A 136,201-nucleotide genomic window follows, 5' to 3' on the forward strand; every position below is an offset into this window, starting at 1 on the left:
TCGTAAGGCGTGAGTTGCCGAACTTCTCCTGAATAGACAAGCTCAGTTTCCTGCTAACAATGTTGTCACAAGCATTGATTTTCAAATGCATATGCTGTAGCGTTCCTTGAACGACACAATGTGCAACGCGATTTTCATCAAGGGCAACCTCCAGCTTTCCTAAGGTGTCTATGGCGGCCGAGAAAGCGCGGACGGCCAGTTTAGATGCCAGCTCACTCCAAACGTACTTGTAGAATGGAAGTATTCGAAGCAGCCAGAAGCTACAAGCAATACCAGAAACCAAAGCTCGTCATGGGTGAGGAATAGACGATATGCGAAATTACTTGGCGGTCTGGCAACACCGCGCCCACAACTTCCGGTTTCCATCTTCGCTCCGTCGAGCTCGTCGGGCTGGTGCATCGTTTGCTATGCGTACTTTCTTCTTGCGAGTGGCATTTTAACAAGCAAGCTTCAGCTGCTGCGCTGTTTTCACAGCTGATCTTTGACCAAATGTTGGTGCTTTCAATAAGCGCCAGCTTACTCCTACCGCGTCCTCAGCTTCACTTGAAGTCTGGCGCTGATGATCGCAATAATCGGCACTCGAAAGTGGCTTAGAAAGTCGAACCGTGACCGTGTGCTGTTGTCGTTTTAATGCTCGCATTAAAGCACCAGTTCAAGCATCACGCATTATCATGGCTATTTTATTGCCAGGTGGACGCGAATTCATCTGGTAGGGTAGCGAGCGGTTATTTTGCGGCGAGTGCGCACGTGTGTTGACAAACTTCTGTGACAGTGCGAACTTTCGTTCGCGCCGACGCCGGGAGCTTCGTGCATTGCAGTACAATCACACAAGACCCTCGACCAGCTGCGTAATTCGATTCCTTTACTGTAATGTGCAATGCGCATCCGTGGTTGTCAACGTCACCGTTTCAGAGCCCGGCGTCGGTTGATTTTCGCCCCAATTTGTTGAAACCGCGTCCTGCTTAAGACTTAGCCAGTCGACATTAAAAGAGAGGAAAGTAGGCATGCACATATAATTCGAAATATTGTAAGCAAAGGCGCAGCTTTTTTTTTTAGATAAGCACTGGGGCACCGCGGCGGCTTGATTAGAGAAAGATGCTACAGCTGTAGGTGCATGCACGGACTCGATACACTGGACATGCTGTGTGTGCAGGGGAGAAATTAGCATGTTCGGTTGCTTCCGAAACTTAATTAGCTTACTCCCAAACTTGGACAAATGGCTTTGTTGCGAAGCAAGCTGTTGGAGCTTGCCATAACGATAATAAAATCTGATGTCCTGAAGCGTTTTCAGAACACTGTTGCACGTACTTTCTAGCTTAGAAATGCGTCCCTCCTTCATAATAAAGTAGCTATATTATTCGCTTCTTTTTTTTTATTTTCGTCGTCGCAGATATCGAAGGTATAGGAATCCTCAAGAAATAAAGCATTCGCACCTCAGTCTTTATACGTAGGGTGTATTGCTTCACAAAGACTCCTTAACGCGCATAACATATGCGTATGGTCCAGAGAGTTTGCTCGCCCTTCTAAAACTAATTGAACACGGGAAAAACTTAACTGAACACGTAGCAAACTAAGCAGTAATCGGCATATGGTTGTTCGAGTGAACTTATTTCGCCACGGCACGAGCGATTGGCCCGCTCAAAAAAATTACCTTCTCTATTACGTTGTTCAAGTATGCGCCTATATATATTCACGCCCGACCGGACACTTGATAAATGCACGAAATCGGCTTCTAATTTTGATCAGAGACAACAAAGGCTGTGGTCCTTGTCTTAATTTAAACGCAAATCACCTCGAGAGATTTGTCAAAAATCAGCGCAGAAAGCGAAAGCAGCGCACTCATCCGCGTGCTGACACATGATACCTCGCATGGCGTTTTGTGTTACTAAAACGTTGGGACGGAGCAAAAAAATAGAAAAGCGAAAAGCTGGAACGCACCTAGTTCTGGCACGCATCGTAGTGTCTTTTCACAGCGGAGAGGGTAGCGCAACACTGCATCGGCATTTTACTTTTCAATCGAAGCGCAGCCGGTTCAACCCAACGCTGGGCAGCGGTTTGGTTTTCTGTACCGTACCAACATGAAGGGCTTAGTTCTCGGAGCGCCGAGAGATGGCGCTGCGCATTTCGCATATCGTCTATTGGCCATAATGAGGCAAAGAAAGAGGCTAGGAGAAACATGAATACATGAGAGGCAGTATCCGGTGACCTAGGTTTTCAGTTTTCATGCTCAGCGAGGACTAAAAAAACGTAGCAGAACGAGAGAGCAGCAGCAACCAGAAGGAATCCCGCCTTGGCTCTGTTCAGGACGTCCAACATAGACACTGGTACAGCGTGGCTGCTTTTGGAGTAGAAGGTTTCGTAATGATCGGCGATGAGACCGGTAATGGCGACATATTTTATTGAGTTTGCATTGGACACGCCATGGTTGCATTTGATATCAATCTGCCCATAAATAATTCCGAGAAGTATATCTTTTTTTTTCGCTGTAGAAAGTCTGAACTACTGTTCCGTTGTACACTGATATGGCGCTGCAAATAATGTCCATTTGCCAAGATTTGCAGCCAGGTTTCTCTCTTCAATTTCGTATTGTCAACGCACGCGCAGTGGACGATAGTGTTGCGCAGGGGGGGATGGGTCTGTTGCCCGGATGCCTTTTGCTGGTGTGTCGAACTTCATCCTCTGGAATACAAGAACGGAGAGCTCGGAGGAAAAGTTTTGTTTGTCGCGTCTTTATGGTTTTCGCTATTTCCCAAGTGAAATTCCTGACGGCGGAGTTCGACGCGTAGTAGCTCATTAAACTTCTTTCTTGTGCACTGTCCTCTAATAATATCCAATCTGTTAAATACTAAAAAAGCTGAGGGCGAAGGATTTTATAGAGGCAACGCGATGAGTTTCCTCCTAGGCTCGGTATCAGCATGTTTGTTTCAATTAAAGTTCAATTACTTTCTTGTTCCCGTGGTAGAATACAAGTTTTTTAACGCAGGACACAAAATCTTTTTGCATAATCTGGATGTGTTACACAATGTGCAGACCTACTGCAAGTAAGCAATTTGCTTATTTGCTGAAGATCTGTGCGTCGAAGTTAGCTGGGGGAAATACAATCTCAAGGAATGATAGAAAAAACTACTTGGCGGTAACTTAGCTGCGCTTAGTGGCCAACTATTCTAGAAAGGTCCCACCAGTCTCGTCTCTGCCCGGCCGCCGCGGTGGCTCAGTGGCTATGGTGCTCGGCTGCTGACCCGAAAGACGCGGGTTCGATCCCGGCCGCGGCGGTTGGAATTTCTTTGGAGGAGAAATTCTAGAGGCCCGTGTACTGTGCGATGTCAGCGCACGTTAAAGAACCCCAGGTGGTCGAAATTTCCGGAGCCCTTCACTACGGCGTCTCTCATAGCCTCAGTCGCTTTGGGACGTTAAACCCCATAAACCAAACCAAACCAAACCGTCTCTGCCCATCTGGGCCATGCAATCACTTACCACTAGCAACCTACGCGCAACAATAGGCGGAGTCACAATAATGCGAGATTTTTGTCTGAGACATGTGTGCTGCTGCAGATAACCTACGCGTGGATGGCGTGGAAGAGCACTGTTTTTGAACTGACACAGGCAGTTGAGCGTCAACACATATTTATTGCCACTTTGCTGAAAAAATACGATCTTTGAGGAGTGTGCTGTAAACACCGAACGATCAATTCCCATTTGAGGCAAATGAGATAGCGGGGTGACAAGGTCATAACCTGTGTTGACGGGCGTGCTGTACAGCCGGCTCCTCAACTGGTGTGAAAACGCACCTGTTTTCGTTCCTTCGGTTGCAAAAGTAGAAATAAAACTTTCGCTTCTTGCCACAAGGTTTCTTCCTAGCCGGCTATCTGCATTGTTTGAGGCTGGAAGCGAATGCTCGTTCCTTGCGTGCTATTGTCCAAGGGGTAAAAAAAAAGTTGTTTTCAGCCCAGTGCCGCCGTGCATATTGCCAGGAAGATTTCTTTTGCTTATTTTGTGTTTTCTCGAAACATCGTGACCCGGATATCGACTTTTGCTTCGTTCTAAATCGCTGCCTGAGTTTTAAAAGCCTTATCTCGAAAGCTCAAAGATTTTTCTTTTTAGAACACTCTCACTCCGTTCCGGGGATTTTAAAGGGTGGGAAAGAAAACAAGCGAAGAAGAAAGGTGCGGTGTCGGCTTGGGCGGCAGAAGGAAGTGGGCCGAGGCTGAATGGTGGCGTGAAAAAAGGTGCTGTTAATCTGTGCGCAGGGTACGAACGCACGGTTTGATTTATTGGTGTTTAACGTCGCAAAGCGCCATAGGTTTTGAGGGACGCCGTAGTGAAGGGCTCCGGAAATTTCGACCACCTGAGCTTCTTTAACGTGCAATGACATCGCACAGTAAAACGTGCCTCTAAAAATACGCCTGCATCGAAATTCGGCCAGCTACGGCCGGCATCGAACCCGCGTCTTTTGGATCAGCAGCCTACGCCGTAATCACTGAGACACCGCAGTGGGTCGTACATACGTGCGTACGTACAGTCTTTGTCAAAAGTAACCAGGCTGCATTGTTTCTTAATGTTCAGCTTCGAATGACGTAGCTAGAAGCAAAGCGAAGCTTGGAAAGAATTGCTTCTCAGAGAAGGAAAGGCGAAGGAAAATATTTAAAAATTCAGTGTACACTCAAGCTCCGCCTTATGCGTACGACGCGCTGGCGTAATATGGGTCCCTCCAGTGGCCTGGGTTCCTGTTTGCTGCACTTCGCAGACAGGGACACTATTGTTTATTTGTTATTTTATTTTGTTTTCATTAGTTAATTCTTTAACGACCTACAACGAACGTTCACAAGTGGTACATTGGAATGACATCCTCCTACATCCCTTTTTTTGTTCTTAACAAAAACTGTGCTGTGCATTTTATTACATTGTGTTGAATGGGCGACAGTCTCTGGAAGCCAAAAAACCGACTTTTGTGGCTAGTTGGGGCTGGGGCTTCTAGTCTCTTGAAGAGCTCTATAATGGACCGGCACTCAGAATCATAGCGGTGATCGAATTCTTTGTTCAGTGAGCAGTGCATGTTGGTGCAGGGAGTATAGGCTGCCCTAAAACAACCGCCTAACTGGCTCACCTATCTAGATGCATGCGTGTCGCTCATTTGGAAGTTGGGGACGTGCGAAGGTTTGACGAACTAGTATTATGCAGCCCGGTGTTTTGTGGCAGGAAGATATTGAGATTTTTCTTTCCGACAGTTCTGCATGCAATGAAGAAAAAAAAGTTGCTCAGTGGCCCAGGGGTAGAGCTCACGGAACTCGACCTAAGGGGCAGTGGTTCAATCTCTAACTTGTTTATTTTTTTTTTCAACGCAATTTCTTTTCTTTTTTTCAGAGACACTATGTAATAGGGATGGAATGACGTCACAATAATAAGGAGGTTAATTGGAAAACGTGCATTGACGTCACTACTGTTGTAGTGTGTGATCATTCTGGGGTGTTTGAACTACCCGCGCTAGTTCACGTGTGTATGGCATTACGACTCTGTGGACTGACCCGATTGTGCTTCGCACGCCAACCGCGCCAGGTTGTCCGCAGAAGGGACACTTGACGCTCTCGTGTTAGGACGGTTGCGCAGGAAGAGAGATGGAGACATCGACAACTGCAGTGCGAACCTATGGACTGCATCGCTTTGCGCTTGATTGTTTGGAATAGGCGGGTGTAGGGAAGGCTTCCTGAGGCTCAGATCCCGACGGTGGTTCCAGAAGTCTAGGCTTAGATGTGCCACTCGGTGCGAAAAAAACCAAGGTCGTCTCAGTCTGCTCAGCGAAAACCTGAGGTAACGCACAGGCCTGCAATGAGGGGCGCGAGCACACGAACTCTGATCAAATGAAGTGCTAAATGCATGTTTTCACGGGGGAGGGTTTCAGGTAACTTTACATGTGGCAGAATATTTGAGCCACTTGACGGCGCACCATACACCGGTGTCCGAGGTGAGAGAAATTTGCTACCGCCAAAGAAGGCGCCTGTAGATGATCATGCTGGTTGACATCCTCTTCGAGTATGTTACTTGCTATGGAAGCTAGCTTTATAGACTGTAACATCCGAACCATTCTATTTACAGAACTTCACTTTATCACACCACGGAAGCCGGTGGGCCGAGCTGCTTACGGCCGCTGGACCTGTGAGAGAACTGTAACGCGTTGCACTCTCTCCTGCTCCTGCTAGAGTGACCTCCTGCATGGACGTTTTTGGAATGGTGTCCTTAAGGACATTTGCTGCGTTAAGCATGCTTTGACTCGATGGTACTCATAATATAGACCATTATCCACTCTCTTATAATATAAATGAAGGCATCTGGAATTACAAGAAAAGGGTTCGGCATCGATAATCTTTTCTTGCTATTTGGTCATCAAACTCTGGTCGACTAATTTGGGTCGAAGGTACTGAAAACAATGCCCTCAGCAGCCTGTGCTCTTTTTTTTTGACCAAGTGCAAAGAACACTGTACTTTTCTTCGATTTCCTCGTGTATGGCATTTCTTTTGAGCTCACAAGACCGACAGCTGGCGTTTAAGACCTAAGAACTAAGCCTACTTGGAATACATCATTCGTTTTTAACAGCTCCTGTTTTTTACCGAAGGTATTTTGTCAAACCATGTAAACAGCAAGAACTTTGATAATTTTAGCGGGAAGCTTGAAGAATGGTTCTCCATGCGAAAATATTGTTGGCTGTGATGCAGGCCGTGCTGTGCAGTTCGACACAGTTTGCGCCACCCGTTAATGAAAAGGGAAGTTATGTGATTAGCACCCTGCTTTCTGACATAGCCCAGCGAGATGAAATGGCATTCATGACGTGCAAAGGACACTGGGATTTTTCGGACCATTTCTGGTTGAAGGAGGTTCCGTGGCCTGTTACTTGCTGGACTTTGCCACAGCCAGGCTTGCCCGGGCTCTACCAGCTGGTGAGGAAGAACACCGACATTAGCACGAAAACCAACGTGCTCATAACGAGCCTCGGAGAAAACCCGTCACGATGCGCTGAAGCAACATTTCGCTACTGGCTGTTTCGGTACTTAGTCGACTGGATATTGTTAGAAGACAGTGCAGAAGGAAGAAGTTTGATGAGCCGCTACGTGGCACGATCCGCCGTCAGGAATTTCACTTGTGAACTACCTAGAAGGGAAACACTGCTAAATGACGCTCGTAAAACGTTCGCTCCAAGCGTTCCGACACTGTATTCCAGAGGTTGCAGTCAGGCACACGGGAAAAGTGGGTCTGCCCTGAAAAGGCAGTCACCGCTACGAAACACAGTTGTCCACAACGCGTGCTCTGACATTGCGCACTTAAGGAAAAAGAAAGGAAAACCAAACTGCAATTCTTGGCAAATGGACATCATTTGGAGCGCCATATCACTGTACAACGTAACTGTAGTGCAGAACTTCTATTCTGATAGAAGAGCGTTAGCTACCGATATATTTGAGGGCCATGTTGACGTGCACGGGAATGTGGGTGCTGCCAGTGCGAACGCAGTAAAAGATGTAGCCATGCCCGGTTTTATCGCGTATTGGTACGATACCTTCTACTCGAACGGCAACCCTGCTATACCACTGCCAATGATTGGCATCTTGAACGAAGCCAAACTGGGTTTACTTCTTGTTGCCGGTGCGCTGATTTCCTGTTTTTTTTTTTCGTGCTGGCTGACTTCAAGCAGAGAAAACCAAAGTCAAGATCACCGGATTTGGCCTCTGATATGTTCATGTTCCTCTTAGCCTCCTTCTTAGCCTCATCATCGCCCACACCTCGCGTAAGAAGAGGGTTTGCGTCTGGCGTTGTTTGTGGTTTCTGGCTCCTGGGAATCCTTCCGTTTTCGAACTACTTCCGAAGCGAACTCACTTCAAGGTTGGCCCTCCGCGCTTTCCCGGAAGCCCTTGACAGTCTCGAAAAGTTGGAGCTTGCCCTTGACCAAAAGCGTGTGGCTCCGTGCGTAGTAAGAGGAACTTTTCAGCATAGTAACTTGAAAAGCAGTGTCCATGACAACGTCATTATCAGCAAGTTGAGCGTTTCATTTAAAGAGAACAGCGTCAAGGAAAACCTGACGACTGAAACGTATCCGGCGTGCCTCATCTGCGCTCAGCGAAACGACCGCATCTGTCATGTGTTCTCTCTGCCACCGCGGCTTCTTATTAAGGAGAAGAGAGGGCTCGTGGAATCTAGAGATGCGATAAGCAGCCTTTTGTTTAGCATAGCTGTGCGCAAGAATTATCCTCATTTGGAAGCTTTAACCGAGTTCATCAGCAGAGTTATAGAAGGCTCTCTTCTCCGTCCTTCTCGAGATTTCGAGGAATACGATATGTCACCAAAAAATCACATTCAAAAGATTATTGAATTGCAGCCGCTTCAAATAGCGGACCTAGCCTCTTTCTTTGGCATGTTCATGGCGTTTTTGGCAGTCGCCACTGCTGTTTTTGCTGTCGAGTTTTCAACTATAGCCTTCAAAGAACGAAGAAACTTAGTTCTTAGCAGTTCTCTCTAACGTAGGATGCTGGCACGGTGGAATACTGGCATCGTCCTACTATCGTGCAAAGCAGATGAGGTCGAGCGAGTGGCCTTTCTTAGCATTGCACTCTGCTTATCACAATAGCTATTTGGAGGCATTTTTTGAGAAAGATTTAATTTTACATTGTTTCAGCTACATGTTTAAAGACTTTGTTAGTTTTTCTTAATACCATTCGAACAAAACTGCTTCCAAAGAGAACACTCTAAGTGAACATACAGTCCAAGTGGCGGTAATGAAAAAGTTCCTTTCCTTCTCTTAAACAAGTATTAACGCGTTGGATACTGAGAATTTGGAACAAGTACAATATCGGAGGCTTCCTCCTAATCATAATAAAAATTATGTAAGATTCGGATCATGTTTTTCCTCACCTCTGGACCGGAACCTGGAGGCTAATGAAAGTTATTGACATTAAAAATTTCACAGCGTGTGTGTTATTCAAAGGAAAATTGGAAGGGTAGCTTTCACAGCCTAGGCGAGAGCAGCGTGTTTTAGGGAAGAAACTCCAGCTGTTATTGTTGCGGAAGTAAGAAAGATGGAACTCGCCGGACGTGTAAACTGAAGAACATTAAGTAGAGTGGGTTACGGTGTCGCTGTCTCCTCTATGGAAAAAAATTCTAACTATAATACCGGACAGGCAAGTAGAGAAACAACATTTAAAGACAGGTTTCCATTGAAGCTGCCATGGCCGACGCATTTTGGGCTGAACGGACGTCATTGGGAGAGGCATCGAACTTACTGCGAAGGCATCATCACTGATAATGATATTTTTTGTCGACAGGGAAACTCGTATTGTAAATATCGATAAGATATTTTCGTGTTTTAGAGTTTCCGCCTTTTCTAGAAAGCATGGTTGCGGGTTGTGAGCTTGAGGTGGTGGCGAGAAGAAATGAAAGACACGACTAGCGGCAGGCAGTACTGCAACAAGGTTATCTCTACGAGAGACACAGGCCGCTTCAAGCTAACAAGTTCACAAGAACGCAACCAAGTGTATTCCGTGCGACTTCATTAGAGTAAAAACCACGCCAGACGTGTCATCGGATAAATCGTATAACAATATGCGAAAAGCCCAACAAGCGTTTAAGTAAGCATCTTGCACCTGCATTCTCTGCTTAAAAATCGACTAAACCCTCAGGCATCAAAGACGCCGTGAAAGAGACCTAGTCGAAGCTATCCTAGGCTTACACCAGCCAGCCACCTTTTTCATTCGCAAGAAAACACTCGTTGATCATTCATTTATTTTTTTATTTTTCTTCTAATTTTTTATTTTTTTTGCAATCCCGGTTTTGTTACTGAATGTGCTAATGTTCGTTTCTGCACGTTTTGCAGGTCACGTAAGTGTCTAAACTCGAGTCTTAACTCAGCGCATCGTGCATCTCGCCGTTATCCTTTGTCCAGTTTTAAGCGTTGTATTTTGTGTCAAGAGAACAGCCTGACCCTGATCATGACTGCGGGTTTCGAGCATGTGAGGCTGGGCTGTCTTTCCGTCTTGTAGAGTGCTGTACAAGTCTATTGTTTCAAAAGCCTATAGTGCATTTATTCCTTACGCGATACAACGCCAGAAGTACTATCACGGTGGCCTTCACGTTTTTTGGTTATGAAAGGCTACAAATCCAATCCAGTGGATGGCTCGTTGCCTTGTTTTCGCGAAAGGCGACTGTCTCTGGAAGAAGCGACAGCGCAGTCGAGTCTTCGGAGGAACACAGTCGATTAAAAGCGGGCGTAGTTGAGAGAACTGACGAGAGGCTGCACCAAGCCCTGTTCTAAACAGATGTAAACAAAATATACAACTTCACTCAGTTAATATTAGCACAGTGCACCTGAATCAGGACGCGAGGAAAGAACGAAACAACCTGATCAGCCTTTCCTATATGTATCACGCTAACGTTTAAAATAAAAAAAACATGATGCGCTTAATCTCCTCAGTGTTGAGATCATGTCCACGGAAGAACATGTGATGAGATATCTAGCAGCGTCCTGCGAACGCTGGGTAATACACAGTGTGTTTCACCTTAAATTTAACGCATTTTTTCTTAAATAGGCGTTTTCAGTTAGAAGAGCGTCTTTTCTGCAGAGCATTGCTAACAGGGTAGTATACAAGAACACAGCTAAGATGTGATAACTGGCTGGCTGGTTAACTAATGTTGAGTAGTTAACTTTTTAGCTATTACAATTAGGATCCTTGATAACTGAGGGGCGTGTAGACCTCCGTAAGTAACATCCATTACAGTTTTTACGATTTCAAAACGTGGTTGCCCTCGGCGCTAGGGAAAACAAATTTTGGCTATCTCGACGAGTGACTGCATTGGAGAGGTTGCTTTGCCTGCAAGCTTCTCAAAAGCATGTAGTTTGGTGCAATGTAGGCAAAATTTGTCGCGCCACGGCGCCGAGGCTAACCACGTTTTGAAATCCTAAAAACTGTCATGGATGTTACTTACGGAGGACTACACGCCCCTCAGTTATCAAGGAGAATAATTGTAATAGTTAAAAGTTAGCTATTCAATATCAGTTAACCACCTTACTAGTTAGCACTTCTCCGCTGTATTCTGATGCATTATGTCGCTGACGATGATATGCAGAAAAGAGCGCTCTTCTAACTCAGAGAACGAATTTTCAAAAATTGTATGAAGTCTTAGGTGAAGCACCCTTTAAATCCTCACGACCGTCTTGAAACGTATCAGTCAGCACCGCATCACCTTGATTCCGCGCGGCAGTCGCGAACGTTTGTTCCTATTAGGCAGGTAACTGTATTGCTTCGCACTGGAATGTTAAAGGAAGACCAAAAGAATCCCGTCTCTGATAATATGGCGAAACTAACTTGCGGTCATACCTTATGTGATAAGTGTGGTACAGGAACTGAAGAGCCTGTCCACAAGCGAGGAACTGGGCTCTGTTTTTTTCACAGCAGCGCTGAAGCTCAGTCGATAATATGGGACGATCCAGAAGTGAATTATGAATGTATAGTGCTCCCATCCTGATCCTATGCTTTGTTTGCCACGGAAATCTGCTTTTGGGAATTGAATAATTCTGTGCTGTAGTAAACTGGCTACGTTTTCGTGCCGGAAAGTGTGTATTTGGTGCAAAGTTTGCTGTGTAAACACAGTCTTGCATGAACACAGAACCGGGCTGTCGAATTTAGGACATCATTACGTGTTGTTTCATTGCCGCGATCACAACGGTGGAGCTTGATGCAACATTATTTTCTTTTGCCGCTCTCTCCAATCTACTAGACAGTAATCCAGTCATATTTCATAATCTATAGAAGGTCCATGTGTTTATCCGACCCTCTATAGAATTGTTTGAAAAGAAAATCGCTTTCTTAAACCGCAAATGAAAGTTAAGAACTGGGCTTTTGTGTGACTGTGTTTCTCTTCTGTTGCCTCAAATGCCAATCTTTAATCCTTGCTTACCTACCGCTATATGCGCAGCATTTATTTTCTTTTTATTTTTGCTTGTATGCCACGTGGTTACTGTGTATGAAATGCGTTTCCTGCAATAAAGTTATCGTGAGTCAACGTTTGGTCGATTGGCTTTTCGTGGTTCGGAGCAATAGCGCAAACAGGACAAGGAACCAAGAACGAGTAGACACACAAAGCGCTAACGTCCAACAACTTTATTAGCGCATGCTTTCGGCTGATACGGCAAAAATGCAGGTATAAATTCTTGTGCTTTGGTTTCTAATAAAGTTGTTGGAAATTAGCGCTGTGTGTGTCTACTCGTTATTGGTCCCTTGTCCTGTTTACGCTATTGCTCCGAAGTATGAACCAACAAGCCCGAATTTCAGTGTTTTCAAAGCTTTTCGTGGTGTTTACTCAAATTCAGTTGTTACCGGCTTGCCCAACTCTCCTCTCTACTCCGCCATCTCTCCCGCTCTATCCTAGCGACACCATGGCAGGGATCTATTCTGTGTATAGAGTGATATAACTGGTTAGAATGATTACGCCGTGGAGTGCTTTTGGCACTTACCCTGAGGCCATTGTTAGCGCTCTGCCCAGAACGCCGGCGCGCGTCCCGCTCGGCTCGCCCAGAATGCCGGCACGCGTCCCACTCGACTAGCCCAGACCGCAACAGCACGAAGCGAAGAATGCTTCGAGCGAGGCCCAGAAAAGGACCGAGAGACGCCGACGAAACGAGACGCGTCGGCAAAGCCCTGCCAACTCTGCAGATCCGCCGAACCTCCTATGTATCAACGACCGTTATCTTACTGTAGTATCCGTAACTTCTTGCATTCTTGTTTCGTTAAATAAACCAGTTTGGTTTATTAGAGAAGAAACCCGGCCGCTTTTCGCTAACATGGCGCGGCCGAGTGGATCTGCAGAGGAACCTCCCGTGCAGGAAGAAGGAGTGGACATCGCGGAGCGCAGCAGAACGCAGTTGGTGAGCTCTGAGTCCACATTCATCGGGTCTCCTGCGAAATCGACTGACCGCCACGTTCTCAATGCCTTGAAGCAGCAGCGACTGGCGGACGAGTTGGGAACCCGCGGGCTTCCGTGCACCGGCCGAAAGGACGATCTCGTGACTCGTCTTCTGGACGACAACGCTCGCCTCCAGGCTCTGGCAACCACGTCCGACTCAGCGACCAGCCAGGGCGGAACAGATGGCGACGACCACGGAGAAGCGGACTCGAAAGCGCCGGCTGCGATCGATATGCTGCGGGCCGAGGTTGACAAATACGACGGCTTCTAGTCCAACAACGACACGAGCTACCGACACGAACTGGGCACGAAACAGCTTCCCAACGTCATGAGGGAGTCCGCGCCCCTACCGCGGCAGCAAACCAACGGCCGGCAGAGACCGATCGCGGCACACCTCCTCAGTCCTCACGGAAAACGATGCCGCTACAGCTCCAGAGGGTGCGCCAAGCCAGAACGAAGTTGTGGCTATGTTCGCTCGAGCGCAGCTACAGATGACTGAGGCATTGACGAGAACGTCAGCGCCAGCTTCGCCCGTGCTGATCCAGTCTACGAACGATACAGCGTCCTCCATCCCCGAGTACGACAGTAGTGCTCAACGAAACGCAGACTTAGATCTCGCAAGTGGAGCGCGTTGCTGCGTTGGCCCACTGGTCCCCATCACTGAAGATCGCGACGGCGGCAACTCGACTGCAAGGAGCTGCGAAAGACTGGCACAGCTCTTACGGTATGGCTTACGAAACGTGAGACTCCTGGAAGCATGCCTTCGCCACGCGTTTGGACCGGATGCTCACAATGCAAGAGTTTCTGGACCTGCAGGCTGCTCGAAGACTGCGCAGTTTGGAGACCCTCGTCTAGTATATTTACTCCAAAAATGCTCTTCTTGACAAGTCCCCCCACCCGCTTGCGAATGAAGAAAGAATTTCACTGATTCTCAGCGGAATCAACGAGGATACCTGGGCTAATACCCTCGCTGCACAGCCTTGCAGCAGCGTCATCGAAATGATCGATCGCGCAGCGCTGCTCGACACCAGGCGGCGTAAGAGAGTAACGGCGCAATTCCGACAAACTGCACTGGGGTAGCGGAACCAGGGGAGGAGCAGCGACGAGTCCAGAGCGGCGGCGGACGACGGACGAAGTGATCCAGGCGAGCAGTTAAGGCGGCGGGACCAACGAGAACCAGGTAGAGCCATGCGAGCACGAGCCTGCTTCAACTGCGGCAACATTGGGAACCTGTGAAGGGATTGCACAAGGCCGAAAACAGAAGCCACGATCCGTGCAGAACGACGCCGAGGATCCAGAAATAACGAAGCACTCAATATCGGGCCGACAAAAAGGCAAACAAACTGTTTCCTGCAATCGACGGGCGGCACCTTACCCATCGTGAAGGGCTTCATCAAAAACCGACCGGTGAGAGTCTGCATAGACAGCGGTTCGAACGTGTCCGTCCTCAACGAGAGCTCTGTTGGACCCGACGTTTAACCCCGAACCTGGACGTCTCCGATCCATCAGTCCAGCGCGCATGGACACCTTGGCAGTGACCGTCGGATCATCGACCGTGCGTCTCGAAGAGGTCGTGATCGCTCCCTTGCCAAGTGCCATGGACCTGATTCTGGTTTCGGATTGGCGCCGTGCAGCGAACGTCGACATTACGTTCCACCCCTCGAACGACGTCACCCTGGTCCCCGTACTGCCATCGGTGAGTGAATCACCATTTCATGCGCCAGGTCGCACGATGCAAAACGTGTTGGAGAGACGTTAAGAACAGCCTTCAGCAATCGCAAGATCCTAGACGGAGCTCCAGCAAACGACATCGGATTTGTAAGGATGAACTCGAAAGAACCCGGTCCTGACGAAGATATCGCTTATCTGGTTGAAGAGGATGTGTCCAAAATGACCCGCGACGCAGACGCTGACGAAAAGGATGAGCTCCGCACAATTTTGAAGCGCCACCATAAAGCATTCTCTACAAAGACAGATAGATGCTCTGGGGCTCTGTGAGCACGTTGAGCGCAGTATTGAACTCAGGGACGACATTCCCGTCGCGTCAAGACCTTACAGATCTTGCCCTGCGGACCGCCACTTTATGAACGAACAAGTCAACGACTACCTAGCCAAAGGGATCATCCGACCCAGCCACAGCCAGAACAGCACTCCTACCATTGCGGTGGATCAGCCTCACCATCAGACCATGCCTCGACGGATGGTTCACGACTACAGAAAACTGAACGAGAAGACCATCAGTCCGCCGTATCCGATGCCTGTTATGGGAGATGTCATCGATGAAATCAGGAGAGACGGCTCGAAGTACTTCACCGTTTTGGACGTGAAGTCGGCCTTTCTCACAGTGCGAGTAAAGCCTGACGACATCCACAAGACCGCCTTTGTCACGCCGGACGGAAAATATGAGTACCTACGAATGGCGTTTGGGTTTTGCAAGGCACCGCAGACGATGCAAAGAGTCATGCGCGACACATTTCATGGCCTAAGTGAACATCCACGTAGAGTGGTGAGCAGCCTTGTCTAGAGCGCTCGGGCGGTGCACTTCCTTGGAAACAAATCCAGATTTTGTGGCAGCCTCTAGGGTCCAGCTGCAACGCTTGCACGGAGGTAGCGCCAGATAGCCTCGTAAACAAAGCAGGCACGAAAACTTTGCCCTGTGATGAGGGGCTGCTCTCTAATTTCGGTTTTTGTTACCAAGTGCGCACTGCTAAAGCGCTCTAGACAAGGCTGCTCACCACTGTACATGGACGACGTCAGCCAGGGAGCAGCTGCGGTTCCGGAAGCATTGTCACTGCTCGACGAGGCACTGCGAAGAGTTGTCCTCAATGGCCTGGAGATGAACATCAAGAAATGCCAATTTGTGCGAGACAACATCTCATTCCATGGCTACGTCATCTCCGCTGAAGGGCGAACCCTGGATGAAGCGAGAGTCGCTGCCGCCGACAAGTTTGAGCCCGAGAATAGCGCGAAGAAGTTGTACTTGCTTCTGCTATTCGCAAACCACTACCGCAAGTTCATCCCCGAGTTTTCGAAACTCACGTACCCACTGCGTCAACTCGTCTCCAAGGAAGCGCCATTCGTCTGGACGAGCATGCACCAAGAAATCGCGGACAAAACCAAAAGCGCACTTAAGAATCCCCCGCTGCTGGCAAACTTCCGTTCGGACTGCCCAACGCAAGTGCACGTCGACGCATCTCAGACAGGGCTCGGAGGGATACTGAGCCAAACGCAAGACGGAAGAGGGATCGAATACGCAAGCCGATCACTAAATAAACATGACAGAGGTCTACACTCGAACATGCTGGAATGTATGGCGCTGCACTGGGCCATCACGGAGAAGGTTTCCATCTATCTGCGGGGAGGGCCGCAATTCACAGCGTAGACAGACAACTTCAGTCTATCCTACCTAGTGAAGAAGGGAGCGACGAACCGCCGGTTCGCACGTTGGACTCTAGATCTCGCGGAATACCGCTTCGACGTCAGGCACCGGCCTGGACGACAGAATGCTGCTACTGATGCCCTCTGGAGACAAACGCTGGAAGCTGAACCAATCGAAAACCAAGTGACCAGCGACGACCTCACCTGCCTCGCCGTAATCGTGAGCAAGCATAGCCGCATACGCGAACTTCAAGAGCGTGACCCCCAATGCCAAAAGTTCCGTGCCGAAGCTGGAAAGAACCGCTCCAGCTATGAAAACGAAGACGGCGTTGTGCTGAAAAGGTCTATCGAAAGAGGAAGCGTTTGCAGAAGAGTGGTGGTTCCCCCGCCGCTCCGACGCCGTATCATGGCGGTGTTTCATGACGACAACGGACACCTTTGAAGCGAGAAAACAAGGACATTGGTGCAAAGAAAGTATTGGTGGCCGTCTATAGCGAAGGACATCCGCCGTTACATCGAGTCATGCCACACCTTCCAAGTCGTAAACTCACGAACGACGCGAGCCGAAGGGTGCCTGAACCCCAGAGAAATTCTGAGCGAGCCCAATGTGGTCATTTTTCGCGATCATATGGGCCCCCTGGATGGAAACGAAGGATATGTACTTGTATGCATCGATCACGCAACAAGGTACATGGATGCGGTAGCAGTGCCAAGCACCTCCTCGAAGCACTATTTGGATTTTCTCACTAACCGCTCGATTCCCCGTTTCGGCGTGCCCAGAATCGTCATCACGGATCAAGCAAAAGGCTTCGCGAAGAAAAGAACAGCTCGAGGTCACCACAGACTTGGAAATCAGCACTTGAACTCTCCTCCGTACTGGCCGGAGTCAAACGGACTGATTAAAAGAATGGTGGGACCACTGACACAAGTATTAAGGAAGGTCATCAACAACTCCGAATCACGGAAAATGGAACTGCGTAAGGCGACGTTCGGTATCAATGTCACAAAGCACCGCCTCAGCGACGAAAGTTCATTTTATCTCATGCACGGTTAAGACCCGAAGGTGCCCGGAGAACTGAACATTGGAACTACCTTCGAAGAAATCGACGCCGCACAAAGACTCCACGAGATGGCCAAGGGGCGCCAGGACATGAAAAACTCTCTTGAGAGGAGCCAGGAGGAAACAACAAGACGCTACAAGGAAAGACGGCAGACGCCGCGTTTCCAGTGTGGAGATCTCGTTCTTCTCAAAACGGTACAAGATCTACATTAGATCCCAGATATGAAGGGCCGTTCGAAATAATAGCATTGACCGGACTCAACATGGCTGTCATAAGCAGGATCCCTCACATTCCTGGAAAGTTAAACGAGAAAACCGTGAACATCGAACAGGTGAGAAGGTACAAGGAACGCGCCTTGAACACCGAGGAATTAATATCCACAACGTGCGCCTGAGGAGAGGCGCAATTTTTGGAAGGGCCGTGTTAGCGCTCTGCCCAGAACACCGGCGCGCGTCCCGCTCGGCTCGCCCAGAACGCCGGCAGGCGTCCCACTCGGTTATCCCAGAACGCAACAGCACGAAGCGAAGAATGCTTCGAGCGAGGCCCAGCAGAGGACCGAGAGACGCCGACGAAACGAGACGCGTCGGCAAAGCCCTGCTAACTCTGCAGATCCGCCGAACCTCCTACGTATCAACGACCGTTATCTTACTGTAGTATCCGTAGCTTCTTGTATTCTTGCTTCCTTAAATAAACCAGTTTGCTTTATTCGAGAAGAATCCGGCCACTTCTCGCTAACACCATCAACAGCAGCTTACCAGTATCACTCAACCGGAAATTAATCAAGGGGGTCATTCCACGAGAGATGAAACCACCTAGATATTTTAGATTTTAATTTTCTCTATTATTTTTAGTATCATGCAAACATTACTCAGTAGGCCAGCAGGAAATATTGTTCTGGAGAAATATTTCAGGAGATAAAAATTATGAATGACGTCGTGGCAGAGGTAGCACTTTCACACACAGCTCAATTTTGCAAATTTGCAGTGACGTAAGATTCAAGATATGGTTTAGTTTGGTTTATGAGGTTTAACGTCCCAAAGCGACTCAGGCTATGAGAGACGCCGTAGTGAGGGTCTCCGGAAATGTCGACCACCTGGGGTTCTTTAAAGTGCACTGACATCCCACAGTACACCGGCCACTAGAATTTTGTCTCCATCGAAATTCGACTACCGCGGCGCATATGAAAGCCATGATAGATACGTTTTGCGTGCTAAAAGCGCAGTTGAGAAAGGATATGTAAGGCTTATTTCCGCCACAGCGGAGAAGTTGTTGCTTACTAGAAAGAATTTTGAAAATGGCGTTAGTCTTAAGTGAGGCTGTTTTAAAGAAATTTTTTCTCCGCAAATATGAAGCACATCTTCAAAATTTTACAGTAGATAAGTGCTGAGATGCTAAAAAGCGTACAAACATTTATTGTTGCGTATTATAGGAAAGTAGCAAAAGTATTGCCCTACATCGGGAATTTTTGTTTACTGTAGTTTTTCAAAAACCGAAGAAAAAAAACACCACCCCAATTTTTCTTAAAACTGATGAAACAAGTATCTAAAAGGAGGTTAAAAATAACACTAAAGTACATGTTTTCTTAATATTTTTTTTCCAACAATGTTATCCAAGCCCAAACTTGTGGCTTCTTTAGCATCTGCAGGAGCGGCTAAATTAAGGAGTTTAAGCACCAAATACGCCCTCCGCTGCTCGTAACTTTCCCCATTTCACAAGACAGACCTTTGAAATCTAGAGAGAACACAACCTAATTGCTTTTCATGGGCAAACACCGATCTGTGACATAAGCAGGATTCGGTGCCGCGCTATCCCCGAGTGCCGGTAACAACTGGGAGTGCGGCCCCACGAATGCATGTAAAAAAAAATACTCTCAATGTGTTTTTCTTACTGCGCATTGCTTCTGTGAGGTTCTCTTTCATTAAAAACAGCCGACTGCATCCTAGAAAGGAACGCAGAAGTGCACAACGTCATTCCAGAGGGAACTGTTTATTAAAACGTCGCAATATGTGCTTGACAGAGACGTTTTACTAATCCGTATTTTGTACAATAGGTCTTATCGTGTTTTAATAATGAAGGACGACCTCATTTACTCATTCAGGAGTCTCTGTAATAGGCAGAAGCTGAAAAAAATTCTACATAAGTTGAGGGAATGCCTACTTCAGCACAGGTGTAAACAATCCAGGATATATCTAGCATAAGCAATGAAAATAAATGAAATGAACAGAGATCGAATAAGAAACCAAAAGATATTTTGAAATCAAGTGCCGCTACCCGCTCTTGCTGATAGCGGCGCCACCGAATCCTGCTTACGTCAAAGATACGTGTTTGCCAAAAAAAAATTAGGTAGGCACCCCTTTTGACGTAGGAGGCCTCAGTCTTGGATCTGGGGAGAATTTAGAGGAGCGTAGGGCGCATTTGCGGCTTCCGCCCCTTCATTTAAACGCCTTTGCCGATACACAAGAAGTGGAAGTTTGATCTTTGATAACAATTTTTCGAAACGAAATAATGTAACACCTTCTTTTGTATTCTTTTTCGCCTCCTTGTACTGGCTCGTTTCCGGATTTTTAGAAAAATTGGAGTGGGGTTCATTTGCTTTTAAATACGACTATATTAAAAAATTACAGACTTAGGAGAGTACCTCTTGCTATTGATGTTATCTAGAAATGAAAGTCGAGGCACTCTTTTAGCAACTTGATGCTTATCAATTCGGCAAATTTCAAGGAAATGTGGTTTACACTTAGAGAGAAAAAATTCCGGAAAACAGCGTTCATCCAGACTTGTGGGGTTTGCGAAATTTTTTCCTCTAAGTGACAATCTCTTCACAATGGCGCAAAAAGCCTTACATATTCTTTCTACCCTGTACTTTTCGCAGGCAAAATATATCCATCGTGGCTTTAATATCTCGTTTCTTGCGTCATGAAAAAATAGCAAAATTGGGCTCTGCATGTAGGTGAAGCCTCCGCCACGACTTGGTTTAAAATTTCTTTTTCCTCAATTACTATCTTTTGCACAAAACAAAATTCATTGTTCTCCTTCTGGATAACTAGTGCACAATATATAAGTCAATAAAAAATATTAGAATTTTCAAATACTTGGCCAGTTTGATCCCTCGTGGAACCACCCAAAGGTAGCCAATACTAGTCTATGGGGAACAAATTAGAGGCTAACGAAAAAAGTTGGACATCAACGACAGTTCTACCAGCTATGGGACAGGAACTGACAGGTGCTATGGTAAGAAACACGAAGACAGTAGAGTGGGTCAGGAACAGAAGCGATCGAATGATAACATAATCCAGATCAAGAAGCAGAAATGGACATGGGCCGTGCATGTATTGCGAAGGGAACATAATCGATGACATCATAGTGCAACGTGCTGAATCCCAAATGTAGACAAATGCAAGGAGGGGGGGGGGGGGGTATGCGTATGGTTATTCAGCAAAGGAAGTTTGTGGGGGTAACGAGACAGCTTGTGGCGCTGGAGAGGGAACTAAAGGTCATTGGGCCATTTTACTATGTTGCACGTTGTTACGTTGGGGATTATGGCGCTGAAGATGATGACCACTTTGTATGCTCCGTGTTCAGTGATTAGGCTCCGCTAGACTTGCAGTTCTGTTGGTTTGCCAGCTTCTCAGTGTGAGAGCCCACTGATATATCTCCTGCGTTCACTCCCTTCGGCTGCCGCAGCTACAGCGTACTGTATCTGTGCTGAGCACTGATAGGATGATAGTGTTGTGTTTCTACCCCCCCCCCCCCACCCCCAACTCTCTTTGTGTGTTCCCGTCACGTCTGTATGCACTTCGGCAATGCCCAGAGGCAGTGCGTGGTTCTGCGAAAGTGGTCTTTCTTCATGCACGCGCTCCCATGCAACCTCCTGACAGGTGGAGCCGAACACGAGCGACGCATTCGACTCCTCGATTCCACGTACCACCACTTCTGCCTAACTGCCACGACGTGTTTTCCGGAGTTCCCCTTAAACGGCACTCAACGCAGCAGTATTGACCCTGCGACTTTGTGTGCGCATCTGTCAGGGTGATACGTCTCAACGCCTGCTGCCACCTGCGGAGACGAGCGTCTGCCAAGCGTCTGCCATTCAACCGCGCCTCGCTCTTTTGTCAACCGCGGGGTGACACCGCAGCAGGTGTTCGCCCTTGGCATTTCCTTGGCACAAGATATGGAATCCACCTGGCCGGAAACGACTAGCCCGGCAACACGCTCTTCTGGACACTTCCGAGGATCCAAGTGCATCAGCGGATGAAGCGAGGTGACGACGCTGCAGGTGTTCGCCGTGGGCGTTTCCTCGAAACAAGATATGGAATCCACCTGGCGTGACGGGCCACTTCCGGGTATCCAAGGGCCTCAGCCGAGGAAGACGACGAAGTGGTGAACGACCTTGGAGCACCCGGACGAAGTCCCTACGACTGGTCGGAAAAGGCGGGAAGATCTCTGGAGGGTCTATTTAAGGCGCTCGACACGTTCATCGAGGGCGAGTGCCAGAGCCATTCCCGGAGCGATTCCCTGAGAGATTCCTTCAGCGTTTCCCTGAGACTTCTCAGCTTTTACCTTGTTTGTCTCTTTTTGTAAATAATCATGTAAATATGTGAACACAGCTTTTCCTTCACTTCCCCTACTCCCTGTCTCCGGCCCACGTTTCTTCCTCCGTCGGCTCAGCGGCGGTGCTCCTGGACCCGATGTCTGGTGGAACACGCTACTAGCCCGGCAAAACATATCAACTGGTGGCAGCGGTGGGGTTCTGCTACCAGGAAATATAACAATAGGAACAAGGCTTTGCTTCGTAGCACTCGGTAACTCAGTGGATGGTACTGTTTAGTGTAGTGAAATGCGCAGCCGGAATTCATTGTCACAACGGCAGCTTTATGTTCCCCTTTCCTTCTTCCTACCGATTCAGCTAAGATCCAGCCACATGACCTGGTCATGTGGCTGGTCCCTTAAGCGCCCATTACTTAGACTAGCTTCTTAGGTGTTCTTGTGCCACGAAGTTTCGTCCAAAGCTAACGTGTTGTCGTGTCTGCCGCGTGCATTAACTATTCGCGTCCATCTATAGCACCGACGTCAGCTTCGCCCTCCGTGCGTGTGGAAGAACACAGCGAGAGGACGACACAATTCTTCATTGTTGTGTCGTACCCTTTCTGTTTTCTTCCTAATAGCGCTACATCCAATCTTGAAATAATACTGCTGAAACCATTTTTCGAAGACAATCACATGCGAAGTAGCATTGTGGCTCAAACTTACTTTCCTCCTTTCGCTAACGCTAGACTTCTAGCAGTGCAATTTCAGTGTTTAAAGCGAGATGAAGTTAAAATATAATGCCACCAGCGGAAAAGACGGCAGCGAACATTGCGGAGGAAGAAGAAATGTGCGGCACGGGCTCTCTACTCGGCTGTGCGCGTATGTATCGGCTTTGCAGCCTGGCCAATCCCCCGCCATGGGCATGTCCCATTAGGCCTGAGGACATCATCATCATCATTTTGCTGAGCGCTGCGGTGCTTGAGTCTCCGGGCTTCTCTCCTGATTCTTCCGCAAGGCTGCTTACTACGTGACATCTGTTGGAGGGCGCTGGGTACAGCTTACACGTACCGGGCGTCCCCTACAAGCCGTCAAAGGTCGTTATGTTGTTACTGAGGTCGGGCATTACCTGGAACGCAGCGATGCCACCCGGCGTCCCTGCTGACACGGGCTGCGATGTCGCTGTCCGAGTCAAGCGTTCCAATAGAGTCGTCACGATACGATTGTTTTCCAGGAAAACATTCAATAGTTCGCTCACAGAAATACCATCACCCTGGTCGACACTCATTGGCGAAAGAGGATCACGCACTTCAGCGCCAGTCGCACCACTCTCGCTGTCGCCATCAGCTGAGACTCCCCCGGTCGGAATTTCGACTTTATTCATGGCGTCGTTCGCGTCTCACAGCTGTCCCGCTCAGTTCGCTAGGGCTACAATACTGCGTTCGAGTATCCCACTTCTGATATGTTAAAACATTTGACACACACAGCTCCCACCACTTAGAAAATAACAAGGGTTTTACTGACTTTCGCAGATTTAACGTGGTACAGAGAAAACGCACGGTTGTCGCAGAAAACTCACAGGAACGTCCGTCAAGAACGTACGTTGACGAGCCGCCTTCCCCTGAAACACACACGCACACATCGTCCTCTCTCCTGCCAGCCGTGCCTTAGCAATCTCTTTCAGGCTCCCTAACGTAGGGGGCGCCACCAAGCGGCTGGTAAGGAAAAGTCTAAAGACATTAAGTTATGGCGCCGTTGCAAGCCGTTACGTACCACCGCCAACACCAAGCTACAAGCCACAACCACCAGGCGTTCGCGTTTCACCTTCCAGGCCGAACGTAGTGCAACCCACGGGTCTTCGACGGAATCACGTCTGGCGAACCGCATGCCGCTGGCCATTGTGCTACCATTGCGGCGAAGCTGGGCACATCTGTCGCCGCTGCCCGTTCAAGGAATTGGGTCTCCTAGGATACACTTTCGATGCACGCCGTCCGCTGCCTGGTCATAGGCCGCGGGAGTTAGTGGGTTACATTGCGCAGGCCGATCCCGGCCCAAACCGCTTTTCCCTATCCTCGTCGCTTCGCCGATACAGTTCTCCTGGGAAGCGGAATAAATCCCCAGGTCCGCATAGGTGAAACTAGACGACGCAGCCTCTGGAGGATCGGCTGCTCTACGACGCAGACTCAGATCCTCCAACGCCGCAAGACACTTCTCCGCACCTGCCGCGCCACACGGAGCTCCAGAGCCTCAGCAACCGGTCGACAAGTCACCACGACGACTCGACGATCCTCGCCGTCACCCCACGCCAATCGCCAACGCAGTGGCTCCCTTTCGACACACCAAAGCCGAGACTGAACACCTCGACATTGTCGAAGCACGACACCACCCACTGTGGACCTACAGATTTCAGTCGATGCAACCGACGTTAACGCCCTTGTAGATACTTGCGCCGACTATTCCATGCTTAGTGCCCAGTTTGCCGCGGCGCTCAAGGTGACCACCAGTTGGGACGGCCCGCAGATACGTACAGCCGCAGGGCATTCGAGCTCACGGGAATGTGCAGGTCGCGAGTAACAGTCCGAGGGGAAGCCTTCCTGGCAACGTTCGTCGCGCTACCCCAGTGCTCCTGTGATATCATCCTCGGTGCGGACATCTTAAGGGAACACGGCGCAGTCATTAACCTGCAGGCGAAGTCTGTCATGTTTTCGACTGAGAATGCCCTCCGAACCAACAGCACACCAGCTGCCCTACACATTCTCGACGAGCACGTGAGCGTGCCGCCACGTTCTAGTGTCATGGTGACCGTCGGTGCAGTGACACTCCAAGGAAGAAAAGGTGTCGTCGAGAGCAAGCAGGTCTTGCTTCTGGAAAGAGGCAATACTGTTACCCGGGTAGTTGTTCTCCTCACCGATGGGAAGTTGATATCTTGCTTACCAACTTCAGCAATGAACACCGGCACCTGAATAAGGGGACAACTGTAGCGTACCTTGAAGCCATCAACGAAACTAAGTGCGCATTCGCCGACCGTAACTACCTGAACTACGACGTGAATCCGGACCTGCCTCACCACCGTCAAGAACAACTCCGGACCCTGCTCAACAGCTACCGTACCTCCCTTGCGTCGTCAGCACGCGTCGGACAAACACATCTTGTAAAGCATCGCAATATTACAGATGACACTGTCCGTCCCCTTCCTCAGTCACCATTTAACTTTTCTCCTAAGGAACAGACCGCTATCAGGGCTCAAGTTCAAGAAACGCTGAATACCGACGTCGGCCGCCCATCTCGGAGCCCGTGGGCAGCCCCTGTGGTCCTTGTAAACTGAAAACGTGGCCATTGCGGTTTTGCGTCGACTACCGTCCCTGACCAACGTGATGAGAAAACATGTTTACCGTCTGCCAAAAATCGACGATGCATTGGATGACCTCTGCGATGCCAAATATTTCCCTTCTATAAAGATGAAGTCGGGGTACTGGCAAATCTAGGTGGACAAGAGGGACCGCGAGAAGACGGCTTTCATCAAACTAAACGGATTACACGAGTTCCAGGTCATGCTTTTAGGTTTTTGCTCCGCACCAGCCACTTTTCAAAGACTCATGGACACAGTTCTTGCCGATCTGAAGCGGCACACCTGTCGTGGGCACCTGGACGACGTGATTGTCTTCGCCCCAAATTTCATCAAGCACCTTCCTCGCCTCGACGCGGTACTGCAAGCTATGAAGTCCTGTGGCCTTGCACTTAAAGTCCAGAAATGTCGTTATGCTTACGAGTACCTGAAGTTCTTAGGCCACGTAGTCAACCGAGATGGTGTACTTCCGGATACAGAGAAAACCGTTGCCATTGCGAATTTTCTGGCGCCACGTGACCTGAAAGAAATTCACCGCTTCCTAGGCTTATGTGCATATACGGCCGGTTCGTCAAAGACTTATCGAAAATTGCCGCACCCCTTACTAGCTTGACCAACGATGATGTGCCGTTCACCTGGAGCACCCCGCAGGAGCAGGCTTTTAGGAACTCCAAAGACACCTTCAGACACTACCCGTACTGGCGCTTTTTGACGAAAATGCCGATACAGAGGTGCACACCGATGCGAGTAATGTTAGTTTGGGCGTTATTCTGGTGCAGGTGCAGCATGGCCGAGAACGTGCCTTAGCCTAAGCAAGTCGGACTTTGTCCAATACGGAGGCCAGCTACTCTGCCACTGAAAAAATTCAGGGGGCACTTTGACTGTCTAAAGTGCGTAGAGGCGAAAGCGTTTTCCGCACCACTTTCAGTGCTTCTGTGGCACTGGTGGCGTCACATGTAATTGAGTACTAATTACTAAGTGATGACAAATCACTAATTAATGGTTAATTACTGATTAATGCCTGAATACTAATTAACTGCTAATTAAGCTTAAGCTTAAGCTTCGCCTTTAGGAGTGGAACTCGACAGCGTGTTGTAGCGCTGCCAGGGAGTCCACGGAACGCCACCACCCGTTTGGCGCGATGCCTTGCCGTTTCAACGCAACGGTTTTTGAGGAAAGGAAATGGCGCAGTAAATCTGTCATCTCGGTGGACACCTGAACCGCACCGTAGAGGAACAGAGGAAGTGGGAGTGAAAGAAGAAAGATGAAGATGGCCCGTAATGAAGAAAATGAAAATTGTATTTGAGGAAAGAAAATTACGCAGTAACTGTCTCACATATCTCGGTGGACACCCGTCAAAATTCAAGGGGGGGGGGTGCACTTTTTTTACCTAAAGTGTGGTCACTGATGTGTGGTTAAGACGTTAGGCTTCGCCTCTAAGAGTGGAACGCGAGAGCGTCATGTCGCCCATTCGGTTCTACGCCTCGCTCGTCGGTAAATTGGTTTTTGAGGAAAGGAAATGTATTTCTCTCTCATATCTCGGTGGACACCTAAACCTCGCCGGAAGGGAAGGGAGGAGGATGGCAGTGAGCGAAGACACCGTATTCACTAGACGTGCCTTTGTTCATTCGAAACCATCGAGGTGGCATGGCGGAGTGGATAGCATGCTCGTCTCGCACTCCGAAGACCGGGGTTCGATTCCCGAGCTCGACCAATTTCTTACTAGGTTCTATTTATTTATATGGCCTGACTAGAGAAGTTAATTAGGCTAATTGGGTAATTAAGCAATTAACTAAGCTCAGTGCCACTTACTTGGAGCATCACTATATGGTCCCTTCAATTGGTTGCATGGTTACTAGCCAAAGTACAATTGGCCCCGTTTGAAATTGGCGCACTGTGACGTCACGACCGTTTCGACCAACTGAAAAGCGTGACATTCTCTGTCGACAACTGCTGCTTACAACGATGAGACATTAAAGGCTTTCGCCTTAAAAGTGTGCCTCGCCATCGTATGGGCCATTTCGAAGTTTCGTGCGTACCTCTACGGGAGACCTATAGAAGTCGTCACCGACCATCACACCCTTTGTTGGCAAGCCAGCCTCCGGGATCCCTCAGCGCGCCCCGCAAGATATAGCCTCCGCCTTAAGGAATATGATGTTACTGTAACGTGCAAGTCCGGCCGTAAACATTTAGACGGCGACTGCCTTTCCTGCGCTCCCGTTCACCCAGCTCCGGCGGCCCATACTGTCGAGGACGCCTTTGTGAATGCCCTCAGCCCCACTGACTTCGCCGACCAAAAGCGCACTAACACGGATAGCCGAGCTGTACTCGACGTCATTGAAGGCACACGCGTCACGCTCCCTAAGGCCTTAAGCCGCGCTTTTTCTTTTCTATGACTCCGCGATGGCGTTCTTATCAAGAAGAATTTTACCCTGAACAGTCGCCAGTAATCACTTGTGCCAACAAGCCTACGCGGCGAAATTTTGTACGCCTGCCACGACGAACCCTCTTCCCGCCACCTCGGTGCCACTCGAACCCTCGCCAGAATTACGGAAAGGTACTTCTGGCCTGTTTTATCCGCCGCCGTGATGCATTATGTACCAACTTGCCGGGACTGCAAGCGACGCAAGGTTCCACCTCTCAAGTCTGCTGGTTTTCACTAGACCACTCAACTCTCGCACAGTTCATTCCAACAAATTGGTATGGACTTCCTTTGACCGTTCTTAACGTACAGCTCTGGAAACAGTAATTATAGTAGCTACTGACTACCTGACGCGCTACGACGCAGTGGACTGAACGAAAAACTCCTCCGCCGTTATTTCAGTGCCTATAGAGTCCTTCGTCGTGTTGGCGAGCTCAACTACGTGGTTGTCTCTCACGAGACGCCCGAATCCCAACGACGCAAGTGCTCCGAGGTGATTCACGTGGTCCACCTCAATACTTACCAGGCTATAACGGACTGACCTTTGTGTCGCGTGTGTCGCGTGGGTCGATGCTGCCCGAAAGGGGGGGGGGGGGGAGGTAGGGCTGATGCCACGAGCGCAAAAGACGGAAACTAAGATTGCGGAGGAAGAAGAAGTGTGGGGCTCGTGCTCTCTCTCCTCGGCGGTTCTTGTTCACCGCTGCGATGCTTGAGTCTCCGCGTTTCGTGCCTGATCCGCTCGCAAGGCTTCTTACGACCTGAGAACATTCATGATCGCGTTAAACAAAAAACTCCTGAAAAATATTCTTGAAGAAAATAAAATATCTATTCTCATTCAAACGACAGAAGCCGACAGCCACAGAAACCAAGGGACACAGGGGATTTTTTTTTAAGTTATTTATTTTGTGGTGTTGATCAGTTTAGAATATTACTGAATATGTTATCGTTTAAAGATAACTGATTAGAAAAGCAGAAGAAACAACAACCACCTGCCGCCGGTGGGATCCGAACCCACGACCTCCGAATTACGCGTCCGGTGCTCTACCTCTGAGCTACGGCGACGGCTGTCAATTCTTCTGCTTTCGGGAGTATTTATGTTTACAAGTAACCTAACCTTGAGAGTGTTCATCAGCGCCACCCACGTTCATAAGCGGCGGACGTAGAACGTCCTGAGTTACCGCAGGTGTGACGTAGAACGTCATCGAACGGAGAGGGCGGAAGCTGCGTGAGAACCCTCTTATGCTTCCTAAGGCGTCAAGGCTGCCAGAATCGAGGCCCTCGCTAAGCAATTAAGGGAAGGGGATGAGGGGCTCGTTATAAATATGACAGAAGCCAACAGCCACAGAAACCAAGGGACACAGGGGATTTTTTTTTAAGTTATTTATTTTGTGGTGTTGATCAGTTTAGAATATTACTGAATATGTTATCGTTTAAAGATAACTGATTAGAAAAGCAGAAGAAAAAACAACCACCTGCCGCCGGTGGGATCCGAACCCACGACCTCCGAATTATGCGTCCGGTGCTCTACCTCTGAGCTACGGCGACGGCTGTCAATTCTTCTGCTTTCGGGGGTATTTATGTTTACAAGTAACCTAACCTTGAGAGTGTTCATCAGCGCCACCCACGTTCATAAGCGGCGGACGTAGAACGTCCTGAGTTACCGCAGGTGTGACGTAGAACGTCATCGAACGGAGAGGGCGGAAGCTGCGTGAGAACCCTCTTATGCTTCCTAAGGCGTCAAGGCTGCCAGAATCGAGGCCCTCGCTAAGCAATTAAGCAAACAAGGGAAGGGGATGAGGGGCTCGTTATAAATATGACAGAAGCCAACAGCCACAGAAACCAAGGGACACAGGGGATTTTTTTTTAAGTTATTTATTTTGTGGTGTTGATCAGTTTAGAATATTACTGAATATGTTATCGTTTAAAGATAACTGATTAGAAAAGCAGAAGAAAAAACAACCACCTGCCGCCGGTGGGATCCGAACCCACGACCTCCGAATTACGCGTCCGGTGCTCTACCTCTGAGCTACCGCGACGGCTGTCAATTCTTCTGCTTTCGGGGGTATTTATGTTTACAAGTAACCTAACCTTGAGAGTGTTCATCAGCGCCACCCACGTTCATAAGCGGCGGACGTAGAACGTCCTGAGTTACCGCAGGTGTGACGTAGAACGTCATCGAACGGAGAGGGCGGAAGCTGCGTGAGAACCCTCTTATGCTTCCTAAGGCGTCAAGGCTGCCAGAATCGAGGCCCTCGCTAAGCAATTAAGCAAACAAGGGAAGGGGATGAGGGGCTCGTTATAAATATGACAGAAGCCAACAGCCACAGAAACCAAGGGACACAGGGGATTTTTTTTTTAAGTTATTTATTTTGTGGTGTTGATCAGTTTAGAATATTACTGAATATGTTATCGTTTAAAGATAACTGATTAGAAAAGCAGAAGAAAAAAGCAAGATGTAAAGCTCAGCAGTAAAAGGGCTATTCTGGTATAGTATATAGCTGTAATCAGGGCACTGAAAATACTGGAGAACAAGGACGTTTGTTTTTTTCCACCAGTTCCAACATAACCGCATGCAAGGGCAACAATTCTGACGTCATATTACTGTGCTTGAGTTAGTGCTTATTTCAACCTATTGCAACTCAGCCGTTAATAGCAAGCAAGACATACGCTCATGAATCTACAAGTACGCTAACCTAAGACGCGAACAAAGTTAGAGCACGGGATGTTGAAAATATAAGTGCGTGAAGGAAAGAAAAATGATCGGTTCCTTTCATTTACGCACTTCTATTCACATGAGGTATGAATCAACGAGCAGAGCAACAAGCATTGCTCGTACATTCACTGACTTTCTCTCTTAAAACAGGTAATCGGCAAAGTTCCCAGTACACAATGACGAGTTCGGATGCCAGCGCAATTGCATGTGCCCAAGATACGCAAAGGCGTCGATTCCTTTTCCTTTCCTCCAGGTAGCACGAAAACCCAGTTCCCGTGGGCACAAGAGAAGCGCGTTAGACAGCACGTGAGTGGCGTACGGGCAAAACGCACGTACAGCACAAGAGCAAACCTTTCGCAAAGGTGTGCGGTGAAGGAGCTAAGTTTTTAGCCTCTTAACTCCAGTCATGGAAGCACATCGCAAGAGTTTTTTGTGAAGCAGTGCTTAAACTGCAAAAGTGAGTCAGCGAGTCACAGTGTCACTGGAAAGAAAAGTATATAAGCGCTCTGTCGTGCTCGTATTCTCCTATGTGACAGAAGCTTGCATGCCAACAAAGAGAATCAACGAGATATAAGGAATGCAGTCGAACGACCAGAATTAATTTCTATGTTGAAGGTTATCAGACAGGCACTACCCGAAGGACCGCGCATGTGCCATTTCAGAATATTTCACTGCTATATACTATTTGAATATGAATAGGAATGTGAATTAATATTACATAGAAAACAAGAGGATGTGCTAAAAATGCATTTCAAACATATTGTACTAATTCCATATATATTTCGCATTTTTTGTCCCTATGCTTAAACTTCAATACGAATTCTTTATAGGTATACTAAGAATAATATTTTGAACGTTCTTAAAAATACGTGAAAAGTACATTTTTTCTCGCCTAGCATATTTTAATGCATTAACAGTATAATAAAAGTAGACATTAAATACATTTGAAATGGACTAAAAACACCGCCGCGGTGGCTTAGTGGCTATGGTGCTCGACTGCTGACCCGAAAGACGCGAGTTCGGTCCCGGCCGAGGTGGTTGAATTTCTATGGAGGTGAAATTCCAGAGGCCCGTGTACTGTGCGATTTCAGTGCACGTTAAAGAACCCCAGCTGGTCGAAATTTCCGGAGCCCTTCACTACGGCGTCTCTCATAGCCTCAGTCCCTTTGGGACGTTAAACCCCATAAACCAAACCAAACCAAACAAAATGGACTAAAAACACATTTAATACATTAAAAGTATATTCACTTAAGCTTAAGAAAAGTACTCTCCTCGGCTTCACTGAAAGAGCCGAGACAATGCTTCAACACCAGAGAAAATTGTAGACGCATAGTTATCATCAATCCAGAGGTGTATGGGATTATGAGACACACACACAACTAGTCAGGAAGAAAGTGCCGCAGCAAACGAGTGCTCCGACACGTACCATGCTTGCCTTGCCTTATATACCACGCGTCCCAGCTAAATGTAACCAAGCTTTTAAAGAACGCGGGATGTCCTAGCCGTCTGAAACCAAATGAAGGTTGTTTAGTGTCGCTTGACCTAGCCTGCAGTATTTTTTTGTTCTTCAAGGTTCACTAATTAGTTAAGCTTAATTAATTGACCCAAAAGACGCGGGTTCGATCCCGGCCGCGGCGGCTAGAATTTATTTGGAGGAGAAATTCTTGAGGCCCGTGTACTGTGCGATGTCAGTGCACGTTAAAGAACCCCAGGTGGTCGAAATTTCCGGAGCCCTTCACTACGGCGTCCCTCATAGCCTGAGTCGCTTTGGGACGTTAAACCCCATAAACCAAACCAAACCTAACTCTTTAATTATTGACTTGAGGAACAAAGTGCCAATGTAAAAGTTGTAGATCGCTTTGAGAAACAGTTTACTGAGACATTTGCAGCAAAGTAATGTTTACGTAAAGTAGTTCTTTTACCGGCCTTTAACCATAACCCGCCCAATAAGAAAAAGCTTCCACATGACAACTGTGCCACTTCAACTTCCCAAGACGCGTTTTAAAGAATAAAACCCGTTTTTTTCTGAAGTCCTCTCCTCCATGAGACTTTGGGTGTACATTGGGGCAGAGAAGTGAGCGAGCAGCTGGTCACGAGATACTTTCTTTTAAGGCGAATAAATGAAGCTACGCAAATTGTAACTTGACGGAAACCGCACTACTAGCGGTTTTTCGAGGCAATGTAAAACTTTTTCGGTGACACTTTCTTCCTGAATTCAATAATTAAAAAGTTATATAATTTAAATTGATTAATCAATTAAGTTTGAAGAGCGAAAATAATAGGCAAGGCTGAGCCACGCAACTATGAACAACCCTCCGCTGGTTTCACTGTACTTGGACACTTCGCCTTTTTTAAAAGTGTGTTTACATTTAGCAGGGACACCCGGTATACCCACCGAGAGCGGCGCACTATCTTGCCCGGTGAGGCTTTTTTTTCGCAAAGACTGTGGGCCCGCAACTTATCGCAGAAGTGCCCAACTGGTCGCGTTCGAATCTGGGAGAGATCTAGAACCGAATTGCTCGTTGAAACTTGCGTCAGGCATAGGTCAGGAGTCGAACTGTCAACCAACAGATACACGGGCGTCTAAGGGAGCCGGTCGGCCTTGCCAGTCGGGCTCCTTTTCGCTTTCTTATTCAGGACCGTAACTATCCGCCATTGCCGGCATAATGCTATCACGTTCTCCGCACTTAGTGCAAATAAGTGTTGATTACCTTCCTGCTAGAAGTTACCATAAACGAAAGAACGACAGGAAAGGGAGTTTTCACTGTTCCCTGAAACGTCATTTCGAGCCCTAGATTGTTCCGCAGGATCTTGAAGTGTAATGCAAATATGTTTACGTGGACTGCGCATTTGTTCGAATTTAAGTATGCTTTCGGGGAATTAATTGCGTATTTACTAAAGTATACTTGAAATACATTGCTAAGACCAAAATTTCCCGAAATTCGATTTCGAGCATTAGATTGTTCAACGGCAGCTTGAAGTATGCTGCAAATATGCTAATGTGGCGACTGCCAATTTGCTAGAATTTAAGTATTCTTTGGACGAATTAATTGCGTATTTACGAAAGTACACTTCAAATACACTGGCAACACGCAAAGGCTATTTCCCGAAACGCGATTTCGAGCACTCGACTCTTCAACGGCAGCTAGAACTTTGCTGCAGATACGTCTAAAAGGACTGACCATTAGTTAGAATTGAAGTATACTTCAGATGAATTAATTTCATATTTAAGAAGGTACACTTTTAATACATTGACAAGATGCTTAAACTGGATACCTATTATTTCAGGTATTTGAAAAGTGCTGGAAGTATTCTTTAAGTGAGGTATTATTGGCATATTTTAAGAATATATTTCGAATACCTACCATGAAATTTCAAAAACGCATTTCCTACATATTTTTAGTGCATTCATGAACACAAATAATGTTTAAAATGGAATTTAAATAACACACCGTATATTCAAAACGTATTAGTTTTCACTAAGGGTAGTAATGGAGTTTCAGTTCAGGATGCAAAGACTCATTTACCGAAAATGTTAATCAACCTTGCTTTTGTTTGCTCTCGAGATGTTAATACGTTTCTGTTTTTTGTTTTTCTTTTTGTTCCCACCTGCGTTTTCTTGATCGCGTTTCATTCGTTGCTGATTCTATGGGGCAGATTGACAGTTTGTAAAAGAAAAATTCAAATCGCACCTTTTGAAAAAGCTCGAAATATATATATATATATTTGTTTGCACAGAAAACGCTGAAGCAGCTGAAATGCTTAAATCCGGCTGTGTCTTGTATTGCTGTGTCTCGTGCCAGTTTCCATTTACTCATTCACTAATGAAAATCGAAAGATACAACTTATTATGAGTAAATCACCAGAACTGCTGCTATTTGAAAATTATGTATAAAGAAATACATCTTATATTTTCCTTTAAGTCTCAGAAGAAAGCTTCTGACACTTTGATTATAGCATATAACTTAAATAGATGTCGCCACATTTATCAACTTTTTGAGTTAGATTCGCAGCATGCGCATACTTCCTGTCACTATCGGTGGATAGGCAAGAAGCTTCCTTCAAAGACAAAATGGCCAATAACACTACAACGGTAAAGCGGCATCGGAAGTGAAAATTAGATAATAGATTAATGCGCACATCGATATAAAGCGAAAATGAGTTTCATATAAGTGAAAGCATTCGGACGATTTCACTTTTCGGAGACATTCAATTTTCTAGGTGTCAGGCTTGTATTAAAGCTTCTCGAAAAATAAAAGTGACATGAAATTATCATTGAGAAAAGGCTTTCCAGGATGCCACTATTTTTTTTAATAACGCTTCATTGGTTTTCTCAGACGTCTACAGAAAGAGACTACTAGACTACATATGCACTGGTGGCGCAAATGATCTAAACTACTCAAAGATCGAACAATCATCAAAGTATACTGCGCACACAAAAACAAGAACCTGTTGTGTGTACCGTCCCGTCCTTGTTTTTGTGTGCGCAGTATACTTTGAAAATAGACTGCACCTTTTGTATATTTCTGCTACTTCGTTTTGTTACATTTCTGTGCCTTAGCGTAATTTTTGTTTCTCTTGTGCTTGCTTGTTTGCTGCTATTTCACTTCTATGTATTTCTTTATTTTTACTGTATTTTTTTTCTTGTTATTGCTTCCCATCGTTGTATTTCATATCTTTTTTCCAGCTTTTTCCATGTTGAAGAAATATACATCATGTTAATTCGCCTCTCCCTCATGTAATGCCCTCGGGCCCTTAAGGAGAAAATAAATGAAATGAAATATGTCTGACAGATTCGCCCAACAACGCACTCTTTTAAACCGAACAATGGCGTCCCATCTCATGCAAAGGAGATATCTGGGTATCAAGGACTCGTGCGTCAACACAGGCTTCAACACATACACAATCTACCCTCGGCCTATCAACTGGTCAACACGCATGTGTTATCGTTTATCCAGTGGCAACACTTCATAAGCAAATACGTTTCTCGCCTAAAGGCTTCCTCTTCAGCTTATTTTCTGCATATCTGAAGTTACGAAGTGTTCGTTTGTTGATTGCGTGTTTTGGCCCACGTGTCAAAGATGGTTGTATTTAGCCCAGCGGAGCCGTGATGATTATAACTGCCTTTTTTTCTTAGTGTTTTGCATCAATTTGATTCGCTATCGCAGCCACTCTGCCTTGGTTGTTTTGACCACGTTAGACGAAGCCGGAATTGTTCGAATCTATCGTGCCCGCGCAATCGCCTTGTACTACGGCTTGGCACGATACTTGAAAAAGGTATCCTGGATACCAATGTTCCATATCTTCAAAAATTCTATTTGTGGAACCTATAGAAGTTACAGAATCAAAACTGACTTTCCATACAGGTACACGCTAATGTATCGCCGATACTTAGATATCTCACTGAAATCACCCCTATTAATAAAGGTGGCAGTGTGATTAGCTAAGTGACAAAAAAATTGTTATTTCTATAATCGTTAGTGTATTCGATATAGGGCACTGTTCTTGAGAGGGTTTCGAGTAATGCGGCCGAACGGATTCCATTAACGTCCAATTTTAGTGAGTTGCATTCTTGGCGCAGGTGGTATTCTTTGAATTTTAACAGTGGACTGAAGCTATGGCAATGTTGAAACGAACACTTCCATAAGCAGCTTATCAATATCTTTGTTAGAAGGTAATGTTGCTAAAATAAACCAGCAAGTGAGCACTTCACTACACAGGAATAAATTTGAAACTTTAGCTGATGCCTTTAACTTGCTAATGCAGTATTTACCGAGCTGTCTCTGCCCTTGCAGTCTGCTAAAGGGTGTCAGGAGTATTCTGGTTTGAATGTTTTTAGGAATATAACAAAAAGCTGAAAGGGATGAAATGTTTTATTAGTAAAAACATCTCTCGACACACTCTGTTTTTTAGATGTTACTTTCACTAAATGTTTTTAGCTTCGGCATCTGCTGAAACCACCTATCCGAAAAAGCCCCACGATGCGGTCATGCTGTAGGGACGTGGAATGTAGATTTATTTATTTATTTATTTATTCAAATACCCTAAAGGCCCGAGCGGGCATTACATAGGGGGGAACAACAGAAAAAATTTCCGATGAGTACAAAATTCGTTGGCCGGGAACACATTGTTGAAAAGCATCAAACACTCAAAATATAAAGGCACATGACAAAGAACACTCAGGTTTCCTTCAAAAGCAGTGCTTCAACAAGAATGCAAAAATATGAAGGTTACAGCTCGAAGTGACGTTTTAGAGCGGTTACAAACGCTTCGTAATCATTGGCAGACGCAATGGTGCCAGGGAGTAGATTCCATTGACGGATGGCGATGAGGAGAGGCGAATGAAAGAAGAGATTAGTTCTAGCAAAAATGGGTTCTACTTTCAATTGGTGATCAATGCGTGGGAATATCCGATGAGCCGGCTTGATATGGTACGAAGCAAAGGAAGAATGACTGTGATATAATTTGTAGAAAAATGACAGTATGGAAACCATTCTCCGTTTTTCGAGAAGAGGTAAATTTAGAGCTTTTTTTATTTCAGTTACACTCGCTGATCGAGAGTAGTTCTTCGATATGAACCGGGCGGCTTTATTTTGCAGGGACTCCAATTTTGTTACTAGGTATGCTTGATGGGGGTTCCAGATCAAAGAGGCGTAATCCAATTTCGAGCGAACTAATGTAGTGTATGCTAATAGCTTTGTGCCTGGATTAGCTAAACGCAGGTTACGTCTGAGGAAGCCGAGTGTTTTGGAAGCTTTGTTAATAACTGTATCGATGTGCCTGTTCCATGAGAGGTCTGCTGCTAAATGCAAACCTAAATATTTTATGATGGGTGCCGATTCTACTCGCACATTGTTCAAATTGTAACGACAAGGTTCGGCGCTAGATATTGTGGTAAATCTAACAACTTTTGTTTTTGAGGTGTTAATCTCCATTTGCCATTGTGTGCACCAGTCATTAATTTTGTTAAGGTCTGATTGTAGACGAGTAGAGTCGGAAGGATCAGTAATCTGTCTGTATATCACGCAATCATCTGCAAATAATCTGACAGTGGAATTTAGGTTATTACTTATATCATTAATATAAACTAAGAACAAGATAGGTCCGAGTACAGACCCTTGCGGTACTCCAGATTTAACGGGGGAGAGGGACGATGAGTGCCCATTAACAAAGACTGTCTGATACCGACTGGCCAAAAAACTCTTGATCCAAGAAGTAATTTTAGGATTTAAGTTCAGATTCTCAAGTTTATTTATTAGACGTATGTGTGGGACTTTATCGAATGCTTTGGCGAAATCTACGAATACGGCGTCTATTATAGAGTGAGCATGAACAGCGTGATGAAGGTCAGTGATCAGTTCAAACAGCTGTGTTTCGCAAGATCGACCGTGTAAGAAGCCGTGCTGATTGACAAAAAAGAAGTTATGCTGTACCAGATAACCCATGATGGCAGATGAGAGTATGTGCTCGAGCAACTTGCAGCTGATGTTAGTTAACGAAATGGGCCTGTAATTTGAAGGGTTAGAAGCATCGCCAGATTTAAAAACGGGAATGACACGTGCAATTTTCCAGTCCTTTGGAACACAACCTGTGTCAATGGATTGCTGAAAGATAGCAGCTAAGATGGGGCATATTGCAGGTTTTGCTATTTTGAGTAATTTAGGACATATCCCATCGAGGCCGGGTGCGGAGTTAGCGGGTAGACGGTCTATGGCAGAGGATACGCCCTCTGGCGTGACAGTTATGTCGGGCATAGTTGAATGCAGCTTTGTAAATGTCAGGTCAGAAGGTAAAGGGCTCTCATCTGTGAACACTGAGCAAAAAAATTGGTTAAATTCCTCTGCTACCTCAGGGGAGGTAAGGAGCTTGCCTTCTTTAGTTATTGACACTGAGGAGTTGGAACTGTAATTTGGATTAACAACTCGCCAAAACTTTTTTTTTTTTTGCAGTGGTTTTCTTTTTGTTCCATATCAGCGAGCCTGCCTCCTCGTCCCTTCTGTGGCCCAGTGCGCAGAATCGCGATGTGTACGTCATACAAAAGACGAACGCAGGAAGAAAAACGGCGAACCGAGCCAACGGCACTGACCTCGGCTCTTCCGAATTCTTCACTTTTTTTCAGTTTGCTACCGGCTGAAGAAGCGCCGGCCCGCAGTCTGACTCACAGCAGCCTCAAAATATGTGGAAAATTTTACTCTTCTGAATATCGAGAATCCATAACATACGCTATACCCTAAAATACATTTTCGATACCAATATTTTGATATTTTTATTTTTCACAATGCTATAAGTAGCACCGATACGCGGAATCTGTCAAAAGATAGCATCAAACTTTACATGCATCTTCGATACTGACCGCGCCTGGCACGCAGAATGCTTTTAGATTGCTGTTGGTGTTTTAGAAGCCTTATTGAAAGCTCACAGCCAGCCTTAATTAGAGTGCGGCCTAAAACAAAGCGCAGACTCAGTTCCCACTGACCGACTTCATCGGTTACTGTTTCTGATGGTGGGTTGCCTGCATTGAGGGCATCCGGGTGGCTAAATAAAAAAAATGACTATGTTTAGAAGTTCATGCCGCGCTGCTTGATGCGCTGACTCAGCGGTAACTGTTCATGTTAGTGGCTAATGTTCTTCTCTATCTCGTTATGCCTAAAGCCCCTTAACGAACCATAAGCAACGTACGTACCTTTGTAGAATTTCACCTGGCTCCTTCCCTGCGGATTCCCTCGATGTTCGACGCTACCATTGGCGAAATGCCGTCGCATGTAGTAGCGCTTTTTCTTGCATGTTTTGTTGCATCCTTTTCTCCTGTCGTGCCCAACAACGCGAGTAACGCATGCAATCATTTCGTTTCGCGCCCTTTTTTTTCCTGTTTCTAACATCGTCCCGAGTTCGCAATGCCGTGTGCTTTCCGGAAAGCCTTTACTAGTTTAGCACTACTTAGAAGGGTCACAATCGAAAGGAGGGGGAGTGTGTGGTGGAGTAGGAGAGAGAGAAAGGAGATTGTCTTAGTTAAGGGTTAAGGAACTTAAGTCCGCCTTGAGGTACGCCAAAGAGGAGCCTTCTAAAAGATGTTTGCTATCATTTCGATTTCATTATTGAAGCGAAAAGCTTCCCTAGGCTCGTCAGCACCGCGCTTTGCCTGAGCCACACTTGCCACAGCTGCGCATGCGCGAAACCGAGCGACATCACGCGGAGCGCAGGTGGCCGCTGCTGCCGCAGCCATCGTCGCCGCCGCGCGCTGACTCCGTCGTCTGAGCGTCGCTGCCTCTCCTCTTCGCCAACCTTTTACCCTTCGTAGCTGCCGCGCGGTCGCTGCCGCCGTCCCAGGCGGCGGCGGCGGCCATAGAAGAGGCGGCCATCCTCGCCACCGTTTGACCTTTCGCCGCAGCCGTGCGCAGTGCGCATTTGAAAGGAGGGGTATATCAGGCGCGCTTGCCCATAGAACAGGCGCCGACGCTCGTTATAGAAGGAGCAGAAAAAGCAACAGTCGGACGGCGCAGAAACACCAATCCAGAGATGGTAGCTTGGGAGTTGGCTGAAACGCAGCGAGAGCTTTTCGCTTCGAGGTATCCAGGCTTACCCTTAGCTAAGCCACCGCCAATTCTTTCTGCCTCCGGGGCAGATTGGGAGATCCACGCACTGGGTAGTGTGAATTGTTTTACTGACAGCAAGTCTGTGTGTACGTTATGAGAGAGAGAGAGAGAGAGAGAGAGAGACTCTTTAATGAAATGCAGAGAATTTAGCCGGCGTTTAAAAATCGCTGGCATGCTACTCTGCGTAGGAAGGGGAATTTGGGATGTTTTTCTGACCCTCGCGGAGCCTCCCATATTGTTTTACAATGCGTCTTACTATGTAGGCGAGGCGATGACCCATTTCTGTGGTTACATTGGCAGTTGATTGAAAGGAAAGTCGTGTAATTGCATTTTCAACAACTTTTAAGTGGATACGCGGGGCATATCAAGATCATACACAATGGTTAGATGATAGGATTGCCCTGTTCGTGTTTTTCTTTTTTTGTGAGCGGGCAAAACAATGTGGCTTGGTTTGAGTGGGAGTGAGGACCATAGTAGTGGGAAGATGACTGACCTTGACGATGCTTTGTACCAATCTTCACTTCACCTCACCCGGAGAGCTCTGCGTGGACCACAGGGTGGAATCGTAGGGATAGAAAGTGTGTCGGAGGAGGGGGCTTTGAGAGGAGAGTCATAACGAGGTTAAAGAGGTTGCTTGAGACGATTGAGCCTGTTGTATGCCGCTAAGGAGGGAAATGGTGGAGATAAGCGAGTCAGGGAGAAGAAGCAATCTAATGCGGTCGGACAAAGAAGCGCTGAAATACTGGTGCAGGCGCGAGCCACAGTAAGTAATTTCGGGCAGCGGGTCGTAAGCGATAGTATCAAATTCCTTACGAATATCGATGGGGAACCTGATTTGGGGTGGGGGTCTGAAAGATGTGTTATAATTGCAGGAATACGTTCTGAGTGGACATTCCTGCCCAGAAGCCAAGGTGCTGTGGGGGAAACAATTCAGTCGCATTGAGGTGATGTTCAAGCCTGGTGAGGACCATGCGCGCCATGATTTTCTCGAGGCAAAATGTTACGGACACAGAGAGGTGAGAGAGATTCTGAATAAGGGCTGGTCGGCCCGCTTGTAGAAATGCAGGGGTTAAACAATTCCAAATGTAATGGAGGGAGCCCCGAAGCCAATGGATGGTGCATTCACCCCGAAAAGGCAGCATTTTGTTTTCTCTTAAGAAGCGTATAAGCAGCCTGATCTTCTCCCGGATTGCATTGGTGGTTAAGACCATGGAGGGCATGTTCTAGTGGCTACAGGGAGAACTGACAGGGAAGATTGTCTGTTATTCTTCAAAAAGATGGCTAAAATTCTCTCGAAGAAGCTGGAAGGATGTCTGCCAATCTTTCAATCGTGTCAAGGTCTTGACTGGTTGCCGCTGTCGAATGACAAAATCGCACATAATTTAAAGTTCGCCTACGGTAGAGAGACGGTAGGAAGGTGTGATTTACGATTACAACAAAGTTACAACGGCGACATTCAGCGGTGTGTGTGTGTGGGGGGGGGGGGGTGTAGTTCGTCCCTCCCACCTCATCCACCACGGACAGAAGGCCTAAGAATGAACCACACGTATCACCGTCGCAATTGATTTTCACATGAATCTCAAATGATCGCATCCACTGGTCTGCAGATCATACAGGCTTTATTTCAACGCCTTTATTTTCACTTGCGATCACGGAGTCTGTAAGGCTGTCGACTTCTTCATCAATGTGGCGATGGCGAATATAGCACCGGCAAAGAGAATGCATTTTCAGCTTCACCTTTCTCAGGGAAAAAAACACGTCTTGTGTTGACCAAAAGAGTCAATGGAGACACAAGGAACCAAAGGACCAAGTTTCAGTAAGAATGTATGTGAAGTTCCTTGGTTCCCATTGTCTTTTTAATGTTCGGAAATGAAAGGGGGCCAATAAAACAGAGCACAGGATGCTTTTATTTCTTCGTAATTTCATTACTAATACAACATATATTGCTGCATCACAAAACACACTCCTCAAAGGCACAGGGGCCATACTGCTAATGGCGGGTTATGTGAATAGAGTGCTGTAAACATTCACGCGAATGCCCGCCACTACAAAGTGAAACACGTGTGCTTCGTGGGTAACAGTCCGCATTATAAACCGCACTGCACACAGTGCTAAACAAAGAAAGGAAATGACATATTTAAAAAACATTTTGGGGTTAAATGCAGTGTTTAAGCAGAAAGAAATCAGAAAACGTGCACTTGAAGTTTTCTCCACATATCTTCCCGCTGCGGTGCAAGCAAAATGAGAACATGGCTACAAACTGTTCCAGAGTGAGCGAAACAGTTTTGAGACTGTAAATACCTATGTTCCTCATTGTCAGTTGCTCCCCACTAGAGACAGGCACCCATAGGTACAACAGTTTTCGGACGACGGGCATAACATCACGCGTGGTGTCGAAGTCAAAACATCAAAAAATGATGGAAGCGGCGCAGTGCGGCAATGAATTTCCAGCTGGTTGGAAATTCGCTCTCGCCATTCAAACCGCCGCAGCAGCAGGAAATAGGTTTTTTTTTTCAGTGGCGGAGACAGAAATCGCGAGCATATTCGCTTGCAAATGGAACAGCCTTTAGCTGTGGCACTTCCTGCTGGGCTAGTTGGTTTTGGTTCGTAATTAATTAGGTTTTAGCCACAAAAAACAGACGAGACACCAAGGAAAATAACAGGACGTCCTGTTACCTTCTTCTGTGTCTCGTCTGTTTTTGCGCATAAAACCTATTTAATTATAAACTTTACCTGTCGGAAAGATTACGAGCGGCGACGATTGCTGTTGCTTCTCTTTCTGCGCTTTAGTGTTTCTAGAATGCGTAAGCAAACCGTTAAGCTTGCGTTCCAAGCACCAGCAACGTTGAAGAGCTGCGCACAGATGTAGCGAGTTGAGTAAAATGGTTTTGGATACGGGCCTATATAGGGTGTTCAAACTGACAGGAAGAACATGTAAATATGAATAAGGCTGTAGGAACAGATCCAAGTTTCGTCAGGCTTGCTAGCTAGCGGTTAATATTCGCGGCATTGTACCTACGCAAATAATCAGGTGAAAAACACCTTTGGTATTGCCGGACACAGTTCGGTGACAATAAGAAGGTTAAGTACCTGGATAAACGTCGCACATAAGCGTGAGAAACCTAGTAGCCGTCCTGCACCAACCCCTTTCCTAACCTCCTAGGATTATCCTAATACAAAGATACCAAAGCGGAAAGAGGGCGGAGCCGGCAGATCCACGTTTGTGCAGTGGAACCAGCAACTAAGCGTGGCTCTAAATGAGAGCACCGCATACTTCGGACTCTTTTCTAGATTAGCGTTTGTGCGCGAGCTTCAGGCGGGCCTCGATTTTTTTTTTTTTTTTGCTATAGAATTGAGCGCTGTAGCAAGTAAGCTCTAAGCTATGTGAGCAGTTCTGTCGTAACTGTTTTTCACTGCGCGGTTGCGGCGAGTACAGATTTCCGTTCCACAAAACACTGTGTACTCTGCAGAAATTACGAGAGGATATGATACGGCGACAATCCCGTAATTATACGCAACACAAGAAAAGACCAAATGTCCGTTTGCCTGTCCAAGCCTTCACGTCTTTGTGGGCACTTGCACCAAGAATGACCCTTACACACAAAACTATGCGAGTACTTGCAGCGCTTGTCCGAATCAACAGTCGAGAAAGGAGGGGGTCTTCAGTCTCTTTCAGGGAACCGGAAGGGTTGGCAGACCGACTCAGCAGCTTAAGGTTGCAAGACCATATAGAGGAACGCTGCGGTGATCTAGCGGTTAGGATTGCTCAGTTTAGGGGGGGTTCCTCTCATCCGTTTGTGTGTGATGGCGAGAACAGGAAGGGTCAGGGTAATGTGCATGGTGTTGAGTCGCGGTATCACAGAAAGCATCGTCAATAGTGCGCGAGATGAACTGGTGCCTGTGACGTGCCTGCCACAGACTCCTCAGTCGTATGAAGCGGCGGGAGCTTGTTATTAAGCTTCAGCTTCGGATGGTCTAGCTGAAGCCAAGACAGATGCTTGAATAGCTAGAAACGGCGGTTAATGTTACATTTCTTGACCAGCAAGAGCGAGCGGAGATGTTTTGAAAATCGCAGCTCGATCCAAAGGCCTTCGTCGCGTTTCGCACGTGCGTTTGAAATTTATGGCTGGTAGCCACGCTTCCTTACGCGCTCATCACAATTGCAGTGGGTAATGTTAGAGGTGCCGCTCAGTGCGATAAGGGCCCAACGCAGCTTATAGTTCACAATGACGCATGCGTTCCGTTGTGGAAAGAAAATATCGGAAGGAAGAGTGAAGTGAAAATAGCCCTGCACGGGAAGACTGATGATGGATCTGTCACGATGGGTGTCAGATAACAATACGCAAGTATACACAATTTGCTGCGTGTTGAATCATGCCTTCAGATGGCTCACTTGTTAGGAACTGTGGATAAAGTTGATGGACAACACCAGAGCAAACGCGGACTTCATGGTGACATTGCTTTTGCTAAGAATTTCAGAGCACGAATAATAAAGCATGGCTGCGGCTTAAAAAGGCAAATTTTAGTGACTGACTTGGAAATATTGTGAAAATGTAATGTGCAAGAATTTTGGTACGATCCAATGGTTCACGACAGGCGGCGAAGTATTGGAGCTCCTTATCGAATAAGTTTCGACACGGACAGTAGCAACCGCCGATTTGAGCCATGAGAGGGTTATAGCTAGTGTAGTAAAACTTTTATTAAGCACATTTGGCCGGTATTCTGATGTCATCAATACCAGCAGACGAAAAGAAATATATTTTGAAAGTGTGAATGAATGTATATGCAGGGAGGGGCAGCCGAAGAACCGAACAATGTAAGGACAAACGGCCAGCGCTGTCGTCGTCTTCGTCTTGCACACACACGCATAGCACTTCTCCTTGCTGGCTACGCCTATGGCCTTGACACTACTGCCGGCAGCAAAAGCCCCGTCCCGGTGCAAAGTGCTGGACATAGAAGGAGCGTGGTACGGTTTGAGGAGCAAAATATGGATCGGTCTTGGGGCGGGTTGGTTATGTCGGAGAATCGAGGGGGGTAACTCCGTTAGTTGCATCGGATCACTTGACGAAGCTCTGAATAGGGTGATTCTGTTGACGAAGAAGCGTCTCGCGACAGCCCTGCGTATTTCGAGCAGGGGATAAAACGAATACCAGTGGTTGAGGTGACTAGCTGATACAGGCCGCCGTTAACAGACTTCCGGTGTAGTCCTGGGAAGCTGTTCGTGGGGAATTTGGTAGGCCATAGTGGCTTGGGCGATCGCGTCACGTAGGCACCTATGGGCCGATGTCGTGGAAGGCGATAGCAGCGTATTCAAAGGCAGTGCAGAATGCCGACCAAACAGAATAAAGGAAACTAAATAGCGTTGGAGGGCATGCCAGTACGGATCGTAGGAACAGGTTACATAAGGCCTGGCAAAGGTTCGACCACGGTTCTCGGGTGTCAGGACCTGTTCAGCTTCTTTGTAAGCCTGTTCGTTCGAGAGTGGTAAGCTGTAGTGAGCTTATGCTGTGTGGAACAGGTTGGCCGAATGCCGTCAACTACCTTAATCAAAAAGCAGTGACCCCGGTCTGTCAGCCATTGGTGTGGAGCGCTATGGTGAAGGATGATATTCTGGAACAGGAAATTGGCGACATCACTGGCGCAACTTGTTGGTAATGAACTCATGATAGCGTACCAGGTCGCGCAGTCAGTTGCGATAGTGGTTTAAGGGTTTCACGAGCGGGACGCCGGAAAAGATCCGCGGAGGTATGTAGCTCAACATGATAAAAAGGTTCCAGGTGGGGAAAGAGAGAGTGAGCACCGTGTCAACCTTGTGTTGCATGATGCTTTGTTCTGTTTTGGACTCTACACGGACGCCTAGGAAGAAGAGCGGCATCAATATTTATTTATTCGATGCTGAACAATAGAAGGTCAAGATGTTAAGCTTCATTTCTTCTGAACATTGAAGCAGTGGTCTTAAAAGGAACATCGGCTTGCTTGGTAAACCATCTCAGAGCTTATTACATGAGTTTGTGGCCTGTGACTCAATCATGACGCGGCGGAATATTTTCGTATGTCGACAGCAACGGCGGAAGCATTCACCATTTGGCGGCAGAGGTCGGTGTGTGCCAAATATGTAACGAGCGGACGCGGCTCTTTTGGTGACCAGTGCGCAGCGACGCAGGTGAGTTTGCTCCTCTGAAGAAGGCGTCTCGCCTTCATCCGTGCTGAAGTGCAGCTTCCGTAGTCCGTTCCCTTGCGGCGCTCCGGCGCGAATACCAGGTCGCGTGGTCAGTGTACAGTGCTCAACCGTAGACAAAGATCGTACCTCCACCGAGCCTTTCTTTACAACTGCAGAGTTAGCATGCATGCCGAAAGAGCGGAGATAGTGTGTCGGGGACATCTCTGGTGGGCCGTTCGCGTACACAGCGCATGTGACCAAATCCAAGGTGACTGGGCAGTTCTGAAAGAACTTGATTTCCCAGCTGCGAATCTAGGGACAGGAGGCCGTTTAAAAGTGCAGGGTGGTACGTTCAGCACTTTTTTCTCTCCCCGTCATGTTTAGAAATAACTTTAGAATACCTTAATCCTGGGTTCTCTTCTTCGGCGACAACTGCCCAAAATCGGACTGTCTGCAGCCCGATGTCCGACTCGGCCCCCCGCTACACTTTGCCTTCGCTGTTGGAGAAAATTCAATGGAACAGAGCCTAAGACAAGTAATCAAAGTCAAAGGTGTGCTGAAAACAAGACTGAAGTCATCAGTGGACATGACAGAGGTGTCTTTAAATCAAGACAAAAGACATCGAAGGCCATGAGCTTGCAGGGGTAAGAGGTCTGAAGCATTCACCTTTGCCCTTTTATCAAATGGTGGGACCTCAGTCAAGTGGCATTTAGACAAGACCGGCGCGCTGCTTGTTACCACTGATCCGCCGATATAATGCATTCAGCAGGAGGGCACAGCGTTGCGAGCGAGAAAATTTGCAGCCCCGGCTGAACATATGACGTTGAGGACCGGAATGGAGGCTTTGTTTGCAGATAGTGGCGACTGTGGCGCATGGGCAACGCTCAATATAAGCGGCGCATCGGGACTTTCAGGAATTGGTGGGACGTACTCGAGAGAGACATAAATAGCTGCTTCGGTGTCCAAGCTGGCAAAGTCGGCGGCAAAGAGTCGGTGCACAACGGGATCAGGTGGGTTGTCTGGAAGAGGTAGGGCGAGTTTATGTCACTGGCGATAAGGGCGGATTGTTCGAAAAGGAAGTCAAGGAGGGGGCTGAAGTTATGAGGGCCGTGCTCAAGGACAGTAAGAAGTATGGCGTACGGTGGAGGACGAATTCAAAGAAAACATTTCCGCCTTTCAAAGAAATCAAAGTAATTTGATTTACACCGACCAGGACCTTACAAGGCACACGCAGCTGGGGGTCGCAGAAAGTTAGGTGGGCGGATGAGATTAAGAAGTTTGCTGAGATATGGAAGCCGCAGCTCGCAATGGACAGGGTTAATTGAATAGACATGAGAGAGGTCTTTCCCCTGCCGTGGGCATAGTCAGGCTGATGATGATGTTGACCAGGACCTTTAATTTTGATTTCGCGCGTTGTTTGAGTCAATTTCCTCGATTCGTACTAAGAAAAAATGCCGAAATATATAGGCTGCAATGAAGCAGCAGTGACTACGAGAAATAAAACTTCCTGTCAACAGCTATAAATCACTGTTGCAGCTGAATAAGCTGAGAAGATTTCAAGTGAGTGCTACGAGCTCCTGCTCTTATTTAATGCTTGAGAGGCGAAGGCTAACACAGCTAGTGATCAATGTTCAACGTTGGAAAGAAATGCTGTGGCCTAAGATTCTTTTGTCTTGCAAAAGTATAGCCAGAGTCTCGACGGCAAAAACGGCGCTAGCGAGAGCCAGAAAAATTATGAAAATGCCAAAGAAAGAGGATAGATCTGCTAATTGAAGAGGCTGCATTTGGGTTATTTCTTTCTTATTATTTTCTGCTGAAATAGTCGTGTATTGAAGTTCTAAAGGCAGACGGAAAAGAGCAGCTTCCTTAAATTGACTGATAAACTGGGTTAATGCTTTCAAATGAGGATAATTCTTCCGCACAGGTACGGTGAGAAAAAGCGTGCTTAGTCGATCTCGGGATTCGAGGAGTTCTCTCTTCTCCTCCAGTAAGAACCCCGAAGGTAAAGAGAAAGTATAACAGATGCGGTCGTTTCGGCCAGCGCACTTCAGACACTCCGAAAATGATTTAGCCGTAAGGCTTGTTTTGCCGCCCTTCCCCTGAAAAGACAAGCTCAATTTCCTCTTAATGACGCTCTCATGCACAGTATGGTGCAATGTGGAATACTGCATCGCTCCTTGAACGACACAGGGTGCCACACGATTTTCGTCAAGGGCAACCTCTAGCTTTTGTATGGTATCTATTGCATTTGGGAAAGCGCGAACGGCCAGAGTAGATGTCAGTTCACTCCGAAAGTAGTTGGAAATCGGAAAGATACCAACCAGCCAGACGCCACAAACAATGCCAGAAACCGAAGCTCGTCTTAGGCGAGGAATCGGCGACGATGAGGCAAAGAAAGAGGCTAGGAGAAACATGAACACATCAGGGGCAGTATCCGGTGGCCGATGTGTTCCGTTTTCGTGCTCAGCGAGGAGTAAAAATACGAAGCACAAAAAGAGAGCAGCAGCAACCAGAAGGAATCCCGCCTTGGCTCTGTTCAGGACGTCAAAGATGGACAGCGGTATAGCGCGGTTGCGGTTTGAGTAGAAGGTTTCATGCGAATACGTGATCACACCGGGAATGGCAAAATAATTTATTGAGTTTTCATTGATCACGCCCAGGTTTCCATGGACATCAATGTGTCCGTAAACCATTCCTCTAGCTAGAACTTTTGTTTCCTTGTAGAAAGTCTGAACTACAGTCACGTTGTACAGTGATATGGCACTCCAAATGATGTCCATTTGCCAAGCATTGCAGTTTGGTTTCTCTTTCCTGAATTGCGGAATGTCAAAACACGCGTTGTGGATGACTGTGTTGCGTAGCGGTGACTGCCTTTTCAGGGCAGACCCACTTTTCCTGTGTTCCTCACCGCAACCTCTGGAATACAAGGAGGGAGAACTCGACGAAAATGCTCCTTGCGTCTCATTTAGTACTGTTTTGGTTTTCGCTAATTCGCAAGTGAAATTCCTGACGGCGGATGTTGACACGTAGTAGCTCAGCAAAGCCCTTCCTTCTTCATTGTCTTGTAATAATATCCAGTCGACTAAGTGCACAGAGATCCAGAAGCGGAAGATTTGGTTCAGGCAACGCGATGAATTTTCTCCGAAGCTCGGTATCAGCACGTTTGTTTTGGTGCTAATCTCAGTGCTTTCCCTCACCAGCATCAAGAGTCCCAGCGAGCCTGGATACGGCAAAGTCCACAAAGTGACCGGCCGTGGTATTTTTCGCAGCCAGAAGAGGTCCGAAGAATCCCAGTGCTCCTTGCACGTTATCAATGCCACTTCATCTCGCCGTGTTATGTGGGAAAGAAGAATGTTAATTCCATAAGGATTTCTTCCGTCAAGGTGTTGGGTACACAGCGTCGGTGTACACAGAATGCACAGCGTTGCAAACTTGAATTTCGCATACAGAAGCATTCTGTATACCGCTTTTATGGCTTGAGAGCAACAATTGTTTTGCGTTCAGGAAAGAGCTTGGAAAGCCTATGTCGCAGTTGAATAACCGAAAACATAGACGAAAGATGTTTTTTTGTTAAGTGAAGAGCTCTGCACTGTGGCTGGAAGCTCTTGAGGTAAGTTACACGGGGGGAAAATGGCGCGCATTGAGAGAATTGGACACCAGAGAAAAACTAGGTGCGGCCTTAAGAATGGAACAGTCTTCCAAGTCCCTGTTGCTTAGCTTCTACTAACGAATGAGTTTCAGTATCTTCTGGGGAGGACAATGTTGGAAAAAAGGATAGGGGGAGAGGGAAAGTTCAACTGATTTCTTGTTCTGGCAGTACTGTATAAGCATTTGAACAGAGAAGACAATGTTTCCTAGCCTATGACCTTCATCGTATCAGAACACGCAAAAATGACAAAAGATTTACAACGCTGGCAGTTGCAAAATTGTAATGCAGGTGGTTGCTCCGGGACAGGATGAAGAAAGTTGTTGAATTCACCATCCATTCATTGGTACCTCTGAATGAAAGAACTGTTTCGGCCGCTGGCTGCCATGGCAGGGTTCACAGAGGTACAGTGGCCCGCACCTGTAGTAATATTTCAGTCGATAAACCTTCAGCATATTCTAAACAAACACCTAGAATTATAAGAAAAACAAAGTTTTTAGGATATAGTACTTTTGCATAGTAGCATGTTTTTCTTATGGGATAGCATAAGACCTCCACGTCCCTACAATCGCTGTCGGCGTCACAATTTTCCACCTTCAAGTGGTGGCTTGGCAGGTGAAAATGCACCTGCCAATTTAGTACATGCAGGAGCCAGCTGTGACCTCTCATCTGCCCTTGTTGGCTGGTGGAAGTGTGGAGAGAGAGAACTTCCAGACAGCTCGCAGTGATGTTCTTATTCTATCGCATTGTCGACGCCAACGGCAATTCAGTGTTTTTTGAAGTTTTGTGCAAACTTGGCACCTGTGTGTGCAATGCCGTGGTGTGATTCACAATTTGAAGTCACAAACTTTTCGCACAGAACGATTCTGAAAACAAGCAGATTGCTAGCTTACAGGATATGTGCGCTTGGTGTAACCAAGTCAATCTATGATAAAAATTTATAGTCTTCTGGTTATATAATAACAGAAACCATCATTCGATGTTTATTGATCAATGAAAGATATTTTCAGATCAAAACTGCTCCACGAAGAGTAGGACTGCTTTGCGTGAAGCAAAATCCCACCGGCGGCTTCAAGACTTCCGGTTATGGGCGCATTTTTAAAATCGCCGCCCAGGGGACAAAAGCACTCTGGCATAAACTGGAGCGTTTGCGAATAGCTGCATTTGCCATTTAGCTTTTGTACCAAGAGCGAAACATAGTTTCTTGCTTTCTGTGGATAATGTATGGTACGTGGTGGTTTTGTGAGGAAAGGAAAAAGGCGCAGTAACTGTTTCACTTATCAGTGCGCACTTGAGCCACGCCGCAAGGTAGCAGAAAGAGAGGAAGGTGCGAATAAAAGAGACAAGAGAGAATGGGGTGCCTTCGCATTAATTTGGACAATGTATGCCACTGAAGGAGAGTACAAAGTCCAGAGAAAGAGAAAGAAACGTTTTTGTGAACTTTAAGAAGAGCAGCATTATTTTTTTTGTTTCCGTAGCTACTTAATGTTGGCGGCGTCATATAAGTGCCGATGCAAGTACATTTTAGTGTTTGGAATGTTGTGTAATGTTGTGTGAAGTTTTGTAACTCTCCTCAGTCCTACGACTGCTTGCTTACAGAGAAAACGCGGCGTCGGTCTCTTTGTGTACCGGGCTGAAGGTAGAATTGTCGAGAAGCGCTTATTTATTATGAGCAGCTATAGTTACATGCAGCCTCAGCCATCGTTTTTTTTTTTTTTTAACGCGAATTTGTGCACAGTTTTTGCCCCAACTAAGAGTTGCTATGTGGCAGGAACTGAACAGGGCGTAAGGAAGTGAGGCAGATAACAGGCTGTTTTTTTTTAACAGGACTTAGCAGAGGTCTCCGTAATTCCAAAAAAAATTAACACTGAAAACCAAAAAAATAAATGCTTAGGCTGCATGTGATTAAGTATAGCAGCTAACTTTAAAGAGACGCTTCTCCTCAATTGCTTGTAGAGTAGGAAGGCAAGGGCTCATAGGATTCTGGACAGGCGAGACAAAAAAGTTCGTACGGTTTCTAAGAGACAAACTCACATGCACTCATTGTCGTAAGCAGGTAAATACTTGTCGGGAACATGAAGTACGGAAAGGTGAATGAAATAATTTTAGTTTTTTTTTTTTTTTAGTTCGCCCGACCGTTTCTCGCTCTTTCGCTGCGTTCTTAATTGTCAGCGGCTCACATGCACTATTCACATTAAGAATGAAATCCTGTTTAGAGCGGGGCACAAAGTCTTGACGGAAGTGTAGCAAGTCGTGAACGCTTTATTGCATGCCAGAATGTTTTCGCCCTCTGGGCGGAGTTTTTAAAAATGCGTCCATAATATGCAAGCATGACGGTCTTGCGATATTTTTCTTCTGGCAATGGAGTCCTTGCCTCCCTGAAAAAATTTTCTTTGTAATGCTCTGTCGTCACTCACTTAAAAGCAAATTGTCCTTACTTTTTGCGCAACCAGGACAGCACACATATTTGGCATAAGCCGCCTGTGTTACACAATCTACAGCTTTATGTGTAGAAGCTTCCTGGCCAATCATTCTCGCATAATGAAAAGACAAACTACTTACTGACAAATTTTATGCGCCTAGTGGCCAGCCATCAATGCCGGGTCTCACTCCTCTCAATTCTGCCAACCTGTGCCATGAGATTGCTTTTCTTTAGGGGTGTGCGAATATTCGAAATTTTCGAATATAATTCGAATAGTATATTTTTAGTATTCGTATTCGATTCGAAATATAAGTATTCGTGTTGTTTCGAGTATTCGATCCGACGCGAATATTCGTACCCAGCCGAATATTATATTGCGAGCACCGGCGTTCATTTCGGTCCGCAAGTCTTATCAAAAGAGACATAACAATATAGCGGCGCCCAGAGCAATGCGCAAGTTGGGCCATCCCTTAGCAAAAACTAATACGTTTGGAATATTCGGTGGGCTATTTAAATCGTATTTTAAACATATTTTGTATTCATGAATGCACTAAAAATATGTAGGAAATACGTTCCTGCAATTTCATGCTTGATATTCGAAATATAGTTTTAAAATGTGCCAAAAATACCTCACTTAAAGCATACTTCGAGCACTTTTCAAATACGTGAAAAAATATGTGTGCAGTTTTAGCATCTTGTCAGTGTATTAAAAGTGTATTTTCGGAAATATGAAATTAATTCATCGAAAGTATACTTCAATTCTAGAAAACGGGCAGCCCTTGTAAACGTATATGTATGTAGTTTTAGCATCTTGTCAATGTATTAAAAGTGAACGTTCGTAAATATGAAATTAATTCATCCGAAATATACTTCAATTCTAACAAACGGGCAGTCCTTTTAAACGTCTTTGCACACTTCTAGCTGCCGTTGAACAGTCGAGTGCTCGAAATCGCGTTTCGGGAAATGGCATTTACGTGTCGTCAATGTATTTGAAGTGTACTTCCGTAAATACGCAATTAATTCGTCCAAAGAACGCTGAAATTCTAGCAAATTGGCAGTCCGCATTAGCATGTTTGCAGCGCACTACAAGCTGTCGTTGAACAATCTAATGCTCAAAATCGAGTTTCGGGATCGCATTTTGGTGGTGGCCATCTATTTAAAGTGTACTTTCGTAAATACGCAATTAATCCGTCTGAAGTATATTTAAATTCTAACAAATGGGTTGTCCGCGTAAACATATTTGCATTACACTTCAAGCTACCGTGGAACAATCTAGGGCTCGAAATGACATTTTAGCGAAGAGTGAAAACTTTCCCTTTCTTGTCATCCTTTCGTTTATGGTAACTTCTAGCAGGAAGGTGATCGCCACTTAAAACCCTGCTACACGGGAGCTTCGAATGCCTTCCAACCGAATCTCATCTAACGATATATATGCTACACGTGTTCTGTCTAAGGGAGTGCTTGAAGATAATATTACGCCAATGAATATTAACCGCGTCAGCATGAAATTTCCCCGGGAGTGCGCCGATGAGGACGACTGCACTGATACTGTTGTTTACATCGCTTGTTTACATAAAATAAAATAAAACTCAATCTGCGCTTTCGTTCTATTAAACAATCTGTTTTCTTTTTTACTGGTTGTACTCGTGCTTGTTTACGCAGTGCGACAATGTGCGGGAAGCGATGATGCGATCGCACGCCTGAGAAAGCCGGGTTGTTGGCATCGCGCAGGACTGGCGCTTCTCGCTTCTTGTCCCGGCTTTCTCCGACGTGACCAGTACTTTTTTTAAACTACTTTATCCAGAAGTATGTCTGGCGACTGTTATCCACAAGCTAGCGACGGCGACGACTGCTGCTGGCCGTAAAGCACGGCTCGGCAGTCTGGGTCACACCGGCGATTCCCGTTCATCGTACGCATGCCCTGCGATGTAAGCAACAGTTCATTTCAGCTCACTGTTGCCAAAACTACACCTGGTGACTATTTGCATTCGCTAAAGCTTGTGATTCGCTCTTCACAACCGCCGAAATCACAGATCCAACCCTGCGAACTCGCTGGGCCTAGTCGTCGCGGAAGGGAACAGAGCCGTCGTCGACTGAAATTGATTTGGCAAGCGCTTATCGCTGATGAGTGTTCAGGTGTGCACACGTGAAATATAGCCGTTCGTTTCGCTCATTTAGAAGCGCGAGCATATACACACCGCCGCCTCATCACCGTGCTCTCGCTCAGCCGCCGGCAAGGCTGACCGTCCGCCGACCGGATTCGTCGGTGTCGTTGGCCTGAAAAACTTGTCCCTCTAGAATCATATTATAGTAAACTAGATATTTCACTATAATTACATGCTGTTGTTCAGCATGATATATACTGTCGTTGTCGGACTATTGTGACCGCCGTCGTCGTCGTCGCTGTACACTGAAAACGAGCTGAGGCTTTCGAATGCGTTTCGAATGTGTCGTGCAGCACCGCGGCAGTCCGTCGAGTCCGAATGTCATTCCTATTCTCGAATGTCATTCCACTCAATGTCATTCGAACATTTCCGTGTGAGAACGTGATAGCATTATACCAGCAAAAGCATAGAGTAACATAAAAGTAAAGAGCGGACACTCGGGCCCTTTCGCGGCCGAGTTCGGCGCTTCCCCGTTTCCGCCAGATGGCACTGAACGTGCAAATTAAAAAAAAAAGAAAAAGAGTATGGTCTTGGCATGTCTTGGCTTCCTTCTGCGGAGTGACTGATGCGCTCATTGTCACCCTGACAGAATGCACGTAGTAGGTTCACTGCCGCATGCCAAGCGCACGCGATGCGTGGCATAACGCCTTTGCGGCTTGTGGGTGACGTGTTCTCCGCGGCGTCCAGGCAAGCGATCAAAGGCAAACGCTTTTGACGAGCGTTGCACGTCGAAACCTGGATAATCGTTGCGTGCTCCGTAATCGTCACGCTGGTGGCCGGCTGCTCAGCTGGGCAATGTGACACCGCCTCCTCCGCGAGAGTGGAGAACGCACAAGACGCAATGAAAGTAGAGCCTCCAAGATTCCTGTGTGGCCTATCATCTCTGAAGCCAGTGCGTTTCCCCGGGTCCGCTAGTTGCGCTGTGTACAAAAGTCGGCCGCTGGGGCCTACGGGAGTGTCCGCTCTTCACTTCTATATTACTCTATGGCAAAAGCGCCTTGGGTACTTCTGGGTCCGATAAGCCAGCGGAAAGGACCCCGTCTGGCAGGGCAGACCGGCTCCCTTACACGCCCATGTATCTGTTGGTTGAGAGTTCGACTCCTGACCTGTGCCTGACGCAAGTTTCAACTAGCAATTCCGTTCTCAATTAATCCCAGATTCGAACGCGACCAGTAGGGTACTTCTGCGATAATTTGGCCGCCCACAGTATTTGCGCAAAAAAAAGGCCTCACCGTGCAAAATAGTGCGTCGCTTTCGCTGGGTATATATACGGCAAGCCAAGTATAGCGCTTTTCGTATAGGATTTGTTGTTTGCTGTGTCGCTGTCGTCTTGGTATGCTGTGTGTAGGTATCTGCCTTTCCCATTCAATCACGTGACCTTATAATATCAGAGTCCTGTTGATTAATGATAAATACCCGTGTACGATTTGTTCCTCAGTTGAAGATTAACCCGTGTCATTCCATGGAGCCGCCCAGTAGACCTTTTTTAAGCCCGAGTAAACTATATTTTTAATGTATTAAATGTATATTTTTAGTATATTTCTAATGTATATTTTTATTATATTTTTAATGCATTATAAATATGCTAAGCGGGCAAAAATGTACTCTTCACGTATTTTTAAGAACGTTCAAAATATTATTCGTAGTATACTTAGAAAGCATTCGTATTGCAGTTTACGCATCGGGACAAAAAAATGCGAAATAAATATGAAATTAATACAATACGTTTGAAATGCATTTTTAGCACATCCTCTTTTTCGCTAAGGGATGCAGTAGCTGGCTACGCTGGTGAGCTTCTTTGTGGCTACGCGTGGGAAGCTGGTATAGTCAGAGCTGTGCACGAAATACCTCGCAATACGTGCCATTTCAGTGCCAAGTGGGAGGGCATTTTCTCTGGCTGGAGAAGTCGCTTCAGCTAGAAGGGAACTAACTACTTCTGCCTGACCGTGTGGAGCAGCCGCTTTTCCTTCACGACAAACTTTTATGTTCATCCCAGCAACGCGCTTTTGTACTTATGGCAAGCTATAGCCTTAATCAATGCTGTGTACCAGCTATCTTCTCTGATATTTCCACTCTTCTATGAATAATGTTCGAGACTTTGATACTTTTTGTGCAGCCACACACATCTTTTGTGTTCATTTCATCACTGATAGTTGAACTGTGATGTTCTTGGGTGCTCAAATAATGTTTTGTAGTGGTTAAATGCATCTGACCTTGATTATTCGATATTCGATTCGATATTCGGAACCAGGTATTCATATTCGATTCATATTCGAAAAATTTGATATTCGCACAACCGTACTTTTCTTGCATAACCCACAAACAGTAGTACGCGGAGTCCCAATAATGCGATCTATTGTGCATGTGTCACAATTACCCATTATGAAAACATGATAGATATGAAAGGCATTGACAAACTTCTAAAATTTTCTTTTCCATCTTCAATTAAGTCAGAGATTCGTGAAGAGGGTCGCGAACGCCAGAGAGGGGATAAACCTCGTACATGGTCTTTCGGCCAATACTTTATGAACTGAAAAAATTGGCTCTTTGAGAAAGAAGAGAGCTTTTTTCAGCATTGCATTGTCAGCGGTGTAGGACATCAGAATACAGCTAAGACGTGCTAACAGCAGGCCGGTTTGCTAATATTGAATATTTCACTTTTTAACCGGTACCATTTGGCTCCTTAATTATTGAGAGGCGTGTAGCGCACCCTAAGTAATATCCGTTTTTAGAATTTGAAAAAAAAACGCGGTTACTCTCGGCGCTGTGGCCCAACAAGTTTTGGCTATTCCGACAAGTTAGATTCAGAAGAGAGGATATTTTGCTACAAGCTTCTTGAAAGTGCATGTCTTTTGGCATGATGTAGCCAAATTGTGTTGGGTCACAGCGCCCATGGTAACTACGTTTTCGAAATTCTGAAAACTGAGATGTATATTAATTACAATGGGCTACACGACCACCATGTGTCATTAAAAAAAAAGGTTCTCTTACCTAGCGACGCGCTCGTGCCCGTTTTGCTAAGTTTTCAATGCTAAAATTTTGAGCTTTGTGAACGAAAATCTCTCGTAGATAGCGGCGCAGTTTTTTTGGTCTTGACTCGCCCTGTAGTTAGTAAGGAAACTTGCTCTGGGCGTAATGATTATCAGTTTGTAAAAAAATGCCGAAGACAGCGCCACTTGAAAAAGTTCATATATCGGGCCTCAATTCTTCGCACCGGAAACACCTAAAAAGCTCAAAATTTTCAAATCCGATGAGCGTTTCTCTTTCTAATGTTCGTGCTAGTTCTTGCTTACTTTGTATTAGGGCATACTACTGAAAAACACTACTGATTGCAGGTATATCCCCATACCTGCCTCGCTTTGAAAATCATGAATAAGAACATCTCGATTTTTATTATTATTCTGAAATAAAACTCCACAAATTCGTCTAGCATGTAGCTTAAAAAAGAAATTGTCAGATTTTTGAGATAGATTCGCAAGAGTGACAGTGTGAGCACATTTACGGTTACCATTAGGGGATAGGGCATGAGGATTTTCTTGTAAATATCAAGTGATCAGTGAATATCGGAAATGAACAAGTAATTAAAGGCACTTGAAAACAGCGCGTTATAGTTTTCCTGCAAATGTATGCATTGAATGAATTTCTTACCTTTTCGAGGAATTCAGTTGACCAAGTTTTGCGCATGTAATAAAACGACGCGAGGAATAAACGCCTCGTGACGAAAAGAACTGGACAAACGGCACCTTACAATGCAGCTGCTTTCCAACACCGTCTTTCTGTTGCACTGTCACCGACAACAATCCCTTATATGCGTGAGTGGAACGAGAAGGAAAGATCGTGGAAGAAAGTTGGGCTAGTTGGTGTGTATTCGTAAGTGACTGCGACATTGCAAGGAAAGAAGAACTACAAGGATGAGCGAAAGCTTTCAACTGATACTGCACTTCTGCGAGAATGTATTTACACCTCCGCTAAGCTAGAAAACAACGATCTTTGACACTTGCGCCAAAACACGCAAAGGCAGAGCAGGAGGCTCAGTTCGACATTCGACACTCACTGGTGCTATCTCGGGTGCCGGGCTGTTTGCACTGTGGGCGACCGGTTCGATCAATAAGAAGCTGATGATGTGGATCGATCTATGCCGTGCTGTTTGATGTGCTGACCTCAGCGATAGCCGTTCTCGCATGGCGTACTTGTCCTGCTCGGCGTCGTAGCGTGAGCGCCATGCGGGATGTGTGCCACTTGCCCTCGGCTACCGGCCTTTGCACTGAATTCACTTCCTCTTATCACGCCCGACCCTTCTTTCTTTGATAATTTATGAAAAAAACTTAAATTGTAGGGTTATGCGTGCCGAAGTGACCCACAGCTGTTTGGGAAGCCGTTCTGAAGCGTTCCGGATCAGGTTAAATGAAGTTATCGTGAGCCAAGATCTCACAGCTCAAGGGCGTTGCCAGAGAAACGCGGCCACTGCGGGCAGGGTTCGATTCCGCTGCGTTCCGGTCGGTCGCCGAAGGATGAAGCCACTGAGCCACGATGGCGGCATCGTTAACTTTAGCAGCCATAATTCAGAGTTCGACAGTAACCCGTATGGGGAAGGAAATGAATACTATAGTACGAAAAGGAGCCCTCCCCAAGAACACGAAATTAAACCACGGCTACATAGCAGGCGTTTCAGGAAAGACTTTAAGTAGTTCTCAAAAATAGGCTTTTCGGGGTACAAATATGCCTTTGCGACATAGTATTGCTAGTGTTGCCGGACACCAGAAAACCGGTCAACCGTTTTAATTAGTAAGCTGGTCAACTAATTTTTAATAATTATATTTATAATATTGGAGTTCGAGCTTAGTTGCAATTAGGCATTTGCAACCGCTCGGTAGTGATAACCATGTCAGTTTTTAGAATTTCCAATACGCGGTTGCCTTGGCGGCTGTGGCTCGGCAAAATTTGGCTTTTTCGACAAGTTGGCTTTTCGAAAGCGCATGCATTTCGGCACGATGTAGCCAAATTTTGTCGATTCAAAGCGCAGAGGATAATCGCGTTTTTAACATTTAAAACATTTCAGTGCAATGTGGAAACTCGCACATATAGTGTGGACGGCCACAGTCCTTGTCCCAGCGGTTCTGCTTAGCAGGCCGGCGTTCGCAAGCGCGCACCCGAGCTTCGTCAGCTTCGTCTTCTTCCTCTCCTTCGGCAGCGTTAGGCGCTGAGGCAGCAAACCCCAACTCTCTTTCTTACAATACCCCCGGGGTGAAAAGGTGCCATCCTGGCGGCCTAAGGGCACGAGACGACAGCTGGGTCGTTGTAGGGCTTCTGACGGTCTAAGTGCACAATTTCACGGCCGTGGCAGCGATGGTCAGACGAAGGCGTGATGGGCTCCACAAGATAATTAATTGGCGATGTCTGCTGAACAACACGATATGGGCCCTGGTATTTGCTCAGCAGTTTTGTAGACTGTCCTGGGCTGGAGGAGGGCACCCAAAGCCAAAGCAGGATTCCGGAAGATAGGGCGGCGGCAGACCGGGAGAAGCGGCGCAGGAGCTGTTCTGATGGTGCTGGTCGAGTGAAGTAAAGGAACGGGCGAGTTGACGGCATTCTTCGGCATGGGCAGCGGCCTGAGAGACGGTTGTAAATTCGGACGAATCGGGGCGGTAAGGGAGTATGGTGTCCATGATGGAGGAAGGCTCGTGTCCGTACAGAAGAAAATACGGGGAAAAACCAGTAGTGGCTTGCGTTGCAGAGTTGTAGGCGTATGTAACGAAAGATAGAACGCGGTCCCAGTCTGAGTGATCGTCAAAAATGTACTTGGCCATCATGTCGCCGAGGGTCCGGTTGGAGCGCTCGGTCATGCCGTTCGTCTGCGGATGGTACGAAGACGTCGTGCGATGGACGATATGACACTCCCGAAGGAGGGCTTCCACGACGCAGGACAAGAAGACGCGACTCCGGTCGCTGAGCAATTCCTCAAGCGCACCGTGGCGAAGAATGAGGTTCTGAAGTATGAAACCGGCTACGTCAGAGGCCGTCGCAGCTGGCAACGAGGCAGTTGCGGCATTGCGCGTGAGATGATCAATAGCGACGATGATCCAGCGGTGCCCTTCGGCAGTGATGGGAAGAGGTCCATAAAGGTCAATTCCAACACGGTCGAATGGTCGGGCGGGACAAAGTAAAGGTTGCAGAGGAGTAGGTGAGTGCGGTAGTGGGTTCTTGCGACGCTGACATTAAAGGCAAGAGCGTACGTACTGGCGGACGAAGCGGTACATGCCCCGCCAATAATACCGGAGGCGTAGCCGGCTAAAAGTTTTTAGCAGACCGGCATGACCGCATTGCGGGTCATCATGGTAACTGGCACAAATGGCGGAGCGGAGATGCCGTGGAATCACGAGCACCCATTTGCGACCATCGGGGAGGTAGTTCCGACGGTACAGCAGCTGTTCACGCACAACAAAGTGATGGGCTTGACGACGGAGCGCCCTAGAAGGGAGGCGCGCTGAGCGGTTGGCTAGGAAATTCAGAAGAGAAGTAATCCAAGCATAATTGCGCTGCTCAGAAGTCATATCAATAGTGTCAAGAGAAGGTGTGAGGCCGGAAATAGATGGTGGGTCAGGCTCAGAGGTCACAGGGGAGTGCGAGAGAGCGTCGGTCACTGAAGTCACAGAAGTCACAGAAGTCGGAGGTGTCACGTTTCAACTTCTTAACACCCAGACAGCGGTCATAAAATGGACATTGGGTTGCCTGGCAAGATTCTCCAAGGCTGTTTCCATGGCCGTGTACATGAGTTGGCGGTGCATAACTCAAGCAGAGGGTGGCGATATAATGTGGAAAGCCGATGGCAACGGCGGCAGCTTCCACAGTTTGCTCACTTGAACTGGTGAAGAAAGAGCACCAGACCATATAAACCACAACAAAGAACGAAGACGAGACACCAATTCAAGTATGCACCAACTAGCCCAAAAAGACGTGTTAATGCAATTTGGTCACGGAGATCGAGGTGTGCCAGCTATGTAAACGGTGCACTGTGACGCCTGTGCGTTCGAGCCTTTGAAAAGGGCCTCTCATCTTCTCCTGTGCTGAAGTGGAGCTTCCATACTACGCTCGCATACTGCGCTGAGCCGTGAACAGAAGGCCATGTGGGCAGCGAACAGTGGCCAACCTTGCTCAACGACCGATTAACACAGCTGCAAGGTCAGCAGCTGGAAGAGCGGCGAGTATACGTCGGGAATATCTCTAGCGGGCAGTTCGAACAACGTGCATGTGATCAAATCCCGAGTCATTGGCCATTATTGACACAACTAAAAGTTCTGAGCTACGGATGTGGGAACAGGCGGCCCTTTAAATGGTGCTGAGGTGCTAAGTTCCAGTGCTTTCATCTCTTGTCGTCATGTTTATATATAACGCAAGATTCCTGTAATCGTCAGTTCCTCCTTCGGTGAGAACCACCCAAGGTCGGAATGTCTGCAGACCATATATGATTCGGCCCCTCGCTGCCCTAGGGTTCGCTACTGGATCAAACTCAACGCAATACAACCTAACGGAGGGCAACGCAGTCAAAGATGTATCAATAAGAAGAGAAGACACCAAAACGGTGAGCTTCACTGGTAAGAAGTCAGAAACCATCACTTTTGCCGATTTATAAGGTGGTGTGGTATCAGACAAGCTCCGGTTAGAAGTGGTCGGTGCCCTGCTTGTTACCACCGATCCGCCTATATGATGGATTCGGCAGCAGGGCACAATGGAGCGAGCGAGTAACTTTGCAGGCGTGGCTGGACGTATGACGTTGAGGACCCGAATGGAGGCTTGGTTTACAGACAGCGACGACTTTGTGCGCAAGGGCAGCACTCCGTGTATGAGGCTCATCAAGGGATGGATTAATGATGCATGACCATCGGAAATTGGTGGGGCAGCAGTGAAAGAGGCATAAGTGGCGGCTTCAGGGTACAAACTGACAAAGTTGGCGGTACAGATTCGGTGCAGAATGGGATCCGGTGGCTCATGTGTCAAATGTAGGGCGAGCTTGTGTCACATTCGATGAGGGTTGAATGTTGAAAGAGAAAGCCAAGGCCGAGGATGAGGTTATGAGCGCAGTGCTCAAGGACAGTAAAGATTAGTGTAGCGGCCGGAGTAGGACGAATTCGAAGAACACGTTGCCAGGTTTCAAAGGAATCAAGTAAATTTTTTGGCTTATAGTAATAGCGACCTTTCATTGTGACTTTGCGTGAACTTTCGTACTAGTCTTCCTCGAATCGCACAAAGAAAATATTTATGAAATATATAAGGTGTAAAGATAGAGCCGTGACTACATGCAATAAAACTTTTCGACAACAACTAGAAATCGCTATCGGACCGTTATAACCTTAGCACAATTCAAGTAAACGCCACCAGCTGCACCTCTTGTTGAATGCTTGAGGGGAGAAGGCTCTCAGAAATACTGCTTAGCATTTGGTTACGAATTAAGCTTCGTCTCAGATTGATATGCATAGTTAGAACCTCGATAGCAAAGGCAGTAGTGGCGACGGCCAAAAACGCCAGGAATATGCGAAAGAAAGACGCTAGGTCTACGAATTGAAAAGGCTGCAATTTAGTAGTTTTTCGCTCAGGATTTTCTGCAGACATTTCCGCTGACTATATTAGTCGCTTCTTTTTTTTTATTTTCGTCGTCGCAGATATCGAAGGTATTGGAATCCTCAAGAAATAAAGCATTCGCACCTCAGTTTTGATACGTAGGGTGTATTGCTTCACAAAGACTCCTTAACGCGCATAACATATGCGTTTGGTCCAGAGAGTTTGCTCGCCCTTCTAAGACTAATTGAACACGGGAACAACTTAACTGAACACGTAGCAAACTAAGCAGTAATCGGCATATGGTTCTTCGAGTGAACTTATTTCGCCATGGCACAAGCGATTGGCCCGCTCAAAAAAATTACCTACTCTATTACGTTTTTTATGTATGCGTCTATATATATTCACGCCCGACCGGAGAGTTGATAAATGCACGAAATCGGCTTCTAATTTTGATCAGAGAGAACAAAGGCTGTGGTCCTTATCTTAATTTAAGCGCAAATCACCTCGAGAGATTTGTCAAAAATCAGCGCAGAAAGAGAAAGCTGCGCACTCATCCGCGTGCTGACACATGATACCTCGCATGGCGTTTTGTGTTACTAAAACGTTGGGACGGAGTAAAAAAACAGAAAAAGTGAAAAGCTTGAACGCACCTAGTTCTGGCACGCATCGTAGTGTCTTTTCACAGCGGAGAGGGTAGCGCAACACTGCATCGGCATTTTAGTTTTGAAACGAAGCGCAGCCGTTTTAACCCAACGCTGGGCAGCGGTTTCGTTTTCTGTACCGTACCAACATGGAGGACTTAGTTCTCGGAGCGGCGAGAGATGGCGCTGCGCATTTCGCATATCGTCTATTGGCGATGATGAGGCAAAGAAAGAGGATAGGAGAAACATGAATACATAAGAGGCAGTATCCGGTGACCGAGGTGTTCGGTTTTCGTGCTCAGCGAGGAGAAAAAAAACGAAGCAGAAGAAGAGAGGAGCAGCAACGAGAAGGAATACCGCCTTGGCGGAGTTCAGAACGTCAAACATGGACACTGGTACAGCGTGGCTGCTTTTGGAGTAGAAGGTTTCGTAGTAATAGGCGATTAGACCGGTAATGGAGACATATTTTATTGAGTTTGCATTGGACACGTCCAGGTTGCATTTGATATCAATCTGCCCATAAATAAACCCGAGAAATATATCTTTTTTTTTTCGCTGTAGAAAGTCTGAACTGTAGTTACGGTATACATTCATATGGCGCTGCAAATAATGTCCATTTGCCAAGATTTGCAGCCAGGTTTCTCACTCTTCAATTTCGTATTGTCAACGCACGCGCAGTGGGTGACAGTGTTGCGCAGGGGAGAATGCCTCTGTTGCCCGGATGCATTTTGCTGGTGGGTGGAACTGCATCCTCTGGAATGCAAGAACGGAGAGCTCGGAGGAAATGTTTTGTTTGTCGCGTCTTGCGCGGTTACGGTTTTCGCTATTTCCCAAGTGAAATTCTCGACGGCGGAGTTTGACGCGTGGCAGTTCATTAAACTTCTTTCTTGTGCACTGTCCTCTAATAATATCCAGTCTGTTAAAAACCAAAACAGCTGAGGACGAAGGATTTTATAGAGGCAACGCGATGAGTTTCCTCCGAGGCTCGGTATCAGCACGTTTGTTTTGGTGCTAATCTCAGTGCTTTCCCTCACTTGGTTCAAGAGTACCAGCGAGCCTGGATACGGCAAAGTCCACAAGGAGACCGGCGGTGGTATTTTTCGCAGTCAGAAAATGTGCGAGGAATCCCAGTGTCCCTTGCACGTTATCAATGTGACTTCATCTCGCTACGTTATGTGGGAGAGAAGAATGTCAATTACATAACGATTTCTTTCTTCGAGGCCTGGCGTACTCTGCGTCGGGGTACATAGGACGCCTAAAGTAGCGAATAGCAATTTTGAATGCAGGACCATTTTTAACCTGTATTTTTAACGCTTGAACACCACAATTGCCTTTGCGACGAAGAAATTGCTGAGGTAGCCAATGCCACACATAAATAACCAGAAACACTAAATTGATTCTAACGCCAAAGAAACCATGCATAGGTCTGGTAAGCTCAAGATATAGCTACACAGGAGCAAAACGCGGCGCATTGATAGAATTCCACACGGTACAAAAACTAGATTCAGCCTTACGCACGATGAAAATGGAACAGTCTTCAAAGTGTGTCTTTCTTAGCGCCTACTATCGAATGGGGTTAGCAAGGTGCTCGAGAGGAGAATGTGGGAAAAAAAGAAAGTTGGGAAAAGTTCAATTACCTGCTTGTTCCCGTGGTAGAATACAAGTTTTTGAACGCAGGTAGCAATGTATGTTATGCACTAGTTTTCATCATATCAGAACAGGTAAAAATGGCAATATATATGTAAGGCTGGCTTCCGAGAAATGTTAATGCAGCTTGGCTATCCGGAAGTGGATGCAGAAAGTTCTCAGATTCACTGTCTCTTGAATGATACGTCTGAAGGAAGCAGCTGTCTCCGCCGCTAGTTGCAGGGAAGTGTGAGGCGAAAATTGTAAAAACGTTGTTATCATTTAAGTGTCTTCAAATTATAAACAAACGGCTGGGATGGGCACCAAACAAAGATAATATTCAGGATCCCGTGATGTTACATCATAGCGTGTTTTTTCTTATGGCATGGCATAAGAGCTCCACCCTTCGCCCCGACAGCCGGTGTCACACTTTGTTACCTGCAAGGTGACAGGGCCACTTTGGCAGGTGAAGCTAGCTGTGGCCTGCCACCTGCTACTTTTGGAAGGTGGCAATATGGAGAAAGGAAAATCCCCCTTTCGATTGGCATACTATATGTGATCATGCATGGGAGCTCAGATTAAGCTTCTCATGCTACCCCAATGTCAGAGATAGCGGTGATTATGTGTCCACCGAGCTTTTCTCCCAAGCGGAGCCTGTTAGTGCAGCGCCTTGAAGTGACAGACAAGTGACCTCACAAATAAACTGTTCACGCACAAAACTCCTACAAATAAGCAAACTGCTTGTTTTGAGGTGGTGCGGGTAGTTTGTAATGAAAAAAGTCTATACAAGTAATTTATAACCTTTTTGTTAAATAAAGAGGAAAAGATCATTTGATGTCGCCCCGGAAATGAAATAGCGTTTCCGAAGTTACTCCAGGCAGACTATGACTCCATTGCCTAAAGCAAAATCCCGCCAGCGGCGTCAATACTTTTCATTATGAACGGGCTTGTAAAATCGCCGCGCAGACTGTGAGAACAGTCTTACACTGCAGTGATTGCCAATAGCTGCCTTTGCCATTTAGCGTTTGTAGCTAGCGCGGTTTCTTGCTTTCTGTGAACAGTGTACTTGGGCGAATAACAATACAAAGCCACGAGAAGAAGTGAGAAACCCTTGAGTGAAGCTGAAAGAGTGCGAAATTATTTAATTTCCATTTCGTGGCTTGTTTACGTTGGCAGCAAAGTACTGGCCTGCATATAAGTGCTTATGCATGTATATTTTAGTTTCCTGGATTGAGTCTAAACTTTTGTGTCTCAACTCTCTTAAGTCGCAGGAGCGCTTGCCTACTGAGACGAGTGCCAAACAATGCGTCGCTCGTTGATCTATTTGTCTATCGAATTGAAAAAACAACTGTCGAGGTGCGCCTAGTTATTATGAACAGATAGGAGATCTCATGCAGCCTGAGGCATGGATTCTTTTTTTTCAGCCCCAAATATTGCGCGATTTCCGCCATATCTAAGAAATGCCATGTAGCGGGTACTGAAAATGGCGTAAGGAAGTGATGTAGTGAAGAGGAAATTTTTAACGACGGTTTGCAGCGCGTTGCTTATTGCTAAGAAAAAATAAAGAGTAGGGGGCTCAGGATGCACGTTAGTAAATCTAGCTGCTTCTATAAATAGGCTCTTCTCAGAAATTGCTCGTTTTGTACGATAGACAAAAACATCCATAGCCGACGCCAAGCTTCGTACCGTTGTGTGGAAGGCCAGAGCTCGTAGGACTGAGGACAGCTAGGTCAGACATAAAAGTTTGCATGCTTTCCGAGAGACAAAACTCCACAAGCGCTGAGACTCATAAGCACGTCAGCAATTTGCCGGGAACATAAATAAATGCCGCAACCGGGCAAATAAATAATTTCTTTTTCAGTTCAAAAAGGGGTTTTCTCACCATTTCTCATGGGCTTTTGTATTGGAAATCGCACCTATACATTTGTCACACAAAGTAAGAAATCAGTTTTCGAGTTATTATCAACGCTTAACGGCAGATGTAGCAATTCAAAATAGCGGCTTTGAATGCCAGAGTGTTTCCGCACACTGGGCGGCGTTTTTATAAAAGGATTCATAATGAAAATCTTGACGCTTCTTGTGAGATTTTGCTTGACACAATGAAGTTCAACTCTAACGGAGCCATTTTCATCTCAAGCGCTCTCTCATCACTTATGTAACAGCAAATTGTGTCTTCCTTTCTACGCGACCGGAAGACCAAAACGTTCTGCATATTCTCGATGCGTTACACAATGTATAGACCTACTGCAAATAAGCAATTTGCTTATTTGGTGAACGTCTGTGCGTGGAAGTTAGCTGTGCGAAATACCATCTCAGAGTATGAAAGGAAAAACTTCTTGGCGGCAACTTCGACGCGCCTAGTGGCCGCCTAATGAAGCAAGATACCACCAGTCCTATCTCAGCCCATCTGCGTCATGAAATCAATTTTCACTCGCAACCTATACGCAACAGTAGACGGAGCCACAAAAATGAAGATTATTATTCATGTGTCGCCCGTACATCTTCAGAAAGCTAGTCTTGTAATGGGAGCATATATTTAGTATTCACCTCTAAATCGATAACAAGATTACGCTTGCGACAATAAAAAACCACTCAACTTTGAAAGAAAACTGCAGAGAATTCATTTTGTGCAAAGCGGAAATGAAATGGGAAAATCAGGAGGAGACAGAGTGCTTTGAGACGGGGGCATGATAATTGTTAACCTCAGCGACTGACTTATCAAATTTTTCTTGCTTCTTGAATTACCGCGGAAGGAAAAAGAGAGACTGGAACACCAATACTGCGTGCAATAGAAATTTTAAATGGAAGTTTATACCTACTGCCCACTTGACCACACAGAATTCAACATCCGATGAGACAAAAGTACGTTTTCCCGCGTTTTCACGCTTGAGCGGTAGCCACTTTTAATGACGACAAGAAATGGCGTCAATCTGATGTTTCAAAGAGAAAAACATCATATCCGATCTGAAAAAAAATATATTTCTGGTTTCCTAAAAAATTATGACAAAGCAGTCAGCGTACACGTGCCTCTTCTGATACTTTCTCAACGCTACGATTTCGAGCTCTATAAAATAGGGTATCTTGCAGATAGTTGTGCAGCTATCTTTTTCTTGACACGCCCGCATATTAGCATAGAAGGCAGTGTGTTTGGCCGTAATAATATTAGTTTCCAAAAAAAAGTGAACAAAATGCCTTCTGCAGGAGTTAAAGGTACCGATCTTTATTTGTTCGCACCGAAAAAGGTTAAAAATACGAAAATTTTCAAACCCGACAGCGCTTTGTACTGATAATCCTAAAGCTAATTTGCGTTTACAGAGTGTTATGGCTGCATATTTATACACAGCATTGATTACGAGTGAACTGTGGAAATTACGGCGATTTGAATTTATGGTAAGAGAGGCTCCTTAAATTTGTTTACTATTGATAGCCGCCTTATCGGATCTCTTCGAAGGAACGTGATGCCATTCGCCGACAAGTTCAAGAAATGCTCCAGGACGACGTGATTCATCCGTCGACGAGCCCATGGGCATCACCTGTTTTTCTAGTGGCGAAGAAGAATGGAACCCTACGGTTCTGTATTGATTATAGGCGTCTGAACAAAGTCACTAAAAAAGACGTTTATCCTCTGCCGCGCATTGATGACTCCCTGGACCGGCTACGCCACGCCACGTACTTCTCGTCACTAGATCTACGCAGTGGCTATTGGCAAATCGAGGTGGTCGAACGCGACCGGGAAAAGACCGCATTTATTACACCGGATGGTCTGTACGAATTCCGGGTGCTCCCTTTCGGCCTGTGCTCGGCTCCTGCCATCTTCCAGCGGATGATGGACACCGTGCTTGCCGATCTAAAATGGCAGTCCTGCCTCGTCTACCCGGATGACGTTGTCAACTTCTACGCGACGTTCGACGAGCACCTGAGGCGCCTGCGGGCTGTGTTTGCCGATATTCGTTCCGCCGGTCTTTCCCTCAACCCCGAAAAGTGTCATTTCGCCTTCCAGGAGCTGAAGTTTCTGGGTCACATCGTCAGCGCTAAGGGAGTTAGCCCTGACCCCGATAAGACTGCCGCTGTCGCTGCTTTTCCCGTGCCAACCGATAAGCGCAGTGTGCGCCGCTTTCTGGGTCTTGCGCCTATTATCGGCGTTTTGTGCAAAACTTCTCCCAGATCGCTGACATACTCATCCGCCGCACGAAAGATGCCGAACCGTTCTTCTGGGGCCAGTAGCAACAACAGGCCTTCGAAGACCTCCGCACTCCTCTTCAAAGGTCGCCCATCCTTGGCCACTTCGACGAGTCAGCCGACACAGAACTACACACACACGCCAGCAACATCGGCCTCGGTGCGGTCCTTGTGCAGTGGCAGGATGATCTCGAACGCGTAATCGCATACGCAAGCTCCACCTTGTCACGCTCGGAGGCGAACTATTCCACTACTGAAAAAGAATGCCTGGCAATTGTGTGGGCAGTGACTAAATTTCGCCCATATTTATACGGCCGCCCGTTTAGAGTTGTCAGTGATCACCATTCGCTGTGTTGGCTAGCGAATCTGAAAGATCCCTCGGGGCGGCTTGCACACTGGAGCCTTCGTCTTCAAGAGTTCGATGTCACCATCGTTTATAAGTCCGGTATTAAGCACAGTGATGCCGACTGTCTGTCTCGTGCCCCTGTCGATGATAACCGAGCTGATCCCGACGACGATTCTGCGTTTCTCGGCGCCATCTCCACGTCCGTCCTCACTCAACACCAAAGAGACGATAGCGAACTACGGCCTCTCATTGAGTATCTTGAAGAAAGCGCAGAGTCGCCCCCGCGACTCTTCTCACGTGGTCTGTCGTCATTCCGTTTGCGCGATGGCGTTCTGTATAAGAAAAACTACCACCCAACGCAAGCTGTCTATATGCTCGTTGTACCTGCGGCTTTGCGCGAAGAAGTCCTGCAGGCGTGCAAAGATGACCCAGCTTCTGGTCACCTGGGTTTTTCTCGCACTTTGGCGCGGATACGCCAAAAGTACTACTGGCCCAGGGTTGCTGCAGTTATACAGCGTTACGTCCGAACTTGCCGCGAGTGCCAACGTCGCAAGACGCCACTGACTAAGCCAACCGGACTACTACAGCCCATTGATCCGCCACAAGACCCCTTCCACCAAGTCGGCATGGACTTACTCGGCCCCTTTCCACAGTCTTCGCTGGGTAACCGCTGCATTGTGGTGGCCACCGACTACCTCAGCCGGTACTGTGAAACTAAAGCTCTCCCCCGTGGTACCGTGCACGAAATTGCGAACTTTTTCGTTCAAAACATTGTGCTTCGTCATGGTGCCCCCACAGTCGTTATAACTGACAGGCGAACGGCGTTCAGCTCGGCCCTCACACATGAGGTTATGCGCCTTAGCTGCACGAGTCACCGAAAAACAACCGCTTACCACCCTCAAACGAACGGACTCACCTAACGGCTCAACAAAACGATCGCCGACATGATCTCCATGTATGTTGACGCAGACCAACGGAACTGAGATGCCGTACTCCCTTACGTCACTTTCGCCTATAACACTGCACTACAAGAAACGACGCGTTTCACTCCATTTCGTTTAGTGCATGTTCGCGAAGCCACCACCATGCTGGACGCAATGTTGCTTCCGACTAGTACTACCTGAACTGTTGTGGGTGCTGACCACTTCGTTCGTCACGCCGAGGCCGCCCGCCAACTCGCTCGACAGCGCATCCGGCACCAGCAATCCCACCACGCTCTCCGCTATAACCTCCGCCACAGAGCTGTTAGTTACCAGCCCGGCGAACAAGTCTGGGTTTGGAGCCCAATCCGCATACGTGGACGCTCCGAAAAGCTTTTGCGTCGATATTTCGGCCCCTACGAGGTACTCCGCCAAGTGAGGTGAACTATGGAGTTCTTCCCCAAGGAACTGTTGGCTCCTCCAGACGGCCGACCTCCGAAGTTGTCCATGTCGCACGGATGAAGCCATACCACGCCCGCTAGCGCTTCAGGCGTGTCTACACCTGCCGCAGGACACATGCAGCGTCCCTTCTCTTCGTGCTGCCCATCGCTGCGGCACCGAGTCGGTGCCCTTCAGAGAGGGGGAGCAATGCCACCGTCCGAACCAATCAGTGGCGCCGTACCGCGGCCGAACTGTTTAAGCTGGGACTTGACAAGCCTTGGGCATTCGACGTGCTAAAAGATCGTCTTCTATCTCGCTCGAGCTGCCTGCTGGCTGGTACGCCCACCTTGTCTAATTAGAACCTGGGCTATTTCTTCACCCGTTTGTCGGTGACAATATTTACGTCAAATAGCGTGAATGAAAACAGCATCGATTATGTTTGCTCATGACAGTTTAGCCGACTAAATGCAGTTAGATTGCAGTGACCAGCTCTCGTCATGGTTGCGCCTGCACATTCAGGTGAATCTTTCAAAATCTCTAAGAGAGATTTATTGCCGCCCATTAAAAATGCAGATGATCAGTTCCCAACCAACTTCCCTCTCTCTTCTCTCCTGCAGTGCACAACGGAATTTCGCAACGCTACAATTTCGACCATTATAGAATGGGGTATCTTGCAGATAGTTGTGTAGCTTTCTCTTGACACGCCGCATATTAGCATACAAAGAAGTGCCTTTGACCGTAATAATTATGTTTCCAAATAAATTTAATAAATTTGAACAAAATGCCTTGTAAAGAAGTTAAAAGTACCCAATGATAATCCTAGAGCTAATTTGCGTTTACAGAATGTTGTGGCAGTATATTTATATACAGCATTGACTACGAGTTAACTATGAAAATTACGGCGATTTGAATTTATGATAAGAGAGGCACCATAAATTTGTTTACAATTCAGAATTAAAGCTGCATAACTGTGCTTAGCATACACTGCAAAATGATATTGACATGTAACAATGCACGAAATTCAGCGATCACTTCTCAGAAAGATAGCCAAGAAGTTTGTTTAAAATACTAGGAGGCTAGTGAATATGTCCAATAATTTTATGCACCTGAATATATTACAGGAATTTCTTACCTCTCTGAGACATTGAACTGTCCAAGTGATGTTCATGGATTGAAAGTGCACGAAAAATAGAAGTTCCATGAGTAAAGGAGCCCGGGAAAAGCGCGCCACGAAGCGACTATTCTTTAGTAGAGTTTTATTGATATTTTTGGTCGTGTACTGCTGCAGATAACTTACGCGTGGATGGCATGAAAGAGCACTGTTTTTGATCTGACAAAGGCAGTTGAGCGTCAACACATATTTATTGCGACTTTGCTAAAAAAAACTACGATCTTTGAGGAGTGTGCTGTAAACACCGAACGATCAATTCCCATTTGAGGCAAATGAGATAGCGGGGTGACAAGGTCATATGCGTCAACCTAGGTGTGTTGACGGACGTGCTGTAGAGCCAGCTTCTCAACAGGTATGAAAACGCACCTGTTTTCTTTCCTTCGGTTGCAAAAGTAGGAATAAAACTTTCACTTCTTGCCTCAAGGTTTCTTCCTAGCCGGCTATCTGCATTGTTTGAGGTTGGAAGCGAATGCTTCTTCCTTGCGTGCTATTCTCCAAGGGGTAAAAAAAAAAGTTGTTTTCAGCCCAGTGCCGCCGTGCATATTGCCAGGAAGATTTCTTTTGCTTATTTTCTGTTTTCTCGAAACATCGTGACCCGGATATCGACTTTTGCTTTGTTCTAAATGGCTGCCTGTATTTTAGAAGCCTTATCTCGAAAGCTCGAAGATTTTTCTTTCTAGAACACTGTCACTCCGTTCCGTGATTTTAAAGGGCGGGAAGGTAAAAAAAATTGAAGAACAAAGGTGCGGTGTCGGCTTGGGCGGCAGAAGGAAGTGGGCCGAGGCTGAATGGTGGCGTGAAAAAAAGGTGCTGTTATTCAGTGCGCAGGGTACGTACTACGGTTTAGTTTATTGGTGTTTAACGTCGCAAAGCGCCATAGGCTATGAGGGACGCCGTAGCGAAGGGCTCCGGAAATTTCGACCACCTGGGGTTCTTTAACGTGCAATGACATCGCACAGTACACGTACCTCTAAAAATACGCCTGTATCGATCGAAATATCGAAATTCGGCCAGCCGCGGACGGCATCGAACCCGCGTCTTTTGGATCAGCAGCCTACGCCGTAATCACTTTTTTTTTCTTTATTACAGCCTACGCCGTAATCACTGAGACACTGCAGTGGGTGGTACATACGTACGTACGTACGTACGTACAGTCTTTGTCAAAAGTAACCAAGCTGCATGGTTTGTTAAGGCTCAGCTTCGAATGACGTAGCTAGAAGCAAAGCGAAGCTTGGAAAGAATTGCTTCCCAGAGAAGGAAAGGCGAAGGAAAATATTTAACAAATTCAGTGTACACTCAAGCTCCGCCTTATGCGTACGACGCGATGGCGTAATATGGGTCTCTCCAGTGGCCTGGGCTCCTGTTTGTTGCACTTCGCAGACAGGGACACTATTGTTTATTTGTTATTTTATTTTGTTTTCATTATTTATTTCTTTAACGACGTAGAACAAACGTTCGCCAGTGGTACGTTGGAATGACATCCTAGTACATCCCTTTTTTTTGTTCTTAACAAAAACTGTGCTGTGCATTTTATCTCTTTGTGTTGAATGGGCTACAGTCTCTGGATGCCAAAAAACCGACCTTTGTGGCTAGTTGGGGCTGGGGCGTCTAGTCTCAGGAAGATCTCTATGATGGACCGGCACTCAGAATCATAGCGGTGATCGAATTCTTTGCTCAGTGAGCAGTGCACGTTGGTGCAGGGAGTGTAGGCTGCCCTAAAACAGCCACCTAACTGGCTCACCAATCTAGGTGCATGCGTGTCGCTCATTTGGAAGTTGGGGACGTGAGAAGGTATGACGGACTCGTATTATGCAGCTCGGTGGTTTGTGGCAGGAGGACATCGAGATTTTTCTTACCGACAGTTCTGCATGCAATGAAGAAAAAAAAAGTTGCTCAGTGGCCCAGGGGTAGAGCTCACGGAACTCGACCTAAGGGGCAGTGGTTCAATCCCTGACTCGTTCATTTTTTTTTCAATGCAATTTCTTGTCTTTTTTTTCAGAGACACTATGTAATAGGGATGGAATGACGTCACAATAATAAGGAGGTTAATGGGAAAACGTGCATTGACGTCACTACTGTTCTAGTGTGTGATCGCTCTGGGATGTTTGAACTACCCGCCTTAGTTCACGTGTATGTGGCATTACGACTCTGTGGACTGACCCGATTTTGCTTCGGACGCCAACCGCGCCAGGTTGTCCGCAGAAGGGACACTTAAAGCTCCCGCGCTAAGACGCGTGCGCAGGAAGAGAGGTAGAGACATCGACAACTGCAGTGCGAACCTAAAGACTGCGTCCCTTTGCGCTTGATTGTTTGGAATAGGCGGGTGTCGGGAAGGCTTCCTGAGGCTCAGAGCCCGATGGTGGTTGCGGAAAGCTAGGCTTAGACGTGCCACTCGGTGTGAAAAAGACCAAGCTCGTCTCAGTCTGCTCAGCAAAAAGCTGACGTAACGCACAGGCCTGCAAAGAGGGACGCGAGCACACGAACTCTGATCAAATGAAGCGCTAAATGCATGTTTTCACGGGGGAGGGTTTCACGTAGCTTCACATGTGGCAGAAATTTTGAGTCACTTGAAGGCGCACCATACACCGGTGTCCGAGGTGAGAAAAATTTCTACCGTAAAAGAAGGCGACTGTAGATGATCATGCTGGTTGACATCCTCTCCGAGTATATTACTTGTTATGGAAGCTAGCTTTATAGACGGTAACATCCGAACCATTCTATTTACAGCACTTCACTTCATCACACCATGGAAGCCGGTGGCCCGAGTTGCTTACGGCCGCTGGACCTGTGAGAGAACTGTAACGCGTTGCACTCTCTCCTGCTCCTGCCAGAGTGACCTCCTGCATGGATGTTTTGAAATGGTGCCCTTAAGGAGATTTGCTGTGTTAAGCATGCTTTGACTCGATGGTACTCGTAATATTGACCATTATCCACTCTCTGATAATATACATAAAGGCTTCTGCAATTACAAGAAAAGGGTTCGGCATCGATAATCTTTTCTTGCTAATTGGTCATCTCACTCTATTCAACCAATTTGGGTCGTAGGTACTGAAAAAATGCCCTCAGCAGCCTGTGCTCTTTTTTGACCAAGTTCTAGGAACACTGTACTTTTCTTGGATTTCCTCGTGCATGGCATTTCTTTCGAGCTCACAAGACCGACAGCTGGCGTTTAAGACCTTGTAAGAACAAAGCCTACTTCGAATACATCATTCGTTTTTAACAGCTGCTCTTTTTTACCGAAGATATTCTGTCAAATCATGTAAACAGCAAAACTTTGATAATTTTAGCGGGAAGCTTGAAGAATGGTTCTCCATGCGAAAATATTGCTGGCTGTGATGCACGCCGTGCTGTGCAGTTCGACACAGTTTGCGCCACCTGTTAATGAAAAGGGAAGTTATGTGATTAGCAGCCTGCTTTCACACATAGCCCAGCGAGATGAAGTGGCATTCATGACGTGCAAAGGACACTGGGATTTTTCGGACCATTTCTGGTTGAAGGAGGTTCCATGGCCTGTTACTTGCTGGACTTTGCCACAGCCAGGCTTGCCCGGGCTCTACCAGCTGGTGAGGAAGAACACCGACATTAGCACGAAAACCAACGTGCTCATAACGAGTCTCGGAGAAAACCCGTCACGATGCGCTGAAGCAACATTTCGCTACTGGCTGTTTCGGTACTTAGTCGACTGGATATTGTTAGAAGACAGTGTAGAAGGAAGAAGTTTGATGAGCCGCTACGTGGCACGATCCGCCATCAGGAATTTCACTTGTGAACTACCTAAAAGGGAAACACTGCTAAATGACGCTCGTAAAACGTTCGCTCCAAGTGTTCCGTCACTGTTTTCCAGAGGTTGCAGTGAGGCACACGGGAAAAGTGGGTCTGCCCTGAAAAGGCAGTCACCGCTACGCAACACAGTTATCCACAACGCGTGCTCTGACATTGCGCACTTAAGGAAAAGGAAAGGCAAACCGAACTGCAATTCTTGGCAAATGGATATCATTTGGAGTGCCATATCACTGTACAACGTAACTGTAGTTCAGAGCTTCTATTCTGATAGAAGAGCGTTAGCTACCGATATATTTGAGGGCCATGTTGACGTGCACGGGAATGTGGGTGCTGCCAGTGTGAACGCAGTAAAAGATGTAGCCATGCCCGGTTTTATCGCGTATTGGTACGATACCTTCTACTCGAACGGCAACCCTGGTATACCAATGCCAATGATTGGCATCTTGAACGAAGCCAAACTGGGTTTCCTTCTTGTTGCCGCTGCGCTGATTTCCTGTTTTTTGTTTTTCGTGCTGGCTGACATCAAGCACAGAAAACCAAAATCAAGATCACCGGATGTGGCCTCTGATATGTTCATGTTCCTCTTAGCCTCCTTCTTATCCTCATCATCGCCCACACCTCGCGTAAGAAGAGGGTTTGCGTCCGGCGTTGTTTGTGGTTTCTGGCTCCTGGGAATCCTTCCGTTTTCGAACTACTTCCGAAGCGAGCTCACTTCAAGGTTGGCCCTCCGCGCTTTCCCGGAAGCCCTTGACACGCTAGAAAAGCTGGTGGTTGCCCTTGACCAAAAGCGTGTGGCTCCGTGCGTAGTAAAAGGAACGTTTCAGCATAGTAATTTGAAAAGCAGTGTACATGACAATGTCATTATGAGCAAGTTGAGCGTTTCATTTAAAGAGAACAGCGTCAAGGAAAACCTGACGACTGAAACGTATCCGGCGTGCCTGATCTGTGCTCAGCGAAACGACCGCATCTGTCATGTGTTCTCTCTGCCACCGCGGCTTCTTATTAAGGAGAAGAGAGGGCTCGTGGAATCTAGAGATGCGATAAGCAGCCTTTTGTTTAGCATAGCTGTGCGCAAGAATTATCCACATTTGGAAGCATTAACCGAGTTCATCAGCAGAGTTATAGAAGGCGCTCTTTTCCGTCCTTCTAGAGATTTCGAGGAATACGATATGTCACCACAAAATCACACTCAAAACATTATTGAATTGCAGCCGCTTCAAATAGCGGACCTAGCCTCTTTCTTTGGCATGTTCATGGCGTTTTTGGCTATCGCCTCTGTGGTTTTTGCTATGGAGTGTTTAAGTATAGCCTTCAAAGAAAGATGAAACTTAGTTCTTAGCAGTTGTCTCCAACGTATGATGCTGGCATGGTGGAATACTAGCATCGTCCTAATATCGTGCACCGCAGATGAGGTGGAGCGTGTGGCGTTTCTTAGCTTTGCACTCTGCTTATCACAATGGCTATTTGGAGGCATTTTTTGAGAAAGATTTAATTTTACATTGTTTCAGCTACATGGTTAAAGATTGCACTTTGTTAGTTTTTCCTAATACCATTCGAACAAAACTACTTCCAAAGAGGACACGCTAAGTGAATACACAGTCCAAGTGGCCGTAATGAAAGAGTTTCTTTCCTTCTCTTAAACAAGTATTTACGTGTTGGATACTGAGAATTTTTAACAAGTACAATATCGGAAGCTTCTTCCTAATCATAATAAAAATTACGTAACATTCGGATTATGTTTTTCCTCACCTCTGGACCGAACCCTGGAGGCCCATGAAATTTATTGAAATTAAACATTTGACAGCGTCTGAGTTACTCAAAGGAAAATTGGAAGGATAACTTTCACAGCCAAGGCGAGATCAGCGTGTTTTAGGAAATAAACTCCAGCTGTTATTGTTGCGGAAGTAAGAAAGATGGAACTCGCCGGACGTGTAAACCGAAGAACGTTAAGTAGAGTGGGTTACGGCGTCGCTGTCTCCTCTATGGAAAGAAAATCTGAACTATAATATCGGAGAGGCAAGTACAGAAACAAGATTTAAAGACAGGTTTCGATTGAAGCTGCCATGGCCGACGCATTTTGGGCTGAACGACGTCACTCGGAGAGGCGTCGACCTTAATGTGAAGGCATAATCACTGATAATGATATTTTTTGTCCACAAGGAAATTCCTATTGTAAATATCGATAGGATATGATCGTGATTTAGAGTTTCCGCCCTCTCTAGAAAGCATGGCTACGGGGTATGAGCTTGAGGTGCTGGCGAGATGAAATGAAAGACACGTATAGCGGCAGGCAGTACTGCAACAAGGTTATCTCTACGAGAGACAGAGGCCGCTTTAAGCTCACAAGTTCACAAGAACGGAACCAAGTGTATTCCGTGCGACTCCATTTGAGTAGAAATCACGCCAGACGTGTCATCGGATAAATATTATACCAATATGCCAAAAGCCCAACAAGCGTTTAAATAAGCATCTTGCACCTGCATTCTCTACTTAAAAATCGAATAAATCCTCAGGCATCAAAGGCGCCGTGAAAGAGACCCAGTCGAAGCCTATCCTATGCTTACACCAACCAGCCACGTTTTCCATTTGCGAGAAAACATTCGTTGATCATTGATTTGTTTTTAACTTCTTTTCTTCCATTTTTTATTCTGTTTTTAACTCCCGGCTTTGTTACTGAATGTGCTATTGTTCGTTTCTGCATGTTTTGCAGGTCACGTAAGTGACTAAACTCGAGTCTTAACTCAGCGCATCGTGCATCTCGCTGTTATCCTTTGTCCTGTCTTAAGCGTTGTATTTTGTCTCCAGAGAACAGCCTGACCCTGATCATGACTGGGGGTTTCGAGCGTGTGAGGTTGGGCTGTCTTTCCGTCATGTAGGCTGCTGTACAAGTCTATTGTTTCAAAGGCCTATGGTGCATTTATTCCTTACACGATACAACGCCAGAGGTACTATCACGGTGGCCTTCACGTTTTCTGGTTATGAAAGGCTACCAATCCAATCCAGTGGATGGCTCGTTGCCTTGTTTTCGCGAAAGGGGACTGTCTCTGGAAGAAGCGACAGCGCATGCGAGTCTTCAGAGGAACACAGTCGATTAAAAGCGGGCGTCGTTGAGAGAACTGACGAGAGGCTGCACCAAGCCCTGTTCTAAACAGATGTGAACAAAATATACAACTTCACTCAGTTATTATTAGCACACTGCACCTAAATCGGGACGCGAGGAAAGAACGAAACAACCCGATGTGCCTTTGCCAAATGTCTCACGCTGACGTTTACAATAAAAAAATGATGCGCTTAATCTCCTCAGTGTTGAGATCATGACGACGAAAGAACATGTGATGAGAGTACTAGCAGCGTCCTGCGAACGCTAGGTAATGCGCAGTGTGTTTCACCTGAGGCTTTACACATTTTTTCTTAAATAGGCGTTTTGACTTAGAAGAGCGTTATTTCAGCATAGCATTGTCAAGAGTGTAGTATACAAGAACACAGCTAAAGTGTGGTAACTGGCTGGCTGGTTAACTAATGTTGAATAGTTAACTTTCTAACTGTTACAATTAGGATCCTTGATAACTGAGGGGCGTGTAGTCCTCCGTAAGTAATTTCCATGACAGTTTTTAGGATTTCAAAACGTGGTTGCCCTCGGCGCTGGGGAAAACAAATTTTGGCTATCTCGACGAGTGACTGCATTGGAGAGGCTGCTTTGCCTGCAAGCTTCTCGAAAGCATGTAGTTTGGCGCGATGTAGGCAAACTTTGTTGCGCCACGGCGCCGAGGCTAACCACGTTTTGAAATCCTAAAAACTGTCAATGGATGTTACTTACGGAGGACTACACGCCCCTCAGTTATCAAGGAGCATAATTGTAATAGTTAAAAGTTAACTATTCAATATCAGTTAACCACCTTACTAGTTAGCACTTTCAGTTGTATTCTGATGCATTATATCGCTGACAATGCTATGCAGAAAAACGCGTTCTTCTAACTCAGAGTGCGAATTTTCAAAAATTGTATGAAGTCTTAGGTGAAGCACCGTTTATAAACTCACGACCGTCTAGAAACGTATCAGTCAGCACCGCATCACCTTGCTTCCGCGCGGCAGTCGCGAACGTTTGTACCTATTAGGCAGGTAACTGCATTGCTTCGCACTGGAATGTTAAAGAAAGACCAAAAAATCCCGTCTTAAATTATAGGGTGAAATGAACTGGGGGTCATACCTTATGTGATAAGTGCGGTACAGAGCCAGATGTCCACAAGCGAGGAACTGGGCTTTGGTTTCACAACACCGCTGAAGCTCAGTCGATAATACGGTACGATCCACAAGTGAATTATGAATGTATAGTGCCCCGATCCTGATCCTATGATTTGTTTGCCACGGAAATCTGCTTTTGGGAATTGAATAATTCTGTGCTGTTGTACACCGGCTGGGTTTTCGTGCCGGAAAGTGTGTATTTCGTGCACAGTTTGCTGTGTAAACACAGTCTTGCATGAACACAGAACCGGGCAGTCGAATTCCGGACATCATTACGTGTTGTTTCATTGCCGCGATCACAACGGTGGAGCTTGATATAACATTATTTTGTTTTGCCGCTCTGACCAATCTACTAGAACGTAATCCAGTCATATTTTATAGTTTATAGAAGGTCCATGAGATTATCCGACCCTCCATAGAGTTGTTCGAAAACCAATTCGCTTTCTTAAGCCACAAATGAAAGTTAAGAACTCGGCTTTTGTGTGACTGTGTTTCTCTTCTGTTGCGTCATATACCAATCTTTAATCCTTGTTTACTGACCGCTAAATGCGCAATATTCAACTTTCTTTAATTTTTTGGTTGTATGCCACGTGGTTGCTGTGTATGAAATGCGTTTCCTGCAATAAAGTTATTGTGAGTCAACGTTAGGTCTGTTGTCTTTTCGTGGTGTTTGCTCCAAATTAGTTATTACCGGCTTGCACAACTGTCCTCTCTACTCCACCATCTCTCCCGCTATATCCTAGAGACACCATGACAGGGATCCATTTTGTGTACAGAGTTAGAATAATTACGCCATGGAGTGCTTTTGGCACGTATCTTCACGCCATTAGCAGCAGATTACCAGTGTCGCTCAATTGGAGATCAATCGAGGGGGTCATTCCACGAGAGATGACACCACCCAGATATTTCACATTTTAATTTTCTCTATTATTTTATATATAATGCACACATTATACATTAGGCCACCAGGAAATATCGTTTTGGAAAATATTTCAGGAGATAAAAATTAGGAACGACGTCTTGGCGGAGGCAGCACTTTCACACACAGCGAAATTTTGCAAATTTGCTGTGAGGTAAAATTCGAGATATGGTTTGGTTTATGAGGTTTAACGTCCCAAAGTGACTCAGGCTATTAGAGACGCCGTATTGAGGGGCTCCGGAAATTTCGACCACCTGGAGGTTCTTTAAAATGCACTGACATCCCACAGTACACGGGCCACTAGAATTTTGTCTCCATCGAAATTCGACTACCTTCGCGCATATGAAAGTCATGATAGATACATTTTGCGTGCTAAAAGCGCAGTTGAGAAAAGCTATGTAAAGCTTATTCCCGCCGCGGTGGAGAAGTTGCTTACTAGAAAGAATTTAGAAAATGACGCTAGTCTTAAATGAAGCTCTTTTAAAGAATTTTTTTCTCTGCAAATATGTAGGACATCTTCAAAATTTTAAAGCAGATAAGTATTGAGATGCTAAAAAGCGCACAAACTTTCATTGTTGCATTTTATAGGAAAGTTGCAAAAGTAGTGCCCTAAATCTGGTATTTTTGATTATAGTAGTTTTTCAAAAACCGAAGAAAAGAACACCACCCGAATTTTTCTTAAAACTGATCAAACAAGTCTCTAAAAGGAGGTTAAAGATAACACTAAAGCACATGTTTCCTTATTATTTTCTTTCCAACAATGTTATCCAAGCCCAAACTTGTGGCTTCTTTAGCATCGGCAGGAGCGCCTAAATTAAAGTGCGGAAGCAGCAAATACGGCCTCCGCTGCTCTAAATTTCTCCCAATTCACCAGAGAGTCCTTTTAAATCAAGAGAGAACACAACCTAATTGCTTTTCATGTACAAACACCGATCTGCGACGTAAGCAGTATTCGGTGCCGCCGTTTTTGCCGAGTGCCTGTAACAATTGGGAGTGCGGTCCCTATGAATGCATGGAAAAAAAAAAGAAAACTCACAATGTGTTTTTCTTACGGCACATTGCTCCTGTGAGGCTATCTTTAATTAAAAACAGCTGACTGCATCCTAGAAAGGAAGGCAGAAGTGTACAACGTCATTTCAGAGCGAACTGTTTATTAAAACGTCACATTATGTGCTTGACAGAGACGTTTTACTGATCCATATTTTGTACTATAGGCCTTATCGTCCTTTAATAATCAAGGAGGACCTCATTTACTCATTCTGGAGTCTCTGTGATAGGCAAAAGCTTAAAAAAATTCTACATAAGTTGAATGAATGCGTCCTTAAGCACAGGTGTAACTAATCCAGCATATATCTAGCATAACCAATCAAAATAAATGGAGAGATTAAAAAAGAAACCAAAAGGTACTTTGAAATCAAGTGCCGCTACCCGCACTTCCCGATAGCGGCGCCACCGAATCCAGCTTACGACAAAGATGCCTGTTTGCCCCAAAAAAATTAGGTACGTACCCATTTCACGGAGGAGCCCTCAGTCCTGGATCTGGGGAGAATTTAGAGGAGCGTAGGGCGCATTTGCAGCTTCCGCTCCTTCATTTAAACGCCCCTGCCTATGCTCAAGAAGTAGAAGTTTGATCTTTGATAACATTTTTTTCGAAACAAAGTAACGTAACATCTTCTTTTGTATTCTTTTTCGCCTGCTTGTAGAGCCTTGTTTCGGGAGTTTTAGAAAAATTGGTATTGGGGTTGTTTTGCTTTTAAATACTACTACATTAAAAAATGACAGATTTAGGACCGCACCTCTTGGTATTGACATTATCTAGAAATGAAAGTCGAGGCACTCTTTAAGCAACTCGATGCTTATCTATTCGGCAAATTTGAAGGAGATGTGGTTTACACTTAGGGAGAAAAAATTCCGGAAAACAGCGTTCATGCAGACTTGTGGGGATTTCGAATTTTTTTCCTTTAAGTGACAATCTCTTCACAATGGTGGAAAAAGCCTTGTATATTCTTTCTACCCTGTACTTTTCACAGGCAAAATGTATCCATCATGGCTTTAATATCTCGTTTCTCGCGTCATCAAAAAGTTGAGAAAGTGTGCTGTGCATGAAGTGAAGCCACCGCCAAGACTTCGCTTAAAATTTCTTCTTCCTCAAATATTATCTTTTTCACAAAAAAAATTCATTGTTCTCCTTCTGGATAACCAGCGCACAATATATTAAACAATAAAGAATATTAGAATTTTCAAATAGTTGGCCAGTTTGATCTCTCATGGAACCACCCAAAGGTAGCCAGTACTAGTCTATGGGGAAGAAACTAGAGGCTAATGAAAAAAAGTTTCAAATCAACGATAGCTCTACCAGCTGTGGGACAGGAAATGACAGATGTTGCCGTAAGAAACAAGAAGAAAGCTGAGTGAGTCACGAACAGACGCGATCGAATGATAACATAATCCAGATCAAGAAGCAGAAATGGACATGGTCCGTGCATGTATTGCGAAGGGAAGATAATCGATGACCTCATAGTGCAAGGTGTTGGATCCCAAATGTAGACAAATTCAAGGAGGGGGGGGGGGGAGGATAATCGTATGGTGATTCAGCAAAGGAAGTTTGCGTTGATAACGAGACAGCTTGTTGCGCTGGAGAGGGAACTAAAGGTCATTGGACCCTTTTACTACTTTGCACGACGTTACGTGGGGGATGATGGCGCTGAAGATGATGACCACATTGTATGATCCGTGTTCAGTGATTAGGCTCCACTAGATTACCACTTCTGTTGGTTTGCCGGCTTCTCAATGTGAAAGCCCACTGACGTACCTCCTGCGTTCACTCCCTTCGGCTGCCGCAGCCACAGCGTATTGTATCTGTGCTGAGCACTGATAGTATGATAGGAACGAGGCTTTGCTATGTAGCACTCGGCAACACAGTGGATGGTACGGTTTAGTGTAGGGAAATGCGCAGCCGGAATTCATTGTAGCAACGGCAGCTTTTTTTCCCTCTCCTTCTTCCTCCGGATTCAGCGGGGATGAAAGCGTGCCTGAACTTCGAGAAGCAATTACGCAAGCCTATGTAATGAGCAGCCAGCATTATGAAGATCAGTGAGCCTACACAGAAGTATTTCTAACAATGTGAAACTAGTACCCGTGCCACATGACCTGGTTATGTGGCTGGTCCCTCAAGGGCTCATAAGTTAGACTAGCTTCTAAGGTGTTCTTGCAACACTAAGTTTCGTTCAAAGCTAGCGCGTTGTCGTGTCTGCCGTGTGCATTCACTATTCGAGTCCATCTATAGCACGTCAGCTGCGCGCTCCGTGCATGTGGAAGAACAGAGAGAGAGGACAACACAATTTTCTTTGTTGTTTCGTACTCTTTCCGTGTCCTTCCTAATAGCGCTACATCATATGTTGAAATAATACTGCTGAAACAATTTTTAGAAGACAATCACATGCGAAGTAGCATTGTTGCTCAAGCTTAATTTCCTACTTTCGCTAACGCTAGACTTCTAGCAGTGCAATTTCAGTGTTTAAAACAAGAGGAAGTTAAAATATATTGCCACCAGCGCAAAAGACGGCAGCGAAGATTGCGGAGGAAGAAGGGTGCGGCACGGGCTCTCTTCTCGGCTGTCTGCGTTTGTATCAGCTATGCAGCCTGGCCAATCCCCCGCCTTGGGTATTTCCTATTAAGCCTGAGGACATCATCATCATCATCTTGCTGAGCGCTGCGGTGCTTGAGTCTTCGGCCTTCTCTCTTGATCCTCCCGCAAGGCTACTTACTACGTGACATCTGTTGGAGGGCGCTGGGTGCAGCTTACACGTACCGGGCGTCCCCTACAAGCCGTCAAAGGTCGTTATGTTGTTACTGAGATCGGGACTTACCTGGAATGCAGCGATGCCACCCGGCGTCCCTGCTGACAGGGGCTGCGATGTCGCTGTCCGAGTCAAGCGTTCCAATAGAGTCGTCACGATACGGTTCTTTTCCAGGAAAACACTCAATAGTTCGCGCACAGAAATACCATCACCCTGGTCGACACTCATTGGCGAAAGAGGATCACGCACATCAGCGCCAGTCGCAGCACTCTCGTTGTCGCCATCAGCTGAGACTCCCCCGGTCGGAATTTCTTCTTTATTCATGGCGTCGTTCGCGTCTCACAGCTGTGCCGCTCAGTTCGCTAGGCCTAAAATCCAGCGTTCGGGTATCTTACTTCTGAGATGTTAACACTTTTGACACACACAGATCCTAACACTTAAAAAAATATAGAAGGGTTTTACTGACTTTCGCAGATTTAACGTTGGACAGAGAAAACGCGCGGTTGTCGCACAAAACTCACAGTAACGTCCGTTAAGAACGTACGTTGACGAGCCGCCTTCCCCCGAAACACACAAACACACATCGTCCTCTCTCCTCCAAGCCGTGCCTTAACAATCCCCTTCAGGCTCCCTAACGTAGGGGGCGCCAGCAAGCGGCTGGTGAGGAAAAGTCTAAAGATATTAAGTTATGGCGCCGTTGCAAGCCGTTACGTACCACCGCCAACACCATGCTACAAGCCACCACCACTAGGCGTTCGCGTTTCACCTTCCAGGCCGAACGTAGTGCAGCCCACAGGTCTTCGACGGAATCACGTCTGGTGAACCGCATGCCGCCGGCCGTTGTGCTACCATTGCGGCGAAGCTGGGCACATCTGTCGCCGCTGCCCGTTCGAAGAATTGGGTCTCCGAGGATACACTTTCGATGCACGCCGTCCGCTGCCTGGTCATAGGCCGCGGGAGATCGTGGGTTTCATTGCGCAGTCCGATCCCGGCCCAAACCGCTTTTCGCGATCCTCGTCGCTTCGCCGATACAGTTCTCCTGGGCAGTGGAATAAATCGCCAAGTCCGCATAGGTGAAATTAGACGACGCAGCTTCTGGAGGATCGGCTGCTTTACGACGCAAACTCAGATCCTCCAACGCCGCAAGACATTTCTCCCCTCCTGCCGCGCCACACGGAGCTCCAGAGCCTCAGCAACCGGTCGACTAGTCACCACGACGACTCGACGATCCTCGCCGTCACCCCGACGCCAATCGACAACGCAGTGGCCCCCCTTCAACACACCAAAGCCGTGACTGAACACCTCGATATTGTCGAGGCACGACACCACCCACTGTGGACCTACAGATTTCAGTCGATGCAAACGACGTTAACGCCCTTGTAGATACTAGCGCCGACTATTCCATGCTTAGTTCCCAATTTGCCGCGGTGCTCAAGAAGGTGACCACCAGTTGGAACGGCCCGCAGATACGTACAGCCCAGTGCTCCCGTGATATCATCCTCGGTACGGACTTCTTAACGGAACACGGCGCAGTCATCTACCTGCAGGCGAAGTCTGTCAAGTTTTCATTGAGAATGCCCTCCGAACCAATAGCACACTACCAGCCGCCCTACAAATTCTCGACGAGCACTTGAGCGTGCCGGCACGTTCTAGTGTCATGGTGACCGTTGGTACAGTGACACTCCAAGAAACAAAAGGTGTCGTCGAGAGCAAGCAGGTGTTGCTTCTGGAAAGAGGCAGTGCTGTTACCCGAGCAGTTATTATCCTCACCGATGGGAAGTTTATATCTTGTTTACCAACTTCAGCAATGAACACCGGCACCTGAATAAGGGGAAAACTGTAGCGTACCTTGAAGCCATCAACGAAACTAAGTGCGCATTCGCCGACCGTAACTACCTGAACTACGATGTGAATCCGGACCTGCCTCACCACCATCAAGAACAACTCCGGACTCTGCTCAACCGCTACCGAAGCTCCTTTCCGTCGTCGACACGCGTCGGACACGCACATCTTTTAAAGCTCCGCATTATTACAGATGACACTGTCTGTCCCCTTCCTCAGTCACCCTATCACTTTTCTCATAAGCAGCGGACCGCTATCAGGGCTCAAGTTCAAGAAACGCTGAATACCGACGTCAGCCGCCCATCTCGGAGCCCGTGGGCAGCCCCTGTGGTCCTTGTAAACAGAAAACGTGGCCATTGCGGTTTTGCGTCGACTACCGTCCCTGACCAACGTGACGAGAAAAGATGTTTACCGTCTGCCAAGAATCGACGACGCATTGGATGGCCTCTGCGATATCAAATATTTCCCTTCTATAGAGATGAAGTCGAGGTACTGGCAAATCTAGGGTGGCAAGAGGGACCCCGAGAAGACGGCTTTCATCAAACCAAACGGATTATACGAGTTCCAGGTCATGCTTTTCGGTTTTTGCTCCGTACCAGCCACTTTTCAAAGACTCATGGACACAGTTCTTGCCGATCTGAAGCGGCACACCTGTCGTGGGCACCTGGACGACGTGATTGTCTTCGCCCCAAATTTCATCAAGCACCTTCCTCGCCTCGACGCGGTACTGCAGGCTATGAAGTCCTGTGGCCTTGCACTTAAAGTCCAGAAATGTCGTTATGCTTACGAGTACCTGAAGTTCGTAGGCCACGTAGTCAACCGAGATGGTGTACTTCCGGATACAGAGAAAACCGTTGCCATTGCGAATTTCCTGGCGCCACGTGACCTGAAAGAAATTCACCGCATCCTAGGCTTATGTGCATATTACGGCCGGTTCGTCAAAGACTTATCGAAAATTGCCGCACCCCTTACTTGCTTGACCAAAGATGATGTGCCGTTCACCTGGAGCGCCCCGCAGGAGCAGGCTTTTAGGAACTCCCAAGACACCTTCAGACACTACCCGTACTGTCGCTTTTTGACGAAAATGCCGATACAGAGGTGCACACCGATGCGAGCAATGTTACTTTGGACGTTATTCTGGTGCAGGTGCAGCATGGCCGAGAACGTGCCTTAGCCTACGCAAGTCGGACTTTGTCCAATACGGAAGCCCACTACTCTGCCACCGAAAAAGTGTGCCTCGCCATCGTATGGGCCATTTCAAAGTTTCGTGCGTACCTCTACGGGAGACCTATAGAAGTCGTCACCGACCATCACACCCTTTGTTGGCAAGCCAGCCTCCGGGATCCCTCAGCGCGCCTCGCAAGATATAGCCTCCGCCTTAAGGAATATGATGTTACTGTAACGTGCAAGTCCGACCGTAAACATTTAGACGGCGACTGCCTTTCCTGTGCTCCCGTTCACCCAGCTCCGGCGGCCCATGCTGTCGAGGACGCCTTTGTGAATGCCCTCAGCCCCACTGACTTCGCCGACCAAAAGCGCACTAACACGGATAGCCGAGCTGTACTCGACGTCATTGAAGGCACACGCGTCACGCTCCCTAAGGCCTTAAGCCGCGCTTTTTCTTTTCTCTGACTCCGCGACGGCGTTCTTATCAAGAAGAATTTTACCCTGAACAGTCGCCAGTAATCACTTGTGCCAACAAGCCTACGCGGCGAAATTTTGTACGCCTGCCACGACGAACCCTCTTCCAGCCACCTCGGTGCCACTCGAACCCTCGCCAGAATTACGGAAAGGTACTTCTGGCCTGTTTTATCCGCCGCCGTGATGCATTATGTACCAACTTGCCGGGACTGCAAGCGACGCAAGGTTCCACCTCTCAAGTCTGCTGGTTTTCACAAGACCACTCAACCCTCGCACAGTTCATTCCAACAAATTGGTATGGACTTCCTTTGACCGTTCCTTACGTACAGCTCTGGAAACAGTAATTATAGTAGCCACTGACTACCTGACGCGCTACGACGCAGTGGACTGAACGAAAAACTCCTCCGCCGTTTTTTCAGTGCCTATAGAGTCATTCGTCGTGTTGGCGAGTTCAACTACGTGGTTGTCTCTCACGAGACGCCCGAATCCCAACGACGCAAGTGCTCCGAGGTGATTCACGTGGTCCACCTCAATACTTACCAGGCTAGAACGGACTGACCTTTGTGTCGCGTGTGTCGCGTGGGTCGATGCTGCCCGAAATGGTGGGGGGGGAAGGTAGGGCTGATGCCACCAGCGCAAAAGACGGCAACGAAGATTCCGGAGGAAGAAGAAGTGTGGGGCTCGTGCTCTCTCTCCTTGGCGGTTCTTGTTCACCGCTGCGGTGCTTGAGTCTCCGCGTTTCGTGCCTGATCCGCCCGCAAGGCTTCTTACGACCTGAGAACATTCATGATCGCGTTAAACAAAAAACTCCTGAAAAATATTCTTGAAGAAAATAAAATATCTATTCTCATTCAAAGCAGGATGTAAAGCTCAGCAGTAAAAGGGTTATTCTGATATAGTATATAGCTGTAATCAGGGCACTGAAAATACTGGAGAACAAGGGCGTTTGTATTTTTCCACCAGTTCCAAGATAACCGCATGCAAGGGCAACAATTCTGACGTCATATTACTGTGCTTGAGTTTGTGCTTATTTCAACCTATTGCAACTCAGCCGTTAATAGCAAGCAAGATATACGCTCAGGAATCTACAAGTACGTTAACCTAAGACGCGGACCAAGTTAGAGAACGGGATGATGAAAATATAAGTGCGTGAACGAAAGTAAAAATCATCGGTTCCTTTCATTTACACACTTCTATTCACGTGAGGTATTAATAAACGAGCAGAGCAACAAGCATTGCTCATACATTCACTGGCTTTCTCTCTTAAAGCTGGAAATCGCCAAAGTTCCCAGTACACAAGAACGAGTCCGGATGCCAGCGCAATTGCATGTGCCCAAGATATATAAAGGCGTCGTTTCCTTTTTCTTTCCTCAAGGTAGCACGAAAACCCAGTTTCCGTGGGTACAAGAGAAGCGCGTTAGATAGCACGTGAGTGGCTGTCACCCATACTTCGCGCACTTTTACGTGGGAAGCTCCCAGACACCCTTAGAGCGTGTGGGGGTAGCGGTCTCGGACTCAAAGGAGATGCCCTCGACTCAGCGTGGCAAACTCAGCGGAGACCAGCTACCAAGTGACAAGAGGTTTTTGGGCGTTCGGTGCCCAGCTTTCGCTGGTCGCAAGCCAGAGAATGGGTCGGAGCCAAATGTTCACAAACAAAACAAAGTTTATACAGCCACGAGACGATACAGAGGATTTCACAATCACTAGTACAGACACATACAAAGTGATTAAAAGAACAATACAACTCGTGCAAAGTTAAACTCGAGAGAGAATACAATACTAGGGCAATATTGCACCTAACGTGCACTAACACAAGAGAGAGGTAAAGAAACAAAACACAATTTTGTTCACCGGGCACTGCGGCAGTCCGACGACCAGAGTTCCACGACGATGCCGTCCCGCAGACTGGCGACCGTTGCCTCGTGGGCCGAAGCTGGCCGAGTGGTGTTTCCCCGGGGGTCGAACGGGCGCGCTTCGACGAAGCTTAAACGGCGGTCCGGACTGACTGATAGCGGTCAACGCCTTCTTTTATAGGCCCGCTTCCACGTCTGTTTGTTCTACGCGCCAGAGTGGGCGCGCACATACACGCAGCATTGGCAGTGCTGTCTCCCTTCCGTCTTCTCACTGGCCGCGCGTCCCCATTGGTCAGAGGTCGGGGGTTGCATCTCGAAGTTTCGAGCGTATTCTGGCGTGGCGCCATCGTGGCGGCGTCGCCGACGTCCGAGTGCAGAGGAGGGGGACATGTCTTAGCGCACGCAAGGCTTCCCCCTTTTCCCCCGGTTAACAGTAGAACCGACTGGCATGTTCGAGAGAAATCGGCGTGGATGACTAATTCCTTCGGCGCACGCCGTGGCGGTGAGCGGTGGTGGATGGGAGAGAGAGGCACGCATTCGGCGGGGGCTTTCCCTCTCTCCCGTTGGGCTCGCGCCGGCGAGACGCCGTGCGCGCGGCGGTTTTTCTTTGTTTGTTTCTAAAATGCGCCGAATTTTGTGAGAGTGGCGTACGCGCAAAACGCACGTACAGCATGGGGCACAAAAACAAACCTTTCGGAAAGGTCTGCGGAGAAGGAGCTAAGTTTTTAGCCTCTTAACTCCAGTCATGGAAGCACATCGCGAGAGTTTTTTGTGAAGCAGTGCTTAGAATGCACAAGGGAGTCAATGAGCCGCAGGGTCACTGGAAAGAAAACTGTATAAGCGATGTGTCGTGCTCGTATTCTCCTATGTGACAGAAGCTTGCATGCTAACAAGGAGAATCAACGAGATTTAAGGAATGCAATCTATAATTCTATGTCGAAGATTTACAGACAGGCACTACACGAAGGACCACGTATTGCGATTTCAATATTTTTCAAGGGTATATACTATATGAATATGAATAGGAATGTGAATTAATATTAGATAGAAAAAAAGAGGATGGGCTAAAAATGGATTTCAAACTTATTGTATTAAATGCATATAAATTTCGCATTTTTTGTCCCTATGGTTAAACTGCAATACGAGTGCTTTCTAAGTATACTTGGAATAATATTTTGAACGTTCTTAAAAATACGTGACAACTACATTTTTTCCTTCTTATCATATTTATGACGCATTAAAAGTATACTAAAAATAGACATTAAATCCATTTGAAATGGACTAAACATACCGCCGTGGTGGCTCAGTGGTTATGGTGCTCGACTGCTGACCGGAAAGACGCGGGTTCGATCCCGGCTGTGGTGGTTGAACTGCAATACGAATGCTAAGTATACTGGGAATAATATTTTGAACGTTCTTAAAATACATGAAAAGTTCATTTTTGCCCGCTTAGCATATCTATAATGCATTAAAAGTAGACTAAAAATAGACATTAAATACATTTGAAATGGACTAAAAACACCGCCGCGGTGGCTCAGTAGTTATGGTGCTCGACTGCTGACCCGAAAAACGCGGGTTCGATCCCTGCCGCGGTGGTTGAATTTCTACGGAGACGAAATTCTGGAGGCCCGTGTACTGTGGGATTTAAGGGCACGTTCAAGAACCCCAGGTGGTCGAAATTTTCGGAGCCCTTCACTACGGCTTCTATCATAGCCTCAGTCGCTTTGGGACGTTAGACCCCATAAACCAAACCAAACAAAATGGACTAAAAACGCATTTAATACATTAAATGTATATTAACTTCAGCTTAAGAAAAATACTCCTGTCGGCTTCACAGAAGGAGACGAGATGATGCTTCAACTCCGGAACAAATTCTACACGCATAATTATCATCAATCCAGAGGTGTATGGGATTATGAAGTCATATGACGGAACGGGTACGGCAAAGATACGTACACACAGCCAGTCAGGAGGAAAGTGCCGCAGAAAACGAGTGCTCCGACACGTACCATGCTTGGCTTGCCTTATATATACCCACCGAGAGCGGCGCACTATCTTGCCCGGTGAGGCTTTTTTTGGGCAAAGACTGTGGGCCCGCAACTTATCTCAGAAGTGCCGGAATGGTCGAGTTTGAATCTGGGGGCGATCTAGAACCGAACTGCTCGTTGAAACTTGCGTCAGGCGTAGGTCAGTAGTCGAACCGTCAACCAACAGTTACACGGGCGTCTAAGGGAGCCGGTCGGCCTTGCAGTCGGGCTCCTTTTCGCTGGCATATTCGGGCCCGGAAGTACCCGAGGCGCCTTTGCCGGCATAATGCTATCACGTTCTCCGCACGTAGTGTAAATAAGTGGTGATTACCTTCCTGCTAGAAGTTACAATAAACGAAAGGACGACAGGAAAGGGAGTTTTCACTGTTCCCTGAAACGTCATTTCGAGGTCTAGATTGCTCCACAGTAGCTTGGAGTGTAATGCAAATATGTTTACGCGGACTGCCAATTTGTTAGAATTTAAGTATACTTTTGACGAATTAATTGCGTATTTATTAAATTATACTTCAAATACAATGCTAACACCAAGATTTCCCGAAATTCGATTTCGAGCATTAGATTGTTCAACGGCAGCTTGAAGTGTGCTGCAAATATGCTAATGTGGGGACTGCCAATGTGCTAGAATTTAAGTATTCCTTGGACGAATTAATTGCGTATTTACAGAAGTACACTTCAAATACATTGACAACACGCAAATGCAATTTCCCGAAACGCGATTTCGAGCACTGGACTGTTTAACGGCAGCTAAAGTGGGCTGCAGATACGTTTAAAAATACTGCCCATTTGTTAGAATTGAAGTAAACTTCGGATGAATTATTTTAATTTTTAAGAAAGTACACTTTTAATACATTAACAAGATGCTTAAACTGGATATGTATTATTTCACGTATTTGAAAAGTGCTGGAAGTATTTTTTAAGTGAGGTATTATTGGCATATTTTAAGAATGTATTTCGAATACCTACCATGAAATTTCAAAAACGCATTTCCTACATATCTTTAGTGCATTCATGAACACAAAATATGTTTAAAATGGAATTTAAATAGCACAGCCTATATTCCAAACCTATTAGTTTTCACTAAGGGTAGTAATGGAGTTTCAGTTCAGGGTGCAAAGACTCATTTACCGAAAATGTTAATCAACCTTGCTTTTGTTTGATCTCCAGGAGTTAATACGTTTGTGTTTTTTGGTTTTCTTTTTGTTCCCACCTCTGTTTTCTTGATCGCGTTTCATTCGTTGCTGATAGTACATGCTTCATGAACAACTTTTGGGTCAAGTGGCACCTTTTTGCACATTTCAGGCAGTATGGTCCGCTGCAGCGGTCAATTCTGCTTCGCTCTTGCAGTTTGACGATGAGCTTGCGTTCTCATTGCATTTTCAAAACCACTGCATGGCCGTGATATACAACCTGCGGCAAACGTTGAAGGGCACTTATTTCGACATTATTTTGTGACTGTCAACAGCACACCAGTCTGACAGCCCAGATGGAATGCTCGTTGTCTGTGTCCCCTGTAGCGAAGATTCAGATTTTAATGTCTTTGAACATGTAATAAACTTCCCACATTGACGAAGCACTCTGGCTTACGCCTAGAGCCCTTCAATCAACCGGCCTGCCGAAAATCTTTGTGCTTTTGTGTTGTTGTGCTGTTGTGTTGCTTTTCCGCATTCAGTGACTTCATGCTGAACACAGCACAAGAGCCGTCACTGTGCAATGTTGAACAAAACGTCTTTCATCGCGTCTGCGTCGGTACGATGTATCTTCTATAATGTCCTTCGGAAGGCAGACGTTGGATGCTAAGCCTAATAGATGAATAAACTTAGACTAACTCGAAGTATCAGCGACCTTTAGTTCACGAGGCTTGTTACTGTGATCTACACAAATTTTTTCGCCTCAGATAAGAAAGCATCTTCCTCCGGTCTTCTTTTGCTGTGCGGACCGTGCACAGGCACTACCATCTATTTCAGACAACCTTAATTCTTTCCTGGAGACCCTCCATTTTTGTGGAAAGCTAGCGTAGATTAAGCTGAAAGAAAGCAGCCTCGAATTGACTCTGTGTTTTCTAGTTCTCTGAACCACAGGGTCGTATCAACTTCCGTAACCAGTTCGAACGGTTTGTGTCGCTGGCCACCCTGTGAGATCAAGCGATTCGAAAACCTTGGTTGGTGTGAGTTTCAATTAATTTGACGCTACTCGTTCCCAACAGTTGCGAAATTGCTGAGGGAACTAACGGGCCCTTCTAATCCAACCAGTAGGAAGCTTCGTGGGTGCAGACTCCTTCAGGTGTGTTTCAGGGCCCTCCTAGGGTGTCCCTATTAAGAAGGACCCTCTATTCCAAAAGGCCCAGGACAGAGCAAGGACTCCAGAATTTCCGAAGCTTTTCAAAATGACCAGGGGAGCTTGCAATAACACCACCTGCCGGGGTAGTTGGTTGCGATCCATATGTATCAGCAGCGCGAACACAACACCGAAAGAAGGAGGAAAAGATAGTACAGCGCTCGGTACTATCTTCTCCTTGTTCTTCCTGTGTTGTGTTCGCGCTGCTGATACATACGGAGCTTGCAAGCTCTTGCAAACCAGTCAGAAGGAATCCTCGTGGACCAGAGATTGCCACAGATCTGTTTTAAGACCCGACCTGTGGTGTCCCTAGAATGACGGACCCTTTGTTCAATAGATCTGAACAAAGATGGAATTAAGCATTTTGGGATTAAGCATGGGAAGCTCCCCTTGCCCTTATAGCAGAGCAAGGGGAGCTTCCAGGCGTCTGTAATCCGGTCAGTACGAAGCCTCATCCGCCAAAGGATGTTATGATCCTTCGTATTCTAGGGCCTGCCGTGGGGTGTCTCTAATGCGAAAGACCCTCTGAGTCGGGAAACTACTAGTGTGGAACTGAAAGCATTGAAATGCCACAGATTTTTCACCGTCGTTCACAAAGTTTCGAGTGAGGCATGGACGCAGACTTTAAAACGCGGCTTTAAAACGAAGACTTTAAAAGTCTAGCTTACTTGTCTGGTCTGTGGACAGCCTCCGGCACCTCCGTGTTGTGAGCCTTCAAAAACCTCGAGGGCGAGAGCTATGTCACTAAGCTAAGCGTGGGTGGCTCAACGCCATATTTTCATGCAATGGCACGCAGCAGAGGAATCCTCGACCACACATGATACTCAGGGGACTTACGAAGTCGTGAGATTAACCACGCCGTTTCTGCGCATTCGTTGTGCAGAATGACGCCAAAACTGCCGGAGTCCCTCAGGAGAATTTGCTGATAATCGCTTAGCATTCATCGGGGTTTCCGGCGGTGCGCAGTGACGCTGCGCCCCGGAGATAGGGGGGAGACTGACCCCCTAGTGCGGCTGTCGGGGTACTAACTTCGGGCACTGGGACTTCATCCCATGCTGCACTGGCGGAGGTCGCCAAGCCCCGCATCCCGCCGCTGAAGGCGGAGTAGTTCTCCGTCGCTACAGCTTGTGCTTACAGGACAGAGAAAATTCAAAGCTCTGGGATGAAACATGGGGCGGCCGATAGCACAATAGAAGATGGCGATGGACTTAGAAGAACTGAGAGTGTATTTAATCTTTCAGGAAATGATGCTGCCGAGGGATGAACCTACGGTAAACCTGGCAATTCACGAGGGGTTGAGCCCCCTTAAAAAAAATTCCACCAAGCCCGAATGGCGTCGGCCAGACATCTGGTAGGGTAATATGAGAGAAAAAGTACGATACCGCTTCGAAAGGAGCGCGTAGTTGGCTGTCTCAGGGTCCATATATATAAATGGCGTCGCTCTCATTTCACTGCAGAAGCTGTTAATCGCACTTTTCTGGTTCTCGCATCGATGTTGTATTACTAGTAGTAGAGGTGGTCAACGTAACCGGGTAGTTAATGCAGAGGGAACAACCGGAAGTGAACTTACGGTGGAAGGAGGAGGCCATGAAGAGAACGGAGGAAAGTGTGGCCAGAGAATAGTTGCCACCGGTACCATCCGGATATCGTTAACCGTGGAAAGAGTAGGGTGCGGACAGAGTGAGGCATGCAAAACCAGAGAATGGCGCCCAAGCTGTAGAAAAATTGCTCAAGATGTCAATGCTCCTAGATCAATCAAAAGGCCATTCAGATACCCCGACAATGTTTACTTGGTGCCCAGTGCAGCTCTGGGAGATGGCTGTTTGACCGCTGGTCAACGACCCTGCTTCACATGAGATGAACGGCTCTATCCGAAAGACAGCTCCTCAGGACAGTTCATAATGCGGCGTATCAAAGCAAATAACTCAACATGAAGACTGCCAAAAGAGCTATGAGCTTTCTATATTCTTCTCACTCTTTCTTTCCTGTTGGTGTTTTTAATATCTATAGGAATTATAGGGACAGCTAAATTTGGCACCAGCACGTTCAATGTAGGTGTAACACCGAAAAAACCCCTAGAAACGCTTCCACGAACGGCTTTAAATATACTCCAACACTGGCTTAACGTCACAGCTCCCTCGGTAGCCAGTCTCTCGCTGCGTACCACATCGCGGAATGACCGTTGCTCCGACCAGGAAATCCACGAGGCGCGCGACTGTGCGCCTTGCCTCCGTTGAAAGGGTGAGCCCCACACTAAGCGACATCGTGCCGGTGCCAAGCGTGTCCGCAAATAGGTACACAGTGCACAACGGCACCCTCTCACCGCTGCGCCTGAGCGACGTCAACGCAACCGCCGAGCATGCCGTCTGCGAGGAGAACGTGCAGCACTTCCCCTTCGTCATCGCCGTGAGCACGGTAAGGAGACGTGACTGGGGCCTTATTCTAAAGCTGTCCATTTTACATTGTCCATTTCACAGCCATGCGGTTCTCTCAATCTTCTCTGTGAAGCGAACCGGCTATCGGGTGGTTGGCGACCGGATCTCACTATTCGCAGCCATTGGTTTCAATGTGCCCCAATATGCAGCAAATGGCGAGGTGCATCGCCGCGCTATGTCAACAGCCGATGACCACACCTGACCGCTGTCTGCCTTTTGCTGCAATGTGCAAGCAATGGTGATTGCCTATCAACAACCACCAAATTTCCGGTTCGCTTACCACAGAAGCTTGAAAGCTGCGAGTATGTCTGAGTGACCAGTGAGAGAGGCCAGAAATAGACGTAATGTGGGCAATGGAAAATGGACAGCAAATAGAAAACGGCCCCTGGTCTCCATATGAAAATCACGCTTTGAATTGTTTGTACCGTGTTTATCCCTGTTTTTCGGCCTCCTTTCTTGTATTACTTTAAATTACCTGCCCAGTGGTACAGTATTGATCGAGAAATGATACTGTCTTTCTCTATCGAAAAAAGAATAACCTAGGCTTTTCAGGCCTTTAAACTTTTTACCTCTCCCATGGCAACTGGCAAATCATGCTCCTCTATGACGTATAGCCTATCGTCGAGCTCATCGACCACATGGCGTTCAAAAAATTTCGAATTCGCTTCATAGCGTTTATCAACACATGGCTTGCTTACAAGCGCCGCCAAAAGGCAGTACCTATGGAGGGAAATGCAAAGGCATCGGCTTAACATGGGAGTGATCAACCAGTGCGAAAAATGTCGTTACACCTTAAGCACATTTTCAAACTACTTAAAAAATTGCTCTGAATAATAATAAGAAGAAAAAACTTCATTGTTACACTGAAAATGCTTATTGGTGGGAGCAATATGGGCTGCTCCAGACTTCCGTCTTCTAGTTTAGGGCCCGCACGGAGACAGCTGCCGCACACGCTCGGTCTGCAACTGTCCGGTCTTGGACGACGTGCTCGTCCAAGAATATTTAATCATCTGCCTATGTTCCGGCTTCAGTAAGCAGTGGCGCCTGACTACTGCGTTAGCAAGCACTTAATTACACCACGTTTAATCCATCAATATTGTGTAAACCTCTGCGAGTTGTCGTCATCTTCAGTGATCCTTCTCGTTCGGCTTTTCCCGTAAGCGGCTGTCGTTGCTGCCGTAATTGTCTCCGTTCATGCCACTCCGTACATCGTCTATTCACGCTTTTTAACTATTCTTAGGTGTTACGATAGACCGTGGCCTGTCCTCGACGAAGCACATTTCTGTGCTCAAGAAAAAGCTCGACAGCTTTGCAAGCATTGTGCGGTATATGGCAGGAAAATGTTCGGGTCCCTCCGAGCGATCTTTACTACACGTGTACCAGGCTCTGGTAGTCGGTCTTCTCAGATACCGTGCACCCGTCCTCTCGGGGGTCAGACTATCAGGCCTGCGTGTGCTTGAAAGCGCGCAGGCTCGTGCTTTAAGAGTATGCTTGGGCTTGCCATGTAAAACTTCTACATGGGGCACATTTTATGAGGCCCGCGCCTGCCCAGCACGAATTTATTTTCAACAGGAGCCACTTCGTGTGCATTTGCGGCATCTGACCAGGCATCGTCATCACCCCCTGACCAACATTAGTGCGGTGCGTCCAGATGCAGCCTTTTCCAGAGCCCTTTGGATGCAGCGCAATGCGGTGCCTTCGAACTACGCGCCACACCAGATTGCGGAGGTGCCACTTTGGGCAGTACCAAAACCATCTATACGGACAACAATCCCAGGGATAACAAAGAAGACGCACATTCCAACAGTCGGACTGAAACAGCTGGCGCTGTCATACATTACATCTATGTATACTAACACCCAGCATGTTTTCGTGGACGGATCCGTGACGACCACCTCTTCAGCTGCAGCGGTGATAGTGCCAGGAAATGCCTCATGTCACCGTTTCAGGCTCATGCACAAAACGTCCTCTACGGCAACCGAATTGGCAGCCATACGAGAAGCCGTCCTTTATATTGGTCACCAGCCAGCGCAGCACTGGGCTCTATTCTGCGACTCGAGATCGGCATTGCAGGTCGTACAAACTTATCTAAAACCAAGGGCGTGCGAGCAGCTGGTTCAACAGATTGTGCTTTTGTTAGCCGGAGCTTTCCACCGCGGCCATATCATAAAGTTTCAATGGATACCGAGCCATTGCGGCATAGCGGGAAACGAGCGTGCTGACGCCGAGGCTCGGATGGCACATAGTGATGGTGCTTGCATTGAGATAGCCTTTTCTAGATCAGACATTGGAGCCTTGTTGGTGCATTTAATGCAAGCGGCAATGCAGTCGCACTGGCGTGATTCGAGTCATCAACAGGACCGCGTCTGTAAGCTTGACGCTGGCTCACGATTACATTTGCCATCTATTACATTTGCCATCTATGCTTGGCGTTGCCTACAGCAAACACTATCTTCACAAGATGGGCATCGAAAGTAACCCAAATTGCGCACACTGCCACACTCCAGAGACTATTGGACACCTTCTTTGCAAGCGCCCGAACTATACTGCTGAAAGGAGAACATTGGAGGCTACCGTGAAACAACTGGACTCTCGCCCTCTCTCTGAGGAAACTCTTCTGGGCGCCAGGACGAGACGTTCTGATTAATGGTGTGTGAAAAAGGCCCTGCTCAACTTTTTGTGTGAAACAGGCCTGGATACTCGTCTGTGACCGCCTGTGCACAACCTACATGGTTAATGACATGTGTCGGTGTTTGTGTTGCAGACACCAGTTTTATGAGTTTTATGTGCGTCTACTAACCGCGATGCGAGTGTCAGCCAGTGTGTGTGTGTGTGTGTGTGTGTGTGTGTGTGTGTGTGTGTGTGTGTGTGTGTGTGTGTGTGTGTGTGTGTGTGTGTGTGTGTGTGTGTGTGTGTGTGTGTGTGTGTGTGTGTGTGTGCGCGTGTGTAGACATCACTCGTGAAACTCATTGTATTATGCCATCATCAGCCTTCATTCGCACATTCCTTTTCCTCCTCTTCCCTTTCCCCTTTGTGGAGTAGCAGGCCAGGGCCATGTTACCACCGGCCGACCTCTCTACCTTCCCTCATTAAAATTCCTTTCTCTCTCTCTCCCACATTATTGGACAACGGCTTTGTTTAGAGTAGTCTATAATTTGCCGCTCCTCATTGTGTTACTTATGTTGTAGGTTGCGGCCTGCCGAATAATGAGGCGCGATGAACGGTAACAAGATAGCAATAACATAGCAACAATAATAATATAACAATAAGAAGAGATGATTTAATTGCCGCTGGCTGAGCGCAAGGGCTTCATCCTTGCACCACTGCCAGCTTCGTCTTCTTCGTCACATTATGTTCTCGCTTTTACACTGCTCAGCTTTCCTTGCTGAACCGCGACGACCGCATTTTACCATTGTCCTCTCAGATAGACTTCTCCGCATAGCACAGTTTATAAACTCTAATTTGTGCGTATCTTGGTCTCACAAAATAAATAATCGCTATATCCTTGCATGCATTCAACTAAGAAGCCGGTTCTCTTTGGATGCCTTCACAGGAGTGCAATTTGAAGCCAGTGAATTTCTACTATCTGCAAAATTCAGATCGTTTGAGAGACACATAACAACACATGTGTTCGGGCCTTGCTGTACCCTTGGGTGTCAATGTTAATCATGTTTAAAAGAGAAAGGTCCGGACCAGGGAAGCGCACAGGGGGATGGAATAAAGGCGGGGGAGAGGTTTTTTATTTAATCATTTAATCAATATCCTCAATTCCTTCAGGTAACCTACTGCCGGAGACAATTATAATATTGGCATATATTTCGAGATATATTTCTATAAAGAGATTACCGAGGGCAGAACTGAAGTTTTGGGTGGATGTTAAGTTTTAAATTGTCAAAGAAAGTCAGACCAAAAACGTGGGTTGCACCATAGTGTGTTTACCCTTCCCGCTGGCGAAGCCAATGTCAGTGTTACCGCGGAAAAAGCGTTTTTAGTAATATGTTATTCTAACGATAGTATATTTAAAACAACCTTAGTACTCTCAACTACAGCGCTAACGAAGTATTTGCATCTTTTATAAGATCTCTCAATACAGCCACAAAACGTGGCGTAAGTGACGCGGTAGTCGTCGTGTTCGTAGAACTGCGTAGAGATATTATACTATAGCTGCATATCGTGTCCCTGACACAAACGTTTGCAGACGCCGCCAACGTTGGCAAAAATGTACTATCATATGAAAAAAAAAAATTAATTGTGTTGCTGGATTTCTCAGCGTAAAGACGTTTCGACTGATCTAAAAAAATATAGCCCATAAAAGTCCGGAAACTGTGCTCTCAGATGAAAGATATGAGAAGTGCGTTATGTCAGTACCATTTCAAGCGCCATCTTTTATTGATGCCTGCTGTTGCATTCGCCTTCTATTGCATAATTTTGAAACTAACTCTCGCGCCATTGTAGGAAATGTCCGTGTAACATATTCAGCTCTGATACGTTTTTCCGTCTTTTTTACTTTCGCTGACCGGCTTATGGTCTCTTGCTTCCTTTATTTCTGTTTTCACTGGTATGAACTTCTTGTGGGGAGTGGTACGAGCTAGAGACGTTCACATGCTCTTTCCAGTTTGGTCATTAGCCAAGTTACCGGTCCTAGTTCCGTCATCGCTGATCTCTATTTCCTTTTGTTATCACCGAACCCAGTCAGCTGATTACTAGTAAAAGCACATAGCTGAATATAGTGCTGAGAAGCAGTGTCAATTCTGGGATGCAAGTTGTCCGATTGGCCATAATTTTCTTTCTCTTTCAGCGACCCCACTGCGCTTTGTGGAGCCCGATGTAGTTTGCCTACATATCCCTAACATATTAATATTATGCGCACAGAGAGTGAGAACCACACCCAATCAAAGAAAATAGACCGGACCTCAACTGCTTGCTTATTAGAAAACAACGTGGTGTTTACGCGCCGGTGCTACCACTCATCCCACATGAAAAACAGTTAAATGGTGTGGAAGTAATAAAATTTTCGGCCCCAGAAAGCTCACAAGGACACCTACTTCCATTACGTTTGCAATGCGATGCCCCCACAAAATGTCGATGTGGCTATATCAAATCTTGCTCCTTTCTTTAATGGATGTGTTTTCCGAACCATACACGTCTGTCAGCAGTCATTCTGGTAGCTGACAGATGTTTCCCCCAAAGTGTCTAGAGGCTGCGACACAAAGCAATGATGATACATCAAAATGTGCAGTATATGTTATTTATTTTTTATTTATGTATGTTCATCCCGCGCCGTTAGGCGTTACAGTACGAGAGGATATAGTTCAAAACGAAATAAAATGATAAGTCTAGCAAACATCACAATCCGTCTTGACAGTGCACAATTGCACCACTGCGGTAAGCATTTTTACAACTCAGAACTCGGCAAACAGAGGATAGCCATTCACATTACATACTTTAAAACAAATAATAAAAAGGGGACTCCGAGGGAAATAAATCCCTAATGGTTCAGTGCTAAAAAGGAAGTCCGATGACATCAGTTTCGATCCTGGGAATTTCGTGACCAGTGCCTCATTTTTTTCCCGATGATTCTTTTCATGCTACCGCATTAGGAACGTAAGCTGAAAAAGCCGCAAGGACTGACCGCTATTGAACCTTCCCTTTTCTTTCCGTACACAGGACGACTTTGCACTAAGGCTAAGTTGATTGATTACTCAAGCAACATTCAAATTCATCTATGCAGCTTAAATCGCTAATTGCGGTATTAAGTAGGCATGTCCAGATTATTGCTGGAAAACACCTGCTAACTGAATAGCCGAAAGAAGAGACAACATCGCGCCCCCGTTTGGGGTTTTTAAAGCGAGAGCTATTACGTTCCCCACTACAGCGTGTTTTCTGTAGGTCCACGGTAAGGTCCTCTGCAAGCAGTCGCAAAACAAAAATTATCGGGTGCACTTCAGTCTCATTATGTGCTCAAAAGTGAAAGCTGTGCGCGGTCCGCCACTTGAGCCATTTTCTGGGCCAGCGCCGTGCATTCTGAGGGCTTTTTTTTTAGGGTGCTGCACGATGGCGCTACGACTGCACGAGGAAATTCATCCGAAAACAAGGAAATTTGCTAGTTCCTTTGTTTGCGACATCTTTAGTTACCATGCTCGTAAATACTCGTGTAGGCCCCAGTACATATCTCGAGGATCCGCTTTTAAGAACTGTGCATTCACCAGACGCGGCTTTATTCAGTATCAAACATCCAAGTGTCATGGCGGAGTGGCAGCGTCCCCGTCTGGCACGCCGGTAGCCCGGTTGCGATTCCCAAATAGATCCCAATTTTATTTTCTTATTATTTAAGCCACCACACAAGTTATGACTTATAGTTCGTGCGGACACTTTTCCCGTCCATGCCACTAATCAGCCAAGAAAACCTTTCGCCCTAAAAACGAGCCTAGCTTGATTCGACTACCCAGTCTTCAGCAATATGGCGAGCTATCCAGCAATATGACGGGCTATTCGTTCCACCACGGGAACAGACGCACACGAGATCAGCTTTTATTGGAAATCTACGTCGTGATTCGGTTCCAGAGGAGCCGCATGGCTTTGTGCAGCTAAGGCCTCGTCAATTGTCCTTAGCTGAGGGATGAGGTCCGAGCTCAGGAGCATAGACTTCCGCTCCTCGTGCGCAGTTTGTGAATTGTCTTGGAATAGCCAAATCATATTGTATCGGATCCGTTTTCCCCCCATATATTGTAAGTAACTGTGGAGTGTCCGGCATATATCACTCATAAGGGTAGGGTGTGTGAAGGTATTATTTTGGAGATGTTTCCAGGCGCCACCTTTGTCTTCGAGAGAGTCTTGCACGCTTCTCCCGCATATTTAGTTCTTTGTGTCCTGTAGTGTATTATAACAACTCTCCGTTTCCCGTAAGTGTTTAGATGCAGATGCCTATCATCATCTCCGTCACGAAGCGCTCGGTCCATCAAACCTCCAGCTCGGCAGCGTGTGTGCAGTCATTACCAAGTATGGAAGCGTGAGCCGGTGCTCACGCGTCAGCGTGAGCGTGTCGGTGCCCTAAAATGTTTTATGCAGCTAGCGAAATTCCATCCTTGGCGTATTGTGGGTCTGCGCTCTTGGAATCCCTAAGAACCTGAGATTGCGCAGAAGCCAGAGCCAAAGCAACGATATCTCATTCCCTTCCTCTGCACTGTGAATACGAAGGGAACCATCTGTTAGAATTTTGTGTGTCTGATCTTCGAGAATTGCAGTGATGTGCCGCGCATCCTTATATTCGGCAGCATCAAAGAAGTGCAACCCGTATAGTCGGTTTTTGAAGCGAGATCTGTTAATGTCACGATCATTGGCAAAAGTAAGAGACCCCTTCCAAAGTCCGACCTGTGCCACTCAGCGTGTCTGCGCCCCTGAAGGTGGGGGAAGGTGCGGGGGGGGGGGGGGTCTCTTATTTTTGTCCATGACACTACATACGTCAGTACGGCGAAGAACTTAGCGATAGCAGTATCTTCTGTCCGAACTGTTCACACTCACAGGTCAGCACTTCACACTTCATTCATACCAAAGTTCGAGGCATAAGCGTCCTCGCTCTGCAACGGCCACAGAGTGCTTTTTTTGCTCGTGGTTTTATGTTGTTATGAAATCAGAGGCGCTGCAGCAGTTTTACAGCGGGTGCAAACCTGGACCATACCGTAAGGTAAGCGACAAAGGGCTGGAATGGAAAGAGATTTAAAACGCTGACAACGTTTACACAGAACTTATAGTTCTTGCCAAGCACTTAGGTTTGTTCTCTTCTCGTGTTTGTCATACTGTTGCATGTTTACCTCTATCGCGATTTTGCTGGTGTTTCTGCCCTGCCAGCGCACCTAATTTGTTTTAGTAGTGTTCAAATTTAGCACCCTGTAGGTACTGCTGGTCTTACATTTCCTTACGTTCGTCTTCTCATTCAATTTCTATTGTACTCGTCACACCAATGCTATCTTGGTGTCGACAGGACCGATAGTGTTCCTAACAAATGAACAGACCTACAGCTTATTTCCCGAGTGACGCTACGAGCGCAAACATTGAAAATTTTTTGCGTTCAGTTCTCTGAATGCGTCTCGCTTGTTTTTTTTTTCCCAGTCCTAGTAGAACGCCCAGATGAAAGGTATCAACGAATACCACTACGCGGGCAACGACATAACGACGCCCGAGGAGCGCGGTCGGTTGGGAGTCACATTCACAGGGGTATCGTTCAACGGCAAGCTCACCCACCATCTGGGCGGAAGCCAAGGTGAAGGTTCTTCCCGGCCGTAAGTGATGCGTGTGGAAGTCACTCTTAGAGATTACCCCTGGTTTTCACGCGTAGCTACGGGCCCCCTGAACCCGCAGAGAAGCGGGGTGCCCTACTTCGGCATGATGCGGGCGGCCGATCGCAGCTTCGTGCCGGTCATTGCCAAGTTGCCTGAGACGCACGTGCTGCTCGGGCTCAAGGCTGCGCTAGGAGCAGAGTAGCCGCCGATATCTGAAAGATACTGATGGCACGCTGCAAACTGAAATGTTCTTGCACCCTCTGCCTGCCCGGAATTGAAGTGGTCTTTTATTTATTTATATTCAGCCATACACTTGCAGAAGAAGCTCAACCTGGCCTTGAATGTAGTTTATAGGGCAACTGTGTGCGAAAAGGCGATTTTGCGTCATAGCAGAGGGAAACAAAACCATGAAAAAAAAACTATGGGGCACTTTAGCAGCCTAACGTGCGCTAGGCTGCCACGCTACTTCGACTACTTCGCGCTACTTCGACTGCCAGTGACTGCCTATGGTGCCTCGCGCGAGTCTGCTCTGGCTGGCTCACGGCAGCAATTCGTTCCCAGTTACTACGACCAATAAGTCAGTCGATGCATCCACCATCCCGGCTTCAACATATTAGTTGACGCGACAGAGTGGTGTCGTCGGACGACAGCCAGAACACTCGCACGTAGCATAAACAACGCCGACGGAAACGCCTCCTACCTGCTCGGTGATGGCCCCTCTGGTGACGTCTCTACGCTGTCCCTTTGCCTTCCACCGTTCTGGGCTGCCTATCCTCAGCTGTGGAACTATTGCCCGCATCATCTCGCAGACGCAAAATATCATCACGTCTCTGCGCCGCTCCCATCAGAGATTGCCGCCGAGGCCCGCGATCTCCTCTTAAAGCCACTCGCCTCGGCACCCTTAGAAACGTTGGCTACGGAGCTCATCAGGTGAACAGCAGTGTCACAGTACCGCCATCTGCCACAGCTTATCTCATCCGAAGAACTGGAGGACCGCAAACCGCTACAGTTGCTGCGGCGGCGCCAGCAACTCTTAGACAACTAGGATGCTACCTTCGACCGTGCATTCCTACGTGATCTGTTCCTTCAGGGCTTGCTATCGTCGGTCCACATGATGCTAGTCACCGCCCATGGTTCGTCTAGGGAGCTGATCGCCGAGCACCAGAGTCCATCATGGACGTATTCTGTTCTCGGGTTTTCCCTGGCCCCGTCTCGCGACCTCTCACCCTGATATCATATCTTCCCTCCCGATTGAACCTACAGAGCCCCCGTGAGAAGTTCCAGGCCCAGATTGCCTGTCTTTCTGACCAGGTCACTGCACTTTGCACTTCCCACGGTCGCTCTCCGTCTCGTCGCCGGGCGCCAGCTGACTGGCGCAGTCCGACAACCCCCGCTCAATACGGCGAGGACTGGTACCACCGTACCTTCGAGGAAGAGGCGCGTCGATGTGCTCCGGACTGTAGTTTCGAGGGAAATTTCTACGGCACCTCTAGAAGCGGAGCATGGGGTGGGAACTGAGACCAGCCGCTTATTCTTCATTCATGACCGAACCACCGGCCTCCTTTTTCATGTAGATACCGGGGCATCGGTTAGCATTCTTCCCCGCATCCTTACATCGTCATCTCCTCGCCTCTCCCGTCTACAGCTCCAAGTTGCCACACCCCCATTCTTACGTACGGAGAGCCTGCTCTAACACTAAATTTGGGTCTAATACGTGTATTTTGATAGATTTTCTTCGTCGCGGACGTACGCTATCTGATCCTAGCAGCTGATTTCCTGCGCACTACAACCTGCTGGTGAGCAATCACTGCGAGCGTCTCGTGGACGCCATGACGGGCCTCACTATTCAGGCCCTCTCCCTTCGAGCACCGCTTGTCGTTGTACTGAGCACACTCCAGTCGGCCTATGAGACCCTCCTGGACAAATAACCGTCCCTGATCCGTCCATCCAACTTCTTACCCACACACGCTCAACACCGCCGCCTTGCTCCAGACCCGTTTCAGATTGCCTGCAACGAGGTCGAGCACATGCTAGCGCTCGGCCTTATCCAACCCTGCTCTAGCCCCTGGGCGTCATCACTACACATGGTGCCGTAGAATCCCCAGACTGGCGAACCTGTGATGATTACCGTCCCCGCAACAACACTATAGTTCTGGACCGCTATCCCCTACCTCACATCGCGGATTTTGCAGCATCGAAGCACGGCACCACTATTTTCTTTAATACAGACCTGGTCAAGACCATATCACCGTGAAACCACCCGATGTGCCCAAAACTGCCGTCATTGCTCCATTAGGCCTCATAGAATACATCCGTAACCGGAAAAACATGTTAACGCTTTGTGGACACCGTGATTAGGGGTAAGCGAAATGTTTAGGGAAATCGACCAAGGTGGAGTAAATTTGTAACAAGGGAGTAAATTACTTACTGGAATCCACCTAAGCTTGCGAAGAACCTTTGTTCTTAAAGAAAAATACCACTGGTCCGGGGTTCGAACCTGGGGACCACCACTTCACTGGAGCAGTCTCTCTACCAACTGAGCTACCAGGAGGTCTGGCATATAGTAGGGAAAGAGCGAATTGATTAATAAATTTAAGTGGGAAGAGTGTTTGTTAAATATTTAGGGGAATACCTCAAGGTTCCACTTGCATCGTCATTTCACTCGCTGGCTCGAAGCGTTCCCTCTGCCTGACACCACGACTGACGATACCGCAAGAGCCTTCGGCGCCGGCTGGGTGTCCCGCTACGGGGCTCCCTCCTCTTTCAGCACAGACCGTGGCCCCAAATTTGAATCTTCCTTTTCTTAAAACCTCATGGCTTTCCTGGAAACTTCCCGAATTCACACTACCGCGTACCGCCCTATCGCCAACGGCATGATTGAACGGTTCCATCTTTCGCCCAAGACCTCCCTCAAAGCACAACTGGACGCCAAACACTGGACTACACCTCTACCACTTGTTCCGCTCAGCCCCTTTGGTTCATTTAGACACAATCTCCGCTGTAGTCCGGCAGTACTTGTCTTCGGCGCGCCACTGCGTCTTCTCGGTGAATTTTTCGGCTTCACTCTTTTGTCTCTCAGCCCCGAAGTTGCGGAATATGTGACGCAGCTACGCGCATTTTGCCGTGATCTCCGACCTCCTGTCCACCGATACCAATCCCGTGATCGTTAGCTCGTCCCTTCTGAACTTTCAACTTGCTCCCAAGTTTCTGCTGTGAGACTCCGTCCGCAAACCGCTGCAGAGCCCCTATCACGGCCAGATTCGGTTGTCCAGCGGCATCAGAAGTTTTTCATCGTCGAGGATCAGTGACGCTCTGACTCAGTTTCCATCGACAGCCTGAAGCCAGCCTGCAGAGAGGACGTGCTTCTCAGTACACCTGCCTGCGTGGTTTCTCTTCCCCAACCGACCAGTTGCTCACTTACGACGCCTTCCGGTGACAGTCGTCCAAAGTAACAGCTCTCGCTGCTGCGCCCAGCTCCACCGGGTCCCTTCACTAGCGGGGGGGGGGGGGGGGGGCTCTGTAGCAGCAGCGTCAGTCGCACGCAGCATAGTCGGCACCATCCGCCGATCAACACTGCCTAGGAGCATCCGGTTCGGACTCCTGCCTCGTGCCGGTGCCTCGGGTGAGTGTTCTGGCTGGCTCAAGGCAGCGTATCGTCTGCTGGAACTACGGCCAATAATTCAGCCGATGCTTCCCTCATCCCGACATCATACTGGTTGATGCAGCATACTTCATATGCTCCCACGAACACCGTGCAAACTGTCAAGATAGGCGGTATATCGGAAGCCGACTCGTACGTTTCTTTCGTTACTTACCGCTGAACTCTGTCGCTGTTTGTCGCCGTCGGGACAGTCGAATCAGCTTGGCGACTATTCGCTAGCATCTTCCTCCGGATTGAGGAACGGCGTGTTCTTTTCAGAGCTGGGAGCTCATTGTGTCAGTCATCCCTCGTTGTCGCTAACAGAGCGCGTGTTTCGTGACGCGATAAAACACCACAACGACATTTGAAGATTAAGCAGGTGTGCGGTATGCGACCGCGCCAACAGGAAGATAACAAATCAAGACGGTCGGAGTATTGGTAGATGTAGAGTAGGCTCGATGCGCAATCTGGTTTTTTATTTTTCTGGCACGCTGCAACGTATCAGGAGGATAGGCAAAGGGTCATTTTTAATCGCCGCTACTTGTGTCGCAACATGCGTAGTTATATGAAAAATATTTCCGGGAGGTTCATAGACGACTGATTGTTTAGAAGTCTCTTTGCTTCTCTAAGACTCAGCGCAAACTGTCTGAGCGTATTTTTTATTAGTGAGATCAGATAACAGAGAGGCCAAGATATTTTATAATACCTGTTGTCTTATATTTAAGAAACGACCAGATAATAAAAGATATCGCAGCCACCGAGCTTTTAATTTACCCTGCGGATCTCACAGGCTTTACCACACCACCATCCTCTTTGAGTGGCGATCGCACAGTTACCTTCGCGCTTACGCCGTCATCTTCACAAGTACAAATAGAATGGCGAGAAAAATTTGCATTTTAACCTGTAATTTTCGCGGCGATGAACAGGTCATTTACGATGTATGTAACGTGAACAGAGCCAAAGGGAGGCAGGCAGAGAGAATGCACATTAATAAGCAGCTTGTGTGTCAGCCGCTATGTTGGTAGCGGGCTTACCGCACGAGGGAAAGCACCGCTTGCAACTGGACAAGTGGGGGGGGGGGGGGGGGGGGGGATGGGTAGATGAAATGTGGTGATTGTTGGTCTGATGGGAATTCAGAGAGGCAGTGGGTGACTTCGATGTAATTTTCTTGACCTGAAGTTACGGCTTCCATCCGGCCAAAATTTATGCTTTTTTGTGCAAGAAACAAGCCAATAGATTACGATTTTAAGCTTCGCTACGGCTCTTGCACATTGAACGTGTCAGTTCCCATTCATTTCTAGGAGTTAAATTTCATCATAACCTAGGCTGGAGTGACCACGAAGACCCCACCCGTGTTACGATGGCGAGAGCTATTGGTATGCTTTCTCGGCATCGGTATCTTTTACCTTTCTCGCTGAAAAGGCAGTTGTATTTCTCTCTTATCCATTCTCGCATCAGTTGTTTTCTTCTTATCTGGTTGCCTGTAAGAAAACAGACTAGGAAAAAATATTATCCCTGCAGTCCCGTGCAGCTTGGTTACCTTTACCTGGAGGAAACAGCACAAATAGTTGCTCGGCAAATACTCAGTTTCGTATGATCCCTGTGAAAACCATGTATGAACTCAAAATATGTATGTTTATTTTTAACGAAATGTAAACAAATTATATTATTTTTTTTACCACGTACCTAAATAGATCTACTGGCTACAGCTTGCGTCCGGCTTCTGTTGTGGTAAATAGGCCTCCTACTAATTACGGAACAGAATCAATTGAGTACCAAGTCATGTTGTGTAATTCTCATCCGTTTGTAATAGATTCTGCTAAAAATAGTTCCACGCCCAGGGTTTTTAAACGCATCTGTTCGTCGTTCCTTTTTGTAAAACGTTGTGTCCTAGACGAAAAAATGCTTACTTCTGGTTCCGTTTGATTTACTGTTATGTTTGCGGCTCGAACTACCCTTCTGTATTGCAATTCTGTATCAATTTTGCATATGATTTATGGCGTATTATTTTCTTATCTGTATATATTTACAAGAACTGCTTATGATGCATCTGTTGTGTAAACGAAGGTAAAGATAGCTTTTTTGTATAATGCAATACTGCTCCTGCTGCGGTACCCAGGCAAGGACAAGACCCATTTAGGAGGTTCAGCACCTCCTTGTGTCTTGCCTGGTGGGCAATACGTGTGTGTTGCCGGAAGGAGAAATCAACAAAAAAAAACTTATCCTCCCCGCCTTTCATCTTCCTCCTCTTTGCAGTTGGCGCACGAAAGTGCGTTCCGATAACGGTACAGATATGCCATAGTCGGACTACAAACGATATTAAGGTAATCGTTGCGTAGAAGATGAATGAATGAGATGAAGAGTTCGGGGTGGAGTGATGGAATGGTCTGTTTTTTCTTGAACGTTTTGGTACTACATGTTCATTTGCTTCCTATATCCAAGGACCTCTAGTCCGGACGATGGGCAGGGCCCGAAGATCGCAGTTTCCTGGTGTAATGTTTCGCTCACAAGCTGATCTGAGAGCTCGTCACCATTGGTAGTGTGCGCAGCGTATGTGTAAATGTGAGCGTGATCCGGAGGGGGTTGATGATGAGAAGCTTCGGCCTTAAACAAAAGATTTTTACTAAAAATGAAGAGTCGATGAAGTTGTCATCATTGCTTTCTTATCCAGAAAAGAAAGAAGTCCGTTGATGGACAGCACAACTCCATTTATTTTCCTGGTAATATTAATGCGGCATATATTTTTACAGCAGAAAAAAGACACCCCTCAACGTCTCAAGCACGTAGTGGTAATTACGGGCTGTTGTGAGGAGAGCGATGTACACATGCACGTGATAAGCACACCACTGTAAAGTGCAATACGTATGCCTTGTTGCCAAGGGTCTTATTTATGAACCGCCGAAACAAGAGTACAAAGCGAAGCAAATGAATTGCTTTATTGCGAAGAATTTCATGGTTCATTGCAGTCTTCAATGAGGCCAATGCGCGGGCGTCTCAGCATGAAGATGGCCAGAGATATTGGTCTCGCTAGAGTACCAAAATAATGAGCTCAGGATTTGAAACCGCATCAGACTGCGCGGTTCGGTTGGAAAGTCGAAAAAATAGGCCGTGGTCAATGTCAGGTAACCTGCATAGTTGACAGATTGCTAAGCAACTCATTGTCAGGTAGCCTGCTTCTGAGTAACTCTTAGGACGGACTGCAAAGCATGATCGATGACTTCAGAGCAGAAAGATGGGTCTAAAAACTAATATATAGAAAATTAAAGTAACCTTTAGCGGTTTCGCAAGGGAACAGCGGTTTACAGTTGATAGCGAGGCGCTGGAAGTGGTAAGGAAATGCGTCTAGTTAAGGCAGATACTGACCGCAGATCCTAACCGTGAAAGTGAAGCAATTTTAGAAGAATAATAAAGGGGTGGGTGCATTCTTCAGGCATTTTCGGGTCGTAAAGCAAAGTTTATCAAAACTCTTCAAGAGAAAAGTATATAACAGCTCCTATCAGGAATCTTCTGTGGGGCAAATTGACCGTTTGTAAAAGAAAGATTCAAATCGCACCTTTAGAAAAAGCTCAATATTTGTTTGCACAGAAAACGTTGAAGCAGCTGAAGTGCTTAAATCTGGCTCTGTCTTGTATTGCTGTGTCTCATGCCAGTTTTCGTTTTTCTCATTCACTAATAGAAATCGAAAAATACAACTTATTATGAGTAAATCACCGGAACTGCTGCTATTTGAAAATTATGTATAAAGAAATACATCTCATATTTTCCTTTAAGTCTCAGAAGAAAGCTTCTGCCACTTTGATTAGCATATAACTTAAATAGATTTCGCCACATTTATGTACTTTTTGTGTTAGATTCGCAGCATGAGAACATTTCCTGTCACTACAGGCGGATAGGCGAGAAGCTTCCTTTAAAGACAAAATTGCCAATAACATTACAACGGTAAAGCGGCATCTGAAGTGAAAATTAGACAATACATTAATGCGCACATCGATATAAAGCGAAAATGAGTTTTATGTCAGTGAAAGCATTCGGACGATTTCTCTTTTCGGAGACATTCAATTTTCTAGGTGTCGCGCTTGTATTAAAACTTCTCAAAAAATAAAAGTGACATGAAATTATCATCGAGAAAAGGTTTCCCAAGATGCCACTATCTTTTTTTTTAAATAACGCTTCACTGGTTTCCTCAGACGTCTACAGAAAGAGACTACCAGACTACATAAGCAGGGGTGGCGCAAATGATCTAAACTACTCAAAGACCGAACAATCCTCAAAGTATACTGCGCACACAAAAACAAGAACTTGTGTGTACCTTCCCGTCCTTGTTTTTGTGTGCGCAGTATACTTTCAAAATAGAATGCACCTTTTGTATATTTCTGCTACTTCGTTTTGTTGCATTTCTGTGCCTTAGTGTAACTTTTTTTTCTCTTGTGCTTGCTTGTTTGCTGTTATTTCACTTCGATGTATTTCTGTACGTTTTACTGTATTCTTGTCTTGTTATTGCTTGCCATCGTTGTATTTCATATCTTTTTTTCCGCCTTTTTCCATGTTGAAGAAATATACATAATGTTAATTCGCCTCCCCCTCATGTAATGCCCTCGGGCCCTTAAGGAGAAAATAAATGAAATGAAATATGTCTGACAGACTCGCCCAACAACGCACTCTTTTAAACTGAACAATCCCGTCCCATCTCATACAAAAGAGATAACTGGGTATCAAGGACTCGTGCGTCAAGACAGGCTTCAACACATGCACAATCTACCCTCGGCCTCTCAACTGGTCAACACGCATGCGTTATTGTTTCTCCAGTGGCAACACTTCATAAGCAAATACGTTTCTCGCCTAAAGGCTTCTCTTCAGCTTGTTTTCTGCATATATAAAGTTATGAAGTGTTCGTTTGTTGATTGCGTGTTTTAGCGCACGTGTCAAAGATGGTTGTATTTACGCCAGCGGAGCCGTGATGATTATAACTGCCTTTTTTTCTTAGTGTTTTGCACCAATTTGATTCGCTATCGCAGCCACTCTGCCTTGGTTGTTTTGACCACGTTAGACGAGGCCGGAATTTTCCGAATCTATCGTTCCCGCGCAATCGCCTTGTACTACGGCTTGACACGATACTTCAAAAAGGTATCCTGGATACCCTATTGAAAAATCCGGTATCGCGGCAAACCGGATTTTACCGGAACATATCGGTTTCATACCGGTCCGGTATCACTCTAATACCGGCGAGACCCGTCCGGTTTGATCGCTATACCGGTTCATACCGGTCCGGTATCGATCCCAAACCGGACAGACCGCTCCGGTCGGAGCTCATACCGGACAGTACATTCCCGGTTCGAAGCTCAAACCGGACAGACCAGTCCGGTACGGAGCTCAAACCGGACATACCAGCCTGTATTCAGAGCGATATGTGCTGCGCTTTTGGTGCTTGGTCTGCAGATTGACTGTTGTACGTCAGCAGATATTTTTAAGGGGAACGGGGGGGGGGGGGGGTAAGCGTGCGCATAAGTGCGATAATCAACACATACACGGTTTTGTTTAAAGGGTTAGGAAAAGAAAAGGGCTAAGCGTGGCAAAACATGCAGTTTGTGTATGAAAGGCGGGGGCTGCATGAAGGTGGATGGCGCGCAACCGCCATATTGGCTTCCCGTGCAGCACCCTGACAAAGCCAGGGCTGCTGTGTGCGGGCAAACGGCTAGTATACATCCGCCAGCAGTCTTCGTAAGTCCTGCGCAGATTACTCTGGGTTTCACAGTGCAGAACTTCACGACTGGCTGATAAACATGGCGAGCCTCCGGTGACTGCGCCAGAGGCTCCAAAAGGTGTGTTACTGTCGCGTTCATTGCAGCAGCTTTCTTAATGTTCGCTAGCGGCAGTCTGTAGCGACGCATCGGTGAACAAATAAAATTCTTGGTTTTCGTGCAGGAATTCTTTGCACTTCTTCTTCATCAAGTGATAGTCCATTGATAGCGCAACTTGTCCAAGCGCCATCGCGAGCGGCCCCACCCTTCACTCCATCAGGAAGACATACTAATCACAAATCGCCCAGAACATTTCTATCGACGAAGAAAAGGTTAATTCAACGGAGCCGGCAGCTTGGGTATTAGGGCGACGCTTCGTGCTAGCTAAAAGATACAGCGCTCGAGAGAACAAAATAAAAACAAAAACCATCTGTAGAAACCTTACACGAGTAACCCGTCTCTTCGCAATTTTTTTAAACCTTTTTTTTTCTCTCATCACTGCCTTCTCTGCTTTTCCTGGGTCTGAGAATTCTCAAGGCCTGCGCGCTTTCCTTTCCCCCCGCTCTGACGTCAGCCACTTTGACCGCTGACCCCTCCGCATTCCTCCGACACTGAGACGTCTCCTTTCTTCCCTCAACCAGTTCTGAACCCTTCCGTAGTCGTGTAGCCGGACATGTCAGCGTGCGCTGCTGCGTTTTATTGCTGTTGCGTTCGTGAGTGCTGGCTAGGAAACTGCTTGTCATCGTGATACCTAAATCTTTGCGTGTCGTGACCTGCTGTTGAAGCAATGGGTCGCTGCTGCGTGCCCAACTGTAGAGGAAACTACGACAACGGGCCAAAAGTGCTTGTGTTTTCGTTCCCAAAAGACTCCCGTAGAATTACGTGGGAGCGTGCTGTTCGCCGCGACGACGTCGACATACGGACTGTGCGAGATTCTAAGGTACTGTACGTTGTGGCTGCGCATCGAGGCAATCGTTGAAGTCTAATAATTTATCACGGTGCTAAAATATGGACAAGGTGCGGTTCTAAAATTCATGGGACGCGATGTTTGCCCTAGACTGCTGGTATCAGTAAATATATCTTTTTCTCTTATGTACCAGGCAGTGGTCTTGTGTGGTTGAAAGACACAAATTTTCAAGTTCAGGGCGGACGTTCATGTCATGGTTAAATAAATATGCCTATGAATATCATCGAATTTTGCAGAGAGCATACATACACTAACAAGATATATTCTTGCATCTTGATTCAACGTTTCGACTATATTTAGTGTACGTAGTGTTTTGGCTAAAGAATGCTCAGTATATTTAGGTAATTGAAGCGATTCTATGCATTTGCGCAATGAATAAAGTAATAATGGCCGTAAGTTGCATGTCACAGTGCTCAATGCATTATGTTGTGTGTCAGTGCCCAATTAAATGATAAGCTGGGGGCATTATGTACTAACAATCATATTTACTTTTTAGCAGGTGCTTTTGACTACTTCATTGGCCAGCACCCTGTAGAGACCCCAGCGCCGGTAGATCGTCGCAAAGAGTTAAATTATTACCTCAGTGAGCTGGTTCAAGACATGCGAAACAAATAAACATCTTTTTGGAGTTTTTGATGCATTATAATACTCACCAAGCTACCAATACTCAGTAAAAGCTGGGAGCAAATAACACAATTGCACATCGACTGCAATACGAGTCGCTGATAATCGCAGATTACCAGTTTCTGAGGCTCTGTATATTGCAGCATTTGGCATGTACACTTGTGGCCCCAGTTTTTGGGCAGATTTAGTCCAAGTGGGATATATTTGAAGCATTTTATTCCTGCCTTTGTCCTGTGATACAGGGCCCTCCTGTATAATTCGGGCCTAGCCTGTAGAATACAGGACTGTCCTGTATGCCGGTATGAATTTTAAACCGGAACCGCATACCGGGTTATTGTACAGGATTTGCGATACCGGATTACCTGAGTATCCTGTACAAAACAGGAGAGTTCAGTATTATACAGGACTGTCCTGTTTTATACAGGATATTCCGGTAATCCGGTATCGCAAATCCTGTACAATAACCTGGTATGCGGTTCCGGTTTAAAATTCATACCGGATTTTTCAGTAGGGTACCGATGTTCCATACCTTCAAAAATTCTATTTGTGGAAGCTATAGAAGTTACAGAATCAAAACTGACTTTCCATACTGGTACTCGCTACTGTATCGTCGATACTTACATATCTCACTGAAATCACCGCTATTATTAAAGGTGGCAGTGTGATTAGCTAAGTGAAAAAAAAAACGTTATTTCTGGATTCGTTAGTGTATTCGATATAGCTAGCGCCGCCCATGGAAGGCTCCTGCTTGAACTACCGCTTGTGTGCCGGGCTCTCACCTCGCTGGTTCCTAGACGACTTGCGCCCGGGTCTTCGTCGCCAGCGCTTCAATGTGCCAATAAACCACTCTACATAGGGCACGGTTTTGGGAGAGTTTTGAGTAATCCGGCCGAGTGGATTCCATTAACCTCCAATTTTAGTAAGTTGCAATCTTTGGTGGTGGTTTTCTTAGAACTGTAACAGTAGACTGAAGCTATCGCAACGTTGAAACAATCACTTCCATAAGCATCCTAGCAACATCTTTCTTACCCTACTGAAAAATCCGGTATGAATTTTAAACCGGAACCGCATACCGGGTTATTGTACAGGATTTGCGATACCGGATTACCGGAATATCCTTTATAAAACAGGACAGTCCTGTAACAGGACTCTCCTGTTTTCTACAGGATACTCAGGTAATCCGGTATCGCAAATCCTGTACAATAACCCGGTATGCGGTTCCGGTTTAAAATTCATACCGGCATACAGGACAGTCCTGTATTCTACAGGCTAGGCCCGTATTATACAGGAGGGCCCTGTATCACAGGACAAAGGCAGGAATAAAATGCTTCAAATATATCCTACTTGGACTAAATCTGCCCAAAAACTGGGGCCATAAGTGTACATGCCAAATGCTGCAATATACAGAGCCTCAGAAACTGGTAATCTGCGATTATCAGCGACTCGTATTGCAGTCGATGTGCAATTGTGTTATTTGCTCCCAGATTTTACCGAGTATTGGTAGCTTGGTGAGTATTATAATGCATCAAAAACTCCAAAAGATGTTTATGTTTTTCGCATGTCTTGAACCAGCTCACTGAGGTAATAATTTAACTCTTTGCGACGATCTACCGGCGCTGGGGTCTCTACAGGGTGCTGGCCAATGAAGTAGTCAAAAGCACCTGCTAAAAAGTAAATATGTTTGTTAGTACAATATGCCCCCAGCTTATCATTTAATTGGGCACTGACACACAACATAATGCATTGAGCACTGTGACATGCAACTTACGGCCATTATTACTTTATTCATTGCGCAAATGCATAGAATCGCTTCAATTACCTAAATATACTGAGCATTTTTTAGCCAAAACACTACGCACACTAAATATAGTCGAAACGTTGAATCAAGATGCAAGAATATATCTCGTTAGTGTATGTATGCTCTCTGCAAAATTCGATGATATTCATAGGCATATTTATTTAACCATGACATGAACGCCCGCCCTGAACTTGAAAATTTGTATCTTTCAACCACACAAGAACACTGCCTGGTACATAAGAGAAAAAGATATATTTACTGATACCAGCAGTCTAGGGCAAACATCGCGTCCCATGAATTTTAGAACCGCACCTTGTCCATATTTTAGCACCGTGATAAATTATTAGACTTCAACGATTGCTTCGATGCACAGCCACAACGTACAGTACCTTAGAATCTCGCACAGTCCGTATGTCGACGTCGTCGCGGCGAACAGCACGCTCCCACGTAATTCTACGTGAGTCTTTTGGGAACGAAAACACAAGGACTTTTGGCCCGTTGTCATAGTTTCCTCTACAGTTGGGCACGCAGCAGCGACCCATTGCTTCAACAGCAGGTCACGACACGCAAAGATTTAGGTATCACGATGACAAGCAATTTCCTAGCCAGCACTCACGAACGCAACAGCAATAAAACGCAGCAGCGCACGCTGACATGTCCGGCTACACGACTACGGAAGGGTGCAGAACTGGTTGAGGGAAGAAAGGAGACGTCTCAGTGTCTGAGGAATGCGGAGGGGTCAGCGGTCAAAGTGGCTGACGTCAGAGCGGGGGGAAAGGAAAGCGCGCAGGCCTTGAGAATTCTCAGACCCAGGAAAAGCAGAGAAGGCAGTGAAGGGAGAAAAAAAAAACCTTAAAAAAAAAATTGCGAAGAGACGGGTTACTCGTGTAAGGTTTCTACAGGTGGTTTTTGTTTTTATTTTGTTCTCTCGAGCGCTGTATCTTTTAGTTAGCACGAAGCGTCGCCCTTAAGGGAACACCCAAGCTGCCGGCTCCGTTGAATTAACCTTTCCTTCGTCGATAGAAATGTTCTGGGCGATTTGTGATCAGTATGTCTTCCTGATGGAGTGAAGGGTGGGGCCGCTCGCGATGGCGCTTGGACAAGTTGCGTTATCAATGCACTATCACTTGATGAAGAAGAAGTGCAAAGAATTCCTGCACGAAAACCAAGAATTTTATTTCTTCACCGATGCGTCGCTACAGACTGCCGCTAGCGAACATTAAGAAAGCTGCTGCAATGAACGCGACAGTAACAAACCTTTTGGAGCCTCTGGCGCAGTCACCGGAGGCTCGCCATGTTTATCAGCCAGTCGTGAAGTTCTGCACTGTGAAACCCAGAGTAATCTGCGCAGGACTTACGAAGACTGCTGGCGGATGTATACTAGCCGTTTGCCCGCACACAGCAGCCCTGGCTTTGTCAGGGTGCTGCACGGGAAGCCAATATGGCGGTTGCGCGCCATTCACCTTCATTCAGCCCCCGCCTTTCATGCACAAACTGCATGTTTTGCCACGCTTAGCCCTTTTCTTTTCCTAACCCTTTCAACAAAACCGTGTATGTGTTGATTATCGCACTTTTGCGCACGCTTACCCCCCCCCCCCCCCCCCCGTTCCCCTTAAAGATATCTGCTGGCGTACAACAGTCAATCTGGAGACCAAGCACCAAAACCGCAGCACATATCGCTCTGAATACAGGCTGGTATGTCCGGTTTGCGCTCCCTACCGGACTAGTCTGTCCGGTTTGAGCTCCGTACCGGACTGGTCTGTCCGGTTTGAGCTTCGAACCGGGAATGGACTGTCCGGTATGAGCTCCGTACCGGAGCGGTCTGTCCGGTTTGGGATCGATACGGGACCGGTATGAACCGGTATAGCGATCAAACCGAACGGGTCTCGCCGGTATGAGAGTGATACCGGACCGGTATGAAACCGATATGTTCCGGTAAAATCCGGTTTGCCGCGATACCGGATTTTTCTATAGGGTAAAAGCTAATGTTTCTAAAATAAACGGGCCAATGAGCACTTCCCTCGACGAATAAATTTGGAAACTTTAGCTGATGCCTTTAATTTGTTTATGCAATATTTATCGAACTGTCCCTGCCCTTGCGCTCTGCTAAAAGGTGTAAGCTCTACGCGCTTGGGAAATCGGACAGCTATTTCCTCATCGCAGTATTCAGCAGACATTTCAAGTTGAGTATTCTGGTTTGAAAGTTTGTAGGAAAAGAACAAGAAGCTGAAAGGGATGAAATTTTTTTATTAGTAAGAACATCTATTGACACACTCTGTTCTTAAGATGTTACTTTTAATTAACTGTTTTAAGCTTCGTAATCTGCTCGAACCGCCGATGCAAAAAAGCCCCACGTTTCGGTCATGCTGTAGGGACCTGGAATATAGATGAAGTGGCTTTCTTTTTCTTCCATACCAGCGAGCCTGTCTCCTCATCCCTTCTATCGCCCAACGCGCAGAAGCGCAAGGTGTACGTCATACAAAATACGAACGTAGGAAGAAAAACGGCGGACCGAGCCAACGGCACTGACCTCGGCTCAGTGTGCTACCGGCTGTGCTCAGTGTGCTACCAGCTGAGGAAGCGCCGGCCTGAACTCTGACTCAGAGCAGCCTCAAAATATGTGGCAAATTTTACTATTCTGAATATCGAGAGTCGTTAACATACGCTATACCCTAAAAATGCATTTTCGATACCAAAAATTTGATATTTTTATTTTCAGTATGGTTATACCTGATATCGATACGCGGAGTGCATCAAAAGATAGCATCCAACTTTACATGCATCTTCGATACTGACCACGCCTGGCTTGTAGAATGCTTGAGATTGCTGCTTGGGTTTTAGAAGCGTTATATCGAAAGCTCGCAGCCAGCCTTAAATAGAGTGTGACCTAAAACAAAGCGCAGAGACAGTTTCCACTGGCTGACTACATTGGCTGCTATTTATTTATTTATTTATTTATTTATTTATTTATTTATTTATTTATTTATTTATTTATTTATCATCATACCCACAGCGCCATTGGCTGGCATTACAGTGGGGGGATAGAAGAAAAAGTACACAAATGCCACCGCGTGCAGGTGGTTACAAAAAAAAGATAACAATGAGATAGAAAGAACACGGAATTATTATACACAAAAAAATGTCACAGCATGGAAGAAAATGAATCATTTGATAATATGGACACTACTTCCTCAGGCAGCTTGTTCCATTCCGAAACCGTTTTGGGGAAAAAAGACATTTTAAAAAGGTCAGTCCGGCACCTGTATTCTTTAACTTTAAGTGAATGATCTCTACGTAAAGACACGTAATCAGGGTTGGCTATATATTTGGTTCTGTCTATGCCAGTTCTAGAATGAAATATATTATGAAATAATTTTAAACGCAGTACTTTCCTACGTTTTTGAAGTGAGTCCCAACCCAAAGATTTTTTTCGCGCTCGTTACACTAAAATATCGCCCATAGTTATTGAAAACAAAACGAACGGCCAAATTCTGAACTCTTTCTAGCTTTTGAACGTCAAGCAAGGTTTTCAGATCCCAGACTGTGCAAGCATACTCAAGTATGCTTCTAACGTTTGTATTATACAGCAGTTCTTTAGTCTTTAAAGGGAAAAGTTTATCGTTACGTCGCAGGAAACCTAAAACACGGTGCCGGCTTGTCTGCACTGTGGGCATCCGGGTGGCTAAATAAAAAATTGGCTATGTTTAGAAGCTCATGCCGCGCTGCTTGATGCGCTGACTCAGCGTTAACTGTTCATGATTGTGGCTAATGTTCTTCTCTATCTCGTTACGCCTAAAGCCCCTTAACGAACTATAAGCAACGTACGTACCTTTGTAGAATTCCAACTGGCTCCTTTCCTGCTCATTCCCTCGATGTTCGACGCTACCATTAGCGAAAAGACGTCGCATGTAGTAGCGCTTTTCCTTGCTGAGGCCGCCATCCTCGCCATCGTTTCACTTTTCGCCGCAGCCGTGCGCAGTGCGCATTTGAATGGAGGGGTATATCAGCCGCGCTTGCCCATAGAACAGGCGCAGACACTCGTCATGGAAGGAGAAGGAAAAGCAACAGTCGGACGGCGCAGAAACACCGATCCAGAGATGGTAGCTTGGGAGTTGGCTGAAACGCAGCGAGAGCTTTTCGCTTCGAGGTATCCAGGCTTAACCTTAGCTAAGCCACCGCCAGTTCTTCCTCCTCCAAAGCAAATTGACGTACTGGGTAGTGTGAATTGTTTTACTTACAGCAAGTCTGTGTGTACGTTATGTTTTTCTGACCATCGCGGAGCGTCACATAATGTTTTACAATGCGTCTTACTATGTAGGCGAGTCGATTACCCATTTCTGTGGTTACATTGGCAGTTGATTGAAAGGAAAGTCGTGTAATTGCATTTTCAACAGCTTTTAAGTGTATACGCAGGGCATCTCAAGAACTTACACAATGTGTTAGATGAGGGGATTGCCCTGTTTGTGTTTTTCTTTTTTGTGAGAGGGCAAAACAATGTGGCGTGGTTTGAGTGGGAGTGAGGACCATAGTAGTGCGATGATGAATGACCATGAAGATGCTTTGTACCAATGTTGCCTTCACCTCACCCGGAGAGCTCTGCGTGGACCACAGGGTGGAATCGTAGGGATAGAAAGTGCGTCGGAGGAGGGGGCTCTGAGAGGAGAGTCATAACAAGGTTAAAGAAATTGCTTGAGATGATTGAGCCTGTTGTGTGCCGCTAAGGAGGGAAATGGTGGAGATAAGCGAGTCAGGAAGAAGAAGCAATCCAATGCGGTCGGACAAAGAAGCGCTGAAATACTGGTGCAGGCGCGAGCCACAGTAAGTAATTTCGGGCAACGGGTCGTAAGCGATAGTATCAAATTCCTTACGCATATCTATGGTGGAGCTGATTCGCGGTGGTGGCCTGAAAGGTGTGTTCTAAAAGCAGGAATACGTCCTGAGTGGACATTCCTGCCCTGAAGCCAAGTGTTCTGTGGGAAACAATTCAGCTACACTGATATGATATTCAAGCCTGGTGGGGCCATGGGCGCCATGATTTTGACGAAGCAAAATGTTACGGACACAGAGAGGTAAGAGAAATTCTGAATATGGGCTGGCCGGCCCGCTTTCGGTAGGAATGCAGAGGTTAGACAACTCCATGTGTACTGGAGACAGCCGCTAAGCCAATGGAGGGTGTATTCGCCCAGAAAAGGCAGCGTTTCGTTTTCTCGTACATTTTTAAGAAGCGTATAAGCAGTCTGATCTTCTACCGGAGTGCATTTACGGTCAAGACCATGAAGTGCATGTTCTAGTTGCACCAGGGAGAACTAACAGGAAAGATTGTCTGTTATTTTTCAAAAACATGGCAAAAATTCTCTCCAAGAAGCTGAAAGGATGTCTGCCATTCTTTCAATCGTGCCAAGATCTTGACAGGTTGCTGCTGTCGAATGACAAAATGACACATAATTTAAAGCTCGCCTACGGTAGAGAGAAGGTAGGAAAGTGTGGTTCTTGACTACAACAAAGTTACAAGGGCGACACTAAAGGGTTTGAGTGTGGAGGTGAGGGGGGGGGGGGGCGGTTAGCCCCTCCGCCCTCATCCACCACGGACAGAAGGCCTAAGAATGAACCACAGGTATCACCGCAGCAATTCATTTTCCCATCAATCTTAAATGATCGCATCCACAGCTCTGCAGATCATACAAGCTTTATTTCAACGCCCTTATTTTTCACTTCCAATTACGGAGTCTGTAAGGTTGTCGACTTTTTCATCAATGTGGCGATGAAGAATATAGCACCAGCAAAGACAATGCATTTTCAGCTTTAACTTCCTCAGGAAAAAAACACGTCTCGTGCGGACCAGAAACGCCCGTGGAGACAAAGGAGCCAAACAACCAAGTTTTAGTAAGAATAAATGAGAAGTTCTTTGGTCCCCATTCTTTTTTTAATGTTTTAATGGTTTGGTGTGGTTTATTAGGATGTCACGTCCCGAAGCGACACAGGCTATGAGGGACGCCGTAGTGAAGGGCTCCGGAAATTTCGGTCACCCGGGGTTCTTTAACGTGCACTGACATCGCACAGTACACGGGCCTCTAGAATTTCGCCTCCATCGAAATTCACCCGCCGCGGCCGGGATCGAACCCGTGTCTTTCAGGCCAGCAACCTAGCGCCGTAACCACTGAGCCACTGCGGCGGGGGTGGCTCGGAAATGAAAGAGGGCCAATGAAACAGAGCACAGGATACCTTTATTTCTTCGTAATTTCATTATTAATACAATATTCATTGCTGCATCACAAAACACACTCCTCAAAAGTACAGAGGACATACCGCTAATGGCGGGTTAGGTGAATAGAGTGCTGTAAACATTCACGCGAATGCACGCCACTACAAAGTCAAATAGGTGTGCTTCGTGGGTAACAGTCTGCACTATAAACCGCACTGCACACAGTGCTCAGCAAAGAAAGAAAATGACATAGTTGAAAAAAAATTTAGGGCTAAGTGCAGTGTGAAAGCAGAAAGAAGTCAGAAAACGTGGACTTGAAGTTTTCCACACATATCTTCCCGCTGCGGCGAAAGCAAAATGAGAACAAGGCTGCAAACTTTTGCAGACTGAGCGAAACAGTTTACAGACCGTAAATAGCTATGTTCCTCATTGTCAATTGCTCCCCATCAGACACAGGCACCCATACGTACAACAGTTTTCGGAGGACGGCCATCACCTCACGCGTGGTGTCGAAGTGAACACATCAAAAAAATGATGGAAGCGGCGCAGTGCGGCAATGAATTTCCAGCTGGTTGGAATTTCGCTCTCGCCATTCAAGCTGCCGCGGCTGCACGAAATAGGTTTTTTTTCTCAGTCGCGGAGACAAAAATCGCCAGAATATTCGCTTGCAAATGAAACAGCCTTTACCTGTGGCACTTGCTGCTGGGCTATGTGTCTCGTCTATTATTGCGCCTAAAACCTAATTAATTATGAACTTTACCTGTTATAAAAATTACGAGCGGCGACAATTGCTGTAGCTTGTCTTTCTGCGCTTTGGTGTTTCTAGAATTCGTAAGCAAACCGTTAATTCGAAAGTCAGCAGTCGATAAAAGAGCGGGTCTTCAGTCTCTTTCAGGAAACCGGAAGGGTTGGCGGAGCGACTCAGCAGCTTAAGGTTGCAAGACCATATATAGCGAGGAACGCTGCGGTGAGCTAGGAGTTAAGATTGTTCAGTTGAGCGGGCCCATCCGTTTGTGCGTGTGTGTGTGGGGCAGGAAGGGTCAGGATAAGGGGCATGGTGTTGACACGCGGTATGACCGAAAGCATCGTCAATAGTGCGCCAGATGAACTGGTGCCTGTGACGTGCCTGCCACAGACTCCTCAGTCGTATGAAGCGGCGGGAATTTGTTATTAAGCCTCAGCTTCGGATGGTCTGGCTAAAGCCAAGACAGATGCTTGAATAGCTAGAAACGGCGGTTAATGTTACATTTCTTGACCAGCAAGAGCGAGCGGAGATGTTTTGAAAATCGCAGCTCGATCCAAAGGACTTCGTCGCGTTTCGCACGTGCGTTTGAAATTTATGGCTGGTAGCGACGCTTCCTTATGCGCTCATCACAATTGCAGCGGGTAATGTTAGACGTGTCGCTCAGTGCGATAAGGGCCCAACGCTGCTTATACGTCACGTGACACGTGCGTTCTGCTGAGGGAAGAAAATATCGGAAGGAACAGTGAAGTGAAAAAAGGCCTGCAGAGAAAGACTGGTGAAATACCAGCCAGGATTGGTGTCAGATAACGACACGCAAGTATACACAATTTGCTGCGAGTTGAATATGCCTTCTGGTGGTTCGCTTGTAAGCAACTGCGGATAAAGTTGATGCAGAACACCAGAGCAAATTAGGATTTCTCGGTGACATTGCTTTTGCTAAGAATTTCAGAGCACGAATAGTAAAGTATGACTGTGGGCTCAAAAATCAAATCTTGCGATTACATTTTCGCAATCAAATTATTGCGAAAATGTAATGTACAAGAATTTTGGTACGAAGCAACGGTTTACGACAGGCGGCCAAGTATTGGAGCTCCTTATCGAATAAGTTTCGACACGGAAAGTAGCGACCGCCGATTTGAGCCATGAGAGGGTTATAGCTTGTCTAATAAAACTTTTATTAAACACATTTGGCCGGTATTCTCAGGTAATCAATAACAGGAGACGAAAAGAAATGTACTTACAAAATGTGAATGAATGTATGTAAAGGGAGAGGCAGGCGAAGAACCGAACAAAGTAACGACAAACGGCCAGCGCCGTCGCGGTCTTCGTCTTGCACACACACGCATCGCACTTCTTGCTGGCTACGCCTATGGCCTAGACACTACTGCCGGCAGCAAAAGCCCCGTCCCGGTGCCATGTGCTGGCCATAGAAGGAGCGTGGTACGGTTTGAGGAGCAAAATATGGATCGGTCTTGGGGCGGGTTGGTTATGTCGGAGAATCGAGGGGGGTAATTCCGTTAGTTGCATCGGGTCACTTGACGAAGCTCTGAAAAGGGTGATTGTGTTGACGAAGAAGCGTCTCCGACAGCCCTGCGTATTTCGAGTGGGGGATCAAACGAATACCAGTGATTCAGGTGGGTAGCTGATACAGGCGGCCGTTAACAGACTTCCGGTGTAATCGTGGGAAGCTGTTCGTGGGCAATTTGGTAGGCCATAGTGGCTTGGGCGATCGCGTCACGTAGGCACCTAGTGGTCGATGTCGTGGAAGGCGACAGCCGCGTATCCAAAGGCAGTGCAGAATGCCGACCAGACAGTATAAAGGAAACAAAATAGCGCGGGAGGGCATGCCACTACGGATCGTAGGAAAAGGTAATATAAGGCAGGGCAAAGGTCCGACCACGGTTCTCGGGTGTCATGACCTGTTCAGCTTCTTTGTAAGCCTGTTCGTTCGAGAATGGTAAGCTGTAGTGAGCTTATACTGTGTGGAACAGGTTGGCCGTATGCCGTCAACTACCTTAGTCAAAAAGCAGTGACCCCGGTCTGTCAGCCATTGGTGTGGAGCGCTGTGCTGAAGGATTGCATTCTGGAACAGGAAATCGGCGACATCACTGGCGCAACTTGTTGGTAATGAACTCGTGGTAGCGTATCAGGTCGTGCAGTCAGTTGCGATAGTGGTTTAAGGGTTGCAGGAGCGGGACGCCGGAAAAGATCCGCGGAGGTATCCAGCTCAACACGCTAAAAAGGTTCCAGATGGGGAACGAGAGAGTTAGCACCGTGTCAACGTTGTGTTGTGTGAAGCTTTGGTTTGTTTTGGACCATACACGGACGCCTAGGAAGAGGAGCGCCATCAATATAATTTATGCGATGCTGAACAATAGAAGGTCGAGATGTTAAGCTTCATTTCTTCTGAACACTAAAGCAGTGGTGTTAAAAGGAACATCGGCTTGCTTGGTAAACCATCTCACAGCTTTCTACATGAGTTTGTGGCCTGTGACTCTATCATGAGGCGGCGGAATATTGTCGCATGTCGACAGCAACGGCGGAAGCATTCACCATTTGGCCGCAGAGGCCGGTGTGTGGCAGATATGCAATGATTCGACAAGCGGACGTGGCTCTGTTAGTAAATAGCGCGCAGCGACGCTGGTGAGTTTGCTCCTCTGAAGAAGGCGTCTCGCTTTCCTCCGTGCTGAAGTGCAGCTTCCGTACACCGTTCCCATGCGGCGCTCCGGCGCGAATACCAGGTCGCGTGGTCAGTGTACAGTGCCCAACCGCTGTAAAAGATCGGACCTCCACCGGGCCTTTCTTTACAACTGCAGAGTTAGCATGCATACCGGAAGAGCGGAGAGAGTGTTTCGGGGACATCTCTGGTGGGTCGTTCGCGTACACGGCGCATGTGACCAAATCCAAGGTGACTGGGCAGTTCTGAAAGAACTTAATTTCCCAGCTGCGGATCTAGGGACAGGAGGCCGTTTAAAAGTGCAGGGTGATACGTTCAGTGCTTTTTTCTCTCCCCGTCATGTTTACAAATCACTTTAGAATACCTTAATCCTGGGTTCTCTTCTTCGGCGACAACTTCCCAAGATCGGACTGTCTGCAGCCCGATGTCCAACTCGGCCCCCCGCTGTACTTTGTCTTCGCTGTTGGAGAAAATTCAATGGTACAGACCTAAGACAAGTAATCAAAGTCAAAGGTGTGCTGAAAACAAGACTGAAGGCCTCAGTGGACGTGACAGAGGTGTCTTTAAATGAAGACAAAAGACATCGAAAGCCATGAGCTTGCAGGGGTAAGAGGTCAGAGGCAATCACCTTTGCCCTTTTATCAGATGGTGGGACGTCAGTCAAGTGGCAGTTAGACAAGGCCGGCGCGCTGCTTGTTACCGCTGATCCGCCGATATAATGCATACAGCAGGAGGGCACAGCGTTGCGAGCGAGAAAATTTGCAGCCCCGGCTGAACACATGACGTTGAGGACCGGAATGGAGGCTTTGTTTGCAGACAGTGGCGCCTGTGGGGCATGGGCAACGCTCCATTTAAGCGGCACATCGGGACCTCCAGGAATTGGTGGGACGTACTCGAAAGAGACATAAATCGCTGCTTCGGTGTCCAAGCGAACAAAGTCGGCGGCAATGAGTCTGTGCACAACATCAGGTGGGTTCTCTGGAAGAGGTAGGGTGAGTTTATGTCACAGTCGATAAGGGCGGATTGTTCGAATAGGAAGTCAAGGCGGAGGATGAAGATATGAGGGCAGTGCTCAAGGACAGTAAGCAGAAGTATGGCGTACGGTGGGGGACGAGTTCAAAGAAAACGTTTCCGCCTTTCAAAGGAATCAAAGTAATTTGATTTACACTCATCAGGACCTTAGAAGGCAAACGCAGCTGGGGGCGGCAGAAAGTTAGGTGGGCGGACGAGATAAAGAAGTTTGCTGAGATATGGAAGCCGCAGCTGGTAATGGACAGGGTTAATTGAATAGACATGAGAGAGGCCTTTCCCCTGCCGTGGGTATAGTCAGGCTGATGATGATATTGACCAGGACCTTTAATTTTGATTCTGCGGTCTCTATCGAGTCAATTTCCTCGATTCATACTAAGAAAAAATGCCGAAATATATAGGCTGTTATGAAGCAGCAGCGACTACGTGAAATAACACTTTCTGTCAACAGATATAAATCACTGTTGCAGCTGGATAAGCTGAGCAGAATTCTAGTGAACGCAACGAGCTCCTCCTCTTCTTTAATGCTTGAGAGGAGAAGGCTATCAGAACTAGTGATCAACGTTCAACATTGGAAAGAAATGCAGTGACCTAAGATTCTTTTGTCTTGCAAAAATATAGCCAGAGTCTCGACGGCAAAAACGGCGCTAGCGAGAGCCAGAAAAGTTATGAAAATGCCAAAGAAAGAGGATAGATCTGCTAATTGAAGAGGCTGCAATTGAGTTATTTCTTTCTTATTATTTTCTGCCGAAATTGTCGTGTATTGAAGTTCTGAAGGCAGACGGAAAAGAGCAGCTTCCTTAAATCGACTGATAAACTGGGTTAATGCTTTCATATGAGGATAATTCTTCCGCACAGGTACGGTGAGAAAAAGCGTGCTTAGGCGATCTCGAGATTCGAGGAGTTCTCTCTTCTGCTCCAGTAAGAACCCCGAAGGTAAAGAGAAAGTATAACAGATGCGGTCGTTTCGGCGAGCGCACTTCAGACACTCCGAAAATGATTTAGCCGTAAGGCTTCTTTTGCCGCCCTTCCCCTGAAAAGACAAGCTCAGTTTCCTCTTAATGATGCTCTCATGAACGGTCTGCTTCAATGTGGAATACTGCATTGCTCCATGAACGACACAGGGTGCCACACGATTTTCGTCAAGGGCAACCTCTAGCTTTTCTATCGTATCTATTGCATTTGGGAAAGCGCGGACGGCCAGTGTTGATGTCAGCTCACTCCGAAAGTAGTTGGAAAATGGAAAGATACCAACCAGCCAGACGCCACAAACAATGCCAGAAACCGAAGCTCGTCTTAGGCGAGGAATTGGCGATGATGAGGCAAAGAAAGAGGCTAGGAGAAACATGAACACATCAGAGGCAGTATCCGGGGGCCGAGGGGTACTGTTTTCGTGCTCAGCGAGGAGTAAAAATACGAAGCAGAAGAAGAGGGCAGCAGAAACCAGAAGGAATCCCGCCTTGGCTCTGTTCAGGACGTCAAACATGGACAGCAGTATAGCGCGGTTGCGGTTGGAGTAGAAGGTTTCATGAGAATACGTGATCACACCGGGAATGGCGAAATACTTTATTGAGTTTCCATTGATCACGCCCAGGTTGCCGTGGACATCAATGTGTCCGTAAACCATTGCTCTAGTTAGATCTTTTTTTTCGTTGTAGAAACTCTGAACTACAGTCACGTTGTACAGTGATATGGCACTCCAAATGATGTCCATTTGCCAAGCATTGCAGTTTGGTTTCTCTTTCCTGAATTGCGGAATGTCAAAACACGCGTTGTGGATGACTGTGTTGCGTAGCGGTGACTGCCTTTTCAGGGCAGACCCACTTTTCCTGTGTTCCTGACTGCAACCTCTGGAATACAAGGAGGGAGAACTCGACGAAAATGCTCCTTCCGTCTCATTTTGTACTGTTTTGGTTTTCGCTAATTCGCAAGTGAAATTCCTGACGGCGGATTTTGACACGTAGTAGCTCAGCAAAGCCCTTCCTTCTTCATTGTCTTCTAATAATATCCAGTCGACTAAGTGCACAGAGATCCAGATGCGGAAGATTTTGTTCAGGCAACGCGATGAATTTTCTCCGACACTCGGTATCAGCACGTTTGTTTTGGTGCTAATCTCAGTGCTTTCCCTCATTAGCATCAAGAGTCCCAGCGAGCCTGGATACGGCAAAGTCCACAAAGTGACCGGCCGTGGTATTTTTCGCAGCCAGAAGAGGTCCGAAGAATCCCACTGTTCCTTGCATGTTATCAATGCCACTTCATCTCGCCGCGTTATGTGGGAAAGAAGCATGTTAATTGCATAAGGATTTCTTCTGTCAAGGTTTTCGGTACACAGCGTCGGCGTACACAGAATGCATAGCGTTGCAAACTTGAATTTCGCATACAGAAGCATTCTGTATACCGCTTTTATGGATTGAGAGCAACAATTGTTTTGCGTTCAGGAAAGTGCTGGAAAAGCCTATCTCGCAATTGAATAACTGAAAACACACACCAAATGTGCTTCTTTTTAAGTGAAGAGCTCTACACTGTGGCTGGCAAGCTCAAGAGGTAAGTTACACAGGGGGGAAATGGCGCCCATTCAGAGAATTGGACACCAGAGAAAAACTAGTTTAGGCCTTAAAAACGGAACAGTCTTCGAAGTCCCTGTTGCTTAGCTTCTACTAACGAATGAGTTTCAGTATCTTCTGGGGAGGACAATGTTGGAAAGAAGAAAGGGGGAGAGGGAAAGTTCAACTGATTTCTTGTTCTGGCAGTACTGTATAAGCACTTGCACAGAGAAGACAATGTTTTCTATGCTGTGGCCTTCATCGTATCAGAACACGCAAAAATGGCAAAAGATTTACAACGCTGGCAGTCAAGAAATTGTAATGCAGGTGGTCGATCCAAGAGAGGATGATGACAGTTGTTGGATTCACCATCCAATCATTGGTCCGTATGAAGGAAACAGCTGTTTCGACCGCTGGCTGCCATGGCAGGGTGCAGAGAAGTACGGTGACCGAAACTGTAATAACATTTTAGTCGATAAATTTTCTGCATATTCCAAACAAACACATAGGATTATAAGAAAAAAAGAGTTCTTGGGATCCCGTACTTTTGCTTAGTAGCATGTTTTCCTTATAGGATAGCATAAGACCTCCATGTCCCCACAATCGCTGCCCGCGTCACATTTTTCGACCTGCAAGGTTGGCAAGTAGCGCCTTGGCAAGTGAAAGAGCACCTGCCAATTTAGTGCATGCAGGAGCCAGCTGTGACCTCCCACCTGCCCTTGTTGGCAGGGTCAAATTTGAAGAGAGAGAGAGAACTCCCGGGAAAACGACAGCCCGCAATCAGGTTCTTTAGCTATCGCAATGTCGACGCCAAAGTCAATTTAGTGTTTTTCAAGTTTTGTGCAAACTGGCTCCTGTGTGTGCAACGCCCTGATGTGATTCACAATTAAAAGTCACCAAGTTTTCACGCACAATGGCTCTGCAAACAAGCAGATTGCTAGTTTGCAGGATGTGTGTGCATGGTGCAACCAATTCACGCTATGCCAAAAATTTATAGTCTTCTGGTTAAACAAAAAGCAAACGATCATTGAATGTTGCCTGATCAATGAAACAGCATTCCGAGCGAAACTGCTCCAGGAAGAGTAAGGTTGCTTTGCGTGAAGGAAAATCCCGCCAGCGGTGTCAAGACTTCCGGTTATGGGTGCATTTACAAAATCGCCGCCGAGAGGTCAAAAGCACTCCGGCATAAAATGGAGCGTTAGCAAATAGCTGCATTTGCATTTAGCTTTTGTATCTACCACGAAACATAATTTCTTGCTTTTTTTTGGACAATATATGATATGTGGTGGTTTTTTGAGGACAAGAAATGGCGCAGTAAATTTCACTTAACAGTGCACACTTCAACTACGCCGTAAGGAAAGGGAGGAAGGTGCGAGTGAAAGAAGCAAGAGAGAATGGGCTGCCGTAGTGGAAGTTTCCGGATTAATTTGGACAATGTACGCCACCCAAGGGCATTACAAAGGCCAGAGAAAGAGAAAGAAATGTTTGTGTGAACTTAAATAAGAGCAGCATTATTTTTTTTTTCTCTTTCCGTGGCTACTTAAGGTTGGCGGCGTCATATAAGTGCCAATGCAAGTACATTTTAGTTTTTGGAATGTTGTGCAATGTTCTGTGAACTTTTGTGTCTCAACTGTCCTCAGTCCTACGACTGCTTGCTTACAGATAAACACTGCGTCGGTCTCTCTCTATACCGTGCTGAAGGAACAACTGTCGAAAAGCACCTATTTATCATGGGCAGCTATAGTAGCATGCTGTTTGAGCCATGGATTTTTTATTTTTCAACGCAAAATTCTGCCCGATTTTTGCCGTAACTAAAACTTGCTATGTGGCGGGAACTGAACAGAGCATAAGGAGGTCAGGCAGCAAAGAGGTTTTTTTTTTCTTAACGGGGCTTTGCTGAGCTCTCCTTATTTCCAAAAAATCACAGAAAACTAAAAAAAATAGATGCTTAGACTGCATGTGATAAAGTATAGCAGCTCACTTTAAACAGCCGCCTTCTCCGTGATTGCTTGTACAATAGGAAGGCAAGGGCTCCTAGGACTCTGGACAGGGAGACACAAAAGTTCGTACGCTTTCGAAGAGACAAACTCACATGCACTCAATGTCGTAAGCAGGTAAAAATACTTGTCGCGAACATAAATGAAGTACGGAAAGGCGAATGAAATATTTTTTTTTAATTCGTGCAACCGTGTCTCGCTCTTTCACTGGGTTCTGATTTGTCAGTTGCTCACATGTACTATTCACATTAAGCACAAAATCGTATTTCGAGCGGGACACAAACGCTTAACGGGGAATGTAGCAGATCGCGAACGCTTTAATGCATGACAGAATGTTGTCGCCCTCTGGGCGGGGTTTTAAAAATGCATCCATAATAGGAAAGACGCTCTTGTGGGATTTTTCTTTGGGAATGGGAGTCTTTGTCTCCCTAGAAGAATTTGGTTTGATAACGATCTGTCATCACTCACGCAACAGCAAATTGTCCTTACTTTTTACGCAACCAGGACAGCACACATTTTTGGCATAAGCTGCCAGCGTTACACAATGTAAAGCTTTATGCGTGGAAGTTTGTTGGCCAATTATTCGCGCATAATAAAAGAACAAACCACTTAGTGGCAAATTTTATGCGTCTAGTGGCCAGCCATCAATGCCGGGTCGCGCTGTTTTCAATTCTGCCAACCTGTGCCATGAAATTACTTTTCTCGCATAACCCACAAACAGTAGTGCGCGGAGTCCCAATAATGCGAGTCTATTGTGCATCTGTCACCCTTACCCATTATGAAAACATGATAAATATGAAAGGCATTCACAAACGTGTCAAATTTTCTTTTCCATATTGGATTAACTTGGAGATTTGTAAAGAGGGTCGCGAACGCCAGAGCGCTGATAAACCTCATACATTGTGTTTCGCCCAATACATTGGGCGAAGCACAAGGCATAGCCTTGTCAGCGGTGTAGCACATCAGAATACAGATAAGATGTACTAACTAACAAGTTGTTTAACTAATATTGAATATTTCACTTTTAAACTGTTACCATTAGGCTCCTTAATTATTGAGAGGCGTGTAGCGCACCCTAAGTAATATCCGTTCTTAGAATTTGAAAAGTGCGGTTACTCTCGGCTGTGTGGCCCAACAAGTTTTGGCTATTCCGAGGAGAGGATGCTTTGTTGTAAGCATCTAAAAAGTGCATGACTTTTGGCGTGACGTAGCCAGATTGTGCTGGGTCACAGTGCCCATGGTAACCGCGTTTACGAAATTCTGAAAACTGAGATACATATTACTTACAATAGGCTACACGACCACTGTGTTTCTTTAAAAAAAGTTTTCTAACCTGGCGACGTGCTCGGGCCCATTTTGCAGAGTTAGGAATGCTAAAATTTGGAGCTTTGTAAACGAAAATCTCTCGTAGGTAGCGGTGCAGTTATTTTGGTCTTGACTCGCCCAGTAGTTAATAAGGAAACTTGTTTTGGCCGTAATGATAATCAGTTTGCAAAAAAATTCCGAAGACAGCGCCACTTGAAAAAGTTCAAATATCGAGCCTCAATTTTTCGCAACGGAAACACCTAAAAAGCTGAAAATTTTCAAATTTCATTTCACTTATTTCATTTATTGTTTCCTTAAAGGCCCGAAGGCCTTACATAAGGGGGGACTATTGGTTTACAACGGCGATGATGGGGACATGCTGAACAATAAAAAGAACAAACATACAAACAAATTGATGAAGTTAGCGCCAAAAACGGGGACTAAAGTAGGAGAGAAGACACAACGCAAAAAGCGCTCGTGTTGTGTCTTCTCTCCTACTTTAGTCGTCGTTTTTGGCGCTAACTTCATCATGAATAAGATTCAACTCGCCCAACTTTCCACCTTAATACAAACAAACATAAAAGGGGTTGTAGTCATGTCAGGCTTCCCCAGCAGGTGATACATCATTCATTAAAGATATATCAAACAATACTCGCTACAAAGAGCGCAGAAGTGATAAAGATCTATGTGAGATTAATTTTTATTTTCTCGCGGAATGTTTTGCGATCAGTACGTGCGGCGATGTCGTTAGGCAGTGAATTCCAGAGTGCTATTGCGTTGGGAAAAAAATGGCTGAGGCTTAGCTAAGGTTAAGCCTAGTCAGATGCGAAGCATATTGAAGGCTAGGCTTGGTAATACATGGCTTTCCTTGGTTGACGTTCATCCCGCTCTTCATCGGTCTCTGTGGCACGCTGAAGCTTTCGCTTCTCGTTCAAATCGGCCCTGCTTCTAGGCGGCATCCCAACACCTGGCCGCCTCGTAAGTTCCCGGAGAGCGAGGCAAGCTCAGCTTTATACCGCTGCTGTAGCGTCACGTGGTCAGCCGCCACGCCTCTGATGTGGAGCCTCCACCGCCGCGGCCGACCGCGCGAGCCGGCAGCCCATCTCTCCTCTGCTGTGACGTCATGTTGTCACGTGGTGTCACGTGGTCACGCTAAAGGTCAATGGTAGCTCCACCGCCGCGCTCGACGGGCTGTAGTGTAGCTCTAGTAATATGCTTCGCATAAAAATGAGTTATTGTAAGCAGACGTGTGGCCACTGATGCGTGCTATCGGGTCACCGTGACTGAGCCGGGAGGACGTTCGTAGTGGGGCGGTTAATAGAGCGTGCCGTCATCTTGTGTTATGATAAAATGTATGAAGTAAGCATAGGCGGGAAACGACGCGGCGTGATTCTAGTGCTGAGAGACGGAGGGGCTGCTTACGGGCGGTGAATTTGGCTTCTCTTGAGTAACATGAAGTGATGAACAGAGCGGCACGATTTTGGATTGATTCCAATTCGATGGTGAGATAAGAT

General features: G+C 46.6%; 1 non-coding gene and 1 pseudogene across 1 annotated transcript; one reads left to right on the forward strand and one right to left on the reverse strand.

Moving 5' to 3' along the window:
- The first annotated feature begins 15,679 nt into the window (after positions 1-15,679).
- LOC149328311 (uncharacterized) lies at positions 15,680-105,624 on the forward strand (annotated as a pseudogene).
- On the reverse strand, positions 29,141-29,212 carry TRNAM-CAU (transfer RNA methionine (anticodon CAU)). Its single transcript has one exon. It is a non-coding gene; the product is annotated as a tRNA-Met (tRNA).
- Positions 105,625-136,201: the final 30,577 nt, after the last annotated feature.

The sequence above is a fragment of the Amblyomma mixtum genome, chromosome 9 (genome assembly GCF_055824585.1).
Source record: "Amblyomma mixtum isolate Tamu chromosome 9, ASM5582458v1, whole genome shotgun sequence".
Taxonomy (NCBI): Eukaryota; Metazoa; Arthropoda; class Arachnida; order Ixodida; family Ixodidae; genus Amblyomma; species Amblyomma mixtum.